Source organism: Vicugna pacos, chromosome 2, assembly GCF_048564905.1.
Source record: "Vicugna pacos chromosome 2, VicPac4, whole genome shotgun sequence".
Classification (NCBI taxonomy): Eukaryota; Metazoa; Chordata; class Mammalia; order Artiodactyla; family Camelidae; genus Vicugna; species Vicugna pacos.
This window is the reverse complement of record NC_132988.1, coordinates 54235294-54379472: the sequence shown is the minus strand read 5'-3', so window position 1 is coordinate 54379472 and position 144179 is coordinate 54235294. Positions and strand designations below refer to the sequence as shown.

At 34.8% G+C, this 144179-nt stretch overlaps 1 long non-coding RNA gene across 3 annotated transcripts; it reads left to right on the top strand.

Moving 5' to 3' along the window:
- Nucleotides 1–24432: 24432 nt before the first annotated feature.
- On the top strand, nt 24433–125980 carry LOC140700142 (uncharacterized). 3 transcript variants are annotated; one of them, XR_012078392.1, is made up of 7 exons: nt 24433–24571; nt 91181–91340; nt 117695–117869; nt 120025–120108; nt 120637–120811; nt 121329–121548; nt 125465–125980. It is a non-coding gene; the product is annotated as an uncharacterized lncRNA (long non-coding RNA). The 3 variants fall into 3 exon arrangements; XR_012078393.1 differs by lacking the exon at nt 125465–125980 and having other exon boundaries at nt 117820–117869; nt 121329–121654; XR_012078391.1 differs by lacking the exon at nt 125465–125980 and having other exon boundaries at nt 121329–121654.
- The last annotated feature ends 18199 nt before the right edge of the window (nt 125981–144179 follow it).

The following is a 144179-nucleotide window of genomic DNA, read 5'->3' as shown; positions in this document are numbered from 1 at the left end:
TTTATGTGATTTCTTTCTTTTCTTTCCCAACCATTAATCTCTCTTTCCCAAACTCTTCTTTTTTTTTTGATTCTTACTTTCTCCCAGGGGACTTTGTTTCTTCATATCCCCTTGACAGAACCAATGCTAGATGTCTTTTAAGGTCCCTTTATTCTGGTCTTCCAGTCCTTTTTCATTGACTCATTTTTTCAAAGCGGCATATGACTTATTTGCAGTTTTCACAATTCTAAGACTCACTTTGCAATACACTCAGTACGTATCTAATAGGATTTGTAACTTCCTCAAAGGCCTCCATCGCAATAGATCACTTTGCTCCAGGAAGTCACAGCCTCTGAACACCTTTAGCACAATTATAGTCCTTTTGGTACTGGGCTTAAGTAGAGCAGATATGTTTAAGGATTCATTAGGGAGCCCCATGTCCTTTTTCATTATGCAAAAGAGTTAAAAGTCTACTCCTAAAAGTATGAAAACTTTGGACTTACTGATGTTATCACATACATCATAGTTGTTCACCTCCACCACTCAGTGGATCTGCCCTCTTCAGCTTAAGCTTGGTGTGTCATGTGGCCTCTGAAGATAAAGCTAATTAATACAAAATTCATGTGTTCTCTTTATTCCTAGATCATGGAGGCCCTTTACAATAAGCAAACAGGGTTCCCTGATTCTCAAATATCCAATTCAAGAAAGTGGTCAAAATATAATCCTTGAGTTTTTCTGCATAATTGAGTCTTTTCTTCATTCCTCAGACAAAATGTCCTGGCAGAGAGTGTGGCTTGATTACCAAAATCTCATCATATCACAATGTCCTTTCATTCTTTCTTAGGCATTCCCATGTGTTTATCTTGTTTTTTTTTTTTTCCTTTCCCCTCAAAAAAGAGCTTTATTGTAGTCTGACTGCAGAAGACATCATTTTGTGTAAAATGTACCCATTACCAGATTTAATTTGCACCTGTTAAAATGTCAAAGAATGACCCACCTTGAATTTGACCTGGAATATTCCAAGATGATGAAGTTTTTAATTCTCTTAAAAGTGGCAAGGATTTTCTTCATGGCTGTACTGACTATCAAGTGTTTTTCTTAAAGTCATGTCTCTTGCCCATATACTCTTCTAGTCCTATAATTGCTTTACACAAATATATTTTATATAAAATATTTAAAAGAATATAATTTGTTTTCAAAATTTTATATTTTGTTCTTTTTCTAACTCTACACTGAGTTGCAAAATTATCACCTATTCATCATTAATCCTTTAATATATCTACATTTAATATTCTAGTCTATTCAAATAGAATTAAAATGTATTAATAAAAATTTCTAATAGGTTAAATATATCAAGAAACAATAACATAAAAGTAAGCATACACATTAGTCTAGAGCAAACATGTACACATACTTTCTAGGCATTTTACCAAGGTAATTATTTTTTCTGTATAAAGTAGTACTTAGTGAAACACAATCCAATGGAAATTTTAATATCTTTATTACTATCAAAGGCCGCCAAAGTAGAATATATCAACATTTCCTTTAAAGTTTGTTATTTATAAACAGTATTTGAACTCATGTATAGTCATATATTTTCTTTACCATCTGATTATGTCAGAACGATTAAATAAGCCTGATGATTTTGAAGACATCTTTTTTTTAAGTGAATACTACCTCTTTTTTTTTTTTTTCTGAGAGGGAGGTAATTAGGTTTACTTATTTATTTTTAGAGGAGGTAATGGGGATTGAACTGAGGACCTTGTGCATGCTAGGCATGTGCTCTCCCACTTGAGCTATATCCTCCCCTCTGAAAACATCTTGAAATCATCACAAAATAATTCCAAAGGATAAAATTCACAATCTTTTTGTTGACAAATACTATTTGCAAGTGTGACATATCATACTCTATCTCTTTATTCTCAAGGTGGACAGAACAGTCTCATAGAGGTAGGAGAACTTAAGGGAATATGGATCATGGGTCATTTGAAAACACTATTTTCCCCTTTTTCAATATCCCCAAATACAGTTGAAAATCACTGATATGTTGTAATTCCTTTGGTGCACTTCACAACTTTTTTTAAAGCAATGATTGGAAATGCTCTTAAATCCCAAATAATCAAGTAAAATTTGTCTAAGTTTGAACTTGATATTCAGACATGCAATGATGGTAATAGTACTCTCTCTTAGATGTGACAGGTAACACATTCTCTCATTGATAGTAGTAAACCCTAGGGAGAAGCCAAATATTCTATCCAAATCACCTATACCGTAGAACGATGTAGCCTGTATGGCTCAAAATAAAACACATTATAAAAAAATAAGTGTTTTACAAATTCCTTAGCTTAAGCAGAGTTTTGCTGAACCCAGTGGCTCCATCTCATCTTGAAAGCCCATCACCTGTCTGGCTGATTCTCCCAACCTCAGGCTCTAATTCATGACATTTCTTTGAGGATAGTAATTAAACTACAACTTAAAATAAATTAATTTAAGCCCCAAATTGAGCCGTTCGTTTATTCCAGTCATTGGAGATTATACTGATATAAATGATGCTCAGAAAGTTCATCTGTTAAGAAAAAACATGTTAAATTAAATGTTAGAAACTATACTCTGTGCCAGGGAGCGGATGTGGTCAGCGTTCTCTTTTGGGCCTAAATTATTTACTTAAGGGCAAGTAAACAGAAGACAAACCAAAACTTCCAAATTCTAGAATACTAGTTCCTGTATTATTACTATGTACTGTCAATTATTTGCATGTAATGTATTTTTAAAGAGCTCGTTTAACTTTATTTGCACCTTCCCGAACTTGCAGTGTGGGTTTTGGAATTGAATTTTAGGCAGATAATCTATTACAGTGATTAAAAATATTGATTTTAATGCAATTCAAGCCTGGGTTCCAGAATCACCTCTTAACCAATTATCAGTTTTATAACCTTTAGTAACTAAAAATTTGTTTTTCCTTTTCCTCACTTGTAAATTCAGGATGTCATACCAGCATCACAGGGCTGTTTAGTATTAAGTAACACAAGGAGAGTAGAGCTCTTTGCTCATAGTAAGGAGTCAGTGAGTGGTAGTTATTTTGTTGTAATTATTTTATTATCTCTAAAGAATTTTTCTAGAGATGAAAATTAAAGAAAAACAAAACAGCAGAATGTCAGTTGTACTGGAAAATGCACTGCACAAAAATCAGAAGATGGGGCGTTAGTTTTGATTCCTATAAGAACTTAATAGCTTCATTCAATGACTGTAGAAACCAATTAAACTGGGTTTTGTTTGTTCATTTCCTCATTTATAGAATGGGATAATGATATTTGAGTCCCCAACTCAGTTAGTTGTGAGGGTAGTCAGATAACTTTTGGGAAGTTATGTTGAAAAGTATCAACATCTATCATATTTAGTGTCAAGTAGAAAAATGATTAGAATTGATATGAAACCAATTATATTATCAGTATTTTAAAATTATGAAATAATGTACACACATGAAAGAACATAATGTAACATATAAAGTTTAAACTGCAATAATAAAATTATGAGAGCACTCAACCAGAAAAAGAGCATTACTGTTGCAGGTCCCAGTGTGCCCTGTTTCCAAAACTCTGTCCTGGCTTGCCCCCAAAGATGAGAAGCAACAGGCCTTTGATTTTGTGCTTATTGTTATCATGTGCATATATTTATTATCATCAATAATACATTTAAAATTTATTAAAATGATAATACACTTTGGATATTCTTCTGTAACATTAAAAAACCCTGGTTTATTGTGATCCAATTCATGAATTCCAAAATTCACCTATTTAAAGTGTCTAATAGTTTTTAGCATATTCAGACTTATGCAACCATGGACACAGTCTAATTTTAGAACATTTTAGAACATCACTCCCCAAAGAAACACTGTACTCATTAGCAGTCACTCCCTATACCTCCTCACAGCCTATAGCCCTGTGCAATCACGAATCTATGTTCTGTGTGACTTGCTTTTTACTCATTATTATGCTTCTGAAATTCATCTGTGTTGATGCAAGTAACATTAATTCATTTTCATTGTTGATTTTCTTTTAGTCTGCTTAACCTAGCAGCTTCTGTGAGAGATGTATTAAAATCTCCACTGATAATGATTGATTTTTCAATTTTGAAGTCACATTATTAAGGACATACACATTTAGAATGATTAGATTCCTGATGGTTTGAAAGTTTTATTTTCATATAGTGATCAATATCTCTTGAAGTACTTTTTGCTTTAAACTCTCTTTTATTTGATATTAATAGAGTTACATCAACTTTTTTCTGACTATTGTTTGCATGTATGTCTTTTTCTACACTTTTACTTATGATTCAGGTGTGCCTCTTATAAAGAGTATACTGGCTGGTATTTATCAAATTTTGAAAAACATTTTTCTTTTGAGAGAATTTAAGGGTAGAAATTTAATCAACTTATAGATGTATACATATGGATGTGTGTAGATTTATATATATTTATCTTAGATTTTCTGGTCTGGCCTATGTTGGCTTACCTCGTCAATAGGCAACATAAAAAAGTTTCATTCTTTTGGGTGGTTGATGTACTAGCCTTTGCTGAGAATATTTTTATATCTCAGCAAAGCAGGTGTCTAATCAAAGGGGAGCTAATGGTATTAGTTTAGTTAATTCATTTCCCAATTTAATCTCAAAATGGAAGCCTTCAATATAAATGTTTCACAAATTGGAAGCAACACAATTTCGAGCACTTCCTGTAAACCCTTGAACAGTACTAGGAAACAAATTTAAGCTGTCTAGGCAACTTTTTAGAGGCAATACATGTGGGTGCTAGAGGCCAAGTGTGTGTATTAATAATACAAACTATGTTTATCTATAAATGCTATTTTGAGCTGAGGTTTCCAGACTTCTGAGCAAAACTCAGTTTGTGTAAACAAAAACAGAAGTTTCAGGAAGCAAGTTGGGATATACAATCTGAGTAGATTTAAAATTAAGAAACATTTTCCAAGACATCTGAGTGCAAACTGCTTCACTGAAGAACAATTTCTAGCAGGTAAGAAGATTTTAGAATCATACAGATCCAGATTAGAGCCTGGAGCTATATTTTATCAATCTTTGTGCATTGTTGACTTCTTTTCCACATCTGTAAAATGGAGACACTAACAATACTTATCACATCAGTTTCACATTTTTATTTTTTGATAAAAATACTCAGAAATTTCATTATTGTTTTATTTCTAAAATGTATTGAATATTAACTCTGTACTAAGCATGTTACTAAATGTTTGTCTTGAGTTACTGGATTTAATCTCGCCCAAATTCATGGGTGTGTACCATTATTGTCCCTATTATTCAAATAAGGCAATAGAGCTAGAATTGGAACTCTTGTCTAATTTCTTAAATGCTGTGCAATGTTATCTCATAGTACTATATTATATCCTGGTTTTCTTCTTACTCTAATGAACTCTTTCATTACACCTCTTCTAATAGTTTTTCTTTTACCTGTTAACTATGGACACTCCTCTACTCCCATTTATCCTCACCTGTCTCCTTATCTCATTATCTCATCTAACCTATGTCTTTAGCATTCTCCTTTATTGTTCTTAAATTTACATCTCCAGACTTAAAGGCCCTCTTGTATTTCAGATTCTTATCTTCAACTACTTGCCGAATAGAACCACCTTGATGTCTTCACACTTCAAATTCATTATGTCGGAACCTAAACTCATCTTTGCTCACAAAACTACTTCTGGCTAGGATATTGGTATTCTCTTAATCACTTGAGTATGAAACCTAAGAAACTTCTTTGACTTGTTTTTCTTTGAGACTAACACTCAGCCACTTGTGAGCCCTCCTTTACAGCTACACTGCTGTGTTTTTCCTGTTTCTCCTCCACTTTCTAGTTCTTATGCATCTAATCTGTCTCATAACATCATTATCTGGGCTATCCTCAGTAGCTCTTGACTGATCTCCCTCATCTATTAGCTACTCTTCTTTTGATCCAATCAATATATAACTTCCAGATGAATTTATCCTAAAGCCCATCTCTAATCTTTTAGATGAAAACAAAAGAACGAAAGCTACCTATTAACACTACAGGGTCCTTTTACCAACCAACTTTAGATCAATATTTTAAGAGGACTCTTTTACACTGTCAAGACCATTTATAATTTGATTCAAAGCCATCTTCTCTTCCACAAGCTCTTTTTAGAAGTAGATCACTCTGCTGGCAAACTAGACTATTTCCACTTTTTAAGCATATATTATTCTTTTAAAAATGTGTCACATGGTTTTCTAATTCTATTCTCTCACTCTCTCCACCTTTCTTCATTATCTACCTTACCCAAATAAATATCTGATAATATTACCTCCTTTCTAATAGGAATTTATATATCTTTTATGAAATACAGTATAATTTACCTATTTTGTTTTGTGTGGATATGTCTTATCTCATCTATTAAATTGTGATGGAGAAGAGAACCAACATTTAATGAGGACTCCAATGGAGCAAGCACAGTATCTTCTCAAGACCTACATGTAACACCATTAATTTAATTTTACAGATAGGGAGATCCAGAAAGGCCTAGTAACCACTGGTGTTTTGAATTCTATGAACATTTTCAATTGACAAAATTCTAGTAAAATTTAATCTAACATCCGAATTTCCATGTATTGAAACAAGAATGGTTCCTTAGGTCTTGCCACAACACACCTGTTTCTTACTGGATTTTTTGTAACAAAGACATTTGCAGTGGCAAGTCTGAGCTGTGACTGAAAATTTGCTTATTTGACTTTGTTCTAATTTTTGTCAACATTACTAAGGAGTGACTTCTGGCCCTTTCACATGACAGTTCTAAATTCAATGAGGAATATAGTTACAGTTCTGTAAGTATCACTTTGGCATTTTATGTTTTGTAGGAAAGCACTTTTACATTGCAGTTCATAGGAGTTTGAGTTTTTTAAATGCCAACTAGCGACACAGAAAAGAGACTTCCTAGAGAAAACACCAAGTTTCAAATTCAGCATTGGATTCTTAGGGGTTGCTATGAAGAATGAGGACATTATTTGATGAAAGACCATAGAGCTCTAGCTTGTTTATTTATTGCCTCACAGGAGAAAGGATGGGATAACATTTGAAAAAGAAAAAAAAAAAAGGAGTGGTTCTGTACTTTACTTCCCCTATAATCTACTTACATATATGATGACCTGGAACATTAGACAGCATGTAGGAATCAAAATAAGCACAGCTCTTATTAAACTTATAAGCTTTTGCACAGTAAAGGAAACCATAAACAAAATGAAAAGGCAACCTACGGACTGGTAAAATATACTCGTGAATGATGCAACTGACAAGGGTTTAACTTCCAGAATATATAAACAGCTCATACAACCCTGCAACAAAAAAACAAACTACCCAATCAAAAAATGGGCAGAAGACCTAAATGGAAATTTCTCAATGAAGACATACAGATGGCCAACAGTCACATGAAGAGGCACTCAATATGGCTAACTATCAGAAAATGCAAATCAAAACTACAGGGATTTATCACCTCATACCAGCTAGAATGGCTATCATTAAAAAGCCCACATAAATAAAATGCTGGAGAGGGTATGAAGAAAAGTGAACCCCTCTACACTACTGATGGGAATACAGTTTGGTGCAAACACTATGGAAAACAGTATGGAGATTCCTTAAAAACTAAAAATAGTCTTCACCATGTGATTCAGCAATCCCACTCCTAGGCAAATATTCAGCTTAAACTCCAATATGAAAAGACACGCACACCTCAGTGTTCACAGTAGCATTATTTACAGTAGCCAAGACATGAAGCAACCTAAATGTCCATCAGTAGGTGACTGGATATACACACACACACACACACACACATATACACAATGGAATACTACTCAGCTATAAAAAAGAATGAAATAATGCCATTTGCAGCAAAATAGATGGACGTAGAGATTATCATACTAAGTGAAATAAATCAGAGAAAACGAAATATCATATGATATCACTTATATGTGGAATCTTAAAAAAATGACACAAATGAACTAATTTACAAAACAGAAAGAGACTCACAGACTTAGAAAAGAAACTTATGGTTATGAAAGAGGAAAAGGAGAGGCATAAATTGGGAGATTTGGATTAGATATATATATACAGAATAGATAAAAAACAAAGTCCTATTGTATGGCACAGGGAACTATATTCAATAACTCATAATAAGTTATAATGAAAAAGAATATGGAAAAGAATATATATGTATAACTGAATTACTATGCTGTATACCAGAAACTAACACAACATTGTAAATCAACTATATTTCAATTCAAAAAAGTTCAAAACAGACACACCTGGGAAATAGCAATTTCTATATATATTGGTAAATTATGATGAATGGAGGTATACATTGAAGATGTGAATGTTTTAGAGATGGATTATATCAGTCTATTTCATAATCTAGAAAGAACAACAAGTTCAGGAAAATCAAGTTTTTGCAACAAACATTTAGACACAGCATGGCTAAAGATTTTTCTCGAGTTATTGTTGCAATATAATCAGTCTTGATGACATATTAGTAATAAATAAATTATAAAGATGGCTTTTACTTATCACATAGAGATTGTTTCTATGGTATTTTTGGAATTTAAATGTCAACAGTTATGGTAGCTTTAAGCAGGCACGGGCTGCTGATGTTGGCACAGAAATACTGATAATTAAAGTCTCATCATAGTGTAAGGTTTACTGTTCCTATCTTCATTCAGGAAAAAAGTTAAATGATTTCATTTTCACTGCAATTGTTTCTCTATTTTTTATTGTTTTCCTAAAACAGCATAGTATATGATCCAAAAACACAAAATAAAGACAACAAAAAACCCTGTCTAACTGGCTGTTGCTGACATTTTGCTTTTTATCAGAAAGCAGACTCAATTAAGAACAACTCGAAGACACTTTTGGTAAGCACTCTATCCTTAAATAAAGACACCCCAATAAGTTAGCAATTTTATATTTCATAGTTGGTCCTGAGAGGAAAAACCCAGGCATATATTTCTCATTACATAGTTATGAAAGAGTATGATCTTAAGCTAACAGATAGTGACAAACCATGTGGAGTTTGTTGTGTCTTTGAATGAGATTATTTATCACTGTGCATTCATATATGTGGTGAATCACTTTTAAAACAAGAAAACCCCATACAAAGACAAAGACATTGTTTTTTGAAGCTGTTAGCAGGTAAATTGACAAGTTCAGCATGGAAACTTCTATCATTGGTCCCTTCCCACTCATTTTTTCCCTGATTTATTTCCTCCTTGACTACGACTTTAACTATCACTATACACTGACATTAATAAAATTCCAACTAAGATTTCAAATCATGCTCTATTCTGAACTCCAGACTGCTAAATCCTATTACAGGCAAACCTTTTATTGCACTTCACATTATTGTACTTCACAGATATTGCATCTTTTCGCAAAGTGGAGCATCTGGGGCCATCTCAGAGGAAGCCTACTGTATGTACCAACTAAACAATTCCTTCCAGTGTTTAATAGGCACTTGAAAGTCAACATGTCCAGAAATGACTTCATTGCTGTTGCTCTGAAAACTGCTTCTCCTTCGGTGAGCTCTATTTTGAATATAGGTCATAGATCGTTATCTACATAGTTTCTCCGTATGTGTGTATGCTTTTTCTGTATGCATATTCACTAAAGTTTCTTAAAAATTATAATTTTTTTCTTGTATGAAGGGCTGTTTAATTTAAGCTTATATTATTAGTTCAGAGATCCTGCAGCCAGATTGTGGGAAGGGAACATGGTCTGGTTGTGTGATTCCAGGAGACCTCATGTTTATTGAATTTTTGCCTGAAAGATCAAATATCTCTACTCTTTCTGTCTGGACTGGCCTTTCTTTCCAGATGTGTGGCAGATGACATCTGGCCTCCTTATTGATGTTGCTTTCACTCTCATGTCAGGTGGAAGCCCACTGTCCTTCCATTAATGCCCTGCTGCCCTTCCACTTGATGAAGCTTATAGAACATGTCTGTCCAGCACACTGCTGTGGAATTCCAGTGGGAAGAATGAACCAGGAAGGGTAGATCCAATCTGTATTAGGACATTCTCTCAACTCCAGCTCCTATATTTTCAAATTATAGGGATAAAAATTGCCTTTTCTTGCTTCCTTCAGTCCTCAAGCAAAGGAGTTATGACATCTTTTGAACCCAATTGTTCTATAATATCATAGTTATTTTTCATTAATTTTTTTGAAATATGGGTGATATTTTCAGGTGCTGATTTCTATTTTTATATTATGTTGAAAATTTCCTTTCACATCTAGAATTGGTTAGAAGTGAGGTAAATTAGAAATCTGGGTTCACCTGGCTATTTTATAGTTTTTTTTTAATTACTTTTTCTCTTGCTAACAAAAGTGATTATATAATCTGTTCTATTACAGGTTTAGTAACATCTTGAAAATTTTTCCTGTCAAAAACAATTATCTCTAAGTTCCTCCTCCTCCAACTGTGTATTTGTTCTTTCTAAAGAACTGCAGTAGATTAGTGAGAACTAATGTTGCTTTGGTATCAGTAGACTGCATTTCTAAAAATAGCACTATGCCTGTAACTTCTTTGCCATGAGGGTAAAGTTAATTTAATTGTGTGTGATCTGTTGCTTTTTCTAAAAACTTTCTGAGAGTTGGGGCACATCTTGGCCAGTGTCTGGTTCTCTGAAAGTTGCTACTTGTATGATCAAGATCATGTACATTAATCATGATATATGTATTTATGTTTATATAAATATAAATATATATTTGGGGGGAGGATTTTTTCAAAACTTTACAGATGTGGTTTTGGTCCTTCACTTACAGCTAATTCATCAACTAATGTGAAGTAACCAGTGCATCTACCTATTCTCCTTTGCTTCTTACTTGTCTGCAAAAAGATTATTTGAGATGGGAATGCTCTGTAAATTTTTTCAATAAGTACCAAAACAAAGTTCATAAAGTCTTTGCTATTTTCTTGTCCTTAAGCATAAATTTGGTACCATAAAGAGAAAATGGTCCCAAGGATTCTAGCTTTTAGTTTATTTAGAGAATATTTTTCTCACATACTTTATCCCACATGTTAAATAGCAGACAGGGGTACATAAATGTTCACATACATCTTGCTATTCTTTACTATTCGCAGAGGTTTCTTTAGATAGTCAGAGCCACTGGGTATTTCATTCTTCCCTTATTAAATGCTTAACTTATTTTGGTAATCTCTTTTCTGAAATTGGGTAAACATGTCATGGATATCAATTACATCAAGATCTTCACTTGCTGCAAACTATTTCAAACATTGATTTTGCTTTTATGCCTCTAGTATATGTCTAGAAGTATTTGTCTACATTTTCTGGCTTGGCATTTCTGCCACTTCCTATTCTTGTCAGTTGTCTGAGCCACTTAGTAGATTACTTTGCTGTCCCCATTTTTCTTAAGTACATCATCAACTTACAATAGACAACCTTTGCAAGGCTAGTGTTCTGTATCCATCCTTTACCACATTATTATATAAAATTCACAAATTATTTTTGCTAACATTTTATATTTTAGTGACTACAGGTTGGTTACATTTCTATACATTTTCTCTCTTTTCCTTCAGTGAGTACCTGTGTTTATTAAAGGGACATTTCTGTGGCTTAGGTCAAACTTCAAGTGGGTTCTCAAAACTTTCAGGTAATATCTACCATATTTCTCAGTCAATTCACTCTCACAGTCCTAAAGTGGACTCAGCTGATGATTTTGCTTTTTATTTCACTGAGAATATGCAATCAGTGAGAAGAAACCTTTATCCTCCTGAAACCAAATTTACCACATACATACTTATGTGTCTGTATAATCTATCTTTCTTCCTTCTACAAAGCATCCAATAGTCCTGCTCTTGTTGAGGACTCTATATTTACATATTTGATCTCATTCAGTTTCTTCTTCTCAAGGACTTTTGCTCCTGCAAATATATTACCTCTTTTCAGCATTATCAACATTTTCCTATTACAGGTTTATTCTCATTAGCCTGCACACACAGTATAATATTTTCCATCTAAAACAAGCAACATACACACAATTGATAGAGGGATGATCACTGTCATTTTTTCAATTGTTCAAATTTTACTTCAATTAGCCATATTAAAATTAAGCATATTACCAACACATATGCATTAAAAATGTAATGGCATCTCATGGCCCCAACTTCTTTCTATGTACTGTATATTTTAAACATAGATCCTACTCTGTTATAAGGTAAATACCAGGTTGACCAAGAACACATTTATATTAATTATTAGATTATTATCAAAAGGAAAATATATTTAAAATTCAGACAATTTCTTAAATCCTAAATCTAGGACTAGAATTTGAGAAACATTTCAAAAGAGAGTGGAAATTAACTACAAAGTTTGAGTCAGCAATAATCTGGATTTATTTGCCCTGAGTGCCCTTGAGTATATCTTTCTCATAGATTTAGAGAAAGAGGACTGCTTATTGATTTGCATATTCAGGATCTAGCCAAATATTCTTCTATATTTTCATTATCAATGTTCAGTGTTAAAATGACCCTCTTATACATCTTTAGGTCATGATTGTCACTAACAAGTATAATCACTCAAACAGAATCAGATTTTATGATCACTCAACTAAGTATAGCAATTAGTATGGTATAATATATAAAGCAGAAAAAGCAAAGCACAACACTCAGGAGACTGAGTGCATCCATGCTTTGTGTCCTTTGCAAAATTGTTTTTGTCCTTTGCAAAACTGTGTTCCTCCTGTACAGGTTGACGGTATTGGATTAGATGATCCATATGCTCTCTTTTGCTCTGAAACTCAAGGAAAAACTTTTTTTGGCCAATAATAATTAAAACTAATCTTTTTTTTAACTCCTCCTAGTTACATTTCAAAGCACCATTGTGAGTGTTTAATATGGGCTATGTAGTTTAATCTTGACAACAACTGAATTTGAATTTTGGTACAATTAATATCACAGATAAAGACACTGACAATTAAGAAGCTAAGTAAAATGCCCAAAGGCTCTTGGCTGTTAAGTGGTGGAACTGAGACTCAAACCGTGGCCATCTGACACAGAAGCTGAGATCTCTTAACCATCTCACAAGACTATCTTTCCCAAAGAATGGGCAGAATTGTAGAGTGAACTATAATACAAGTAGAATAAAATGCTGTTTAATGAATATTTGTAGTAGGGTTAAAATTTGACATTTTATAAACCTGATAATTTCCTTACTCTAACTCCTAAAAGGCAAGCATTGCTTCAGAGCAATTATTACATAGAATATAAAGAACAATGTGCCAGACTTTTGGCTTTTGAATATCTAAATTGACTTTTTAAAATCTAATGAGGTAATCAGGTTTTTGAGCCAGACATGTGTAATACATAAGAGCCAGAGTTTAAAAATTTTAAATGGTTAGGCTCCTAAGTGTATTGAAATGAAGTTTGTGTTTTTATCACTAGATTTAAAAGGGCAGTCATGGAGAACAAGTCTACACCTTACTCAGAAATTAGGAGGTAGAATAGCCTAGAGATGGAAGAAGAGTCAGAAAGGAAGCAAGGCAATTAGACTTGAGGGAAAGGGATCTATGACCTATTCTCCTGAGTCCGAAAATCTTGGTGAAGGGATCAAGTAATAGAAGTCCCAGATTACTCTGTTAGGGAATTGGAGAGTGGAGATGTGGTTCGAGTTTTTTGGCCAGAACTCTGGGCATGTCAGCCTCTTAGAAGATTCTCATGGAATGGGGATATCTATGAAATGGATATCTAGAGTGAGTATGCCTTCATAGAAGATCCAGAGGGTTGGAGGCAAACTCAACAAATTTCTGAACGTGTAACAACAAGGAAGAACACTGCATTTTTCCTTTGCTGTCACAGAGTGTATGGAAGTTAAGTAAGAGGGACTTTAATTCTGGAGTAGACTTGAGTTAAGGATAAGGAGAATGCTGAGTAAAATGGCGTCAAATAGAGGAACCAGGAAAGACGGGTGGTGATAATCAGATGTCAGAAGTAATCTAAGCCCCATGCCAGTTTATGCAACTTCCTACTTGACATTCCCATTTGGATGTCTCACAGATAGATAAAGGATAAATTCTTGACTTCTTCCTATATCTTCTCTTCCAGACTTCTCTATTCCAGGAAATGGTTCTTCCTTTCCTCTATGTGTTCATGCCACAATGTCCTTGTTCCAACTACCCCTCCATATTTAATCTTTTATTCTACTTTATCAGGATTGCTAGCAGAACAGATTTCAAATATGCACACTTCTCTTCATTTCCCCTGCCTTCACTTCTAACCCAAATCACCAACTTCCCTCACCTGGATCCTTGCAATTGATTCGGATCCACTCTTCTCCATCTTCTACTCTTGCCTGTTTAAATCCATTCTTCTTATTACAACAAGAGTATTTCTGAAAACAAAGTAAGCTCATGCATGCTCTGTACAAATTCCTTCAATCTCTCATTACCCTTAGGAAAAAAATCTCAAATCAACATTACCAACAGATTCTGTGTTATATGCCCCTTGTGTATCTTTCCAGTGGCATCTCTTGACTCTCCTTACTTTACTCTTCAATCATATTGACTTCCTTCCAGTATCTGAAATGAATTAAGCTCTTCCTGGTTGATGGTATTTTCACATGTTCCTCTCCTTCAACTCTCTTTCTGGTAACTTTGAACAACTTTTGGTTTCAATTAATATTATTTCTGGAGAATTCTGAATCTCAATCCAAATCAAGACTTTGTTCTAACTTTCATCATATCACTTCCTTTTTTATACCATAGCTTGTACTTACATATTAATGTATTTGCTTCTTTGTTTAATGTTTGGCTCTCCTGGTAGACTACAAGCTCCATTACCATATCTATTTTGTTTGTTGATCAATCACTAGCTGCTAGCCCAATGACTGGCACACAGTAGATTTTTCTTAAAAACTTGATAACTAAGTGAGTAAGAGAATGAGAGTCAATGATGTGAAAGCCAGGTATCAAGTTTGAAGGAAAAAAATGTTTAAAAGAAACTGGTAATAAAAAAAATGAAAGTTGGAATTTTGTGCAGTTGTACGTTATAGAAAAACAAAAGATAAAAATTTATCACTGGCTTATCATTAGGTAGGTAATCCTACATAAGTACAGCAGCTCCACACTCATCAGATTCCTTGTTGCCTTAAATTTTACTGCCCTGCTTTCCCATGAATGGCATTATCTGAACCAAGATGGTGACACAAATTCTACCAACAGTTCTATATTCCAGGCAGTAGAGAAATGGAGTGGGAGGCAAAGGTTATGCACCCTCTCTTTAAGAAGGTTTTCCAGAACTTCCACAAAACACTTCTCTTTACATCTTGGACAAATATTAAATTGCAAGGGGTCTAGGAGTTTGGTTTCCCAGCAACAATTGGGGTTCTCCTACCAAGAAAGAAACAGAGAATGAGAGTGAATGTGGATTTTGATAATTAATGGTCTCTGCCATACAGTAGTTACAATGAAAACAGAGGGAGTAAAACAAATATCAGCCACCTTTTAGGAGTTGTGAGCACTCAGTGACTAGACGAGCTCTGCTATAGCTCATTTTATAAATGAAAAAAAAAAATGAAATCTGTATCTACACACTTCCTACTTCCCATCACCCTGATAATATAAGGCTCATTCTGGTCAACAAATGGTTTCATTTACACTGACACTTTCAATAAATTTCATTTGAACCAAAACTTAATGAGGAATTCACAAAACATCCTCAAAATGCTTAAGCAGTTTGCACAGTGTAAATATTTAAGACAAATATATCCAAATATATAAACACCGACTGTCTCAACCTTCTCATAGATAAATCCAAACATACTAATGCGGGCAGTGAAAAGTCAGCTATCTTTGTTCAGATGTTGTTTAGCATATCCCAGATGCACTGGAAAACATTTTGGAGGTGTTCTCTCCTTTTTGTTAATTCTTTTTACCATAGTATAATGTTTCAAAATTTGGAGATATAATCCTGCTAATAGAATGTGTGTCTAATTAAAATCTCATCCATATAAATGTGTTTTGCTTACAGAACAAATTTTTAAAGTAAGATGAAAGACTGAAATATCATCTATTATTTTTGTGTTTTATTATATCTTATTTCAATGAAATGGCATTTTGTGCTTACAAAATATCTGTACAATGTGTAGAGGTTCATCTTCTGAGCATGTCTTTTGTTTTTCCTCTTGGCCAACTTTGGAACTTTCTGTTTAGTAATATTTTTCCATCTCAAATGGAGGCTTATGTCAAAATTCTATCACATTAAAGTACAGCAATGTATTGACATAATACTCATTCACAGGCATAACACTATGAAAACATTAACAATAAACCAAATAATGATCAATTATGGAGTGCAGGTAGTGACCTCAGTACCTGATACTCATTATCTAATTTAAAAGGCTCAGTAATAATTTTCACATTTCATTGATGAGGAAACTAAGCTAAAAGATATTAAGCATTATATTCAAGAGTATAAAGATCACAGAATCAAGCCAAGTCTGGGTGACTCAGGTCCTATGGTACTCCGCTCTAGATTGTGTGCATTTCTGTCTGCCCTTCACTTAATTTTGATCAACATTTGTCTGAACGGACATTAAATTCATTAAAAAACCCAGAAGATATATAAGGACATTTGGCTAATTTTTTTTCTTGCTTTTATGGGAGGTATGGGTTCACACTTTATCAAAAATTTTATATTTGGAGGTCCATTGACCCCAGTGGGTTCCAGAATATGTTTCAAAGTGCCTATGAACTTTCAGAAGCATACATTTATTTAGGGAGAGTGTTTAAGGCCTTCATCAGATTCTTATAAGGATCTGTCATTTCTAAACACCTAAATCTCTAGAAAAATTAATAAATATTCATGAATGATGAACATGACAAACCAATAAGAAATGTGTTCATATATTCCTTTGAAAAATAGCACTGCTCTTTTTAAGAAACTTGAGTGGATGAGTGAGTGAAACTTGTCAAAATATATCCACTACTTTAGATTACTATGGGAGAAAGGTCAAGTCAATATACACTAGAAGCTTGTTGCTTCATTGGGAGATACTGGATTGTGTGGTAAGAACACAGGAATAGATGTATGAGGACTGAATTCTACTTGGACTCAGATCCTTTCCTCTCTGACTCTGGGGTAAGTTTCTTAATAATTCTTTCCTCAGTCAGAAAGAAATTTGGATGATGGGTATAAGCCCTGTCTAGCCAATATGGGAAAATTAGACAACATATATAACAAACAAACATGTTTATTAACAGTAAATTGAACTTCTGAACTCCTCTATTTCATTCCAGGTTTTACAATGACGAAGTAGGCAGGTCATTTTACTGATCTGGTACTCCAAGTCCTCTTAGGAAAATAATAACACTCTCCCCTGTTCTCCCTCCCAGAAGTGGTATCTGAATAATAATGACAACAAAGTGATATTTAAAGGTTATTCCTTCAGTGAAGCTGCCTACCTGAACCAGCATCAAGTTCATTAATTCAACAATGAATTAGCTGTTTAAACTAGATACTTTTGAACTAGATGTTTAAGCTAGAACTGGAATTAGAATAATCAACTAGATGCACTAATTGAGTAGTTTTAATTTAATAGTTAAATAAATTAAATCATCTATTCAATAATTTTGCGTAATTCAATAATTCCTTCTTCCCTGACCATGATCCATTCTTTGCCACCTGAAGTTATTTAAGCTATCCACTCATTCCTTTGCTTGTAGTTTCTCTGCCCCATTACGATGGAAAATCTATGAAGTCTAGGGCTTTGTTTTGGTGTCAGCAGTGTCTACAATAGTACCTGAAATGTGGTAGGCACTAATAAATATTGTTGTATGACCGCTGGATAATTTACATGAACAAAATGCTCTGATATGTTGGAGGCAAAAGATATTATCATTTACATGCAAAATTTTATTACACTACATGACACTTTCCTTATTTCTCTATTATTTCATTATTTTTCTCCTGTGATCCTTTCCTTTCCTCCCAACTGTTGGTGAGTGCTCCCTTAATTTCTTATTACTTCCACCACAAATCACCTCTTTCATCTCTGTTGGGCACCATCATGCCCCTGTGGCAAATACGATGCAGGAGCCAGAACTGCATGGTGACAATGGCTCAAGCTCTGTTGTCAGTCATGTGTGAGCTCCTGACTCAGATACTAACTAGCTGTATGTCCTGGGAAAACCAGATTAACCTTTTAAAACCTAAGTCATTTCTAATCTGTAAAATTTATTTTTCAATTTTGAAAAGAGCAAGAGAAAGAAAATAGGAAAAAGGGGATCCCAAAACTTACCTTGGTCAGAGAGTGGAGTTTAGAAAAATCTTAAAAAGGAGTGTTCATAGAATAACCTTGAAGACAATTAGCAAAAAGAGTGAGTTTTAAAGTCGTGACATGGATTTCAGTCAGGTTTAAGATTCAGCAGCAGCCTTTGTAAGTGAAAAAAGCTGTTACACCCATTAGGAACTACATTAATAAGCCCTTCAGTGGTTGTTCTTACTATTTGGACTTTGATAAATGTCCTAAATATGTGTGTTTTTCAGGGAACATTTGACTACACTCTGAAGCACATCGGGAGCTCCTATGTGGGCAGAGACACAGATTGTTGGGGCCATATGGGCCTGTGGACTTTAAGTATAGCAGCATAGTAAGAAACCTTCTCAGAGTAGTTCTTCCATCCAAAAACTCCTACTTGGTGCATATTCCTCCTGTAAACCACAGCACATAAGTCATTTCATGCTGAGAGCTCCAAACTTTCTGAATAGGAAGGTGAAGTATGAAGATATGTGGGCTAATTCTGGGAGAAAATCAAGTTATTACAGATGCTATTCTAGTAAACAATTTTGATGGGGACAGAAAGTCCTAAAGTCAGTTGTGTGCCAAGGTGGAGTCAATTTCTCACTTTTGAATACTAATTAAACATATTTTATTGAAGTCTCTTGGGATGATGGGTCCTAAAAAGGTGGAGGCGTGTAGAGTGGTAATATTATAAAGGGTTAGGAAAATTTTACCAGTATTGGTTCAGTCTGTGAAAGTGATTTTCCCACACGAGTTGTGATGTAACGTCCATTTTCCCATGACTCCACAGATTTTAGCAGGACTGACAACATAAGAGAATGGCCTTTCTTTTTTAATTTTTGACCTGTTTTCCTATCATGATGTTTACACTTGGGCCTTGATTCGGTTGGTCTTAATGGAAAAACAATTTAAGAAGCTATGAATTTAAGCTGTTTGCTTATTAAGGCAAAAGGGATGCTAAATTTATATGCATACATATTTATACCTGTATAGGTAATTTGTCTCAAATGTCTCAAAATGATAGTGAAATTGTAATTTGTTTGGATTGCCAAAATTTAAAGCGTATGCCGTTTTTGCCATAGAGTGGTGGAAAAAGACTGCAAGGTCTGTTGAAACATGGGGGTGTATCAGTTAATATGGATGCATTGTCCATTTCTTCTAAGCTCTCACCATTTATATACATTAATAGTGTACACAAATACCTGTGATTCTTGTCTCTCTGTCTGTTTTTTGTGGGACAAGCTCAAATTGCCTAGTTGTCAACAATTCTAGGAGTAGACATTCACCAATGATGGACAAGGGTTAGTGGATAAATACCCCAGCACTCTTTCCCCTTGGGTGGGATAACTATGAAGTTTACTTTATCAGGTCTCCCAGAAATCCCCAACAGGACAGAGCCCTAGCTCTGCAGCACACCGTGATAATCTACTCATTGACACACTCTGTGCAAACTTCTTTTCTTTCCTGTCTCACTCCCTTATCCCAGTACTTATGCTTCCTGGGATCACTTCCCAAATAAATGATTTCATTCAAATCATTATCTTCAGCTCTCCCCCTAGAGGGATCCTAACCCAAGACAGGGAGTCATAAAAACATGCAGAAGTATTGTGGTTAGGATTTCAGAAAGAATAACTTATGGATAAGGGTAGATCATTTCATTTGTCCATTTATTCATTCATCATTTACTTGGTGAGAGCCTGCAATGTTTCCATAACTAAGGGAGACCTGTAATGACTAATAACAGTTGGCTTCCATTAATGGGGCGCTCCCATTTAATGAAATATCAGGCCTTTAGAGGCTGAGACTATTACCTTTTTTTCCCCCTGTGCTAGGAACCAAATCCTAAATTGACAGATGTAATAAGGAGTATTTGCTAATTCTCCATTTACAAATAATGGAGGTTTTAAATATAAGCACAGGGCAGAGCTAAAACAGGACTCTGTCCTCACGGACTACCATTTTTGTTTCATAAGCAAAGGGAAATCATTGCCATATGGACTCTCTACACCCAGCTCATAAGGGTGTCATTAGTGAATTCTTTTTTTTGTGGATTTCCTGGATTTAAGATGCTCCATGAGTACAAGGCATTATGTTCTCAACTCTTACTATATTTTTTCCTTAAATAATCACACAGTTTTTGTTTAAACTGGCATGTAGGAGGGTTTTAGAAAACACATTTTATTCCTACTCTCTTGTTCTGTTCCCTCAGTACCATCTGGTATAAGGGAGAGCCTCCTTAATTGACACTAATGCCTGGGAGATCCATTGCAAATTACTGAATTTTGCAGATTAGCAAACATGATTAGAAAAATCAAGGAGTCTGCATTGAACTAATGTACTTTGTTGAGAACTAAGAAAAAAATTTAAACACATTATTAGAGCTTAATCGTCTAATATAAATAGATACTTTATAGGGGTTGACTGTGCCATTAGGGAACAATGGAACATAATGTTCTCTGGAAAAAATTAGATGCAATTTAAAAAGAAAATGTCCTCATGCTTCATGCTTTTTCTGAAGACTACCACTATTCACACTACACATGAACTAAGTCTAAGGTAGAGTCACACCATAAGAATCTTAGAGGTCATCTTGTACCATTTGTTCTGATGCAGGGAATGCACAGAGATTATTTGTGTATGTGTGTCTCTTTATGTTGTATCTTACTGCTTTATAATAACACTGCTTACGTTAATGGAAATTTTGCGGTTTGTAAACATTTTAAATGTCAGCTGTTGAGGCTCTTAACATTTATTATTCTCAATTCCCATTTCTGTGTTATCCTTGCTCTTTATTGGGCAACAAACTCTCTCGCTTCCTCCCACACACCAGTGTAAATAGTTTAACACACACAACCCATATTGCACACAACTTTCTTGGGCCCAGCTGTGTGTGCCTTCTGCATCCTTCAGGAATTCAATCAAGAGGGTGAGGGGAGAAGGGAGGGAGGAGGAGAGAGAATAAACATAGAGGAGACAGTTACAGCATAGATAATTTAGAGATTATTTTCTACCTTTAAGTATTGTACTATACAACACTATGTATTGTTGTAATAGTATTGCCAGTGTCTTTTCAAACAAAAAACTCTGGGATCAAGATGAAGTTAGGTGTAGAATTTTGAGCTCCAAAGGTTGTTGCTCTGACCAAGCTGCTTTTCTCATCACAAGGAAATAGGGATGATAAAGGTCACAGTGCCATTTACTTCACTTGATATAGTCAAAAGCCAGTAGAAGGACTATGCTCAGGAGAGGTGGTCAAGAAGTCACCCCATGTAACCTCTCCAACTGGGAACTGCACTACAAAACACGCTGCCTTGCAAGTGATATGAATTTAATACTTCTGAAACTAGAAGCAGGAGGATCAAAGGATGTATACCTGACCGACTGTGTGACTGAATTAGAAATAATGTCATTTAACCAAATAGGAACTTACTTAAGCCATTATCTATTTTTCTTTGTCTAAGTTTCCTCTAATATGAGCTCTTAATCCACATTTGATTCTTTAAAATAAGTTATCTTTAAAAATTAAAATTAAAAAAGCATAAAAGCAATTTAAAAACTTTATTCTGGTATGTTTACGATCTAATTAACAGTGTATTAAACACTGCAAGAAGGAAATTAAGATAGAATGCAAATACATGGCACGATTTTACCTTTTTTTTTTCCTTACTGAATCTTTTGTAATCAATTTCTGCTGAACTTTCTCATTTCTCACTGAGCAAGTTGGAAAAGATTAGAAGAGATTATCTTAGTCTTAGATATTATGTAGATTTAGCTTTTTCCCCCTTCATTGTAATTCTTTAGAGTACTTTGTCTAATGTATTCTCTTTTCTGTTTTAAACACTGTTTTTCACAATTTTAAACACTTTCAACATTTTTGTTTGGAAGCTGCCTGTAGTGAGAATGTCATGAAACTTGACTTCTAAAGGGTTTTAGATTATGAAATATAAGTGACTTAGTCACTGAATGGATTATGCTTAGAATAACTAAAACCTCACAGATCTTTCTGACAAATGTGTATGCTTAGATTTATTAAAATAATCCACATAAAATTTTGATAAAAATGTATCATTAATTCATGCCCCTTAAAACGAACAAAGCAAAAGGTAATATTTTTTGAGCACTTTGTACAAAATTCCACAAAAGTAGGAAAAAAATCAATCTGCATATGAATGGGTAGAATAACGAAATTTTGCCTGTGGTTTTCTAGCACAAAATGTATCCGCTTCATGGAGTTTGGCTTTTTGTTTTTTTGAGTTTACATTGGTTCACTCCACTGAAAGAATTGGGAGAAACACAATACAAAAGAGGGGTTAATTGCCTAAGCCTGCTTGAGAAATGCTTGACATCTTGTGGTAGCACTGAATTGAATAGGGAACCAACTAAGAATTGGTTTAAAAACTATAGTGGGTAAGGATATATAGTGTATTTTCAGGAAAGAAAAAGGAATTACTGATGCAACAATCAATAAAAGGAAAAACAAAAGATAGTGAATGGAAAGAAGCTCTAATCTCTTTTCCTAAGGAAAACAGTTGCTTGATATGAATAGGTAATTTGGTAAAGGAAGGAACTGATGCTGAGTTTTGTTTTGGTATTCCTGTCTGTTATTGCCACAGTTGAAAAGCAGTCATTTCTAAGAACTTGAGAGGTATTTCTCAGCAGTCACCATAATGTTTACCCTCAGGGATTTGGGCCCAACAACTACAGCACCAAACTGGCTTAAAGACATTTCATCTCAAAAGGTCTCTGTCATGTTCAAAAAGAGCAAATCATCTTTAATCTACTGTTTAAATTGAAATTGAAAGACAGTAGACATTAACCTGAGATCTCCACTCCAGTCACATTGCACAACTGCATTAAAATGCCCTGGTAGAATGACAGTCTATAATAACACTCTGTGCTGTGTCTTTAAAGTATTATTCATTCTCTTTGTAGCCCTGGAAGATGGTATGCAAGTGAAGAAATACTGTAACAAATGGAGGTGGTAATAGGGACATTCTCTTTGAGCCTTGGGAAATCTTTCAAGCAATGGGGAAAAAGATTCAGACCAGAAAAAGATTCTAATTATTGTGTAATCAGCCTCCTCTGTACATACGCAACACACATTGCTTCCATCTCAGATTCTGTAATGCAAGTATAGATTATTCCCATTTCAAAGATAAAAACACTAAGACATATATTTCTTTTTGCTATAACTTGACACATTTATTTTCTTAGTAAAATAGAACTAAAATTGAAGAGAGGATGGACTAAATCACCAAGGAAGACTCAGAAATTAATTGCTGAGCCAGGCCAGTATCTTTGAGCTCTTTAGTCTTTGGGCTTTTGCTTATTCTGTCATGTTTTACTGCTTCTTTCTTTTAATCAGCCATTAATTCTTCTAAAAGCACTGTGTTCCAAAAAAAAAAAAAAAGAAAAAAGAAAAAAGTAAAAGCACCATGTTTCAGTTAAAGATGTTCCCTTGAACAGTGTTTCTGAAATTATGTGCGTATAAAATTGTGTCACGGTGCAACGTGAGGCATATGATCTCAGGGTGTACGGGGGGAAAAGGGCCGGGGCTGTTTGTAGGGTGTTGTGAGGTTCATTGGACTCAAAACCTGCTTACTAACCTGAGCAGCTTCTAACCTTTGCAGTAAACCACTTAGACTAGACCTATGCGTTCAGCATCATCCAAGATTCTCAAATCACTCCTTAGACAAAGGCAGATAAGGAGTTCTAAGGGAAGAGGTAGCAGCTTAACAGCAAGTCATCTCAGTTCCTGGGCCTTTTCTGGCTTTAAGCCCCAATTTATAATGACCAGTTGTTACCTACCCTTTCCAGTAGCGGTCCAACAAGGGTCCTCCTGCTCGGAGCCACTTGCGCCAATTGACAGAGTCCAGTTCAGAAACACCAGACAGCCTTATTCTTCCAGCAGAGAATGGAGAGGTGTGAGCTCACACTGTAGGGCCCATGCTCTCCCCACAGGCGGCTGACGGACGAGGCGGCTGACGGACGAAGCGGCTGACAACGCGGCTGACGAGGCTGCTGAACTCTGACAGCAGCGAGGGCGGAGTTCTCGCGGGACTGCGCAGTCGCGCTGCGCACTGTGCTTGCGCAGTTGCAGTCGGGGTGCAGCGCCTCTGCCCACGGCCCGCCGCCGCCATATTGGGTTGGGGTGCCGCGCGCGGGCCTCTCCGCGCAGCTCGCCCAGTCTTGGAGCGGTTTTGCCGGAAAGTGCTTATCCGACTTGTCTGTTGCAAGGCCTCGGTCCGCAACCTCCTACAGGCAAGTGAAACTAGACTAAGTACTAAAGAAGAGTTTAGACCTTATTTTACCACCTAGATTCTATCTTATTTTTCCCAGGGTACCCAGTGGTCTTTGCTGGGACCCAGACGCCAAACTTCCAGTCACTTGTGGTGTAGAAGGGAGAACATGGGCTGTGGTTTCAGTTAAGTCGTTGTACTTGACAGTTTTCTCTACCTCTCTGACACTTATTTGCTTTATAATTAAAAACGCATAGTATAAAACCCAGTTTGCAAGATTGCTCTGAGGACTTTAATGTTATAATGCTCCTGGTACAGTCCTGAGAGAGCAGAGTTCACTTAAGTTTGTTTTTTATTTGCAATAACTGAACCCGAGTCTGAACATGTGTGTGGTGGTGCAGAGAGTGTTTTCTTTTAGACAAAATCTCCAGCTCCCAGAAGATTGCCTAGGACAGGGCAGGAGCTCATATGAGGTGTCTCATCTTGTAACAGGCTCTCCTGGTTCACAGTGCGCCAGACACTCTGGTCTTAACTGTTGGCCTTGACTTCTTCAAGCTCCCTGCTGCATCATTTTACAGCTGCTCTTTTCTTTTCTGGAACACCAGTTACATAGCTCTTTATACAGTGGCCTTCTCTTTGTCATCTGGGTGCCAGCTTAACTGCCTGCCTCCTTGGTGAAACCTTCCCAGTTATATTTGTATATAAACAGCTTTCTTCTAAGTGAGGAGTCCACTCCAGGCCCACATCCTCTGTGTGGTCTTTCAGCCCCAAACACAGACAGTGACAGGTGGGGTGGGAGTGGGATTGCCCTCTGTACACCGTGGCCAGGTCACTGCAGTTTCCTGGAGGGAGTTTCCGTCAAGACTCAGCTCCTTCTGTCCCCCTCCCAGGCAGCCATCCTCAATACTCTCATATGTTTGCATACACGTGCAGGCTCCTCCATTCAGAAGCTTCTTTCTTGGGGACCTTGGCTGAGGCACATGTAGTTTGACCCAGCATCTTTCTCCTCGGAGCCCTTCCCTCTCTCCTTTCTCCCAGTACATGGATCTATAAAGAGAAAGAAGGCTTTTGTATGGAGCTCCTATTCAATGAGATGATTCCCCCATCTGTGCTTCATCCATCTGACCCTCACCCTGTGTTTTCTGTGGGGAAAAGTGGAACACTGATAAGTTGGTACTTCTTTTTGCCTCTTTCTTGCACTGTTGCTCTAGGTGAATAAAAGCTTGATTGATTCAGTTTAGCTCATTGTCCATATGTGATTGATTGACACTAAGGACATACCAGTATTTGAAATTATCTTGTTTTCTTATTGGTCTTGTTTATTACCTCCATTTCCTAAGCTGAATGTACACTCCACGATTCTAGTGACTTTGCTCTGTCTACTGCTACATCTTCTGTACCTAGAAGAGTACTTGGTATATATTAGGTCTTTGATAGACATATAAGCACTAAATAAATGGCAGCTACATACCTGGTAAACTACTTCATCTGGACTTCTCCCAGCAGGCAAATCTGTGTGCACCTTACTTCTTACAAGGATAGGAATAAGATTCAGGGCTTTAATACCGGTTCTCAGGTCGTCTTCATTTTCCTGAAGATCAATATTATATAGTAACCATACTTCATCTGTCTAGAGCTTCATCCACTGCCTCTTGGAAGACCACTTGAAATGACATTCTGTATGACATACTGTGGTCTACACTTTGAGTTTCCATTGCCTTATCTGCTACTGACGGCTAGTTGACTAGGACATTTCTCAATTGCTTATTAACTGTTGCTTCTTTTATTAAATACTGATCTCTATAGGATTTTCTTCTCCCATGTCCTAGGAATCTTATACTTGACCATTTCACTTGTTACAAAAAATGCTAAACTCTAAGAGGTCAGCAAATTGTTGACAATGGGTCAAATCCAGCATGTCTCCTGGTTTTGCACAGTTTGGAGCTAAGAATGGATTTTACACTTTTTAAAGTGTTGTTTAAACAAAAAGAATATGGGATAGAGACAGTACATGGCTAATAAAACCTAAAATATTTACATTCTGTCTGAAGGAAAGATTGCTGAATCCTGCTGTAAAAGATAGCCAGCCAGCCCCAGTGGTTCCAACACCTACAGATCTACTTGCTGTCAGCCAAAAGGCTGCACTAATATGGCTAGCTAACCTCTAAAGAAGGATTATTTACCTAATTATAAGAGAAATTAGCTCTACTGTCTTTGGCTTCTGTACCAGGAATTTAATATTTTCAAAGTGACTTCCTTATATAAATCTGGGAACAAAGTTTTCACTTGCCACTTCAAATAGTGAGCAAACCCTACTATGTATTCTATCTGCTCTTCTAATTAGAACAGAGTTTGAGGCCTCCTTTGAACTTGATGGTACAGTGCTTGTGAGCTTAGCTCTCTGCCCCCGCAGGTCCTGGTGGCAATTATTTGCAGCAATTTACTAGGGAGTTTAGGAGATTATTAATAAAATAGATGGTTCTGAGATAAATTTCTAAATTTATGCTCACAAATTTAAGAAGGGTAGGCCAAGGTGAGAAGCCAAGAGGATTATAAAAACAAGGGAGCTACTTTGCCAAGGCGCACCCATCAGAAATAAAAAACTGTATAACTCCATTGAGTTTTCTGTTGTTTTAATTGAAATGCCTGAAAAAAACAAGAGTTGACTGCATGGGGAAGGTATAGAAGTGCCCTTTTGGCTGCTAAGAGCAGTGACCTTCATACTGTTTACCAAGCACTATTCTAGGTACTGGAGATGAAACAGTGAACAAAATAATGTTCCTACCTTGACCTATCCTTTTAGTGTGAGAGGCTGGCATATGTTAGGTGGTGGTAAGTGCTATGAAGGTAAATAAAGCAGAATAAGGGAAACAGGAAGAGTCAAAGAGGGAATGTTGCTGTTTTACATGGAGAGTTTAAGGAAAGCCTGATTGGTGAGATGACAGTAGAGCTTAGAGAAGACGAAAGTGTGAGAGTTGATATTGGGAAAAGAACATTTTATACAGAAGGAATTGCAGAAGCCAAGATATCAAGGTGGAAGGATGGTCTGTCCAAAAATAGTAAGGAGGTGAGTGCAACTAAGTGGAGGAAGAAGGGGAGAGTGGAAAAGGTGAGTTCAAAGAGGTGGTAGGGAACCAGATGTAGAGGATGTTATTGCCTTTTATTCTGAATGAGACATGAAGTGATTGCCAGCTTTTAGCATGGGATTGAAATAATCTGATGTAAATTCTAAAGGGATGGTTGGGACTTATCTCTGTAGAGAATTGATTTGAAGGGAAAGAGGTAGGAGGTGGGAAGGTAAACACTGAGATCTTAGCTAGAGGGCCGTTTCAATAATCCCAGAAATGATGAAGGTCTGGACTAGGGAGGTAGCAGTAGAGGCAGTTAAAAGATGCTTATTTTAAGAATATACTGTATTTTGAAGCTATAGCCTATATGTTTTTGTTGTTGTTATTTTTTGGTGAATTGGATGCAAGGTATGAGAGAGAGAGGGTCAGTGATTCTAAACAATGGAAACAACAATTCCAAGTATTTGGAGGATCAGACTTCAAACATTTTATCCACTATGAATAGAATGATGAAGTTGACATTTGCTGAGATGGAGAAAATTATGTAAGAAGCAAGTTTGATGGGGTAAATCAGAAATTTGGTTTAGAACTTACGAGTTCTGAGATACTAATTGGACATCTAAGTAGAGGTCTGTAAGACACAGAAAAATGTACAAGTCAGAAAGAGGTCTAGGCTGCAGGTGTATATTTGGAACTTGTCATTTTATTTGGTTTGTATTTAAAGGCATGAAATGGAATGAGGTCCCCCAGGGAGTCAGTGTCCTTAGAGAAGAATAATTGCCTGAGAACTGAGCTTTGGGCTGTAGATGTAAAGAACATAGAGGAAGAAGCAAGGGACACTAAGAAGGAGCAGCTGGTAAAGTGGCAGGAGAACTAACAGAGATGTGGGTATGAGAGACAGAATAAAGGGAATATATCGAGAAAGCTCTGATCAGTTCTGTCAAGTTCTGATAATGTGGAGTAAAATGAACGTTGGATTTAGCAATGTGCTGGCCAAAGTAACCTTTGGTAAAGAGAACGGGAAGATGGAGTAGGTTTAACAGAGAATGAGAGAAGAAAATTTAAAGCCAATTACTTTCTTGTTACTCTGAATTTTAAGGTAAAAGGACATGAGATAAATTGACTAACAATTAAAAGGCGTATATCTTCATGGGAAACATTTGTAAAGGGAGATATTTTAGTAATTTGGATGCTGATGGAAAGTGAAGGAAGTGTTTAAAAAAGTAGGCAAGAAAGGGGAATGATGTCTCTGAATGCGTAGTATCCAGAGATTAGAGGAATTGGACTTCCGTAGGCACATGGAGAGTGCATCCATGATAAAAGAAGCAGTATATAGCTAGACTATGAAATGTGGTAAGAGTAAGTGGAAACTCTTTGGATTGCTTCTATTTTCTCAGTGAAATAGGGACAAAGGTCATTAGTCAAGAAAGAGATGGGAGAAAAAATATTGCAGGCTCAAAGAGTGATTGTGGAATGAATGTGAACTGGGTGAAAACCAAATTGGGAATTGGGGACAGATCAGGTGAGAGGTTAGTGTAGCTGGTTATGGGGCTATAGTCCGGCAAGCAGTGTAGTTAAAACAAAAGCACAAAGATGTTTTATCTATTATGTGGGGTCAGACCACCATTAAGCCTCAGGTTCATATGCTGTTACAGGATGGACTAGCATGGACTAGGCAAACATGAACACTTGTACTGCAACTTAAGCTCTTCAGTTAATAGCAGAAAATAGCACCTATGCCAATTTGGAAAGGCTTTAGAATAGAGTGACATTCCCAAACTCTGGGATGATTGTTGATTCTCTAACTCTCCCAAGGCACAGATACAGTCAAATTTAGTGTCTTTTTCTTTATGGAGAATGAGCGTGGAAATATGGAGTCATGTGAGGAGTGTAGGAAAAAATATGTAAGTAGTGAGTGATTAATTAAATTTCAAGCCTTACTTTTCCTGTGCTATTTTAATGGAGCATCAGATCCTATAAACCAAAAGAATTTGGCATAAAAAAGTAAGATCTTAGCTCTTCTATGAGCTTTCTTCTTTTAATTGACTTTACGGTTAATCTCTCTAGACCCAATTTAGTCATCTCTCTGGTACCCAATGTTAATAATTTCCCCAGGGTTTTGCAAAATTAAGAAAAACACATCAAATGCTACCTGGTTAACATTACCACCTCATTGTTGATTGTTGTTTGTTGTAGAAGATAGAATATAGAAATTAAATGTATGCTTAATTTTAACTACAAATATTTTGTGGAGATTTATTTATCATCATGGCTTTTTATTTAAAGTGTAACAACCCTGGTAATTGGAAAAGTGTGGTGTTACAACAACTCCTTCAAGTTGAATTTTATGAACAAAAAAATTTTTTAAATGCTTTGAGTTTCCACTAGTATATTTTAAATTTGAAGTCTTAAATGACCTTTTAATTTCATTTACAATCATGCTAAATGAGACTTTTTCTCTTGTAACATTTTAACATTTTTGAAAAGCCTTTATACTCAGTTGACTCTAAAGATCAATCTTTAACGTTTAATAGATGTAAGTACAAAAGACATAATCTCATCAAACTCTTGATATGAAATTTTCCTGCATTTTATAGCTTACAATTTTATTTTTTTTATTACCCAGTAAGAATGTTATTCAGGGTTAGACTTTGCTATTGCAAAGTTCCAAATTCCACATAATGTATTGATACTTGGATTAGAAAGGCATTGTTGAATGGCTAGTATCATATAAGACTTAATTAGGAGGAGCCACTTATTCACAGTTGATTTTGGTGAGCACCAAAATTAACCAAACTCCACATTAAATTATACCTTTAAAATTACAATAATATATTATAAATTTATTTGTTGCTGTCTGTCATAGAACTATGTCATATGGGGAAAATTCTGGGACTGGTGCACCTTGTGTTATGTTACTTAACAAATCAGACCGTCAGTCTCCTATACATTGAGGGGATAAATGAGATGACTCTGAAATCTGAGCTTTTCCAAATCTAAGATCCCATGAATCCATTTGAGGTTACTTAAGTCTTTGCACATGTAAAGAATTGTCTAGTATTTATCTAATTGGTAAATAAGACCAACTTTCCTATTCAGTTAAATGTTTCTTAAATTCATTATTTACTCTCCTTTTCACTGCCACTGTTTGATTTGTGAAACTAAGCATTTGGACATTTACATTGGCTTCCAAGCTAGTTTTCCAGTGTCGATTCTGAACTCCAATAACAGATTGCTCATTCATTCACACATTCATTCAACAAATATTTATTAAATGTCTAGTATGTTTCAGGCACTGTTTTGCTTCAGCAGAGGCAAAGTGAACCAAAGAGACGAAACCACTTTACTTCATAGAGCTTACATTCTAGTGAAGGAAGAAAGACAATATAATATACATATGTTTGATAGCCGTAAGTAGAATGAGGAAACTAGGCAGGGTTTACATTTAGGGAAAACTGGGGTGGAGTAGGATGGAGGAATAATTTTAAGTAGGATGATCAGGAAAGGCCCACTAATAAAGTGACTTTTTTAACTGAAACTTTTAAAGCATTTATTGTCAGTAACACATTTAGTGAGTGTCAGATAACGTGTTACTGTGAAGCATTTGCAAGAGGAGAGAAATGTAGAAGAATAATTTCAAAACTCAAGGAGATTAGAGTCAAGTGGAAGAAATGAACAAATAAAGCATACATTAAAAAAAAGGTGGCTATGATGTAATCTCAAAAATATGAGTCAAGATTCATTCTCTGCCACTTTCCAGTTGTGCTGAGAAATTAACATTGCTAAACTTCAGTGTGTTCATCTCTAAAACTGAGATTATAACTACCCACACTTGTGTCTTGAAGTAAGTACAAAGGTTAAATACGCCTATACATTTTATTTTGTACCTCATAGACTGAATGCCATAGCCAGTATTTAATAAGTTGGCACTTAATATGTGTTCAGTGATTAAATAAAAGAACAATAATTTATTTTTAGGAAGTGATTTTTGTTTTACAGTTTACCCATTGTATATAAAGTTATAGAATTTTTAATGGTAAATCTTTGTTATGCTTTTAAAATTTATGGTTGTCATTTGAATTACCTGAGCTATAAAATAATCTGAGCACAATAGGAACTGTGAATTGAAACAAAAACAATCTTAAGAACAACACTGATTAAAATGTTCAATCTTTGCTCTGTAAATATAATTTTCTATGAACAAAAATAAATGCTAACATTAAATCCACAGTAATTTTTATTAACCTCAAGGCTCCCTAGGCAGCATGAAAGAATGTTATTTTAAAAAAGAAATGAGTCTGTTTCCTTGTGCTACATGAAGATTAAATTTTGATGACAATGAAAGGCATCCCTAGTACCTAGGTAACAGCTATTTACATATTGGATTGAAGTTGGCATTTAAAACAATTTTTAGATAGAGTGAACCAAGCTGTGACTCCCTTTATAACAAAATTAGATTAATCAAAGACACGAATCAGTTTCATACTATTAAAGAGGTAATACGAAAAGAATGCAATATAAGTACTATATATGTGTGTTTTGCTGCTCTGCTGTGTAGCACATCTTTGGAGACCCGCTATGTAGTATCATGTAGGCAAAATGACATTACTTTTTATCTCATGGTCTTCCATCTTTCAGGATTTTTTTTTTTGCAATCTCTGAAATTGGTCCCATTGGTCCAATATTGCTAACACAGAATAATGACTTAGACTTAATATCTTTTTTTGTCTGTGTATATATATTTTTTTAATTGAAGTATAGTCAGTTTACAATGTTGTGTCAATTTCTGGTGTATAGCATAAAGCTTCAGTCATACATGAACATACATATATTCATTTTCATATTCTTTTTCACCATAAGTTACTACAAGATTCACTATGTTTAAATTAAGTTAAAAGCCATGTTTAGGGTTGTGTGAAAAGCCACAACTCTTCCATTAAACTCCTATACCTAGTACTTTTCTGAAATGGTAAACCTGATACAAATAAGACCAGGAAAATTGTTTTTGATGCATTTTAGCTTTGCATCAAAAAATATTGAAATAAGCACTTAAGGCAAATTGTTTCCTCTGAAAATTATAGTAGCTTTTTTCCCCCTCACAAAATTCATCAGCTTTTGAAGAGGAATAAGTCCTTCACTTGAAAGCAGAGGTCATATCAGAAAAAAAGACAATACATGCATGACTGACAAAATCTTCTCATTCATAAGGAAATTTTTATTTAAATTTCAAATCAGTAGTAAACCCTATCTGAACACTTCTTGACCAGGAAAGAAAATGAACTCTGTATTTCTATGGATATAGTTTGTGAAGCATAACATATGATAGATGTTATCTTTCTTATGCCCTTGCTTACCACTAGAAAGTGCAGTAGGTCATGAGAAAGCACAGCACAATTCATAATGTTTAATTCACTTTGATAGTACTCATAATTCTGTATGGAGCCAAGTAAGTAATCCTGGAACCCAATTAAAATAACTTCATTATCCTTAAACCCTCATAGTACATACCAGGAAATATTTTTTGATGGTTAAAAACAAGCTTTAATATAAGTTGTTAGCAAACAAGTGTAAATCATACTGAATCACAGAAATTAACTTTATTTTCAAGGATAGGGCAGGATTGATGTCACTTTAACTTTTTATAACTAGCATGTTTATTTGCAAGATTAGCCATCTTTGATTATTTTTATATTATACAACTGGTTTGGGAAAATACTTGTAAAATACATTATACAAAACTGTAGTTAGTAGATCATTTGGGAAATAAAAAGCATATTGGAAATGAAGGTTATTGATATTTTCAGTCTGAAAGTAACTTCAAATTAAGCTCTCTGGACAAAAGTTGACGTTGCAGAAACACAAGAAAGGTTATTTTAATATTTTCAAGTTCTGGGTATTGAACTTTTATACATCAGATAATTATATTTTTCACTTTCAGTCCAGTGTTTGGCATTGTGCATTCGTTGCCATCCTGGAAAAACCTTTGATGTGACAACAGATTATATACTTTGGACAACATATTTTCCTTTGGATTACATCAAATCCACATGACTACTAACTCTCTAATAACAAATACAGCATGTCACTGCAGAATAATAAAATGACTTGTTGGATGTGTTTTGAAGGTACAGAACCATAAATAGCATGTGTTTCCCACACTCAAGTTCTTAATCATAATCAGGCAGATAGAACCCAAAATACCTCATTTATTGATTCAGTGAATATTGGCTGACTTGGCTTATATCTGAAGGTAAGAGTGCTTCTTAATAAATTCAACCCCAAGTTAGATGGGAGTCTTCCCATAGTCTTCCCATCCTAGAGGAACAGAGTAGAGCAAAATTGTCCTTGGTATGAGTCTGTTCTCCTAAGAGAAAGAGAAACAGAAGAATGGGATTGTAAGTACCCAGTTTCTCCTCCCATGCTTACTATTTAGAAAAATCATTCCACGTGAGATGGAGTCAGAATATGATTAGAGAGGACAAGAATATTAGCCAGTGGGCAATCCTTCCACATGCAAGGAAACATCAGGAGTAGGTAAGCAAGCTAACACTTGCTTCACCTAAAACATCTCTTGGATATGGGATAAGGGAGGCAAAAAGGAATGGTGCTCAGTAGACAAGGAATCTGTGACCAAGGTTGCTACTTTAATCAATACTTACCAAGTAGTTGCCATGTGCAATGAACAGAGCTTTATACAGATGTTTGTAAAGAGGTTGAGCTCAATAAAAATGTTTGATGAAAGAATGATACAAGCTCCAACTATACACTAAAATCAAAGTCAAGAGTTAATTAAATTAATCGGTGCCACAGTTCTAATCATATTTGTTTAGGGTTTAGAAAGAGAAAAAACAAGTAATATTCAGAGCTCCAAGTTGCCCTGTCATATATTTAATATCTTTATTTCTTTTGTGGTAGATCAGAAAAAAATGGCCTCAATTCTTCCCTGCATCAATTATTCATGATCTTTTTAATCTAGCTTTGCATTATTCTGGGATTCGCCATGTGACTTGTTTGGGTCAGTAGGATATAGCAAACATGACTAAGAAGGAGCTGGAAAAGTGCTTGAATAAATAAGCTTGCCCTCTCTCTTGCCTTGCTGCCAGCATCAGGCCTGGTCTACAGCCTGCTGGAGTATAAGAGACATGTAGTAGAGTTGATTTATTCCAGTCATCCATCTGAGGCCTGCCTAGGTAAGCCCAAAGCCGATAAAGTGAATGCAGCAAAGTGCAGCAAATACAATTAGAAAGTAACACAGGCACTTGGACATTGAAAGCTTACTGTAATTTGCCAATGAGGTTTTATGCTTCTTATATACAGCATTATGGTGGCAATAGATAAATGGTACAGCTTCTTTCCATTCTACCCCCCATCCATTTCTCTGTGTCTCTTTCCTGCAATCTGTCTCTTCTTTCCTTCCTTCAATGATAAATCAAAACGTATTCATCATTTTCTGTGTGCCAGGCACTATGTAAAGAATTGGAGATGCAAGGATAATGAGGCACTAACCCAATCACTTTATCCTCACCTCTCTACAATTCATACTCTTTTATGACTACCAAAGTCAATAGGCTATGAAATTAAGTGACTATCTGCAGCCAAGTATAATTTGGCTAATTTTTGAATTCAAAGTCCTTTGAGCATCTAAGTGAAGGTAAATAATAGACAGTACTTAGTCATTACTTTTATTGTTAGCTCTAGCCTCATGTCTTAAAGTCTGGGCATAAAGCCACTTGCTAATCTGTAAGGTTGTTGGTATCCAAAATGCCAGGAAAAAAACAGATCAACTGGAGTATACTTTAATCACAAGAGTTTCCTAAGAGAAAATATATACTAATGTGGGACTATATATGATGTGATGATATAACTATCAATATTAAAAGTCATACTTTAAATTACCTTAAAAAAATCTAAAACATACAGATTTATGCTTTAATTAAAAATTTTATTAAGAAAAACTCCATACACACACACACACATATATATACGTGTGTGTGTATATATATATACATATATATATATATACATATTATATGCCATACATATTATATGCCTGTTTAACCAGACTCAACAAATATCAGCTCAAGGCCAGTTTTTTTTTGTCTATATCCACACTCATCTTCCTAGATTTCATTTTGAAGCAAATCCCAATCAACATATTATTTTATTTATAAATAGTCAGTACAGATATCTAAAAGATAAAGTCTTTAAAAAACGGTGATACCATTATCACCCTAATAGAATAATACCTCTCAATATTAGTGAATTCTATAGTCCATGTTCAAATATTGGCAGTTGTCTCATAAAAGTATTCAAATCAAGAGCCAAAAAAATTTCACACATGGTAATTGGTAGATAGATCTCTTAAATCTCTTATTTTTAAAAGATTAATCATCCCCCCTTTTTCCCCTTGCAATTTACATTTTGAAAAAAAAGAATCATTTGTTTGAGATCACAACAATTTGAATTTTGCTGTGGAATCACATAACATACTTCTCTGACTTATACTTCCTGAAATGCAGAAGTTAGATCTATGGGCCTAATCATATTTGGGAAAGATTTTCTTGCAACAATACTTCAGAATTAGTCTTCTGTATTTCCATCAGGAAGCACTGATACTTCTCTTTCCAAATCTATTATCTAAATCCATTAATTCATTAAAGACTGCTAATTGATGATACTCTAATTATTATCTCTTTCACTACATCGTCCAAAGGTAAACATTGAATTCTCTTTTCTACTTTTTGTTCTTTTTCCTTGTCTTTGTTGTTTCTTATTTTTTAAAAGAACATTAATGACTATAGATTTAAATATATTGATTTATTTTTAATTCATTATTCAGTGAGAGATGCTTCAATTTGCCTACTGAGTTCTTTTAATTAAACCTCAGTTGTCTTTGATGGCTTCTTTTGCTTTCTGGTTGACAAAATGTTCCAGACTCATCTTGTACATCCCCACCTCGAAAATTAGAAGCAAGTACTTCTTCAAGGATCACTTGGTTTCTTTGTATGAGAAATGATACTTAGAGACTACAATTTGAACACGAGTGGCATCATGAAACTAAGCTCATCATACTTTCTGATCTTTTCGGTGGAAGAACTAGCAAATGCATATATAATGCTTAATAAGTTTATTCACTTTGAATTCAAATTTAGGGTCAGTTAGATCAGAAATATAAAAATTACTGTTGACCTTGTATCTGCATCACCTATCAACCAATGCTGAAAATTCATGTCCCCAATGACTCCAGTATAATTATTCATTGACTTTATTCTACAACACACATAAAACACTATCACCACTACCAGAAAAACTCTTATCAGAAAAACACTGTTAGTACTAGCACCAAAAACATGATCATACCAAAAAAGTTGAAGTTACTTTTTCAGTTATTTTTGTGTTTAGAATATATCTAACTAAGAATATATAGTCAAATTTTGTGTTTAGTTATTTGAAATAGTTCCTCCTTTTGGTTATGCCAGCACCCCAATAAATAACTGGAATGTGTGACTATTTAAAATTTAGCTTTAGATTTTGAAATATTTCTGTGCTGTTTAAATCTTTCATCATTATCTAGAGTATTTTCATTATTGTAAATTCAAAATCACAAACAAATTGTAGTAACCAGTCTCCAAAGTGGCCCTCAATTATCTTTGCCTCCTGATATTCATGCCCTTGTACAATTCCTTTTCACACCAAATCAGGCTAATCAGTATGACTAATAATGTACTTTTGAAGTGATGATGTGTGACTTCTAAGGATAGGTCATAAAAGACACTGTGGCTTCAGCCATCATCTTTGAATCACTCATGGGGGGAAACCAGCCACTATGTCTAATGTATTTCGCTATACTTTATTAAATGGTGCATCCTTTAGGCCCTCTCAGAGAATTGAGTGTTGAGTGTACAATTACATGTAATAAGTCTACTTCCACATCTGTGTCTTCTTAAGCCTTCAGATTCCTCCTTCTACATTATGCTAAAGAAAATTAATTTTATTGAATATAGGCTTCTCTCAAATCTATGTTTTAGTTTAAAGGAAACTGCTGGAGCTGCTTATATTGCTGGAGCCATCACCTTAAATCCAGAATCTGTGATAAGTGCATCCATAATAATTTGGCTTGATCAAAAATTATATTCTGTCCTTCGTGGTTTAACACTCATAGAATTCATTACTACATATATTCCCAAAGTTTCTGGCAATATAAATTAACAAAACATTGAAATTCTTTTGGAGTGTAAACGGTCCTCTTCTTGGTTAGACTTCATTCTTGTTTCCGTCAAGCCTGCTGATATCTGGCACTAAATATAGATCTAGAGGCAGTAGTGGGTGGTTTGGGTGGTTGTTAAGGTGCCCAGCATCTCCTTACCATCCACTACCTCTGTAAGTTTATTATGTGGTCTTTAAGCAAGGGAGAGCTGGTTTCCTTAGGCATGCGAAGAGGGGACACTGGTAAAGGAGACTTAGGAAAACTAGAAGGCTCAAGATCATTCAGGTTCACCCATGTGGTCTCATTCCAGATCACAGGGTCCCATTATTTCCCAGTCAATGTGCTAACTTTCACTTGGTGAATCTCTAAAAGCATTCTACTTCTTTAACTTGCACAGTTAAACACGCTTGGCCCTTGCTGGCTTTAAGAGATCAGTGATTCCATTGGGTCTGTCATAGAATCTTTCTTGTTCTTTGTGACTTGAATAGAAACTTTAATGTCCCAATCTTGTCATCTACAAAAAGCTCTCCAGTGCAATAAGAAATATCCATCCTTCCTCACAGCTTTTAAAGTGACCATTACCACCACTTTACAATTGTAAAGTGCAGCAACCATTTGACTTGTCAAGGTGCTTACTCCCAGTAGGCACTATGTCACGAAAACAACTGCTTACAATTTAATTTACCATGATGACTCTGGGTGCTGTGGGTTGCTAGGATCTTATTTCATATTGTCAGGGAATCTAACCTGCATTAAAAACACTGCCAACTAACCCAAGAATCTTCTCAGTTCAGATTTATACAGGAATAGAGCAACTGAACTAGGTATTTCAACAGAAGGAATTTAATAACTAAGTTTATTACACAGATGTTGAAAGTCTGAAAGAGAAACAGGGAACGGCTGGGTAATATGATGATAATAACTGCAGAAAAAAAGGACATTTTCAAGTAAGAAGTTGAGATTATCAATACATAGATAATTAATGGAAAGAGTCATGTAGCTGTAATTCAGAATTTCTTATAGGAGGCCTGCCCAGCTGCCAAGGATAATGGTGACTGGGGAAAATGGAGCAGTTCTGAGAATGCTCAAGGTGGTCAGAGGCTGGAACTAACTCCCGCTGTTGTGGTGAAATGTCTTGACTCAGCATTTCTATCAGGAACAATAAGAGAGGAAAAGAATAAACCCATTCTCCTTTTCTCTGCCTTTAATTCCTACTATAGTACTTCCTACTGTTGCCAGAACTTGATGGGTTGCCAATGGGCAGATAGTTTATAGAAAGATAGATTTGAAACTAAAAGTTAATAGATAAGTGACTGACATAATTATTGTTTTTCCAACATTTGTTAGTTGTGTTTTTTTTGGTTTTTTTTTTGTTATGTTTTGTTTTTTGAGGATAGCCATTCTGACAGATAGAGGAGGGGAGGGTTATGTTCTCTAGCTTCACATCCCTAGGGCTCCTTTCTCTTTTTGTTAACACTAGACGTTCAACAATATAGATTTGTGTTCTTTGAGATCTACATCATCTGCTTCTCTCCGTACTGTTACATGGTACTTCTTTTTCTTTTGCACTAGTGTCTCTTCCCGACTCAATGAAGTTGCTCTTTCCAGTGGTTTCTTTTCAAGTTGGACTGAATCCTTTAAGCCAGCTACAGATGGTTGATGTCTAGAGATTTTAGGGTCCAAACTACCATGTACTGACCATATTTTCCAATGTTTCCTTTTATTCACCTGTGAATTTTTGCATAGTGATTGAACCCTCTCTATTTGGAAAGAGTATGGTTGACAGTTCCCTTCATGAAGTCTCTGACTCTCTGGGCCATTGGAAGTCTCTTTGCTTCACTTCTGAGTCCTCTTTCATGGTTGCTACTACCACACAGACCTTTTGGAAGTTGTGCTTTAGCCCTATCTTCCTATGTTGTTATCTTAAGGATACGCTGTCATTGATGTTGCTGTAGAATTTGTCTGTGGGATTTTTTAAATTGAAGTATAGTTGGTTTACAATATTAGTTTTAGGTGTTCATCATAGTGATTCAACATTTTTATAGAGTATACTCATTTAAAGCTATTATAAAATATTGACTATATTTCCTTGTGCTAAACAATATATCATTGCAGCTTATTTATTTTATATATAGCAGTTTATACTTTTTAAGTCTCTACCCCTGTTTTACCTCTCACCCTTTCCTTCTCCCCACTAGTAACTACTAGTTTGTTGTCTTTATCTGTGAGTCTGTTCCTGTTTGGTTATATTCATTTGTTTGTTTTATTTTTCAGACTCCACTATAGCTGATAATATACAGTATTTGTCTTTCTCTGTCTGACTTATTTCACTAAGTATAATACCCTCCAGGCTCATTCATATTGTTACAAATGGCAAAATTTTATTCTTTTTATGGCTGAGCAGTATTCCATTATCTGTCTGTCTGACTATATGTATGTGTGTGTGTGTGTGTGTGTGTGTGTGTGTGTGTATCTCCACATCTTTTTTATCCACTCGTCTGTTAATGAACACTTAGGTTGCTTCCACATCTTGGCAATTGTAAATAATGCTACTATGAACATTGGATGCATGTATCTTTTCAAATAAATACCCAGAAGTGGAATTGCTGGGTTATATGGTAGTTATATTTTCAGTTTTTTGAGAAACGTCCATACTGTTTTTCACAGTGACTGCACCAATTTATATTCCCAACAACAGTATACAAAGGTTCCATTTTCTCCACATCCCCATCAACATTTGTTAGTTGTGGGGTTTTTTTGAGGATAGCCATTCTGACAGGTGTGAGGTGATTTGTATTGTGGTTTTGATTTGCATTTCTCTGATGATTAGCGATGTTGAACATCTTTTCATTTGTCTGTTGGCTATCTGTATGTCTTCTTTGGGTTTTTCTTTTTAATTATTTTATTTCACATACCATGCAATTCATCCATTTAAAGTGTACAATTTAATGAGTCACAACATGTTCACAGTTATGCAACCAACACCACAATCAATTTTAGAACATTTTTATCAACCACGAAAGAAACCTATTAGCAGTCAGTCCCATTAAGTATGATGTTAGCTCTGGAGTTTTCATGGATTCCTCTATCAGACTAACAGTATATTTCTAGTTCGCTCAGTGCTTTTTATCATGAATGGGTGCGAGATTTTGTCAAATCTGTATTCTGTATCGAAATTATCATGTGTTATTTTTATAATTTTTTTTTATTAATACAGTGTATTATGTTGACTGATTTTTGTATGTTAAACCAACTTTGCATTTCTGGGGTAAATCCCACTTGATAATGGTGTATAATCCTCTTTTACATGTTTCTGGATTTGGTTTTCCAGTATTTTGTTGAAGATTTTTCTGTCTATATTCATAAAGGATGTTGGTCTGTAGTTTTTAAAATTTGTTTTGTTTTGTTTTTCTTGTGATGTCTTGTTTTGGTATCTTGGAAATACTGGCCTAATAGAATGAGTTGGAAAGCATTCCATCCTTATCTATTTTTGAGAGTTTGGGCTTTGGATTTTCTTTGAAGTGGAAAGGTTTTTAATTATTAATTCTCTTTTCTTGCTATAGGTCTAGTCATATTTTCTATTTCTTATTGAATCAATTTGGTGGTTTGTGTCCCTCTAGGAATATATCCTTTTTATCTGTGTTACCTAACTTGGTGTACAACTGTTTGTAGTATCCTGTATAATCTGTTTTATTTTTGTAAAGTTAGTTGTGATGTCGTCTCTTTTATTCTGGATTTTCTTAATTTGAATCTTCTTTCATTTGTCAGTATAGTTAGGGTGAATCATTTTTGTTGATCTTTTTGATAACCCAATTTTTGTTTTGTTGATTTTTCTATTCTCTGTTTCATTCATTTCCAGCATAATTTGTATTTCCTTGGCTTGTGGTGGTTCTTGTTTGTTTGTTAATTTTTATCTTGTTATCTTAGTTGTTCTGTTTTTACAGGAGGATTTGGGGGCATTTAAAAATAAAAAGGAGCCACTGCCTTTTTGTCTGGGACCAATAGAAGACATTTTAAAACTACAAGGATAAAAAAGCTTGTTTATATATTTTTATAGAAACACTTTCAGTAATGCATACTTTGTTAATAACTTCCTTGAGTAAAGAAATGTGATGTTATTCATCCATTATTAAAAATGTACAATTTCTTAGCTATTACTTATAATCAGTGACTATATTCAGGAAGTCAATTTAATCAGTTAGAAATTATTTAATCTCTGTTTTGTAGACCTGAATTTATTAATAATTAAACCAGGTTCTGTGTATATTTATATATGTGCACATATGTATACAGACATATGTGCATATATATCCATATTTATATATACATATGATATGAATACATGTATATAATTTCTATTTATATGCAATTATATATATATAAATAATTTGTATAATTATATGACTGCTCTACTTTTAATGAGACTCTGAGCTCTGGGAACCTTGACCTTTTAAAATGTCACAGAAGGAAACAGTGGGCTCTAAAACATGTATCATTAATAATAATAATAAAATAAAAAATAATAAAAATATATAAAAAATAAAAATATATACATTGTCTCAGAGTTCTAACTACTTTGGAAATTGGAAATTAACATGTCCATATTAAGGAAACTGAGGATCCAGAGAAGTGAAGATGTTGTTTGTAGCCTCACAGGAAATAATTGACAGAGCCAAGAATCAGTGTTTATAGGATTTCAAAACTCTGGTCTGCTCTTTTTTTCTATATAGCTCTTTTTTTTCTATATAGCTCTTCAGTCTCAGTTCAAGATTAGAGATGAAGTACTTTCAAGTATATTTATCGTCCTATTTGAAGAGTAAACACATTTCCCATATTTAATAGGAGTAGATTGAATTACATATGAGGTAAGCTAATTAGACTCATTCTGTCTGTGTGGAGAAATACAGGCATCTGTGTGGGAAAAACAGGGCAAAGAAATATGGTAAAAATAAAAAGCTGACCTTGCATCAAGATGTATGTCTATAGGTTTAAATGTCTGGTATGCGTGTACTCTTTCTAACTACTAAAATGTGATTCTTTGTGCAAAGATTGCCAGATTATGCCATGTCAAGATGGCTACAGGGCCTTTGAAAGAACAAGTCACTGATATTGACTTGTCAAGCCTTAGAGTAGTCATAAAGCTTCCACAAACAATCATGAGCAGAAACATAAAGAACCTAGTGATGAGTGACTTCTCCATTCTTGATATGATTGATTACAAAAAGTCATAAGCAATACAGGAGTGATCACTAAATGGAATAGCCTCAAGGAGAGAGATCCTTTGTCCAAGAAGAGTGGTCTAAGAAGAGGATACAGCACTGAAAACATGAACTATGGTTTGGATTAGGAAGTGATAAATGAGATCCCTCTGTTCATATTTAGTGGAACCCAGAGGCTATTTGAGGTGGTTAGGAAATGTAACTGCTTCAGGAGATAGACAGCTGCATGGTAAGAAGGGTACTTTTAAGGTACTTTAGTTGACATAACCTTTATTTAACTCCTTAGGAGTAACACATTAACTAAATTTTTTAAGTCCTGGGGTCACCTGTATATCCACAATTTTGTTGTTTCAGTCTCTCTCCAATTCATCCCCCAAGGATTACATATTGACTAATTCTGAAGAAGAAAAAAAATTAAAGTTCAAAAAATTTTCTGTGTGAAATTGTGAAAGACTAATTCACACCTATATTTGCTTGTTGTAATGTTAAAGTTTTAGAATTTTATCATTGTTGGAGAGTGAGAGAAAGGGGCAGAGGAGGGAGAGACAGAGGGAGAGAGGAGAGAGGAGAGAACAAAAAACCTGTTATCTCTACTTACTGCAAAGATATTTCATTATTGGAATGATGACTGAATTTGATTTTTGCTTATGAAGTTTGTTGAGTGTGTGAACTACTGTCATGTCTCTCCCTTTTCCAGCCTTCCTGCCACCACGCTGCCGCCCATGATCCTCAAAACCTGGGGCACCTGGGTTTTGCTCCTGGTTTTCTGTTTCTGCTTTCCTCTGCTGCAGGAGGTTTGCCTGTCTGTCACATTTACTAGATACTGAGGGACTCTAGTCCAAACTAGGAATAAGGCAGCTCTATCTTGCCTTTTTGAGATTCAAGCTAAAATTGTTGAATAAACTTGTTCTTACTCGGTACACCCTTTTGACTTCTGAGTTGATGAAAACTGTCAGAGATCATAGCCTTAAACTGCTCCTTCCACCACCCCCTTTCCTTCTCTCCTTTTCTTCACTTTGCTTCATGCCATCCAACCCCTTCAACCACACATGTAACTCTCCTGAAATGTCCTGCTGAATTTTCTGGATTTGCTTCAGCTATTTATTGAAGCATTAGGACCTTTATAACAAACAAATAAACAAACATGTACTTTCCCTTCTTATTTTTGTTCTTATATAGTACAAGGTAGGATACCTTCATCTTTTTATCTGGGGTATATCAAATTAAAATAAAATAATGAGCCATACCACTTAGATGTGGTTGTAAATTTAAGGAAAAGAAAGATCTAAATGTATGTCAGTCATGGTGTCATGCACATTTCCACATGCTTAAAGAAGACTTTTAGCTTTGTGAGCTAACTGTTACATTACAGTAAGCAAGAAGTCAGGGAACTGGATCAGAAGCTGTAGATGTTATTGAACTATTTACTGATTTCTATTCTTCATGGATGAATGGAGGAGAAATTATGGTACAAGATGATGAGTAAACCTAATAACAGTTTACCTCAAGAAGCCTAAAATTAACTACAGAATAGACTTATTCTGAGTGGTCTCATAATTCAGTCAGCAAGATGAAATTTTAACAATAAAATTCAAGTTTTCAGAGCAGATAATTTTCATTCCTACCACTGTGTACACTCATACTAACTGAAGATGATGTTGAAGAAAGGATTCATTTTTCATTTGTTCTTTTCTTCCTCATGAGCTTGAATTTAAGATAAGTAGACATGATTTCTGGCTCTGTGTGTGTGTGTGTGTGTGTGTGTGTGTGTGTGTGGCTTTGGACTAATGTTTAATTTTTCCTTCAGTTACACCAGTGTTAAAATAAGGATGGTATTACCACACTAAGATTAGTGAGAACATGAATTAGATAATGCCTGTCAAGTTCCTGTAGTTCCTTAGAGAAAGGTATTAGTGTTCATGTGTAAATGACTGAAGATGTAAAAAATCAAGAATTTACTTGACTTCTTTTAATTTATATTATAAAACTTCAAGTATATTGGTATTTATTATACAAATAGGCAGGATTAGAATGAATAAGAATATGACTATAAAATAAAATTACTCACGTTTTAATATATTACACAATTAAAAGAAGAAAAGTGGTGAAAATAGAGAATGTATTCCAGAATTAATCTTTTTACTGTAACCTGCCATTATGTCTCTATAGGCTCATAAAAGTTTCATATTCAAAATTTTAAAACCTGATTTAATTGGAGAAATTTTAACCACAACTTTCTCAAGCAAACTTTTTTTTTTTTTAAATTGTAGTTCTTAGCCTGTATTGTGTGACTGATCCTCTTTGGTATCTCTTGAAAGTGGTGCCTCCTTTGCTTAGGTAAACACTGTGTCCATCAAAAGTCTTCACTGACAACAACCAGAACCAATTCTGGTCAGCTAAAGCAGCAACATGACTTACTAAAAGATTGTAATTAGCTTACAGAATATTTCAGTGGGTCAGAGAATTAGGCTTGGGGGCTATGTAGTTCAGAACAACGCTCTGAATACTCCACTGTATGTTGTTGCTCATCCAGGGCTTGTATCACCAACACTGGATGCTACTACAAGAAATTTGACTTCTGCAGCTTTTGGAAGCTAGATTCGGTTAATACTACCCTTAATAGCAAGAGAAGGATGAAAAAGCATATTCTTTTGTTTGTTCATTGATTTAGCCAATATCATGTAATATCTACCATGCTATTAGGCACTAGGGAAATCATAGGGAATAACAAAGGAGATAGTCTATGGATTTGATAAAATTTCTGAGGAGCTTAAAGGTAGTTGTGACTGAGTCAATGGGATTTGGTAAGAATTTTCTCTGGAAGTAATTAATATTGTCAGCAAAAACTGTAGGACTGCTTTGGGAAAATGAGCTAGGGGAGAGTCAATAAAAAAAGCTGTGGTATTATCCGTAAAGCTGTAACATAAAATGGAAAAGTCCAGAGAGAACGTAAAAGAAAGCCCATAGAGTGGTGATATAAAAATGTCCACAATGGAATTAAACTATGGCTTAACCAATAAAGAAAATTTATAGTAAGACAAATTTGAAATATGCATATGTAGATAATATTTAGTCTGAAGAGGCAAGTAATGAGTTGCAACCTTGTATTATGTTATAGCAAAATACCACAAACTAGGTGGCTTAAACAACAGAAATTTATTTCTTATACTTTTGGAGGCTGGATATTCTAGATAAAGGTCCAGAAGAGTTTGGTATCTGGCAAGTGCTCTCTTCCTGGTCTGCAGACAGGTACCTTCTTACTGGGTCCTAACATGGCCTTTCCTCTGAGTGTGCACACAGAGAGACAGAAGTAGAGAGCTCTTTGATATCTTTTCTTGTAAGGATACTAATTCCTTTGGATCAGGGCCCTACCATTATGACCTTATTTAACCTTAATTTTGTCCTTCTAGGCCCTATCTCAGTGCTGTCACTTTGGGGTTAGGGGCTTAGTCATATGAATTTTGAGAGGGTATAATTCAGTCCACAGGAAACATTGGGCGTATTTTATGTAATAATGTTGCTATTTTATGATGGTTAGGGATTTTGTGGCTAAGCATGTTTTATCCAGTTACATGTTATTTTGAGATATGCTGGAGCAATACATACATATTTTGATATATATGATCAGATATGTAGTACACTGGTTTAAGTACACAGCATTTACTCAACATCCATTCTGTACAGAAGCTATAAGCTAGGCATTTTTTTGGGTACATACTTTTAATTTAATGCACATAATAGACTTTTAGCTATCTGTAATTCATATTAACTTGAATGAGATTGAAAATTGTCTTTAGGGAACCACTCCTACTCATGAGAACATAATGAGTAAGATGTAATAAAATATAACTTTATTTTATTTATTTTCCCTGGAGTTTCTTGAGAACTCTAAACCACAAGAATTTGTCTGTAGTTGGAATGCTGTTGTATAAAGTTTGGAACTTAAAACCTAATACATGTTGAACATGAGAGGGGCTACAGCACAGCAGTAATTGCTCTGAAAACTATAGCTCTACACCATCGTTTAATCTAGCTAGAGTGTAGACTTAAAAGGTTTTTAATGTCTCTTAAGGTATTTTCAAATTCCAGATTTTCATTAATATAGCAAAAAGACATAATGCAGTATTGAAAATGAAAGCAACAAATAATGCAAACACAAAACCATTCCACATTCATCAGAGATTCCAAACTAGAGCGGTGATTATAATGATCATGTCAGGCTTAAGTGTACAAATTTGTCTTCCTCTAAGACAGTTACTTGTATATTTTAAATTATAATGAATTATATAGTACTTCTTTCCTCTCTGCACCTAGTTTGTAGTGTAGAATCTGAAGTAAGTTTTCCTTTGCCTGATATGCCTGATAATATTTTAGGTATTATATATTATTTAGATTTCCCCAAAGGTTGATACATGTTTCTTGTTTGCCTGTGGGTAGGACCACAGAGATTTGTTGAGCTGATTGTGTGTGTTTCTTTCCCTGAGGGAGCATTTACTTTTCCCTGTTTAGAGCAGAAAGGCCCCAAGGTACAATTTGTTTTCATCAAAGGATTTACTTTTTTATTTTGTGAACGTATTTATTAGGAAAATTGTTTGAACTAGAGCAGGTTTTTTCATGATACATTATGAGCGTAGTTAAATTGGTGATCAGAGAGCCAGACAAATCAAGTCTTCTAAGAGACTGTGTATTTGTATTCAATAATGTTGACTAAAACACAATTTTCCACAAGGTTCTGTAAACAATAGATTTATAGTTTTATAAAGTAACAAATATCATTAGTGGTCATTTTAAGCGGTATTGACTTGTATTTTTTTATTTTTAATGAAGGAAAATTTGGAGTAATGTAAAATAATATATTTTATTCCTGTTCATTTTTTCATAAATATTTTATCTTATAGAATTCATATTAATGATTTATTTGGATTTTTGTTTAAAAAGCCAAGTGCTAATATTGTTATATCATAATAACATTTATTAATTTTCAGTGAAAAAAGGAATCTTTTACTAAAACATAAATACATCAATATTCCTAATTATTCTAAATAATGAGAGTGTTTTGGTTATATTACTAAGATACACTAATCAGTTGGAAAATAACAAAATTAAATAATAGTTGAATTTTAAATATATTCCATCTTTGTGTATGAACATTATTTTTATTTATAACACTGGTTTAACTTACGTTAAACTATGTAATGTAGGCTAATGTACATGGAAAGATATGAAGAAAGTTCAGGTCTATTGTGTTTCAGAAACTTAGAAAATTTTCTAAATATTCATCCTAGCAGTGTGATTAAGATTTTAGAATAAACCCTTAAAATTAATGTTTGTATTGTCTTTCTTTCATCATTATAATATCTATTTTTTGTTGATGTATTTAATAGCCAGAATAATGGTCCCTGAGGTTGTTCACACCCTAATATCATGAATTTGTGAGTATGTTACATTTTGTGGCAAAGGGAAATAAAAGAACAGATGAAATTAAAATTGCTAATCAGCTGACCTTAAGATAGGGGGCTTTTCCTGGATTCTTTGATTGGGTCTAATTTATTCACAAAAATTTTTAAATGTGGAGGAGGGAGCTAGAAGAGATCAGTGATTCAATGTGGGGAAGACTTGACCGACCGTTGCTGGCTTTGAAGGTGGAGAAAGGGGTCACTAGCTATCAAGTGTGAATGGCTTCTGGAAGGTGAAAAAACTGATTCTTCCTAGAGCCTGAAGAAAGGAACACACCTGTGCTGATGATGTCAACTAGGAGTTACTCTCAGTTCCTAGAGGCTGCTCTCAGGTCCTAACTATTTGGCCCTCTCATAACATGACAACTTAATTCTTCAGTCAGCAGGAAAATCTTTCCAGCCTGATACAACAGTGTCTTGTATAATGTAACGTAATCATTGAAGCCCTTCATATTCATAAGTCCTGCCTACACTCAAGAGGAACACATACACAGGGTGACTACACCAGGGGACAGGAATCTTCGGGGCCATCTTGTAGGTCTCTCTCTTTTTTCACATTCACACACACATGCACAAACACACATTTATTTCATCAGTGTAGACATATCAGCTTCTTATATTTATTTTTCCAATTTTTTTTACTAGTTCAGTCATAATATTTCTGTTTTAGTTACCAAATCCCATCTGATTAATGAAAACACCATTGAGAATATAAAGAGAATTTCTCTGTGCACTCTTTTCCCTCATAGCATTCAAATGCATATCCATAATCACCAAAACTGCAGTTATTGACACTAACGTTTCAAATAATCTGTTTTAATATATATTTATTAAAGAATTTTTTTCATCTGTGAGAGTTAAGTAAAAATTAATTCACAGCTCTGCATCTCTGGTGATAAAAGAAACTAACTAAAAAATCTTCACACTGATCTGTGCTTTATATTCTCAGTGAGTCAGGTGATTAATTAAATCCTAACACTCTTATGAAGGAGATTGGGTATTTTTATAAATGAGAAAAATTACAACTAAGGTCTTAAATCAAGTTATTCTGATTATCCAGGAATGCCTGCCCCCAAATTAAACATTTCTTATAGGGAATATAATTGAAAACTTTCCACTAAAAGATAACAAATGATAAAATATATTTATTTCTATAGTAAATTTCTAAAAGTATGTGATAATTTTGTGAGTTAAAAGAGGTTACAGGGTATGTAAAATACTGTGTGTATATAAAATTTTTAAGGACAGTTAAAAAATATGAATGAGGAGCTATGAAGCATTAGTTCTGTGCATATATGATAGACTCCTGTTCCCTTTGCTTAACCCTGTTTATTGGCTCAACTATGCTAACTACAGACTGAAAATGAACCTCTTTATCACTGTGAATGATGATCTGTTTTTTGTTAGTGCAACTTACAATTTTTCATATAACAAAAATATGCTTAATATATTATGTTGAGATTTTTACAGAATAAACTGTAGTTTAAATACATCTTAGCATTTTTCTAGAAGGATTGCAGTAGTTCGTTGGTGAGAAACCATCCCATCTTATGAAAGAAACTTATGTAGTTAACTAAAAAGAAACCATTAAGATCTGGGGGCCCAGGAAACCATGCACTATAAAGTCCCATTTGGTTACAGGATAAAAAACATCATATTGATTTTATAAAAATCAAAAAGAAAGAAAAGAAAAAGTCACAAGTAATCCCATTACTATCTCCCCAAATACAACTGCTAATAAGGATAGATTTCCTTCTAGTCTTCCCTCTTTCTTTCAGATGTAGCTGCCATGTGAATCAAGCATGTCTTGTGGGATATAATCACAAAGCACATTTATTCTTGTCTCCTCCTGTCTTTTTTCATTTATTGTGTTGACTAATTCTCCTCGCCCTAGTTCTTTTCCTGGTTAGAATGTAGGGGAAGTCCCCAGGCTTATCTAGTCATTTTCAGATAATGAAATCTTCTACAAACTAATATTTTCAGCCCACTGTGATATTCAGCGTTTAAAAATCATTCAAAATACTAGATACTTCCCTTTTTTCAGCTTGTCCCCACTGTAGGCTAAGCAACTGCAGTGGGAGAGAGGTATGTTTTCTCCTCTTTCCCTGGCTGATGTCTTTGTCCCTCCTTCACCTTATCAGTAAGTGTCTGACCCTTGCAAGGAAGTAAGTGAGGGGAAGAAGAAAGGAAGGGAGTCAGACACTTGTTTGATTGACACTGTTCAGAGCTGGGATGTGCTCTTTATCAGGGAGATATTTAAAACTATCCCTCATAGGATACTTTCTTGCGTTCCTTGGATACTGCTCTGCATGACTTCTCTGACTAATGGGAATCTATACCTGCTATTCCCTTGCCCAGGTAACGGCTTCTCCCTCTTTTTTCTCCCTGGGTCTCAGTGTTCCACTGCCACATAAACTTTCTCTCACTGATGGGATTCCATTTTCCCTCTGGATGGCAATCCTGGGCAGGATCACTGCCAGCCCACCAGGCTGTCTCTCACATAGGGCCACATCTGGTTCCCCCAAAATACTATGTCAGAAAAAACTAGAGAAGATAGGTAGATACCAAGGTAAAAGCACCTCTACTTCCCTCAGCAGATTAACTTGGCAGGGAATTACTCATCCTCAGGTTCCTCAAACTCCTTCTGATAAATAGCCCACCATGTACACCAACTGCAGGTGACAGACATTAGGCCCCTTGAGTAGTTTCCTCATTGTCCTCTCTCTTTAGTTGAGGAGGATGGAGAATTCCATTCATTCTCCTTTCTTAAAGCAGGAGAGTAGATGGACTCCACCCATGCACACCAGCACACCAAAGACTCTTAAGCCCACTCTTCTAATCTTCTTCACCTCTTGATGTGAATGAGAGGGTTGGAAGCAAATGGTTTTCCATAACTTCCTGTTGCAAGTTATACATGATGGTTTTACACTTCATTTTGGAATCTATTTTCTTGGTTCTCAGCAGAAACTAAACTATTTCTGTTTTAACATTGTGTCACACTAGCTTTTAAAAATGAACATGTGCTTACATACATTAAATATATAGTTTCCTTAACAATCTTGAAATTCAATTCTGTATCATGTTTCATTCAATTATTAAATTCTAAACATTCTCCATCTTACTATATATGTTGTTTGAAAACATGATTTTAATGACTATAATATTTAATAATATAGACATACTATCAATTACTTAATCATTTTCCATTGTTGGGCATCCATATGAAATCTGATTTCTAGGTCTTATATATTATATTGTAATGGGCATCTTTTAACCAATTTTTCTTACTAAGAGGGTATTGCAATTTACATTCTCACCAGTATTGTTTAAACAAGCTCACTTTTGATAACCTTGACCACACTTCTTTCAATTTAATATATAAAATGGTATTTCGTTGATTTGTTCATTTGCACATATTGGTAATGTGAAATGAACAGTTTGATTATTGGGTTTTTTTTTTGCCTTATCTGATACTCACTGTCTTTTAATAAATGCTATTTATGCCTTTGTCTTTCACTTATTTTTGAGAAAGCTTTCTGTATTTCCTCTTCTCTTTTCCTTGAATGGCTTAAAACTATAGTTTGCAGTTGTTCCTTTAGAGGTTATCTTAAAAATTTTAATGCAAAATCTTTACCAAAATTTTTTTTTAAACAAGGCCTGCACTTAGCAGTAACTTTCTCACCTAATTTAGGGTAATTTACAGGCCTAGTGAACAGTCCCGCATTACATTCTCCTAAAACCATACTCTCCAAAAATTTGGTACTAGTTTTTGTACCAAAAATATCAATGTTTTAACAAAATAGTTGCATTTTACTGAATTCCACTAGTTTCAAATTTCTTCTTAATTATGGGCAGTTTTTCATGAAAGTGTGAATGTTAAGCACGTTAGGTTAGCACTGTCCAGTATCAGTACAGTGCAGATCACAAATAAAAGTCATACATGTAATTGAAAATTTTCTAGTAGCCACACTGAAGAAAGGAAAAATGATAACATTGATTTCAATCTTAATAATGTATTTTTGTTTAATGTATTCAGAGCAATACAGTTTCAACTAAAATGTTAATTGAATTTTTACTTTTTTTATACTATGTCTTTGAAGTTCAAGGTGGATTTTCCACATACAGCACATCTCCATTCAGAGTAGTTTTCAAGTTCTTATTAGACATCTATTACTGGTGGCTTGTGTATTAGACAGTGCAGTCCTAAGTATTTAAGTCTTTCATTTTAAAAGCTCAAGATGAAAATAGTTCCATTTTTATACCCCTATTATTACCTCTTCTATTGCTCTTCCTCCCTCCCTGGTGTTTCAAGTTTCCCTTTGTTACCATTTTCTTTCTGATTGAAGAACTTCCATTAGCCTTTCATGTAGTCTCGTCTGCTGGCAATAAATTATCTCAGTTATCCTCATCTGAAAATGTCTTTTTTATCTTCCCTTAATTCCTAAGGTACACAGAAATTTGTTCTGGATTGAAGTTCTTTCTGCACTTGAAAAATGTTTTGCCAGTTCCTTCTGACCTTCATGGTTTCAGATGAGAAGTCTACTGTTACTTGAATTGTTGTTCCCTGAGGTAATGTGTCATCTTGTGCTAGCTGTTTTATCTTTTTCTCTGTCTTTAGTTTTCTTAAATTTGATTATGATGTATTTTGGTGTGGGTTTATATGAATTTATACTTTTCAGAATTCATTAATCTTCTTGATTATGAAGGTTTGTACCTCTTGCCAAATTTGGGAAAATTTTAGCCATTACTTTAAATAATTTTTGAGATTGACACTTCTTTATCTTCTCTTTCTAGAACTTAATAATACACATTTTAGATCTTCTTTATTGTCTACATGTTCCTGAAGCTCTTTTCATTTTTAAATTTTCAGCCTATTTTCTTTCTGTTGTTCAGATTGGGCAATCTTTACTGATTGGTCATCAAATTTATTGATTCTTTATTCTGTCACTCTATTCTGTTATTGAGCAACTTTTTGTTTCTTGTATTTTTCCATTCTATAATTTCCATTTGGCTCTAATTTTTTAACCTTAATATTATTATTTTTTGCTATAGTTTCCTGTTTTTTCTCCTTGTTTCAAGAGTGTTTGTAATTGCTCACTGAAGTATTTTTAAATGGCTGCATTGACATCCTTATCAGATGATTCTCATAGCTGATTCACCTTGAGGTTGGTGTCTGTTGTCAATTCTTATTCCAGTTGTGATTTTCCTGTTTGTTGATATGATAAGGAATTTTCACATATATCCTGGACATTTTGGATATTATGTTTTTAGACTCTGGGTCCTGTTTAAATCTTATGTTTTATCAGATAGTCACCACATTTAGGTTTAGCATATAGTTTCTGTTTAGTTTTCAGTCTTGCAGTGGTAGTCTGCTCTGCCTTGTTTGTGTGGTATCAGGGGCTAGTCTGAAAACCCTAGTGGTTTTCCAAACAGTTGTCCAGCTGTCAAATATTCTGCTGGGCTGAATCTTGTCAGTTTCTCACGTGGGCTACTCAGGAGCCTACCTTGAACTTCATATATAGATTTAGCAAATCCCTTTCACTAGCTCCGTCCACTGAAACTCTTGATTGGGAGAGAAAGGGACTTCCTCTTGTCTGTACAGAAAGGTGGTCTAAGTTTTCCTTTTGACCTCGGTGGACACTAGCATAATTGTGATAGTGTAATGCCACCCACTTCAGATGGGTAGGGTTCCCACTCAGCCACCACTAACACCATCTGAACATTAAAAACAAAACACTGTCTACTACAACCTAATGGTTCTCCATCTAGCCTCTAATGACATGACGGGGAGAGGAAGAATGTAAGAGAAAGGGGGAGGTTAGTGAGGTATTGGATGAAGAAGTTTTTGCTTTTTCCAGTTAACTTTTTTTTTTTGATTCTTTGGCTAGAGAGAGCAGTCTTTTCTTGAACCATTTTTTGTTGTGCCTTTTGGCATTTCTGGGTTGCCATCTTCTCCAGACCTCAGTCTGGAATACATGAAAAGAAAAAAGGTAACCCAGAAAACACTGCTGTGTCATTCTTCAAATCCCAAGACCTGTCTTCTTCCTACCTTTTACACATTTCTGTTATTTGTTGTATTATGCTCAGAGTTTTACTTGTACTTCGCAGAATTAGTAGGGTGAAAGAATTCTATTCCATCTTGTGTAGAACTGGAATTCCTATTGAACAAAATTTACCTTCATTGTTGTTGTCAGTGCCTATTTATAAATAATTTTGAAACAATTCAAATATAATAACATTCATAAATACTGTTTTTCCATTCAGTATACATATTTATTTTAAAAATACTATACTATAACAGCTGATCAAGTTAAAGAATCCTAGTTGACATAAAATTAGTTATCCCATAAGATAAAACTTTGGTTTATTAATTTGGTAACATATCTTCCTAAACAAGGAGTGGTTTTCCCTAATTAGCTTTCCTTCTCAGTATTTGAAGTCTTAATCCTAAAGATAAGATTCAAAACTTGAAAATAATTCATTACAGTATTTAATCTTCTGGGTGCTTTAACAATTTGAAAGAAATGACAAGGATTATTCAAGGCTTATGCTGTTAAGAGGCTCTAATTATGTTTAATCATATTCTACTAGAGTTAATACTGCTTATTAAATGAATAGACTTGTTTATCAGAAGGCCAATTCTGCAAATATTTTTCCACTGATTTTTGCAAAGATGTTTAAGATGTTTCAAGACTATGTCCATGAAACACTTACATGTTGTTATGATTTTTGTCTATCTTTAAAAATGCACATGAAGTTATATAAGGAGTAATATATTTTCATATATTTAAGACTCAGACTCATACATTGTAATGCAAACTTTTAAAATTATTTCATACATGAGCAGTTGCCTCCTGATAATGTACATAATTGTAGTTTTAAAAATTTATAGTATTATTTAACAAATATGCTATTATGTTGCTGACAGAGCTTTTCCAGGCTCTCATGAAAATATAAGATGAATGTCAAAATATACTTAACTAATTTATTCTTTTATAATCGTATTAGGTATCAGAAGAAGTATTTTGTTTACATTTTGTTCCCTACACAGTTTAGTTGAGAAAAGTGTATACATTATGTATATTGTAGTTCATCTCAGAATTAGGATTTATAAATTCAGTAAAGCATATTTTTGTTACATGGGATTATTTATTGGCTATTTATTTTTATATTTTACTACTAGTGTCTGATGTAATACTTCAAATGCAAACATTTTGAATTAATACATTAATTAAAATGAGTATAGTTAGTAAAATGTGTGAAAAAAATTACAAGTGTGATGTTTTTCAGTACTTTAAACATCTGGGATTTGTGACAGTTGTGCTAAAAGAGGTAATGTGGAATTGTGGCCAACAAGCTATGTTCTCAGCTCAGTTCCATGAATGATTTACTGACAGTTCATCAAGCTGCTGCTTAAAGCTATATGAGAAGGACCCTATATATGAGCTCTTTCTTTTGTAGTTGTTGTGAGATATTGCCTCAAAAGCATTATTAGTGCCTTAGAAGAAGGTATTTTAAAATATAAAGAACTATGTTCTTAAGTAATATGGCCTCCTTGAAGAAAAGAAACTATATATTCTCACATTTAAGTATTCTTCAGGGATCAAATCTCTTGTGTGTAGAGGCTAGAGTGGTACAATTCTCTGTACTTAGCAATAATGAAGTGGGAGGTATATAAAGGCAGGCCACAGATAATGCACAGGCTGCAGTATGGAAAGCCTTCTGCCTCAACTTCCACAACATAATACATAAAAAATAAGTCACAAAATTATGTCTAGGATGATAATTACAGCTCTTCACTGTCCAGTGATACCCAAATTGACACTTAGAGTCTATCACTGTGAACATTGTCATTGGAAATATATAGGGGATGTCATCCTTTATAACTGTTTAGAAATGCCAGTTAATTTTGCCTTGATTTTATTTAGCCACATCTCTAGTGATATTTCACAGAATATTTCAGTGGGATATCTAGACAATAGGAAACTCCCTATATTTTCAACAACAGATTTCATTTGTATTTTTCCCTTATAAATCCTGTGTTGGAAGATATTTTCTCTACCATATCACCAGATTAATTTGCAGTCATTTATTTATTAAACAGATAATATTGATTACCTACTATTAATCAAACGCTATTTTAGGTCTTGGAGACACAGCTCTTCTCCTGGAGCTAAAAACATTTCTCTAGTTCATAGTAATCAAAGACATGAGCACATTTCTAACAGCTTCTGATTATTGAATAAAAACCAGAGCTATTATACTGAGTTGATATAACACCAAGCAAAAACAAATTACCGTGGTGATTTGCTTAACTTCTTAAGCTTATGTATCTTATGTTTCTAAATTTAGAAAATAGTCCAACAGCCTTTCATTACTAACTCCTGACACCTCAGGGTACAGAGAATCCTTCTGGGCAATTGCCCTATAGCTTGAAACTGCTGATTTTAGACTAAGATCATTTGAGAAAAGTTTATCTTGATCTATTCTCTATTCTGTTTGGTTAACCATATAGTTGCTGTATTTGGCTGAGCACTCCTAGGAATAAAATTGGACAAAGAAAGTAAAACTCTAAAATTGCTCATGTTAATATCTCATATTTTCTCTTCCTATTTTTCATTGTATTCTGAATTTTTAAATACTATTCCTAATGTCAAATCCAAGTTTGTGTGCCTTACACACAGTGAAGCCAAACAAACCAAAATTTCAGAATTTGGAGCAAAGAAAGATTTATTGCAAGCGCCAAGCAAGGAGAACAGGCAACTCATGCTCAAAAAGCCCAAAAATCTGTGGTGGGTTTCAGGGAAGAGTTTTTAAAGGCAAATCTGGGGGTGCAGGGTATGTGATTAACTTCCTTGTGATTGGTTGGTGGTGAGGTAATGGGGTGATGTTCCAGAAATCTCAGTCATCAGCCCTCTGATTCCAACCAGTCTGGGGTACACATGCTTGTGCTCAGCCTAAAGTTACCATCATCTACCTGAGTGGGGATCCCAGCTCCTGTAGAGCTCAGAAATACGTATCAGATTGCTATGCACATCCCACAAGAAGGAACCAGGACCCTGCCCCATCGCTGCACTATTGTTTCTTGACTGCCTTTCCTTTGTTTCTGCATTCCCTCCCTTCCCTAGTTAGTAACTTTTTGAATCTGCCCTTTGGAACTCAGGGATGGTCTAGGAGGCTGAAACCTTTTTCCTACAAACAAGAAATGGGGGACATGGAAAGGCTTTTGTACCTAGGAGGGCCCCACGGGACCCTACTGGGCTTCACTTACTTCAATTACTTACTTAATAAAATCCAGTCTATATAGAAATTATATGCCTGATATTGTTGTATGAAATTCTCCAGGAAGAAACGGGGTGTGTGTGTGTGTGTGTGTGTGTGCGTGCGTGCACATTTGTTAACGGTATTTGACAAAGCTTTATCTTTATTCTGGACATTTCCCAAATAGACATGTTCTTTGTTTAAGCCCTCTTGACTGATGTTTATGTCACTGTAATGCAAAATTGGTTATATAATTTTAAAATGTTATATACAGAAAAAAGTAGTGGCTTCAAGATTATATAGCTTATCCTTTTTTTTCAAAAAAATTTCAAAATCTTGCATCTTTATTCCTATTTCATCTGTGCTTTTATTGTATCCCTGAAATTACTTCAGGAATATAATTTTGGTGGGCCACTTTTCCGTGTATTATCTTAGCAGTGTGTGGGAGACTGAACTTGAGGGCCCCAGTGACACATGTCCCTTGATAGTCGTGTTCTTGTAAGTCTTCTTCCATATCAACTGCAGGCAGGGTCATGTTGAATTTTTGGCCAATTCAACACTAACACTGGACATTAAACTGTCCTCTTGGAATATTCTTCATGGATTTCAGGTACTACATATATGAGGAATGCCAAGTATCCACGTGAACTGTTCCATATAGAATAAAACTGTGGTCTCTAGCTGACAATCTTAGCTGTAGACTGTGCGAATGAAATCATTTTGACCTCTAATTTTGCCCAATAATACCACATGGTAGGGGAAGAAAAATTTTCTACCAAGTAAGTGACCAGAACAGAAAGCTTTTGTACATTTTAGATAAAGAAACAATAAATTCATGAGGAAATGACAAGACAAAAGGGTTTCGGCTGGGGAAGTAAATTGCTGGAAAGTGACTAGTTAATAAGTGGGTGGGGTAAACAGCTAGAGGAAGACAATATTATTTTAGTAAATTTGTATAAATCGATTTCAATGTTGAATCCCAGTCCCTGGTACAGGAAGGGTACCCTTTTTATGGAAAATTTTATGACCTATTTTAGGTAGAAAGGGTAGGTTAGACAGCCCTTCCTGTATCCACCGTTTCTCAGGTGCCTTTAGCTCAAAAAAATCAGTATGTGAAAATAGCATATTTTGGGGTGACATGTCTTGAACTTCTTTAACATGAAACTAGAAGTTAGAACTTATGGGAGAAGTTAAGGTTGGAGATGGATCTTTTGGGCCCATGTCTAAAGAGAAGTTGAGGAGAGCCATGTGAGTTGGAAATATTAATTAAGAGAGATTAGAGAAAGAACAGCAGTCAAAAACGACTGATGAACACTTTTGTTCAGTACTTAAGCAACCGGAAGAGGATTTATAACAGGAGAAAAAACATGGAGAATGAGAAAAATGCTCATTCAACAAATATTTATTGAACATATATCATTTACTACCCTGGGATAAAGAATAAGAAATAGGAAAAAATGGCCTTCATCAAAAATCTTATACTCTAGAAATGTTAAAGAAACAGGCTTTAAGATTTTTAACACTCATTAATAAAGGGAGGCTGTTTTGAATGTCAAGTGCTTATGATCACACATTTTTATTGGGTCACGGGAAGGGACCTATGCCTTCACATCACTGTAAGATGAAGCTACTTCTCTTCTTTGTGCTATTATGTGAAATTCAGTTTATCAGACATAAAAACCACTCTTGTGTTTTTGATTGGAACACGTGAAAGCAATGTACCTTTGGTGAGTTAATGTACAGCTGCTGGAATCTGTACTCTTATAAATGTTGATAGCTTTTGGGGGTTTAAAAAGATCATATCTATCTCTTAGAATATGTGAACATTTCCTAGGTATATCTTTGATGACTTGAAGACCTAGTCATTCTAAAGCCGATTATTTTTTATTAGAGTATAATGGATATGGCCGCTGTTATTTCATAGAATGCTGTTTCTTGAACCTGTGTTTCTATGTTCTTACTGCTTTCCATCTTACCCAGACATGTTGTCGGACATAACCAGTGATCAGCAAAAGTCTTTAAATCATCTTTACAATTAACTATCTTTATTTATGAGAAATTATCCAGTCTGTCTCCCCTTTTAAATTTTTTGGGGAGACAAGTACAGTTTTGGTATACTCTCTAAGTTCCCATGAATCAGACTTAAGAAAAATAAAATTCTTTAGAATTACTGAATTTCTAAATTATTCATATTTATGGTTTCAAATATAAAAAGGCATATATTTGTGTAACACACACATATACACACACACACATATACATGTGCTGTGCATAATAGATTTATTCTTATGCCACAGGACAGTTGAGTTTCCAGACAGCATTTTCTGTAAATTAAAATAACCTCTCTTTTACACACACATACACACCCTTATGTACCAATCTGAAATTAGGGCTTCAAATAGTAAAATGCTATAGAAACCTTAATTGCAAAGGCATTAATGGCAACTTCTATAATGCTGGGAAACTATCCACTCAATAATGCCTCTCCATAGAGGCTTGCTGACTACACACATGCTTCAGTAAACGCAGAACCTGTGCTTCACTTCATCTCTTCAACCTTAAAACTGCTTAGAGTCTTCACTCTTTTCATTTTGATATATCTCTCATATGAGTGACAAGTATATACTTGAGATAATAAAATGTGTTAGAATTGTCTGTTCGGCAGTGTTTTTGCTGATGTATTAATTCATTTCGTTTCACGTGCTCTATCACCATCATGTCTAACCAGATTTTATGAGAGGGCTCACTGAAGTGAAAATCAGGCCAACGACTCGTTTAATATGAACTAATGAAAACTAGATATAAAAGGCCTTAGTAACTGTTTTGGAGCTTTAATTGTCAAGTGGGTGTAAATTCTGAGCACTGCTAAGGAAAGGACTGTAATGAAGAAATTGGAATCACTTTGTGGTAACTGGTTTAATTAGTCATGTAAACAATGATGTCCTGGACAAAGACACTGAAATAGGAAGGGGGTTAATGCTTTCCACAAGGTAGGAGATGCACTTTGAAAGAGAAAAGAGAGCAGTTTTGTTATCTTTCTTTTTCAAGGTTTGAGAGAAAATCATCATTAGCATGTCATAGCCATTTAAACAAAGCTCACTTTGTTCAGAGTAATCCGTAAGAATATTTACATTTAAAAAAAAAACTAACAAAGTATTTCAAAACTCCTGTTTTGTATTTATGGTATTGATGTGATAAATTTGTGGTTTGCCATGCGATTATCTATTACAATGTACAAAGAGGTGCTACAAAGAGGATAGCTATAAATACAGCCCATCGATTGTTCCTGGATGTTGAAAAGGTATTTTTATAGTATTAAATCAGGCATTGTCTATAATAATTGATTTAGGAAAAGGTAACAAGTGATGCCATGAGGTGACATGGAAGATTTTTAGGGAATAAATATTGGTAGGATGCCAAGGTATCATCCAACAGATAATTTACTAAATACAAAGAAAAAAATTACAAATTTATGATGAAGATATCTATAACTCAGATCCTTGAATAGGTTCTCAAATTAGGCATCATCACTGATAATGCTGCTTTATATGATACAGTAAGGAATAGAGAATATTTGTGCCAAATGATTTAAACTGAATTTAATCACAGGAAGTAAGCAGAGAAATCCAGAAGGTAGAACATTTTACAAACAACTGGCCTGGATGCTTAAACAACAACTAAAGCCCCCAAAACCTCACAGTGTCGTAAAACAGAAAACAGAACAAAAATTCCAAAATATGAAAGGAGAAGGCACAGTTCTTATTTAAGAGACAGAGTATAAAAGGAAATTACTAATTTTGGATAGAAAAAGAAAGAAGTAAGATTATGAAATACTTCTTCTGGGGAATATTGAAATCTATAATGTTTTCTGGGTAGTATCACATTAATATTGACTTTCTTAATATGATAATAGTATTGTGGTAATGTAGGTGATTGTCTTATTCTTAGGATATGTATGTTGAAGTAGGGCTTAAGTGTCATGATGTCTGCAACTTTCTGTCAAGAGATTAATCAAAATGCTACCCCCACCCCAGAAAAAACACACACACACACACACACACAAAGAAAAACAAAAAGAGGAAGAGATAGGACAAATGTGGCAAAATGTTTACAATTTGGTTTATGTAACTGAAGAGTGTATGAGTGTTCATTTTACTAATATTTCAGCTTTTCTGTAGATTTAATATCTTCAAAATAAAAAAACTGAAGAAGATTGGCATTCCATATGGTATTGCATAAAAATAATTGTATTTGGGGCCTGCTGAATAGGGAGGTGCCTACTTCAGTTGAAGAATTTAGATCTCCTTACCACCCAGTGTTACTAAACTCAGCGTTTTGAATATGCAGATAAATTAAATAATTCAGAATGTTAATTATTTCCTGAAAAGTCACAGCCCAAATTTCTCGTGGCATAAAAGACTCAATGATTTCAGTTGTTTTTGCTCAGTATCACAGCTAGCATTATATTTAGCTTCTTAAATTATAAGGATGAAAAAAATTTCAAAGGGATTAGTCAATGCAACTCTATAATTTCAATCAGGAAAGTTTATTTTTGCAAATTTTAGAAAATGCTAAATTAAAAAGAAACTCATTCTTAAAAAGACATATTATATGCATTTTTATATAAGCATTTAAACAGCCTTAGAAAATGCACAATTGAGTTATTTTGTTCACACCATTAATTAACTTATTTTGTTCAATAATTTAATTTCCCTTACTCTTGCAAATAGATATATTTAGATGTTTGTCAAAAATCAACAGATAATACTCATGAACATAGAATTGAAAATATCCATCAAGCTGTTTCTCAAAATAGTGAAGTGCCTAAGTATGGAAGATGCTGTTAATGAGAGTTTGATTACATGAGCTTTATGCTTTGTTAACCTAGCTCATTATCATACAGGTATACCTCAGAGACATTGTATGTTTGGTTCCAGAACGCATCAATAAAGCAAATATCACAATACAGTGAGTCAACTGAACGTTTTGGTTTCCTAGTGCATATAAAAGTTATGTTTATGCTACACTGTAGTCTATTAAGTGTTCAATAGCATTATGTGTAAAAAATAATAATTAAAAATACTTTATTTCTAAAAAAATGCTAACCATATCTGAGACTTAGGCAGTTGTAATCTGTTTGCTGGTGGAGGGTCTTACCTCTATGTTGATGGTTGCTGACTGATCAGGATGGTGATTGCTAAAGGTTGATGTGGCTGTGACAATTTCTCAGAATAAGACAAGAATAAAATTTGCTGACTCCATTGATTCTTCCTTTTGCATGTGGTTTCTCTGTAGCTTACAATGCGGTTTGATAGTATTTTACCCACAGTAGAACTTCTTTCAAAATTGAAGTCAGTCCTTTCAAACCCTGCCACTGCCTTATTAAGTAAGCTTATGTAATATTCTAAATACTGTATAGTCATTTCAACAATCTTCACAGATCTTTACCAGGAGTAGATTCTATCTCAAGAAACTGCTTTATTTGCTCATTGGTAAGAAGCAACTCCTTATCCATTAGGGGTTTATCATGCAGCAATTCAGTCACATTTCAAGCTCCACTTCAAATTCTAGTTCTCTTGCAGTTCTTTCCTCCACTTACGTATTGAATCCCTTAACCCCATGAGCGATAGAATCAACTTTTTACAAACTCCTGTGAATGTTGATATTTTGACCTCTTCCCATAAATCATGAATGTTCTTACTGGCATGTAGAATGGTGAATCTTTTCGAGAAGTTTTTCAACTGTTTGCCCATGGTCATCAGAGGAATCACTATTTGATGGTTGCTAGAGCCTTACAAAATGTACTTTGTAATAATAAGACTTAAAAGTCAGAATTGCTCCTTGAGTCTTGGGCTGCACAATGGATGTTGTATTAGTAAGCTTGAAAACAACATTCATCTTATTGTACGTCATTGTCAGAGGCTTGGGTGATGAGGTGCATTGTCAATGAGAGTAATATTTTGAAAGGAATCTTTTTTTTTTTTTTTCCTGAGCAGTAGTTCTCAACAGTGGGCTTAAAATAATCAGTAAACCATGTTGTAAACAGATGTGCTATCATTCAGGCTTTGTTGTGTCGTTTATAGAGTACAGGCAGAGTAGAGTTAGCATAATTTTTAAGGGCCCTACGATTTTTTCAGAATGGTAAATTTACCAAGTACATTACCCCTAATAAGAGAGTCAGCTTGTCCTTTGAAACTTTGAAGCCAGGCATTAACTTCTCCTCTCTAGCTATGAAAATCCTAGATGTAATCTTCTTCCAATAGTCTGCATTCAAAATCTGTTGTGTTGTATAGCCAGTTTCATTAGTTATCTTAGTTAGATCTCCTGGCTAACTTGCTGCAGCTTTTGAATCAGCACTTGCTACCTCACCTTGCACTTTTATGTTATGGAGTTGACTTCTTTTCTTAAACCTCATCAGCTAACCTCTGCTGGCTTCAAGTTTTTTTTTCTGAAGCTTCCTCATCTCTTTCAGCCTTCACAGAATTGAAGAGAGTTAGGTCCTTGCTCTGGATTAGGCTTTGACTTAAGGGAATGTTGTGGCTGATTTGATCTATCTAGACTTTTACACTAAGTTATAACTTTCTCCATATCAGCAGTAAGGCTGTTTCACTTTCTTACATTTGCGTGTTCATTGGAGTAGCATAAATTTCCTTCAAGAACGTTTCCCTTACATTCACAACTTGGCTAGTTAGTTTTGTGCAAGATTGAAAGTGAGAGACATGTGACTTTTTCACTTGAACACTTAGAGTCCGTTGTAGGGTTATTAATTGGCCTAATTTCAGTATTGTTTTGTCTTAGAATAGGAAGGTCTGAGGTGAGGGATAGAGATGGCAGAATGGCCAGTTGGTGGAGTCAGCAGTCAGAACACACACAACATTCATTGATTGTTAGCAGTCTTACATGGGCATGGCTCGTAGTGCCTCAAAACTATTATCAAAGATCACTGATTACGGATCACCATTACAAATGCAATAATAATGAAAAAGTTTGAAATACCATAAGAATTACCTAAATGTGAAACAGAAACACAAAGTGAGCAAATGCTGTTGGAAAAACCATGTGAATAGACTTGCTCGATGCAGAGTTCCTACAAACATTCAGTTTGTAAAAACCTTCAATTTGCAGTATCTGGGAAGCATAATGAATTGAAACAATAAAAGAGGGCATGCACATGTGTGAAATGGAAGAATCCCAAGAATACAAGGATGATATAGTGTCAAAAAATGTATTAATGTTATACAATCAGTAGATCAAATACATCAAAATCAGTCTTTTCAAGAGGCCCCTCAAAATTTGATAACATTCAAACAATTCCTATTAAAAACTCAATCCATTCTACTAAAGAATAAACCCACCCAGGAATTAGATTCTAGGTAACCTTATAAAAAGTATTTGCTTCAAATAAACACCTAACATCAATTGAACAGTACAACTTTAAAGGCATTCTCCATAAAATCAGCAATATTTAATGATTGACAATAACACTATTATTTTTTACCCTTTTTGGGAGGTAGGTTTTATACGATACAATTTGACTTGAAATAGAGATGAGAACTATAATTTTGGAAATAAGGAAAATAAATTACTACTTACAGAGTATATTAATATATACTTATAAAACAAAAATGATTTGGTGGAAGGAAATAGACACAATAGGAAAATTCAGTAAAGCATTTGGATCAAGTATAATTAGTAACTTTCTCATTCAAGATATCAGTTAGAAAACATTAAAAATGTTTATTCATAATAACACCATAAATTACAAAACTCTAAGAATTAAATTTAAGAGGAAATTATTAAGGTATATGTGAGGCAAGTTATAAACTTCTTTTGATAAATGATTAATTTGAAAAAAACAATTTTTCACTTACAGGAAAATAGTTAACTATCTTGCTGGTACCTTGTTCTTAGACTTGCCAGCTTCCAGAACTTGTGAGAAATACATTTATATTGTTTAAACCAGTCGATGATATTTTGTTAAGACAGCACAAGTGGACTAATATAGGAGAGAAGGAGAAAAGGACTGAAATCTGCTCTGGATCGTTGATAGATTACTCTTATCCACTTGAGAATTTTGGGCCAAGGACAGTCAATAATAACCATGCTCATTGCAGAGGTTCATTCTTCCAATTGTGCTAAATAACATCCTCTCATCGACTCATTCACTCCTTTCTACTGTGTCTTTACCATCACCAGATAATCAGAATCCCTCACCTTCTCCACTGCTAGTATCCCGGTCTCTGCACAATTTTCTCTCATCTGGCCTATTGCTATTGCTTCCTAACTGAGTTCCCTTCTTATCTCTTTCACTTTTCAGTCTGTTCCCACCATAGTGATTCTGCTAGAACTAAGTCAGATCATGTTGTTCATCTATACAAAATCACCCAATGCCCTTTTTATCTGTTTTATAGCAAAAGCTAAAGTTCTTACCATGGCCTGAAAGACAGACAGTCTGAGCCACTGTTAGCTTCCTGATCCAATCTCCTACCTTTTCTCAATCTTTTCAGGTGTTCTGACCCATCTTGTTGATTTTTGAACATAACCAGGAATGCTTCTGCTTCAGTACTTTTATATTTCCTATTTTCTCTACGTGGAACATTCTTCTCCAAGATATCCCCATAGCTCATCCTCTCACATTTTTTCTGGCCCTTATTCAAATGTCAGTTTTCTTCATGAGGTCTTCACTGCTGTTGAATGGGTTAAATGGTGTCCTCCTGAAAACAAAAAATATGTTGAAGTCCTAATTCCTGGTGTCTCAGAATGTGACCTAATTTGGGCATAGGGTATTTGCAGATGTAATTACTTAAGATGAGTAGGGTGGGCCATTAACTGGTGTCCTCAGAAGACAACCATGTGAACACAGAGACACAGAAGGAACAGTGAGGGCATGAGGGCAGTGATTGGAGTTCTGTTGCTGTAAGCCAAGGAATACCAAAGATTGCTGGCAAACAACCAGAAATTAGGAAGAGGAAAGGAAAGATTCAAAAGGAGCATGACCTTGCTGAAACCTTAGTTTCAGACTTCTAGAACTAAGGCAATCAGTTTATGTTGTTTTAAGCCATCTGGTTTGTAATGCTTTGTTATAGCAGCCCTAGGAACTAATATAGCTGCCCTGTCTGAAATTGCAGGTCCTGGGATCCCCTGTCCCCTGAACCTGCTTTAGTTTTTGCCTTAGCACTTGACATCTAACCTGCAATATTTTCTACTTATTTACTTTGTATATTTTTGGCCTAACTACCCCCAAACCCTACCACAAATGCCAGCAACATGAGACTAGCACTTGAAACAATTCTTGCTATTGTATAGATCCTCAAAATATATCTCTTGACTGAAGCAATGAAGATATGAATGAATGAGGGAATGAGTCAAGTAATTTGTTCTATCTCCATGGAGAAGAGTATGGGATGTTTCAAAATGACATGAATGTTTTGGAAAATTGCTCTGCTTACTGTATAAAATACTGTAAGTGGAAAGGAACATCCCTTTTTATAAAATCTTACACAGATATATATGATTTTGAAGGCTTTAAATGACATGAGAAATTCTTACTGTTTTATGAAAAAGGTAGTTTATAAAATAGTTTCTACAATATAATCATAGCTGTAAAACAAACTTTTGAATAAAGAATAGATTAGAGGAAATATTCTAAATTTCTATTCATGGTGTTTTGATTACACTATGTAAGATTATTTTCTTTATTTTATTCTGAAATTTCTATACATTATGAAATATGTGTAATTATAATTAATTATTTTAAAATGCTTTATTTCTCTCAGTTAGCCTCATGGCTGCCCATGCTCTTGCAAAATATCAGGCAAAAACCCAGAAGTGAAGTTATGATAATTCCATGACAAACTTTTAAAACCATATCACAGGACTAAGCCACAAAAGTTGCCACTTTTTCTGCCAAGTTTAGAAACACAATCTTCCACCAGACTTTTCTGCTCCAGAGTCTTGCAATTTTCATTTCTCCAATCCTTCAGTGAAGCTTCAGATATTAGAAGGTCTTTGTTGAATCAGAGAACCCCAGCTGATTCAAGAACCTTGACTTTGAACCACAATCCATGCCAACAAAACAGACATGCTATATCCTGACTTTATCCTCTTATTAATTTGAATTGTCTCACCTATGTGATCTAAATGGCAGTATACCTACATAATACTCAGATTCCTAACTGCACGGGAGACTGGGAAATACTGTTTTAAACTCTGCTGCCTTTGTGTATTAGAACCTAAGTGGAATGCATGGTGATTGCCTATTAGATGAAAAATAATTTCTCCTAATGGAGTGTTTATTATAGTCCTATTTGTAACATACATTCAGGGGAAATGGATATCCAACATGTGGGAAATGGTGAAATAGAAAATAAGTCTTGGTTAGGAAATACCCTCAGGAATGAAAGAATCCTTTTTCAGCTGTTCGGTACAGGGTAAGTGAAGAATTTCTTCCCTTGCGTCAGTATGAAGGAGATCCAGATTGCTTTCAGAGAACATACAGGAGTAGAATTTAATGAACTGAAGGACAAGTTCTTGTTGGTTACTATCATTGATTATGGTCAATTTTTCAGACTTTCAGTTCTGCTGTGTGCAAAATTTTCCTTTTCCCCTCATGAAGCTGGAACTAAGCCACTCACTTAAAAAAAAACTTTTTGGTTAGATAGGGACTTAATCATTAGATTTCTTGAGAAAGAGGTTTTATGTTGTAATTCAAATGAAGTGAAGCCATTAGATTAACAGGAATCAGACTTATGATAAATTGATTTAAGCTTTCATTATAGATGGAGGGGAAAACCGGGAATGATTGTCAAAGATAAGGTAGACTAGCCTTACAATACTCTACCCATAGAAATGCTAAAAATAACTTGTAATTTGTGAATAAGGTCAGATAACAGAGGAAGACTAAGGTAACTATGTTCTACTTCCTCCCCTACTACTTTGTCCTCAGTTCTTTTATCTTGACACTGTAACTAGTTGTCAGACTGGCCAAGGATGTATGTTCAAATAAACTGGAGCACTGGAATTTCTTTTAATTTATTTCTGTTTTTGTAATCTTTATTTGTTAGCTGACTGTTGATTAGGCCTCCCAGGTAGGCTATCAGTGTGAAAGATCAGAAAATACTGCAAATTGTGAAAAATAAAATTGACACTAAATATATGAACTTCATGCATCAGTGACTGGTGAGCCTAAGAGACAAAGGACTGTATTTATTTTACAAAGATGTCCTAGAAAAAAGGAAGGACCTCAAGGGTTAATAAGAAATTTGAACTTTATGATGAAGGGAGTGATGGATTGGAGCTATATTGTAGAACTGATAGAAGTATGGCTGCAGCCTGAGCAACCAGTTAGACCACTGCACAATACTTTTTTTGGAGCCACATGCTGAGCTTCACAAAAAATAGAGCAGATGTTATGAAGAATAACAACCAACTTAATATACTGAACTACTCTGTGTTGTCTACTCAATACACTCTCTTTTTTCTTCTCTTTGACTTTCACAATTCCTTACTACATCTTGCCTCTAACTCAGCTTTTCATCTGCCTTATGAATCAACTTAATGAAAATATAAAGATTCTTGGGCTTTTGCTCTGTGTCTCTCTACAGACTCAGTTTTTAACTTTGTCTCTTGACTTGGAGAATTCTTGAATTGCTCTCTATTTGGCAACAATTTTCCATGAGTCTCTCATGTTTCTGCATGTTTTGTGAATGAGGCACTGATTGTCCTTTGTTTTGGACTGTATTTCATGTATGTTTTTAAAGCAAAAAGTCTTGGAAGCTATACATAGTGTCTCCCTCCAGAACAAAGGGCAGGTTTGCTTACAGCCTTGGAAGACAAGATAATGTCTCTCTAGGGCAGAGAGCAAAGCAGGCAGCTTTAATGCCCACTGTAAAAAATTCAGGTTTCCTGAGCTCAGGATTCCACTCATGTAATACAATTCACATTTGCAAGTATCCATCTAGAATCTTTTCTGTTATCTCATGGAACTTAGGAGCAAGAAGAACTGAGGCAAAAATGATGATGCTCATGCTGTTTTTTTGCACTGTGAGTTATAAAGTCCTTTGTCTCTGACCCAGGAAGCCTGGGTCTTTTGCCAGCATCCTTGAGACTGTGGCAGGCTAATTTTTTAGTTTGCAAATAATGTGAAATCTTAGACTTTTTTTTTCCTGTCTTGGATTTTATCTTAACACCTTATCGAGACATAATTCACCATTATAGAATATGCAGCTCAGAGGTTTTTAGTGTATTTGGAGATGTGCAGCCATCACCACAATCTAGTTTTAGAATATTTTCATCACCTCAAAAGGAAACTCTGTACCCTTTAGCTATCACCACCCAATCTTCCAATATCCCAATTCCAATCTAATTTTTTTTCTCTACATACTTGCCTATTTTGGACATTTCATATAAATTGAAGCACACATACATATTTTCAAGGCTTTTGCCTGCTGTGGCATTTATCTATACTTCATTTCCTTATATTGCTAAATAATATTCTGTTGTATGGTTATACCAAATTTATTTATCTATTCTTGATAGATGTTTGGGTTGTTTCATTTTTTGGCTGCAATAAATAATGCTTGACATTCATGTATAAGTTTTTGCATGGACATATGCTTTCATTTTCTTTGGGAACATACCTGGGAGTGGAATTTCTGGGCTGTATAATAACTCTATGCTTAACATTTTAAGGAACTTCTGGGAGATTTTCCAAAACAGTTGCACAACTTTGCATTTCCACTAGCAAGATATATGAGATCAAATTTCTCCATATTCTTGCCAACACTACTATTTCATGTTTTTAAAGAATTACTGTTGCCCTCCTTGTGGGTATAAAATGATTCCTTATTATCGTTTTGATTTGCATTTCCCTAATGACTAATGATATTTAACGTCTTTATATTCTAACTGGCTATTTTTATATTTTTGGAGAAATGTCCATTCAAAACTTTTATCTGTTTGTTATTGGAATATGTGACTTTTTCTTATTCAATTATAATATTTCTTTGTATTTCTAAATCTGAGTCCCTATACAAAGTGTTATCATTATAAATTATGTAATGTATGGATCAGCACATAATTAGCAAGTGTTTTCTCTGATACTATACATTGTCTCTTCACTTTCTTGATGGTAATTTTAGAAGCCCCAAATTTTAATTTTAATGAAAGCTAGTTTATTTTTTGTTTTATTGCTTATTATTTTGGTATCATATGTTCAAAAATTTTGTCTTGCATATAATAATAAATATTTATTCCTGTTTATCCAGGCTCAATATTTTTACCTCTACATTTGGCCTCTAATCCATTGTGAATTAATTGTGCATGATAAGAGGAAGAATTCCATCATCCTTTTGCATATAGATATTCAGTAGTTCTTGTACCATTTGTTGAAAACTATTGATTTGACATTGAATTGTCATCCCATGTCAAAAATCACTTGCCCATAAATGTGAGAGTTCATTTCTGTATTTGCTGTTCTTTTCCATTGATTTACATGTTTATCCTACGCCAGTCACACGTTGTCTTGGTTTCTGTGGCTTTTGTAGTAAGTTATGAAATCAGAAAGTACGAGTTCATCAGTTTTTTTCTCAAGTTTGTTTTGGCTAGTGTGGATCCCTTAAATTTCCGTATGACTTCTAGGATTATTTTTTTTAATTGCTGAAAAAAATTCTAGGCAGGGTTTTGATGCATAGTGTGCTGATTCTGTACATCAATTTAATATAAGCATTTTCATTTTGATAATGTAAAACCATCCAATTTGTAAACAGGGGATGATTTCCCATATATTTAGGTCTTTGGTTCTTTCAACAGTGATTTGTAGCTTTTAGTGACCAAGTTGTATGCTGCTTTTATTAAGTTTATTCCTAAACATTTCACTCTTTTTGATGCTACAGTAAATGGAATTATTTTCTTGATAATCATTTTGGATTGCTTGTTGATGATATATGGAATACAAATGATTATTGTATGTTGACCATGTTCCCTGCAGCTTTGTTGAACTTAACTAGTTTTAATAGTTTTTTTTAATGGATTCCTTAAGATGTTCTATATATAGAAGATTATATCAATTACAAATACAATTTTACTTATTTCTTCCAATCTAGGTGGGTTTTATTTCTTTTTCTTGCCTAATTGCCCTGCCCAGAAACTCCAGTAAAATTTGAATAGAAGTGGTGAGAGTGGACATCTCTCATGTTCCAGACCTTTTTGGGAAAAACATTTAGTCTTTCACCAAATGCTGCATGATGCCAGTTGTGGATTTTAATGGCAGAAACTGAAGAAGTTCCCTTCTATTCCTCATTTTCTGAGTGTTTTTATAATGAAAGAGTATTAGGTTTTCTAAAATGACTTTTCTGCATCTATTGAGATAATCAAATGGATTTTATCCTTTATTTTTTATTTTTTATGTATTTTATTTTATTTTTTATTGAAGTGTAGTTGATTTACAATGTTAGTTTCAGGTGTACAGTAAAGTGATCCAGTTATACATATACATGAATATTTTATTCTTAAAGAAAATGTTTTCTCTGAGATCATGGGGCTATGCAAACCATGGTAAAAACAGGTTTCCTTTCTCTGAATATGACTTTATGCTCCTGTTCTCTTTGATTGCTCTACTGGTCCTTCATTAAGTACCCGCTGAATATCACCATGTGGTAGGTATTCTGCGATGTTTAGCAGGACATCAAGAGAAGAGTGAGTATGTTTATATATTGAGTGGGGCCATGTATTAGGCTAATTATCAAATAATTACCCAGAAAAAAGTCTACATAATAGATGCATTTGTTACAATGACTATGAGGGTGGAGGATTATGGATACACGTTTATGAAGTGCCATTAAAAACCTCTGGCAGTGATCTGGTTCTAAAGTGCAGTGTTTTTCTTCCCAACCAAAAGAAATGAATTTGAATTTGAAGCAAACATTAAACGTCTCGTGAAGATAAACTTTCATGGCCAACATTGTGAGAAGCCATTCAAATGATGTAAAAATTAAGATTTTTGTAAGAGCTGGGAAACAGACAATTGTTAAATAATCCAGTGTCTAAGAGAAGCGATATTTTATGTTTTTGTTTGGTTTGAAAACTGAATTACTCAAATGGCTCTAACAACATTAAAAAAGAATCTTGCAAATCAGCATTTCCTTTTAAAGACTTGCAGTTTTGGTCATTTGTCAAGGGTCCTGTGCCTGGAATCACAGATGTACCTTCACATCATAATAAATTTTAGTTCTGCTTCATGTTAAAATATGTTTCATTTGCTTACAATACCATTCCTCTTTTTATAAAATAGCTTAATTTTCTTTGTTAGAATAAGGCTAATATTACTGTATCCCCACTTAACAGAACTGACATTCCACTAGCTTTGTACTAAATTATACCTCCCAGTCTAATTTTCTAATTACAAATTATGTGTGGAACAAATTTTCTAATTACAGATGATATGGGGAACAAAAGGTTCTTGGATGAGAGTAATGGAAAGATACCAACTGATGTAGAGTTATTAGGTATCTATCTGGCTAGTGATGAAAATCTTCTTATGACTAGAAAACTCAAACCACAGGTCTGGTCTCCTCCATAGATTTATGTGTTCATCAAAAAATTAATTATCGTTGGCCTCCAAGTGCTACAGATAAACCAGAAATCCAGAAGAAGTCCCTGCCCGCATGGAACTTACACTGTGTAGAGGAGACAGGTAATGAGCAAATAATTATCACATACCTTCAGGTAGAGATAAGCTCCCATGACAAGACAGTGAAACAGAACTGTAATGTAGATGGAGAGTGGTGGAGAGTTCCTTTAGCTTGTGTGGTTAAGAAGGCCCTTCTAAGAAGATGAAGATCAAGGGGAGATTGAATTTAGGCAGAGGGAACATTTAGTGCGGAGACCTTGACCTGAAACAAGCATGGGGTGTTGAGGGTCAGGAAAGTCAGAAAGGCTGGAGTATAACGTACAACGAGAGCGTTAGGAGATGGAGCTAGAGATTTGACAGGGAGCTGACTGAACAGGCAGAGCGCTAGTTCTCCAAGTGTGGTCCCCAGACCAGCAGTATCAGCATCACCAGGAACTCTGTGAGTAATGTAGATTCTCAGGCCCCATCCCAGACCTACTGAATCAGAATCTTGTGGGTGGAGCCAGGCAGTCAGAATTTTAACGAGACCCTCCTGGTGATGCATCCTCAAACTCAGGACCCACTGATCTAGAGCCTGTTTGCCAGGATAAGGAATTTGTGTTTTATTCTCCACTGGAGAGTTTTAAGCAGAAGAGGAAAATAATAGGATTTAGGTTTTGAGAAGCCAATGCTGGCCTTTGTGAGAATTGTCCTTTATTATTTTTATATAGTGTATTACATTAGTTAGGTTTTGTATGCTAAAATAGTCTTGCAATTCTGGCATAAATCCTACTTGGTTATTGTGTATAATCATTATTCGTTGTTTTGGTTTGCTAGGACTTTTTTCGAGAATTTTTATTTTTATATTAATCAAATATTGGTTTATATGTTTCTTTTTGTGTATGATGTCTTTAGTATGTTTTGTATCATGGTTATAATGACCTCATGGAATTAAATGAGAAGTGTTCCCTCCTTTTCTGTTTTTTTGAAGGGCATGTGAATAATTGGTATTAATTCTTTAAATGTTTGGTGCAATTCACCAATGAAACCATCCTCTGGTACTGGGATTTTCTTTATGGGAAATTTCAAAATTCCTAATTCAGTCTTTTTACTTCTTATAGTTAAATTCATGAATTTGTTTATTTCATCTAAGTAATTTGTTGGCATCTAGTTGTTCATAGTATACCCTTATGATGTCATTTATTTCTGTAATATCAGTACTGATGTCCCCTCTTTCATCCTGATTTTAGTAATTTAAGCCTTCTCTATTTTACTCTTAGTCAGTCTATTGAAAGTTTTATCATTAAAACTTTTCTTCTGCTTGCTTTAGGTTTGGCCTGCTCTTCTTTTACCAGTGTCTCAAGGTGAAAGGGTAGCTTATTGATAGGGGAGCTTTTTTTAAAAAAAAAAGCATTTACAGCTATAAATTTCCTCTAAGCACTGATTTACCTACATCCCCCAAGTATTGCTACTTGTGTCTTTACATTTTTTATCTCTAAGTATTTTCTAATTGACTATATGATTTCTTTTACCCATTCATTATTAAGGAATGTTTTGTTCAACATATATTTGAATTTTCCAAATTTGATTTATTGATTTCTAATTTCATTCTACTGTGGTTGGAGATCATATATTTTATGATTTTAATATCTGTAAACTTAGTGAGGCTTCTTTTATAGCCTAGCATATGGTCTGTGCTGGCGAATGTTCCTCATGCACTTGAGAAGAAGGCATGATCTCCTCTTAATGGGTGTTCTATAGATTTCTTTTAGGACATTGGTTTTTGTGTTGTGCAGGGCTTTTATTCCTTTGTTACTCTTCTACATTGCTGATATATCCGTTATTAACTATGAGGGACTGAAATCTCCAACTGCTATTGTTAAATTTTCTATTTCTACCTTCAGTTTTTTCGTTTTTTCTTCATGTGTTTTGGGGCTTTGTTGTTAGCTGTGCATATATTTATAATTCTTATATATTCCTGATCGATTGACCCTTTTATCATTATCATTATAAATTGTTCCTCTTTGTTTCTGTTAACTTTTTTGTCTCACAGTTTCTCCTGTTTCATATTAATATAGCCATTCTAGCCTTCTTATAATTGTCATTTTCATAATGTAGTTTTTCCTACTTTTATTTCCAGCCTTTTGTAACTTTGAATCTAAGGTGGTGTTCCTATGCAACATATAGTTGGATCTTGATTTTTTATTATCTGAGTCTCTCCTTTTTGTTGGATTAATTCATTTACATTTAATGTTATCATACATAAAATTGGATTTATATTTGCTTTTTAATTTTTTTTTACTATGTCTTGTGTGTTTTTTCTTCCTCTGATCCTACTTTACTGCTTTGTCTTACATTAAGTATTTTGTAGTGTAGTATTTTAATTCTTTTAAAAATTTATTTAACTTAGAGTTATTTTCTTAGTATTTGCTCCAAGGCTTACCATATGCACATTAACTTATCTGAATCTACTTTATATTTGTGCTAACTTAATTGCAGTGAACTATAGAAATGTTGTTCCCATGTAGATCTGTTTCCTCTTCTCCCTTTTTGTGTTGGTATTGTTACATATATTAAATCTATGTATGTTACAAACCCCAAAATGCATTGACGTATTTATTTATGTAATGTCATGTTTTTTAAAGAAGCTGATAGAGGAAAGGAGAGCAAATATATATTTAAAGATTTGTTATACTTATTTTATTATTTATCATTTTTAGTTCATTTAATTAATTTTCCTGTGGATTTAAGTGACCGTTTTGTGTCATTTCCTTACTTTGTTAAGGTTTGTCCCTACTCACATTTTTGAGCTATTATTCTCAAATTTATTATACTTCTATATATTATATATCCCACAGTATAATTTTATGCATATTGCTTTATATGATTACTTTTTAAATAAGTTAGTAGAAACAAGGAGAATATGTATTTATACTATATTTTTAATTACATAATTATTTTTACTAGCACTTTTAATTTTTTCATGCAGATTTGAATTACTATCTGGAATTACTTACTTACAACGTGCAGACGAGTTTTAGCATTTCTTTTAAGGAAGTCTACTAGCAAAAACTTCTCTCCACTTCTGTTTATCTAAGAAAGTCTTGTATTATGAAAGACAGTTTTCTAGATATAAGATTTCTGATTTGCAGGGTTATTCCCCCCTGCCCCCAGTACTTTGAATATGTCATCCTACTGCCTGTGGCCTCCATTGTTTCGGATGATGTCAGCTGTTGATAGTATTGGGTTTCTTTTGGAGGTAATGAATCATTTTTCTTTTGTTGTTTTCAAGATTTTCTCTTCATCTTCGACCTTCAACATTTTTACTGTGACATGTCTGTATGTAGATAAGTTTATGTTTATCCTACTCAGAATTCTTTGAACTTCTTGGTTATGTGGATTATTTTTAATCAAATTGGAGAATATTTTGGCAATTATTTCTTTAAATATTTTTCTTCTCCTTTCTTCTCCTGTCCCCCTTGTACTCTCTCTATGTATATGTGAGTGTACTTAATGATGTCCCACATTTTTCTGAAATTGTTTATTTTTTCCTTAGTTTCTTATCCTTGCTGTTTAGATTACATAATCTATTCTTCCACTGATCTGTCTTCAAGTTCATGGATTCTTTCTTCTACCAACTCAATCTACTTTTGAATTCCTATAATGAATCTTTCACTTCTATTGTGATTTTAAATGCCAGAATTTCCACTTACTTATTTTTATAAAATTTCTATCCTTTACTGATATTTTCTTTTTGATGAGACATTGTCATCAGACTTTCCCATTACTTCTTTAAACATGATTTCCTTTAGTTTTGAACATACTTATAATAGCTTCTTTGTAGTTTTGCCTGTTAAGTCCACCAACTGGACCCCTTCAGAAGTAGTTTCTGTTGCTTTCTCTTTCCCCTCAGTTTATGCATCATACTTTACTGTTCTTTGCATGTCTTGTAATTTATTTTTGTTGTTGAATATGGGATTTTTAGATATTGTACTGTAGCAACTCTGGATAACTGTCATCCTCTCCTTAGAGAGACTTGTTTTTGTTATTTGTTTTCTTTTTTTTTGTTTAGTGACTTGGTTGGACTATTTTGGTGAAGTCTGTTTCCCTTGCAATGGCAGCCTCTGATGTCACTACTCAGAAGGCACAGTATTGGGCATGTGCCCAATCTCTTTGGAATGACAGTGGTTTGCCGGACTCTCTTTGTCTCTTTCCTTGATCTCTCTGTTAAATTTCCTGCCTCTGTTGGTATCATACCTAGTTGTTAGCCTCCACTAATTGGCTGATGATGATGACAGTGATAATTGCTGACTAAATGTCCATCCTTTTCACTGTGCATAGACGATAATTGCTGACTAACTGTCCATCCTTTTCACTGTGCATAGACCAGGACTCATAATGACTTTCCATTGTTCTCTGGTGCTGGGAGCAACAGGGCAGCTTTTATTATGAGCCTTTGCTTCACAGCATATTTATTTTTAAAGCTTATTGGCTGCTCTTTTGAAAATTTAGGCTTCAGTGATAGGAGAATTTCCACATAAACTGAGGCAATTTTTCTTTCCAGTTTAGAAGGCTTTCAGGTATACACATTAGAAACACTACTAGTTGTACCTGGTGTTTTGAGGAACAAATGTAAGTCATAGAAGTGCAATTGACGACCACTGAGGAAATGTCACTTTAGTTTTAAATTACTGTAAGCATCACTTGGTCTGCTAGGGAAGTAATCTCTGGAGAAAATTTCCTATTATGCCTGTACTATGTACTTAGTGTTTTTAAAAGGTGTACTTGTGCATTCATTTAATATTAATTTAACGTATGATTGTAGTACATCCAATCTTTCTCTCTGTATGACAGAGAGTGAAATTTCTCTTCCCCTGCCCCCAGAGTGGTTTATTGCCCTATATAATGATCAGCTTTTTTGTTTTCGCTGAACTTTTTGTATTATAGGTAGAAAATAATACATTAGCTGTTTTAAGTCCTTCTGCTTAAAGGCTATGGAAGAATAAACCCTAAGCATATGGCATATTGCATGCATTTTAATGTGTTCCTTAGAGTACTCATAGTTACTTCACTCTGCCATATACCCTCTATTTATTTATTATTGTAGTTGTTGTTGTTGTTATTATTATTATATTAACTGCCTTGAAAGTACTCTTGCTCTTTATTGAGCCTTAAATGAGCTAGTTTGAATGTGCCAGTAGAAGTTCTGGCTAAAAAAATACCCGCCTACTTCAAAACATATTATTTATCAGAAAAAAATGTTTTCTTTACAAGGAAGAAAGTATATTTCATAAAAGTTATCAAATTAGTAAAATCTTACTTCTAGTTATGTATGCATAGTAAGTAGTCTGGAGTACCCTGGAAGACATTCTGGAGAAAGCTTGCTTATGGAACCATCTATGTCAAATTAGCACTGAGAATTTATTAAATGTAACAGACCTTGAAGTCCTTTCCTGAGATTTTACTATTCCTTACACAAAATAGTTTTTCCTGTTTAGGTACAAACACACACAATAGTGAACAGTAAATAGTTTAGTAAAAACATATTAAATACTTCCTTATCCTACTGGCAATGAAAATGAAAAAAAGAATCATTACAATAAATTCAATAAAAAACAGAAGAGACATTTTTATTTTCAGAAAAAAACTAATGTTGTTGATGAATGAGAACCAACATAATAAATTATATTTCCTCATATAGGTCTGTTTTTCTTTCCTAAATGCTTCCGTAATCTGTCCATTTGCCCATTAGTATTATGAAAATCATTCTCATTTTTTCACTTAAGTCCGTATGTATTTAATCAGTCATTAAACACAGTAAATTCTATATTTTTAATACTCTAAAGTCGAGGTCTTCCTTCTTTACTGTCTGTCACTGACTATGTTCAGGCCATCACTGTCTCTCACCTAGCTTATTATGACAGTTGTCCCTTTCTGATCTCCCAGCTTCTAGACTTCTCTACTTGAATCATTTACCAGAAAGAGATTTATAAAACATCAATGTCACTTTCTGGCCTTAAAGCAGTCCATGGTTCCCTGTTATCTTCATGATTAACTCACAGTTCCTTAGCATGGTGTGCAAGGCCCTTTATGACCCCGCCTCTCTCTCTCCAGTTTCATCATAGGCCCCTTCTCCACTTTCCACACATTGTTCTCCATTCTCCAGATAATTTTCAACTCCATGATTGTACCATGTGTTCTTTTCTTCTCATGCCCTTCCTGCCTCCCTGCCTTCCCTCTTCCCCTTCCACCTTCTACTGTCTCTCTCTATTTCTCTTTCTCTGTCTCTCTTCTCTCCTCCTTCCTTGTGAAAATTGTATCTTCTCTGCCAATAATGGCCCTTGTTCTCAATCCTCATCTGCCTAGTTCCTAAATTGATACTTCTCATGCAGGTATCTCACCTACTTTTCACTATTTTACTTCCCACAGCCAGAGTGATAGTTCCAAAACGCTAATATCACTCCCCAAAGTTATAGGACTCTCTTCTAAATTACCATATTTCTCTATGAGTTTATCAGTTTTGAAACCTTTATGACTTTATATTGCTGTTGCTGATTTCTTTGCTTGTCTCAAATACATGACTCTAAACTTTCTCATGGCTAGGATTATGTTTTGCAAATGTTCTAATTCAAACCTGAATTTAGACCTGAAACATAGTTGGGGCACAGTAAATGTTTAATAAACATGTTACTTTTAAATATATTTTCCCTTTGGAAAAAAACTATTTACTCTTTTAGAAGTAATCAAGTTTAAATGGCTGTTGAAACACAAAACGTCAATAAATATGACCACACAAAAATTAATAATCCTTGACATTAAGCATCCATAAAGAAAACACACACACACACACACACACACACACAAATGTGGAAAATACCATTGAAATAAAAGCAACAAACAATTATGAGACTTCTGTTCATAGCTGTAGAGCTCTGATGGGCCAATTTGAACTGCTTTGAAGTTTATCAAAGTTTTCTGTTTCTTGAGGCTTATTAACTAGTGGTCTTAGTATTAAGTATTCATGTGAGCTTTTTTTGCGTGTTTCATTTGTGGTTTTTTTTTGCGTGTTTCATTTGCGTGTTTTTTTGAGTGTTTCATTTGTGTTTTTGCGTGTTTCAATTGTTGTTTTAGTGGAAAGTTTGGAGAAATTGTAGAGTGACAGCAACCAAGTGCAATTTTAAACTAGCAGGAGCTGATATGATGATTTTCTTCCTTTTGTTTAATTTTTCCTATGGGATCTCAGTGCAATCCCATAATATCACATGTACCAGGTTATAACATAGTTAATGTTTTATTATCTACTGGAATTGTGAGCTCATTGAGGGAATGTGTTTCATTAGTCTTTTTATCTTTAGTGCCTGGCCCAGAGACTGGAGTTTAAAAGATATATCCTAGGTGCTTCTTCAGCAAGTTGGTCTATTTGTGAGGTTTTGGCTCTTATATTTGGATTGTGTTGTAGTAAAAATTATATCATGTAGTAAAAATTGTATCATGGAAATTGTATCACGGAAAAATTTTTATTGGATTGATAAAGTATTTAGTCATATTCCTACAGGATTTGAAGTATTTTGAAAGATAAAAGACAATGTTTTATACTCACTCTTATGATAATCTATGGATTTTACCATGTTGTGATATGTACTTCAAAAAGGCAGTTCCATAAATGTGTCATCTGCAAATTTCTAACATATGAGATACATAATACTGTGATTGTTTGATAAGTATATTATAGGTTGAATTGTGCACTCCCTTCCCACTACAAACAAAAGATATGTTGGAGGCCTGACAACCAGGACCTCAGAGTGTGACCTGATTTGGAATAGGGTTTTTCCAGAGGTGATCAAGTCAATATGAGATCATTAGGCTGGGCCTTAGTCCAATTTGACTAGCATCCTTATAAAAAGGAGAAATTAGGATGCAGATATGCACACAGGGAGAATGTCAAGCCAAAGACTGGAATGATGTGTATAAAAGCCGAAGAACACCAAAGATTGCCAGCAAACTGGCAGAAACTAGGAGAGAGGCAAGAAACAGCCCTCAGAAGGAATCAACTCTGCCAACACTGTGATCTTGAACTTCTAGCCTCCATAACTGTAAGACAACACATTTCTATTGTTTTAGCCATCAAGTTTGTGATGCTTTCTTACAGCGGCACTTTGAATGTAATATATGGTGTATCCCAAGTATTCCAAGTTATCATTTGTTCATAGAAGGGGTCTGCATTAGTTCAGGTCTTCTGAGAAACAGATGCTAGGAAGAGATTAAAGGTGCAAGAGTTTTTAGTAGGAGAAATGCCTGTGTGAAAGAAGGGGAAGGAGTCAGGTAAGGCTGGGCTGCTGGGTAAGGCTAGGAGAGTCATCACATTACCATGAAATCTGACAAGGGTGATAGAAAGATGAAGACAACAATGGACAGACACATCCTAGGATTGACTTGCAGTCCAATGAAGGTTCTATTTTGGCAAAACTATTGTGCTGTCTTCAAGTCAGTGTCAGTTGTCAGGGACATCTTAATTTTCCTTGAACAAGTTGACCGTATTATCCCTTCCATAGACATTCACTGACTGTGAGCAGCTGCAGCAGATATGCGCTCAGCTCAAACGTGGTGATGGATTTCCAAATACAGTCTAGGGCCCTTGGTTAATTCTATTCCCTCTGAAAAGAGGTCTGTGAGACACATTCTCATGGTCCTTGGAGATGCGACTCAAATGACTGAAAAACTGATACCAGAATTCAATCCTTGAACGAAAATAAATCAAATGTAAATATCTGTAAAATAATAGAATAAAACCAGTCATCTAAAATACAAATTAGGGTAGACCAGGCTGTAAAAATAGAAGCTCCATACAATAGAAACTTTCGTTGCTCACAAGGCAGTTTAGTGATAGGAAACTTGGCAGTGGGGGTGAGAAAAAAATATGGAAGAATATATAAGGGAGATTTTTATGGTCAAGGCCTTGAAATGGCACATGTTTATTGCACTCACATTCCATTGGCTGAAGCTCAGTCACTTGATCCAACCCAGTTGCAGAGCAGACTGGCAATAAGTATACATGAACTACGTGCCCAGGAAAAGAGGACTGTCAATGCTGCTGTACATCTGGCCATCTCCCACACTTGGAAAAGATCAAAAATCAATATTTGTGGCATCAACTAAAAGAGAATTCCGAAAGATTGACTGAAATTTTAAGTTTTTATCCAGATGTTTGGCATTATACAAGTACAGAAAATAGTCATTAACTAATGCTTAAGATTAAAAGTACCTACAATATTTAGAGATGCATACTATAACATAAATAAATTAAGCATACACTAAAATAATTATTACAATTCCATGCTTCATACTTGAATATTTTCTCCCTAGTTTTTACAAATAAAAAATGCAATTAAGTATTCTAGAAATAGAATTGCAGATGGTTCAAATGAAAATGTATGGAGGTGGCTAAATCCGACACGTTCAATCAGCCCTATAAATAAATTTCTCTTCGGTTTTGTTTTGTAGGTTTTTGAGAGTGTATTTTCAGGCTCATCTTTTTTTGGATTATCTGTATTCTTGGTGTGTATGCATTCATTGGCTTGTAATAAAGCTGTAGGAATCTAAAGGAGTTCAACTTACAGTTTTAGTAGCAAAACAGTAAAAAGATAATTAGGAATAAATGATGACTAATTATCAGTAATATCATCTTTGTAGAAAAACAGTATTAATCAAATCTGAACAAATCTCAAAGTTCACAGTGTGTCTGGCTATCCACTTCTCCTTGTTTCCTACCCCATCCTTGCCCTGTTGTGTACAAGGAATATTCTGCTGCCTATAGACAGCCCCACCTTTCTCCAAATAGCTCTGAAGCCCAGCCTGAAATAAAGCCTAACAAGTATTAGTGTGGCCCATATTGTCAGGTGGGCCCAGATTGGAAGGCCAGCTGTACTGTGAATTAGATGAATGACTTAGGGAAATTCGCAAGTTCCTTAGACTCTCTATACTTCAATTTCCTTATGTATAAAATCGAAATGACACTAACTCCTCACAAAGTTGCTGTAAGGAATAAATGAGATAATGCATAGTGGTCATCATGAACCTGATACATGGTTACTGTTCAATCATGTGGTAAATTATTATTAATATGTAGATGTATTATATATGTATATAATACATATATAACATGAATATAATGTATAAATTATATATATACATAAATATACTTTAATATAATTTTTAAAATCTTCTTTTCCACTAATTAGTAGTATCTAGAAAGCAGTTCTTAGTTCAGGCTGAAATGTTTGAAAATAAAATTGACCTCTTAGTGATTCATCTACATTAACAAGTGTAAGTCCCTAAGTAACTTTGTAGGAGACCAGTCTCTCTGTTTAGTTTTTGGGGAATCATAGATTACACCAAGGCCTTCTAAGTTTTTGTCCTATGACCCCTGAAATCCACATGGTGCCTGCTCTCCAGCTGCATTTTTGTGAAACTGTTTCTGGAGGCCAGACTGAGTCCAAGCACACTTCTCCTTTTTATACCACTGGTCCCAGCAGTCAGTCTTACTGCCTCCTGTTAGACCAAATTTGCATCTCAGCAAAGGCTGCCAATGGAATAGAGTTGCCAAGGCCCAATTTTTGAGACTACTCTTTGCTTTAAAATCCTTTCCTGGGTGACTTGTTCTCCCCTTAGAGTGTTCTGAGTTACCCAGAGTCTTCCATGTAGCTTGGTCTCCCTTCACCTTTTCGTGAGAAATACCAGTTTAAAAGTAAATTATTTATATTTACAAGTGTTATTATTGTATTATTATAGTAATTTTTTTTCTGGAACAATAGCTTTCTATATTTTGTTTTTAAAAATCTATATATTGGATTTAATAATAACTCATCTATAAGATTAAATCCATAAGATAAATTGTGATAAATTAATGCCTTTGTTTACCTCATGTTCTGATGGTCACAGTAGACAGTGAGATTGTATTTTAACTTTGATATAATTTTTGATAAAAATTTGAGTTGGAAAAACAAGAAACATACAGTTTTCTTTTTAGGTTCCCCCCTCCCCAAATGTGATATACATATCTTAAAATAACACACTTGCCCTTTTATATGTTGTTTATTTTAATACCACTCCACCTTGAAACTGCTCACATTTAACTTGAGGGAAAAATTGCTGCTGTGTGGAAATACTTTTCTTTTTGCATCATATTAGTATTAATTCTTTCATCTGATCATTTTTCTTTCATTTCACTACCATGTGCGAGGATCATAATGTTAGGTGTTGTTTTTCAATAAAGAAGACAGGAACTACCCATATTTTCAGAGAAAATACACTCTAGGAGTCCACAAAGCTTTAAGTGGAATATATTTTATTTGTGAGATAATGTATTCTTTCATTAAGGAATTGTTGAGCATCTGTCTATGCTACATGGAATACAGTGGCCAGTAAGAAAATCAGTTATTACCATTTTTCGAACCCATCCTAGACAAAATTTTTTTTCTATATGTGCAGTGGAATTCAGAATACACAGAACTTAGTTTTACAGAAATAGGGCATCAAAGAGATGAGAGCAGAACTGAGCCTTCCACTGAGTCTTTTGCTGCACTGCACCTCTCTCCTGCCTCCCTATCATCACCATTCTCCTACTTTTTGGGATTTAGGAAGAAAATGGCAATATCAGGTTCTGTTTCCAACTCAGTTCCTCTCTAGCCATTTTGGTACATTGGAGCAGTAAACTCTACAAAGCAAATCCCTGGTTACTCTTCTGGAGGTGACGTTGTAACACCACACCGAAAACTAGAGTGGAAGGAAAGTCCTGTCGGTGTTTAGAAAAATCACCTCATTTCCTCGATTGTCACTTATGGACATATGAGGTGACAGCAACCCTTTTATGAACTTCTTTCTAAGCATTAAGAAAAGAAAAATGAAAGAAAACGTTCCTGACTATGATGTAATTCTAGGTGATTCATTATACATAGGCAAAGGGAAACACTAATCTCAAAGAATAATAAGAATTGTTCAGAGTATCAACAAATTAGGACAGAGATGATCTTAAATTAGACCCAGTCTTAATTATTTTCAAAAAATTAGTGGAGAATGCTATATTGTTTGAATTTAATAATGCTGTCAAGAACTAAAAGACACAGTTCCAGCTACTTAAAAACTTTGTTTTACAACTGGAAGCACTTGTCCACATAACTCCAAAGCTATTAAAGTTTATATTTTAGCTATCTAAGAATAAATCACGTTCTCAACTTACTGCATTTCATTTGTTATTTTTTTGTAAAATTCACATTGGAGAAAACCAACAAGAGCAAAATTCTGATATTCACTGATTTTTTGATTTGGGTTAATTTTACTTTTAGAAAAAAAGGAAATATTTTAAATAAATTTAAACATTAGTGATATAACATGTTAAATTTTGACACAAGAATAATATATTATTTTCCAACTCTGGTCTCACATACAATTTAAATGCACTTATATATCAATGATAAGATTATTGTGTATATATATACACATACATACACACACATATATGTGGTATATGTATATAGATTCAACTTGATTACAATTTAGTACAGCAGATACTATGATATAAATAATATAGAATTTCTCTTACACTCTTTTTCTCTTTGGAACTGACAGACAACTGTTCTCATGTATTACAATTGTTCTCTAATAGTTGTTAAAGAGAGATAAGATTAAATAAGGGTGACCTTTGGTTGATCCCTTTTAATTTATACATTTAGAATTCACTGTTAGGTCCAAGGTGAAAGAATACTCAGCTGACACTAATCGCTGACAGATTTGGGGAGCCAAGTGACATTGTATCTCTGTTAATGTTTCACCTCTTGCAGTGTGCTCCCACCAAAGGAAACTTAACTTTCAGCTTGAAGTATGTGAAGGAGAAAAGGAACAATTCAGCCTAAGCCCTAAAGATAAGCTAAGGTTCTGCTTAGCACTGAACAGAGAAATGGCCCCATTAGCTTCTCCATGGGCTGCTCTGTAGACTTAGACCTGCAGTGGGGTTTTATCTGATTCCTTGCCTATAGACATCCCTTTCTTCACTTCAGAATGAACTCTTTATACTGTTTTTAAGACTTTTTAAAGAGAAACTACAGAAAGTACCATTAGCTTCTTTTTATAATTGTTTAAAGAGAAACAAATGGAAGACAAAACTCTTTAAGTTGATGACAAATTACCTATGCTGGAACTTACTGATGTTCAGGGAAATAAAGGGGATTAGATTTTCCTTTAAATTCAGCAGGAACGAACAACACCCTACATTCATGAAATGTTTCTCTGAAAATGCTAATCTCTCAAAAAAAATTTCTTCTCTGGGTTGTTCATTTTCAATTTAGAGAGTGAGTTAAGAAAGATCTAATTATAATATATGTGTGTATATATGCATATTAATACCTATTTGCCACATAGATGTATATATACTTATACATTCACACTGGTACACACCCTCATACATCCCTGGATTCACCAGTGTTTTTTTGTGTTTCCTTATTGGGCCATACTAAAATCATAGCATCTGCAACGTCAGAGATGATCATTAAGTCATCCAATGCATTTCTTTTCTGGAGAGAAGTTGTTCTTTGTAGTGTGTTTTCCAGTCCTTAACCTATTTCATGTTTAATCACTCAGCCACAAGGACTTTGACAATTTCCTTTGAAAAAGTGTCCCATAGACTGACACTTTGGTGTATAGAGATGTTTCAAGATTCTCAATGTAAATATTCTTTTACTCAATTTTCCATTGCTGTTTCTAGACCTGCTTTATTTCTATTGCCTTAAAATAATTTTTAAAAACATCATTACCATTATCCCAGTCAATAGAAACTGTAATTATAAGAGCATTCTAGTTGATCATTTTGCTTGTTATACCTACGACGTTTGCATTATTTCATTTTAAAACACCCTCATTGCCCCTTAGTCATGCTTTTGGTTTGGGTAAACTATTCTCATTACTACTAGCAATTATTAATCAAATACTTTGTCTTGTTTTACTTTAATAATGAGCCTTATTTTGGAAATGTTTTAGTTTTTGACATTCGGAAATCCCTATATGGTTCTGTGACTGTGGCTTAGGTGGTGAATCTGTCTTACTCAGATCTGTATCCCTTACTGTAGCAATGTGTAAACGAGGTTCTTAGTGAGATAGTTATTGAATAAAATCAAAAACTTGTCTTCTTAGATTGAGGTTCTATTGAAAGTACAGTGTTTGTTATTAGAATTTTGAAAATCAAAACATGTTCTTTCCTGAAGAACTGGCTCCTCTGTTATGTTCTGTTTAGATTGTGTCCTATCTCAGGTATTATTGCTTGTTGTGTTGGATATTACATTAGTAATTGTTTATATTCAAAATCTCAGCATTCTTTTCTCCTACATCAGTTCTCCTTGGAGGGTTCTGAGATAGTCTTGAGCAGTGCAATTAGAAAGGATAACCAAGGGTAAAATTGTGGGTCATACTAAAATTTCTTTAAAAACAATCTCCTGGGAAACAAGTACACTGAACCAGTAGTCATAAGGGTTAGCCTTCTGGTTTTTTTTTTTCCTTCTCAGTATTTAGATGATGAATTATGTTGAGATTAGATATTTAGTTGAACTAAATATTATACTTACATTCCATATGAAATGAAATGAAGCTATACAACTTTCAGAAAATATCTCTCTTTACAACTGAATGCATTCCCTGCTATATTAGTTGAAGTTGTTACAGATTTTTAATATTATAATTTTCTTACCCATTCTGGAGGATCTTTTCAGCTTCTGGATATTCAAAACTTGTGGCATCTATCTGGGCATAGATAAAAATTCTTTGGAAATACTGACTCAGGCACTATATTACCATTAGGGTCATGATAACACTTAATAATAGTTTATATTACAACTTTATTATCTCATTGGGGGAATCTTCAACTTATACACCCAGCAAACTCATAACATCTCAGACAAAGACTTTCACAAGGTCTTTGTGTTTACTGATATGGCACTGCATTACCGGTGACCATTTGGCACTAAATAATAAATATACGTGGGACTCGGCCCCTCATCTTTCACTTTGGATGAGGACTTCAGATTCTCCACAGTCTAACACAGGACCATGCGCTTTCATTACCTTTCAAAATGTATTGTTTTACCAAGTATTTATTATTTTTTGTAGTCTTAACAAAAAATGTGAGGTTGCTAGAGACACAACATAAGGCAGTACATGGAATTCCACTAAAATATTTCCAATTAACATTATTTGTTCTTGGCAATGCCAAGGGATTTCTCTTCCCCAAAAAGCACAAATTCTTTAAGTCTCAACTATTGTGGGGTGGAAAGGGATAAACTGGGAGTACGAGAGATGCAGATACTGACTGGTATGTATAAAATAGATAAACAAGTTTATACTGTATGGCATAGGGAAATATATTCAATGTCTTACAGTAATTCATGGTGAAGAAGAATATGAAAATGAATATATGTATATTCATGTATGACTGAAGAATTGTGCTGTACACGAGAAATTGATACAACATTGTAAACTGACTATACCTCAATAAAAAATAAAAACAATAAATTTAAAAAGTCTCAACTATTTTTTCTTGCAGAGTTTCCCCAGAATTTCAAGTTTCTCTTTTTCTCTATCATGCAGGGCAATGTTTTGACAGTATTTTACCGTTAGTGTGATATCTTGGGAAGATACCCTTCCACCATAAATACTCAGTTTGGAGTTTTCCCTAAGAAATTATTCCCGGAAAGGAATTCCATAAATCCTGTCCTTCCATTATAACTTCACATAAAATAAGTAAAATTTGAGACAAGAGTGAAATTCAGTTTAACAAGCCTTTGATATGATACCATGCCAGGCACTGAAAGAAAAGTTTATAAGAGGATAATTTTTGCCTAGTTATTTATTCTGTGTAAAAAATTACCCCAAAACTCACTGGGTTAAAATGATATATATTTTCTCACAGTTCCTTTTTCAGAAATTCAGGCATGGTGTAACTAGGTCCTCACACTCAGGGCCTCTCGTAAGGCTGCAATCAAGTTGTTGATCAAATTTACAGTTATCTCAAATTTTAACTAGTGTATAATATGCTTCCAAGTTCACTAGTGCTTCTTGGTGGAATTTGGCTTCTTGTGGGCTATTGTACTGAAGACCTTAGTCTCCCTACTGATAGAGGCCACCCTCTCAGTTCATCACTCAGTGAGCTTCTCCATGGAGCAGCGTATAGCAGGGCATCTGGCTTCATCAAAGTGAGCAAGACAGAGACAGAGGGCTATTGAGAAGTCACAGCCATAGTAATCGAGTCTTGAAAACAGCACCCCATCATTTTTTACCACATTCCATTTGTTAGAAGCAAGTCCCTGGAGCCAGCCCACACATGGACGAATGGGGTTACACAACAGCATAAATACCAGGAGGCAGGGGTTATTGAGTGCCGTCTTAGAAGGCTGTCTGCCACATTCCGTTGTACCAAGGATTGAGAAAATGGTAGCCAAAAATCTAATATAAAACATAAATCACTCTTTGTAACAGTGTATTTAGTGTCTCATCTTCCATTGGTATGAAGTACCTGTTGAATATTGAATACTATTATTACAATGGATGCCCAAATCACCCTCTCGCCATTTTGAGGACTAAAGTGCTCATTCCTTCAGCCACTGGGAGTGTTTCTATTGTGTCCTTCTTGGAAACTGGCTTCATTTAAAGGTAGCTGTATTGCCAAAGGTCACTCCCCTTCTTGGGGATAATCTTCATCTAATGACTAATCAATGCCGAGTTTTAAAGGCTCAGCTCCCTTGCCTCAGTGTTGGATATCTCAGCTGCAAAGCGGCTTTCAGATTCAGCTGAATTTTTTGTTGTAATCTCATAGCTGTCCAGCTCCTCTCTCTACTCAGTCTGACTTATTTCAGTGCCTTACAAGTAGTGTTCCCTTGAGCACTCCTCAATAAACTTTCTGTATTCAAATCTGTGACTCAAAGTCTATTTCCTAGGAAATCCAGACTTTTCCTGTGTAAGGGGAAAATAGCTAATATATAAATACTAAAATGTTAACATAGAATCTGTAGAGATTTTATTTATTTATAAAACTCTTAAAAGGGTTGTTGAAATGCATCTATAAGAATCTCAAGCCAGGAGGTCAGAAATTTGTACTTTGGCCCTCTGTAGAATTCAAGTAGAATTTGAGATCCTGCCCTTAATGTTCACCATTGATAATGTAATGCACAGCCACTTTTATTTACTACAGTAGCTATTATTATAGATCTAGTTCATTGTATTCTTTCTTTTCCTTATAAATAAAACTTTGGTTGTAAAACCTTCAGTGAGTATTAGAGGTGAATGTGTTTATTTCCTCTTATGTCCTGATTCCCTTCATACATTTTAGACCATGGGGCAAATTTTTACTTTTCTGTGGAAAATCATTGGGAAAAGCAGGATACACAAAACATCAAAACCCTTAATACTAAATATAGAGATTGTTTGGAAGGAAAGTTAAGATTATCACATTATATATCGATCACAATAATCCTTAAAATATAATTACAATATATAATAACCTTCCTACTTTTTAAAGGTGGAATTCATGTAACTCTTTACAGTGCAGTGTGGCAGTTAAGAAGATGAGAGATGGAAGAGAGTCTAGAAAATGTCCTCAGGCAAAAATGAAATAAAATACAGAAGAATTAGACTTAAAACATGAGAACTGTCAGGGTTTACAATTTTATTATGATTGTATCCTGGACTTATTGCACTCTGACCTTTCTTCACTCTTTGGCTGCTTTGCTCTGATCTCAGTTGGAGGAGAGCTGACCTCTGAGGTTTGCATTTTCCAGGCTCCTGTGTCACCTGACTTGCCAAGAGAGGAGGAGGCCGAGAAGAAGGGGAAACATTACAACTTTCCCTCTCTTTCTGCATTGAATAACGTCTTCAGCAGCAGCAGCTGCTTCTCTGTGGTTCTAGCTCCGATCTGCCTTTCCTGCAGCCTGAGCTCAGGTAGGACAGGCCAGCCTCCTAAGTCCTGCCAGCCCAGCAGTGGAAGCTGCTCTCTCCTGTTGTTAATCGTTGGTTTGCTCCACCATCTCCTTTGGCTTTTCAGCTCTTTTTCTATTACCTGGGCAGTAAAAGTTCTACTTTATTTCTATCTGATTGAAATGCGTAGACTGGTGTATGGTTGTATTTGAATGGCCACAACTTCCTGATGTGTGCTCCCGTTCATTGCAAGAAGAATTCCCAAATACAAATGTCTGTAATATTATTAAGAAAACAAAAGTCCTCAAAATAACCTAATGTGATGTTATTATCCACATTTTTACAGGAAAGAAAGGCAGGATCAACAATGTTAAGTAATTTGCTTATGATCACATATCTAATGCATAGCTTTCATGAGGAATGTGGCCTTTAGAGTCAGAAGACTCTACTTTTTATTAGTCAAGCAAATTACTTAACCAACCTGTGCTCAATTTTTTCATCTGTAGGACAAGGATATTAGTCATATCTACCTCAAAAAGTGTTCTGAAAATTAAACCAATTAATTAATGTTAGGGTTGCTAGAATAGTTACTGGTACATAGTACATACTCAATAAAAACTAGCTATTATTATTAGCCTTGTGGCTTCAGTATACTTTTTAATTACTTTGAAAACACGAAACAGTTTGCTGTGATTGCTTCTGGGGTTTATGGCCTAATGTGTGTTTTGAAAAGAACTAATTTTAAAGTAACATACAGATATAAGGCATGACATTATACTGAACAATAATTTCTAATTTGCTTAAAAATCTAGTCTTCTACTCCTGATTATCAGAACAGTTCAGAAAAACAAAATTGATCTCTTTTATGGAATAGGCAAGAAGTTCACAATGGCCTAAGGCACCAAATGATCACAAACCATCATCCTCCAGTTAAAATGGCCGTAACTGACCTGCTCTGTCAAACATTGATCTTTGGCTTTTTCTGAATGCACCAGTGAGTTCAAGGTCTGGATATGTATGACTCATGCTAGGTCTGTGGCATTAAGCTGTTTTATAGGAGAAAACTATTCTTCATTGCATTGAGCCTGACCCTTGAGATTCTTTTTACAATTTCAAAATTGGTAGTTCACAGAGTATATTTAAATGGAAAAGGCTACCATTTGTAACCATCATCAGCTGATAGGAACAAATTTTTCACCATTGAAATAACTGTACAAAAAAACACTACAGCCTGAAACTACCATGAACGTATATTAATATTTTATATATAATACTGTTAGCACATACTGTTTTTATGGCATTTATACTTGGTAACATTCTCAACAGTATGAAAATTATATGAATATGTTAAGTTATGCTATTTATTTTAAGTCATGTGAAGAAAAAAGAAAATGCGTATATATTGTAAACAAGAATTTTCTAATTACCATCACAATTGTGTATTTTATAATGTTGTTCAGGCATGATTGTATCTCTCAGCAATACAAAATTAAGTGGAGGAGAGTGAAATAATTAATCTGAGTAGCTGATTATTGTACCATATATTTTAGTTTTTGTTATTTACTTTAATACTTATTTATATGTTTTTACCATTTACAAAAACCGTATTACTTTCTATTGAAATTTCTCATAATTTTTTCCATCCTATGAATATACCTTTTAAATGACTATAAAAGCTAACTTATGGCAGTCTTGGTTATTTTGACTGTTGAATATGTATTTTGAAGAGATTTTAAAATAAGTTTCATTCTTGGGTGGCATGATACTATTGAATATTAATTTTACACTTGTGGGTATATATATGGCTTTTTTTGCATTATGATACTTTATTTTCTTAACTGAATCTTGACATGTAAATGAATCAATATAGTATTTTTCTTCTGTTACTTTTTCAAATGATTTAAAATTACACTAAAACACCTGGAGCAGAATTTTTGTCCTTCATAAGTGATTTTATCTTAGCAGTTGTGGTAGAGATGTATATTAATGTTGTTTTAATCCATAAAGTTTCTTTATCAGTGATAGTCTCTTATAAAAATATATAAAATCTAGTCTTTATTATGTGAATAGCCAAAGGGATATCCAAATTCACTGTCAGTTTTGAATAAAACTTACGTTTTTAAGTCAGGGTCTTTGAAAGGAAATACAGTGCACATCTAGCCTTCAAATATTCCAGGCTTTTAAAGTAAATGTGTAAGCAAACATGATTTACAGTGGAGTAGAAAGATGTAGGCTAAATTTACACAAAGTATTTGTAAGGATGAAATTTACGAGCACAGGGAGGGTTGAAGGAAACATTTAAAGAATATTATTTTATTTAAAATTTGAAATTTAGAAAAGACTATACTACTCCTTAATAATTGAAAATAAAACAAATGTTTCATGCAGATGTTTTTATTCACCATGTATGTGGGCTAACATAATTAATGGCAGATTAACTGAAATAAGTGTAACATGATTACAAAACTAAATACGTTATATGAAATAACACAACAGATATCCCCTTGCTGCTTTTCTTATATCAGTCATCTCATTTGAAGAGGTCACCCATCAATGATGACATCAATTTCAAACTAAAGGGAACTTCAGTTAAGTCTAACCTCTTGGACAAGTAGGGAAAAAACCCAAAGTTGAAACTGATCAAATGGCTTTCCCTAAAACATTTAGTATACAGATCAAAATTCTGCTTTTTGTGAGTTGCGTATAGGCCAACCCAGCAATGCAAATCACCTATCATAAGTAAATTAATTCTTACAATTATATGTAGAGTGTAGAAGCTTTTAACATGGATTTTTAGATCTATGCAAAGATGGGTTCACTGTCAGGCTCTGCCCATTAAGCTATTAGATCTTGGTGAAGAGCCTTGAATTCCTGAGAATTCATATACTAAATACATAATTTATCTCTAATGAGGATCACTGGATATTTGAGAATTAGAGATTGCATAGCAAAGTGCCAGCAGTGCCTGGTTCATAGTTGTGGCTCAATAATTGGTAATCCGTGAAAATCTACCATTTGAAGTAAAGATAGAGATCATAAGATGTAGAAGTTAATGGTTTATTTTATATTTTCCTACATTTCCTCAATTACTTTCTAATTGTGTGTTGTATTAATATCATCTTATACATCTACCTCTGAGGTCATGTTAATACTTACATGTGTAGTCCTTCACAGGTTTTGGTGGTCTCTCATTGTTGTGTCTTTATTTTGCCATTATTGATAAAATATGCAGAGTCTGTATGAATGATGTGGAGCCATGTATATTCTGGACTAAAAATTATTTGTTAATAGTTGCTAAGACCCATACCTAATTTATGATCATTCCCACCATCAGAACCACAGACTCTATAAAGGAGAACAAAACTTTGGGCTTTAAAAATAATTACTATTATGTATTATTAATAGTAATAGTAATAACTGTTTGGCATGAATGTATAAACTTGGGAGCTAACGCATGTCCTGGAGTTCTGTATAAATTTGATTGTGTTAGTTCTGAGAATGAACTATCTCCTCAGATATATCACAAGATGAAGATGCCATAAGGGACATATGAGGATAATCATACCCTGAAAACCTACCTCCTGGGCTTGTTTGTGACTCAAAGAGACATAATCAGAGATTGTCAAGTAGAGTTCACAGCAGTAGCTCAAGGATTCAACGATGTATTTCATATATATACTATAGACACAGGTAATATAGAACATTTGCCCTTTGAATCATAATTTGAAGAACAACAGTACTGGATACTTTGTGATCTACTGCCTCTGTGAAGATGGAATAAAGGTATTACAGCTTTTTCTCAGTCCTTTTTAACTCATATCTTGAGGTCTAGTGCCTACCTGATGGACATTCTTTTTTTTCTTAACTTTTTTTTATTGAGTTATAGTTGTTTTACAATGTTATGTCAAATTCCAGTGTAGAGCACAATTTTTCAGTTATACATGAACATATATATATTCATTGTCTTACTTTTTTTTTCTGCTGTGAGCTACCATAAGATCTTGTATATATTTCCCTGTGCTATATATACAGTATAATCTTGTTTATCTATTCTACATTTTGGAATTTTGAAATCCTAGTCTGTCCCTTCCCACCCCCTGCCCCCTTGGCAACCGCAAGTTTGTATTCTATGTCTGTGAGTCTGTTTCTGTTTTGTATTTATGTTTTGTTTTGTTTTGTTTTGTGTTTAGATTCCACATATGAACGATCTCATATGGTATTTTTCTTTCTCTTTCTGGCTTACTTCACTTACAATGACATTCTCCAGTAACATCCATGTTGCTGCAAATGGCATTATGTTGTCGGTTTTTAGGGCTGAATAGTATTCCATTGTATAAATATACCAACTCTTCTTTATCCAGTCATTTGTTGATGGATATTTAGGCTGTTTCCATGTCTTGACTATTGAAAATAGTGCTGCTATGAACATTGAGGTGCAGGTGTCATTTTGAAGTAGGGTTCCTTCTGGGTATATGCCCAAGAGTGGGATTCCTGAGTCATACGATAAGTCTATTCCTAGTCTTTTGAGGAATCTCCATACTGTTCTCCACAGTAGCTGCACCAAACTGCATTCCCACCAGCAGTGTATGAGGGTTCCCTTTTCTCTGCAGCCTCTCCAGCATTTGTCATTTGTGGATTTTTGAATGATGACCATTCAGACTGGTGTGAGATGATACCTCATTGTAGTTTTGATTTGCCTTTCTCTGATAATTAGTGATATTGAGCATTTTTTCATGTGCCTATTGATCATTTGTATGTCTTCCTTGGAGAACTGCTTGTTTTGGTCTTCTGCCCATTTTTGGATTGGGTTGTTTGTTTTTTTCTTATTAAGTCATATGAGCTGCTTATATATTCTGGAGGTCAAGGCTTTATAGGTTTCATTTGCAAACATTTTCTCCCATTCCTTGATTGTCTTTTAGTTTTACTTATGTTTCCTTTGCTGTGCAGAAGCTTATAAATTTCATTAAGTGCCATTTGTTTATTCTTGTTTTTATTTCTATTGCTTGGGTATACTGTCCTAGGAGAACATTCTTTAGATGCATGTCAGATAATGTTTTGCTTACATTTTCTTCTGGGAGGTTTATTATATCTTGCCTTATGTTTAAGTCTTTGATCCATTTTGAGTTTATTTTTGTGTATGGTGTAAGGGAATGTTCTAGCTTCATTGCTTTACATGCTGCTGTCCAGTTTTCCCAACACCATTTGCTGAAGAAACTGTCTTTCTTTCATTGTATATTCTTGCCTCCTTTGTCAAAGATGAGTTGACCAGAAGTTCCTGGGTTCATTTCTGGGCTCTCTATTCTGTTCCATTGGTCTATATGTCTGTTTTTGTACCAATACCATGCTGTCTTGATGACTGTAGCTCTGTAGTATTGTCTGAAGTCTGGGAGAGTTATTCCTCCAGCCTCTTTCTTTTTCTTCAGTAATGCTTTGGCAATTCTAGGTCTTTGATGGTTCCATATAAATTTTATTATGATTTGTTCTAGTTCTGTGAAATATGTCCTGGATAATTTGATAGGGATTGCATTAAATCTGTAGATTGCCTTGGGCAGTGTGGCCATTTTAACAATATTGATTATTCTAATCCAGGAGCATGGGATATCTTTCCAGTTTTTAAAGTCTTCTTTAATTTCCTTCATCAATGATTTATAGTTTTCTGTGTATAATTCTTTCACTTCCTTGGTTAGATTTATTCCTAGGTATTTTATTACTTTGGGTGCTATTTTAAAGGGGATTGTTTCTATACTTTCTTTTCCTGTTGATTCATCATTAGTGTAAAGAAATGCAACTGATTTGTGAACGTTAATCTTGTAACCTGCTACCTTGCTGAATTCTTCGATCAGCTCTAGTAGTTTTGTGTGGACCTTTTAGGGTTCTATATATATTGTAACATGTCATCAGCATATAGTGACACTTTTACCTCTTCTTTTCCAATTTAGATCCCTTTTATTTCTCTCTCTTGCCTGATTGCTGTGGCTAGGACTTCCAAGACTATGTTGAATAGGAGTGGTGACAGTGGGCATCCTTGTCTTGTCCCAGATTTTAGTGGGAAGCTTTTGAGTTTTTCACCATTGAGTACTATGCTGGCTGTAGGTTTGTCATATATAGCTTTTACTATGTTGAGATATGTTCCTTCTGTACCCACTTTGGTGTGAGTTTTTATCATAAATGGGTGTTGAATTTTATCAAAAGCTTTTTCTGCATCTATTGAGATGATCATGTGGTTTTTGTCCTGTACCTGATGGACATTCTTGAGGGCTGTGTCAGCAGCTACTGGCTTTACAGTGGTCCTGATGGCAGCAGCAGTCCTACAAGGTCACACATAATTTCAGCAAATACCTTCTAATAATAATAACAATAATTATTAATGTTTGTTAAATTGTTATGAGTTAAGGACTGTGCTGAATAATGCAAATGATCTTATATAATCTCAGCATAAATATACAAAATAGACCATATTGTTATATTCCCATTTTGTTGAAGAAAAAAGATCCTATTATTAACTTGATAAAAAGTCTATAGCTAGAAGTGGCAAAAATAAGATCAGGTCTATCTATTACCAAATTCCAAGATCTTGGTCACTATACTGTACTGCCTCCTAGCCAACCTGTCTTAACTTTGTTATTTTTTAATGAGTATTTGTCTAAGTCGGGGGGTAGATACATGGAACTGTGCATTACGTTGATATTCAGTCTGAGATATCCCTGGTGAAATTGACTCCTGTTTGTTCTGAAGCCTAGCTTCTGAAAAGTTTTTAGAACACAATTTTTTACAACACAATAATGACATAATTATCGAGTTATGTGCTGGAGGCTTCTATCTGAAGGCATTTTCAGACTTGAAAAAGCATTTTAAATTTTCTAAGATTTTGGGATATGATGGGATATAATTTTTTAAGCAAAGACTACACTATACTTTTGTTCACCTGCATGAACTAAAAGTGTAACAGATGCAAATAGAATAGAAATCAAAGGAATATCAGAGAAGAAAAGCTGGTAGCAACAAAAATTCAGCTCTAGTAAATGAATGGCTGATCCAGCAGTCCTTTTCTTTGAAGTTTTGATCTGAAAGAATAACAACAAAAAGAGACTGAGGAAGAAAAACAAAAACTTGTTTACACAAGAGTAAAAATAAGCATGTCAGGTAATTTCCTCTTCTTTAAACACCCTAAGGAAGCCAACTTCAAGGTGGAGGACTTCCTCTAGGTTCTTAAATGAGAATAGAGGGAAACTCCATTTTTAAAATAAGCCTGTTATCAAAGATGTGTCCCTAGATCCCATGAAACCAATCTGATCAGATGCTGTGATTGTTAATGTACTCCAGGGCAAATTCACGTGACATTTCCTTCAGAAATACAGAGAGATGTTTAGAATTATTTATAAACAGTCTTTTGAAAAATGGTGGGTCTGTCTTGGCTATGTGACAAATGTTAATCACACTAATTTGGGGATATTTACTAACATGATACATGTAAATGGGATTCAGTTTATTGAATTATGTGAACTCTTGAGACAGGCAAAAATTTATAAATCATCTGGGGCTTTAACAAAAAAGCAAAGGAAAGTTATTTGCAGATATTCCATTTATTTATCCAATATTTACTGAGCTCTCTGATTGACAATATGAGGGTGGCTTAAAAGAGGGAGTGACCCCAAAGTTTTAAAGAATCAGTAAGAGTTTTCCAGAAATATGAGGGTGAATCAGAATTCTAATCAGAGGAAAGAACAGAGAAAAAGGGCAGGAAAAGAGCCCAACCATTATGTGAGGATCTTTAATTACCTACAGTATAATCACTTGGAGTGTTTATTAAAAGTGAGGTTACTGAGCCTTGTCCCATGCCAAGTCAATCACACTCAGTAATAGCAGAGGGAAAGAATTTACATTTTAATAGGCACACCCAGGATGTTTTTAAGATTGGAGAATTGTAAGTATAGATGATAGAAGTATCTGGACTCAAGCAACGGGATTTCACAGCCTGTTTTACACTTACAGAGAATATGCTGATGGCCTATGAATAATGAGAGAAGTTTGAAAATGAAGGAAAGCAACCTGTTAAAAGACTGGTACTCTGATCCTTAACTCCCTTTCCCTTTCCCAACTGTTTTAATCAGGTTTTTGTTTCTAAACTCTTGTCAAAGTTACCAAGAATCTTTAACTTTCTAAAATACTAACTCTCCACCTACATCTCAACAGCATTTGAAAAAAAAAATCACCCACTCTAAAATACTTGTTTCCTGAGAAACCACCTGATACTCATATTCCTTTTCCATCATAGGCCTCTCTTTCTACTTCTGCTTTACTGCATCCTCTAGAACCTTGACTTCTTTTTTCTCTTTCAATACTTACTCTTTGAAACAGTAACTTTAAATTATCCATATAATTAGACCCCCACATCTATTTCCAGACCCACTCTTTTCCTTTTCCTTTACACCTTATATGTTCAACTATCTACTCAAAATTTCTGCTTTGATGTCTAGATGGAATTTCAAATATTTATGATTAAAAAGCAATCCCCCTAGACCCAAACTTGCTCCTTTTCCAGTCTTACTCATCTTAGGTAATGGCATCCCCACTTCATTAGGCCAAATACCTAATAATCATCCTTACTTCTTTCTTTCCTTCCTTCCTCCCTCCCTCCCTCCCTCTCCTTCTCTCTCCTCCCCCCTCTTTTTATATTTCATGATTGATCCATCAGCAAGCCCACTGGAACCTCCCTTAAACTATATCCTGAATCTGACATCTTCTCATGAACTCCATGGCTGTTATTCTAGTTTCAGGCACCTGCATTGGTGATTCTCTGGATAAAAGCAGTTGACTCCTACCAGATATCTTTGCCTTTATTTTTACCTGATACAGTAAATTTTTTGTAGTGATCCTGAGTGACCTTGAAGAACATAAAAATACCACTATCCTGCTGAAAGTCCTCCAATGGCTATCATACTTAACATAAAACCCAAAGGCCTTACTATCTCTGTTGGCAGTATCTTCTGTGTTTATACTTTATTTCTTCTGCTTCAGCAGTGATTCATATACAACTTTCTATGACCACCTTACTTAAACAGTTCTCTCTCCTCTATGTTATTCTGTAGCCCCCTACCAGGCTTTTATTCACAGCATTATCACTAAAATTGTACTATATAAGTATTAGCTAGCTTAGATATTGCCTCTCTTCCTCGTGGGAACATAAACTCCATAGGAATACTTTATCTTGTTTACATTTTTTTTTAAATCCCCTGTACTGAAAACAGCCTAGTAGTTGATGGAAGGCATATAAAGAATATTTGTTAAATGAGTGAATCTTTTATATATAATATGTTGAAGGCTGAATTATAGCATTATGAACAAGAGTGGTGAGAAAAGAGAAAAGGATGATTCTGCTTTGCAAAATTAAGAGTAATTTTAACTAACATGTCATATCATACTGTAATGTGATAAGGCAAAGAACTAGAAAACATGAAAAATATTAATGTTTCTATTATCAAAATGACAATACAAAGGATAAAATGGTTAATCTATTCACAAGAATGGGATATTAACAGATGTGGGTTTGAAGGGTTCTTGAAAATGGAGTTGCTGTGGAGGAATAGGAGGTAAAAAAGGGAAGAAAATGTGCAGAGATGAGTTGAACAGACACTCTAGGCATAGAGATTGATGTTAAAAGTCATGAAGATTTGGGGAAACTGCAAATAATTAATCAGACTAAACTATGGGGTTGGAGATTAGGGCAAAGTGGAAGGTATGACATAGGGGTGAAAAATGATCCCATCCCAGGTATTTGCAGCTTTGAAGACCATACCTATATTACTGGGAATTAATCTTAAAGAGACATTGAAGAGTTTTAAGCAGAGAGGAGAACCTGTAGTGGACTTCTTTTGTCACTGCAAAACTGAAATGTTTTGAGAGTCCCAAATATTATAGCAAGATCTTAACTCCAACCATGGTGCCTGAAATGGGACAGACAGTACCTCCCATTGCTCCCTGGCAGCCAAGGCAAGGACACATGGTTTAGCCATTTGGATGCTGTGACTGGGAGAAACCATGTTCACCATGATAATGGAAGAATCAAGAATTCAGGACTATGGTTGCTACTGTGTGTGCATTGCAACAACACTATAGAGCACTGAGCACAGCATTCTTAGTCCTTAGAGCTTTAAAAGACCTTTTCAGCTTTCTAAATTTTTTGGATAAGAAGGTTAATGTTGCAGCTCTCAGAAACCAGCAGTCTCACAGATAGATACACATGGAGGAGAGTTAGGAAAGAAAATCTATGATGCCTAAAGATTAAAAGATAATTTTTATGAAGCTTTAAAGTTTTGTGAAATTTGCTGTAGGGAAAGACAATATTAAATGGTATCCTAATGGTTTTGAAAATTGAACTTCCTAAATTTGAGCACCAAGTTTCATTATATTCATGCTGGACAACTCATATTTGACAAATGTATGTCAAATTAGGTGAGTGTAGACAGTTCAATAAGATAGTTCTGTCTGATATAAAATTTTGATTGTCTAAATTGATCAAAGTGTTTGGAATATTGTGATATTGACACTCTGTGTTATATGAAACTTGAAGCGAAGGACTCATCCTTTCAGGGTGAATGAACTTTTCCAGTAACCTATAGTCAAATGGTTCATAAAGAAATCTCAGAAGAAGTTAAATGAATTTGAATACAATCCATTATAGGTCTGGATCCACTAACAATAATGTAAGTATAAAGTAATCTTTAAGGTATCTCTGCATACAGTTAACTTTGATTAATACAATGATAGAATTGAATAATTTAATATTGAGCTTTTCTGGGAAATAATATAATATTTTTAATGAATACACTGCTAGAGCATAGATCTCTTATCAGACTTTTGTCTATTAATTTTAATGATTCTTTTTCAGTGTTTATGTTAGCCCTAGATAACAACTGATCTAAATAGCCTGAGTTTATTTGAAATTTATGCTCAGAATTTTAAATATCATAGATGATTTCATTTGCTTACAAACATTATGATCTACTGTATATTACCCCACCCACTGAATATTTTGGACATCTTTAATGTCTACTGCATTGAAAGCAATTTAGTGAGTAAGCATCAGTGGAAATTATTATTTGGCAAGAATAGAGTTATATCATGCTATTAATATCATGCAGACTCTGTAAAAGCATAACATTTTATATTATTTGCATATTTTTAATATATTAGTTGTAGATAAACCACTTTGAGTAGTTCATTGCAAGCTTTCATCAAAAGAGACTAATAACATTTAGATGTAAAATTCTAGAGGTAGAAAAACTGAAATTTTAATTCAGTTGAAAGCGATAGCATACCATTTTCATACAAAAAACAACGTGCAGGAAGCAGTTGTCTTCTAAATAAACTGACTGTGTTCATGATTTAGCAGAATCAGTTACTTTGCAATTGATTCTGACTACAGCTAGTATTTGAGCTTTAAGCACTGTGATCTCAGGATTTTACCTAATGGCACATAAGAATCACTCAGGGCTGTGGCAGAAACATGCACGATGTGCTCAATAACGATTCCCTTTGCATTAAAAAAATGTTTATTCTTCAAGGCAGGCTTTGTGAAAGGGTCCAGTCATGACCTTAAGATATGAGAGCATTTTTCATAAAATACAAGAACTGGGGAAAATTCAACATCTTGTAAGGAAGCTCATTAACCAAATGGCTGACATAGCATATGGCAGTAGAACTCGCTGGGCATTGGAGAAGCAAGCTGAAAGTTTGATAGTGGAACATGTTACACATAATTAAATATGGATCCTTCCTAATCAATAGTGAGGGCATAATTACTTTTCTCAAGGTTAGTTAGTCAGGGTTGTTTAAGGGAACAGAAGCCAGAGTGAAGGAAATCAAGACGACATACTAGAGAATCACACATTTTGGAGCTAAGGAAGCTATTAGGAGCTTTGGCACACTTGAGAAAACAGACTGCAATTTTATCAGTAGTCTCATTAGGGAACTATTAGACAAGGTCAAGAAGGCCTATGAGAACTGATGGGTACATTTAAGCAGTGCCTTCCTGCTTCATCAAGTTACTCAATAATAGCTGTCACATTTTCATGTTTTTGAACACAAACATCTTACATGAGCATCTTCTTAAAGTATTGCCCAATTTTGCCTTTTAAAGATGTCATCATTCCTCTGTGTAAGCTATCAGTGATGAATTAATGAGTGTTTTCTGTGATGGTGAACCCAAACTGTTCCAACTACTGACTGTAAATCATGAGGGAAAGAAATATGTACTTAAGTATGTGTAGGTGTTTGTAAATATGTCTTCCCCCATACTAGGCCCTTGGGAAGGAAGAATAATGAAGAGAAAGATCGTAACATCTTAGTCCCATCAAGCATGTGGGCTAGTTAGCATTCCTAGAAATGTTGCTAAATATTATATCTTTTCTCCTTCCCTTCCTTTCCTCTCTATCCCTAAATATTTATTGAGTACCGAGCACCTTCTTTGATCCAAGCATTGAATATAGGAGATATAAATTATATCTCCTATAAATAATAATGATGGAGATAAGATTGATTGTGAGGGTGTGCCAAGTATCATCAGCTGTCCGTGAAGGCTCTCTATTACACACCAGAGAAAGGATGACTTGAGCTGTCATGTGAGACTGTAAGACTGCCTGCACATTTGACTTCATACATGGAACGATATATGAAGGAATTTCAAGTTTATTCCAGGAACAAATAATGTGAATTTGTGTTTATATAAGGGTAATACTTACCTGAAACTTTTTTCCCCAAGCATATTTGATGAAAGTTCTGATTTCAGAGAGATTTTTTTCCAGGAAACTTACATAAGTTCTTAAAATCATCTAAAATCCTAACAAATATATCCCTTAAAAACTTGCCTTTCTTACTTCTATTTCTGAAACTTAAATTTGTTCCTTTAAGAGATAAGAAAAAACATTGCTTTTATAAAAATGAATAGTATATCATATTTAGTAACTGTTACAAAATGGTCAAATTTTGATCTGAGATAATATGTATATAAAACCTTTGAAATTAATTAAAGCTTGAGAAAGGGAAGTCTCTTGGATATTATTTACCATCCTTTATTTATTTATATTTTTAATATAAAGCACTAACATCATAATGTTTTCTCCCCACTGAATATTTTCAATGTTTGTTAAACTTAAAACAATTTTTAATTAAAAAATTAGTTGGTCATAGGACTAGCGAGACTAGCAGTTTTTAGCAGTGTATGTATTTTATATGTTTATTAATCGTGTCTTTACATGGGCTACTTGGAAGTCTATTCCCACCTTCATCTTTGCTGACAGAACTCTGTTCTGTTTTTCCTTCCAGGCATCTAGCAGAGCTCTTAGGGATGGTGGGCCCCATACTTAGCCTAGGTTTGGGAATTTGGTCAATGAGATGTATATACAAAGAGACAAAGAGACAGAGACAGAGGCAGAAAGAGAGATTTTAAGGAATTGGCTCACACAATTGCAGGAAGGCAAATTTGAACTCTGTCGGGCAGGTTAGCAGCCTAGTCCCTCAGGCAGGAGATGATGCTGCAGTCTTAATGTAGGTTTTCTTCTGGGAAACCTGTTTTTGCTCCTAAAGCCCTCAGCTAATTGAATGAGGCACACCCACATTATCAAAGGTAATCACCTTCACTTAAATAATTGTAAATCATTAACCACATTGCAGATATTAGCCACATCTACAAACTACCTTCACAGCAATACTTAGATTAATGTTTGATTCAACAACTGAATATTATTACCTAGACAAGTTAACTCATAAAACTGACTGTCACAGAATTGCTTGATATTTCAGGAAGGGGGAAAAAATCTAGGCCTGGGATCTGATAGATAGCATCCTGACCAGAGTCACTAGCATGGAAATTCAAGGTCTTTCCTCATGTTTCCAGAACTAAGCTTATTTACAGATGCAGAGGCTCTCAACTGAGGAAGGACTGAATCCCTTTGCAGAAGGATCCTGCAACTTGGCCAGGTTTATGTTGTAGCTCTTCCTCCATCCAGTCTACCACCAGAAAGGCCATTTATTAAAGTGACAGTTTATTTGAGAAAAGCAAACACCTAGATCTTCTGGGAGTTAGTAGAAACATGGTTCTGAGGTGATGCTAATGTCTGGGGATCCAAAACTCCACCATGGTCCATGGTAGATTATGGTATTATGGCGATAAATGGAGTCTTGACCCAGTATGTTATAAAATAAGTCTAGCACACCCACAGATATCCTATCATTGTTTTTTTGGTTCCTTATGCATATTTAAGATAGATAATTTAGCAACAGGATCTCCACTGACCTATGAAGTAATGATTATAATGGGAGGAGGAGCCAAGTATAAGTACCTGGAGTTGCCTCTTCCTACAAACTCATCAGTTTAGCAAACCAGCATTAATCCTGTTTCTGAGCGGGAGGGATTTTAGACATTAGTTTCACAGTAAAAACTTTGAAGACACAGAGGTGGTGATTCCTATTATATCACCTCTTAATGTATCTGATTGATCTATGAAAAAGCTAAATGAGATTTTAAGAAAGACTGTGTATAATCACAGACTTAAACTTAATCAGATGGTGATAACAATTTCAACTATAAGTTTTTTTTTTTTTTTGGGAGAAAATCAACGCAGTTCCTGACAGCTAGTATTTAACACTGACTTGGCAGACACTACACAATCCCATTTTAAAACGACATAGGCAGTCATTTGCTCTTACCCAGAAGTGGCAGCAGTGTCCTGAAATCTGCCATAATAGAGTCTGCAGGGCCCTTGGTGACCTTGATGGTCCAGAGAGCATCGCACTAGTCCTTACAGTAATGGAGGTATGCTAATGAGACCTGGGCATCAGGAGCCAGGCTTCTAGATGCCTTAGAAAGACAGGTGCTTGCCAGGGATTAAAAAATAAACTCTAAGAAAACTCAGAGGTGGTATTAGTCAGGAGTCTCCAGAGCAACAGAGCTAACAGGCTATATATATCAGAAGAGAGAGAGATTTATTTTAAGAAATTGATTGGTTACCCTGGATGCCTGGTCATTTTTTTGTTGATTCCATTAAATGTATCCCTTTAAATATTGTTTCACTGAAGTCTTTACATTTAAACCATCTGAGCTGAAGTCTGTTTCCTGCAAGACCCAGATCTAGAGAGTATGTCTGTCTATCTATCTATCTATGTCTCATCCAGGCCCAGTATTGAAATGGGAATTTGTAAGGCAGTCAGTGAATATTTGTTGACTGATAATTATCATAACAACCACCATTTATTAACCTTGAACTACTCAGGCTAGGCATTCCACATTTATTTCACTTTAATCCTCATATTAACCCTAAAAGGGTTTTACAGACAAGAACAGAGACTCAAAAAGGTTAGCTGGGTAAGGTGAAACAACTAGTAAATAGTGGCATAGGAATTTGTACCTAGATCTGTCTGTAATAATATTTCACCATAGATAATAAAAACTCATTTATTTTCTTTTCATTAATTTTGAGGTAGGTATTGTAAATAAACAAAAAATTTCACTCTTTTCTGCATGATGTACTTAACACATACGCAAGAAGGTCTAATTCCATTCTTTTGTGAACACACAATCCTTTTGCCCCCAACTTGCAACACAATGTAAATGATGCCTAGGATTTGACATACTGTCCCCAGATTATTACCATTAATTCACTGCGATTGAACAGGTAGCATTTAGAGCCACTTCACTGGTATACTTGCTTCACAAAAGGAATTTGTTTTGTATTGGAAGAAATGTATTGTACCTGCCTCTTGAGAAATCTCTTAGAACTTTTTAATACCACCACTAAAAATAGAGAAAGAGCCAATATGATTTTTAAAACAGGAGGATATTGTTGGTACACCACCATCTGGCTCTAAAACTTCTGGGGAAGAATAAGACCTATTTTCTGACTTGATGTGGGAAATCTAGTATCATGATTCCAAAATATATCCAGTCCCTTCCTATTGACTGTTAGTTTATTTGAAACACAGTAATAATTGTTAGGTGTATTAAGTGTTAAAAGTAATTCCATAGCTGCTGTCTTGCCACATGATGCAGTAGATGGTCATGAGTTAGAAATGGAATAAAATCACCATACCACTATGTCAGTTCCTAAGTAGTAAAATCACAGTGTAGAGATCAGGACCATGTCTTTAGCTTCTCAGATCTGAGAAGATCAAATGGGGAACTGACAATAAAATGTTCATTTTTTTTCCTGAAGACCTCAATCCATGTTTCCACCAGGGTGGTAGATTAAATTATGTCCTGAAAGACATAAATGGCTTCTATGTAAGAAGCTGCAAAACAGTCAATTTTGAATTGAATACCCCACGATCAGCAAGCCTGTTTGATCAGAGGACCCACTTAATGAGCCATTAGCCATGCTTTACTCTGTTTAAACTTAATCTAAGTTCTGCTTTTCTCTTCTTCCATTTTATACACTCTTGATAACTTTATATTTAAGAAAGGAGTTGCACTTCTGTATGCAGTTTCTTCCTTGTCTGAGCAAAAGTTTGAAGTAAATTCAGCTTTTTTTTCGTAATATTTACTATATTGTGATTTCCATTAATATAACAAACACAGAGTTACAGATGAATGTCAATGCATGTGGGTGAAATGACTTGTTTCAGGTTAGGGAGCAACTCAGAAACAAAATCAAGGAAATTGCTGAAAGTAAGGAAATACTCAAAAGCAAAAGGATGGTAACAAGTCAAAGGGATGTGGGAGACAATGTGAAAGTACTCCTTATGGCCAAAATAAAAAAACATACTATTATACACCACAGTAAAAAATGAATACCCCCAAATTAAATATATATCAAATGACCGAATAACTAAGTGAGGAAGAAGAGACAAATTTCCTATACAGAAGAATTACAAATAATTTATGTACACTTATTACCCACACTCTCCAGGAGATGGAAACTGACACCCTATACCTCCCCTTCCTGCTACAGTGTGGACTGTGTTTAGTAACTTGCTGCCAAAAAAGAAAGTACGAAAACAGTTAAGAAGCAAAGTATCACTTTACAGTGGAGTATGCTGGCAATACTACCTTGACCAGGTGATCAGGGTGAATGTCATAAGTGATAAGTAATGTATCTTTGATATGATGGCACTTCAGTTCTGTGGTCTTCCTCTAAAGAATCCTGTAACCCTAGTCTAAAAATGAGGGGAAAAATCAGACAAACCCAAACTGAGGGACATTCTTCAAAATATCTCACCAGTACTGCTTAAAACTGTTAAGGTCATCAAAATCGAGGAAAATATGACAAATTGTCACACATCAGAAGAGACATGATGACTAAATGTAACGTGCTATCCTGAATGGGGTCCTGGAATAGAAAAGGACCTGAGGAAAAACTGGTGAATTCCAAATAAAGTGTAGAGTTTAGGTGTTAATCAGATACCAATATTAACTCCTTAGTTAAGACAAATATTCCATCATAGTTTAAGATATTAACAATAGGGGTATCTGAGCAAGCGGCATGCATCTCTCTGTACTATCTTTGAAACTTTTTGTGAAGATGAAACTAATATAAAATTAAAGGTTTATTTTAAAAAATCAGAAAAAAATCAAAGAGATTACTAGAAGTCTCTACAGTCCTAACCAAATTTTTATTATTAGAAGGTTTTTAAAAATGTATTAATGAGTAAACTCTTTACACGTTCCCAGCAGATTCTAGTATTAGAAAAAGTATTCATAGCATGAAGTATGTGAAACAGCACTCAGCATATTGCCTTGTATAAAGTAAACTCTTAATAAATATTTATCAATTGATTGAATAGGATCGTGAATTATTTTTCTCCTTGGCTTAACATACTTATTACTTTGTTTAGTTTCTTATGTAATAAGTAGTTGGATATAAGTGAGAGGCTTTTTTAAAATATGGAAATTTTAATACCTAAAAACCATACTAGTAAGAATCAATAAATAATATAGTAGGTTAGTCATCCAGTGAAGTAACTCATCCTATGAAAAGGTTGCTCAGTTTATCCTAGAGATTTGAGAAAGGTCTGCCTAATCAAGGTGATTGCAGAGTAGGCTCAGGAGTGCATAACTGGAATTGTTATGAAAGAAAAATAGGTGGATCAATGACATTAACGTTACTGAAGATAGCACAGTTAGTCAAAGTGTGAAGAAAGGGGACTCTGAGAAGAAGAATTTGTCAGCATTTCCCCAGCACTCTCCACAGATGTCTCAGGCTGTCACAGCTTGAAGTCATTACTATTAGGTTCATTCAGCTAACCCTCCTTGCTCTGATTAATTTTATTTCCCTTGTAGATTTTTTTTAGTAGAAAGGGAGTACTCTAGGGTTACTTTGCTAGTTATAGTTCCTATGGTAAGTTCATAGATTTGCATTTGCATTCTGGTTTATTCACTAGTTTCTTAGGCATTTGGTTAACCTAATTTTCTTTTCTTTTTTTTTTTTTTTTTTTTGCCAAATAGGTATAATGTTGTTACCTACCTTGAATACTAGTCTTGAAATTAAAATAAATAACAAAATGCATAGCTTGTGTTTAGTAAAATGCCTTCTATAAACAACCATTAATTCTTGAGCTGTATTGTTGATATTATAATTCTTTTGTTTTAGTGGTTACTGAATCATTTTCAATCTCCATCCTGAATTTGAGCCATTCTGACAAAATTTAATTCTTTAACCTGAAAATCTGAGAATTAGATAATGGTTCAGTTACTCTCTGATAGAATGCAAGCTTGCTTGGCCTGCCTGAGCAGCAGATTGGCTTCCCTCATACCTCTGTTTCTAGTCTCACTTTCAACATCAGCACCCGAGGATCATATACACATACAACAGCTAGTAGCCGGTAGAGAGACTACTGTATAGGGATCTCTTAATTCATCACTGAAATGAGGCATCTCTAAAGTAGGATATAAAAATTATTTAGCCAGCTGATTTAGCAGCTGTGATAAGTGGTGTGTGTGATTTAAACTTGAGTAAAATTGTGTTTAATTGAAAATTTGGCCACTATATGAAATTTTCACTGCAAAGATTAGTGCATTGAAGTCTGCCAAGGGTGCCAAAACTGTGGGAGAAAGACACACTTAAGTTAATATTTCATGAAGCAGTCAGTGTTTCATAAAATAGAGTTCTGGAAAATGTTCCAGGACCATGTTCATCAGAATCACCTGGGGCATATGTTAAATTGTAGATCCCTTGCCCTCAAAAAAGTTCTTTTGGACCAGAATCTCCCTATGGGGAATCCAGGAATTTTCAAGGTTCATGGGTAATTCTTACACACCCTACAGTCTGAGAACCTGGTTTTGCTTTATAAATTAAGAGAAAGCATTTTGTAACCAATGTGCTGACAGATTTTATTCACAGTGTTCACCCCTTTCCAGAAGTCTTGAGTTTAAAATTTAGGCAAAAAGAGGGACACTGTCATGCTTAAGTATTGTTCCTCCCTAATCAACATTTATAATGAGGTATTTTTAGAATATGTTTTGTAAACTAAAAATTGTACTTTGCATTTTTAAATAATGGGGGTTTTAATTACAAAAGACTTTGGTTCAGAAAGTTTAGCCAATTTGCATATAAAAGGGTTTCTAGATGCATAGCAATTCTGCTAAACCTAATTTTTTTGTTTCATTTTTTCATTTGTCAGAATCCTTCTATATATGAGGTGGTTTTTCTTTTGATAAACATTTTATGGAACACTTACAGAATCAAGCTATTAAGCTTAACCTCACTAGCTCTCTGGATTGGATTAATTTTCTCAAATTTGCTTTGCTCAGGGTCAAATATTTGCAGTTTGGTGATATTTCTATGAACCCTGATATGCAGTTGTTTTTGCAACATTCACAAAACATATCCTGCAGAAAATACACCAGCCTGATTTACCTGCAATTGAATGTTTGTTCTAACACCAATCCAGTGGAACCCATTGCAACAGTAAGACAGTGGAAACAGGCATGAAAATGATTTCCCTCTGATCACACCGAAGGAATAGAACTTTGAATCAGAGAAGCCTATGTATTACCTGTATGACTATGAATACATTCTATGGACTTTCTGAGCCTCCAATTACCTACCTATAAAATGGGTTGATCAAATAAGATAATAATATTTGTAAAATACCTGTCACATACCAGCTAAACAGAGAACAGTAGCTAAAAGGAAAAAGAAAGAAGCCTGAAAATAATAGAACCTAGATAAGAGGAGGCTGCAGCTTCTGGGACTTTACTTCGTAGACATGAGCAGAACTCTTCATTTTGAAAACTGGACATCCAGACTCTTAGAACTGGAACTATATAAAAGAGAAGAAGAAAAGAATAAAAGTCTCATTTTGTGGCACAGCTAGAACTCAGTAATTTTGTGATTTTTGAATTGTAAAGTGAATAAGAATGTTATTTACTTCAAGAATCGTCTCCATTGTACCATGGTTGAATGAATCTAGAATTCTTAATAAAGGCACTGTGCTGTGAGAAGTATCTCTTGATGCCGCTGACCTTATATTTCCTGTTAGTTTTTATTCTTTGACTTCACATTTCCTGTCTTCCCCCTTTACACATAATGAATAAAAATTGTTTCTACATTTTATATTATTGTGCACATTATCATTTCTTATTAACATTTTTATTTTCACAAGAGAACAAAATGCCATTTTCCATGAAGAACAGGAAGAACTAAGAAATTTTAAGCCTTAAAAGTCCTTAGAAATCCTTATAGCTATTAGAATCATTACTGTGCCTTCTCCAAGAAAGCCATTTTAAGGGAAAGGGCCTTTTAACCTTCTCCTCATAACACAGTGATAACAGTTACCTAATGAAACATGTTAATATAATGGATTGATGACTTTAGCTTTTGCAAAGTAAGGACGAGTGAAAGGTAATATTTTTATGAACTAGTGCTCTTTTTATAGCATTTTTTTTTAAATCTGTGTATCCCCCTTAACTCAGATGCAAAGAGAGTAGAGAACCCACTCAAAATAGGTGTGCAGTGCTTGGAAAGAGGTTTAACATATCAAAAATAGAAAAAAGTCCTTTAATTTGATAACTGGTAAAAATATAAATTAGAATAAAAGTTATTTTTAATATAGAAAAACCTGTTAACTCATACTGGAAAATGGGCATGTAATCTTAGATAGAGTGAGAATAGAAGAAGGAACTGAACCAGTGGGACTCTGAGAAGAAAAAAAAAAAATACTCTGGAAAAACTGCATGAAAAGATACTCTCTTGGAGATTTGGATTAGAAAACTTTGTTTTCCAGTTTTTCCATTTTGTTTTTATTACACGTTTGTACACATACTTTATTCTAGTACTTATTTCCTTAGGTTTCCATAACTAAATTTATTACACTAAAGAAAAATTTAAAGCTGTTTCTGTACGTCACTGTGAAGAGTGTTTATTTGTTGGTGGAAAACTGTTGCCAAAGTTCTTACCAACATAAAGTCTGAGAATGCCTGTCTGACTATGTAACCATTAATATTTAGCATTACTATTTAAAAGTTACTGTAAATTAGATGAGTAAAAATTTCCTCTCCTTTTTTCTAAGTTTATTTGATTACTAATGAAACATCATATATTTATTTGTTATGTGCAGTTCTGTGAATTTTTTATTTATGAGCAATGCCTACTTTTCAATTTGAGAATTAACATTTGTTTTTATGAATCTCTATCATTCAAAATTGTTGCACATGTCTTCTCAAGTTTGTCATTTGCCACTTAAAGTAGTTCTGATACTTTTTAACACATGTGTAATGTTTTATGTATTTAAATATTCTCGTTGGTAAATAGGTTAACTGTTAAAATACAAGTTCTGTTAAGACACAGATTTGACTGTCTTGTGCTCTGCTATATCTCTAGCACCTATCATGTGCCTACCACCCAGGAGATTCTCAGTAAATATATATTGTTAAAAAAATTTGGGAGGGGTAATTAGGTTTATTTATTTTCATTTATTTATATTTTTATCTTTTTAATGGAGGTACTGAGGTTGAACCCAAGACCTCATAAATGCTAAGTGCACACTCTACCACTGAGCTAAACCCTCCCCCTACTCAGTAAATATTTTTAAGTAAATGAACATTTGTAGGTACAACATGTTTTGTTATTCATAATTCTGGCAAAAGTAGGATTCTGGGGAAAAGTAACTAATAGTTTCCTTATCTTTCATCTCTTTATTTTACTCTTAGAAATCCTTAATTATAATATAAGCATTTTGAAATAAATTACTGTGTTTTACAAATGTCTGTATAGATGAGATAGCTTAATATATGGCCTTTCTATACATATTTATTGACCTGTATTGAGTGCAAAGAAGAAAAAAAAATCCAGCCAAATAGAAAAATAATATTTCTTCCTCAAATATTTATTTTTTATGAAAATTCCTATTTTTAATAGTTATTTACTGATTGCCTGTTCTGTAGTAATCATGAAAATTGTGAGAACAGAAAAAATAAATTTACCTCTGCCCTCATTTCCTGGCACCAAACTCCTAAAACCCTTATAATTTCCTTAGTAATAAGAACACTAGGAACATTTCTTGGTTGCATATTTGTGTTTGATTCTGTCCCTAACATTGGGTTCCTAAAAACCCTTGTAACTTCTAATGTGATAAGAGAATTAAGAGCATTTTTTATTCTAATGAGGTGACTCTGGGTGGGCTCCTGGATGGCTCCTGGATGAGAGCTGATCAGCAGAAAGACCAAGCCATGATTAGAAGTTTGGGATTCTCAGCCCTACCTACCAAAATTCTTGAAGGAAGAAGGGATGAAATAGAGTTAATTGTTCTATCATGCCTATGTGATGAAGCCTCCATAAAATCCCTAAACTATGGGGTTCAGGGAGCTTCCAGGTTGGTGAACACATGACGATGCCAGGAGAGTGAGATGCCTGGAGAGAGCATGGACGCTCCATTCCCCTTCCCACTTACCTTGCCCTGTGAGTCTTTTCAACTGCATGTTCAGCTGTGTCCTTGATCACATTCTTTGTAATAAACTGGTAAACATAAGCAGATATTTCCCTAAGTCCTATGAGCTACTCTAGCAAATTAATAGAAGCCAAAGCAAGAGGAGGTCACGGGAACCTCCACTTTGTAGCCAAGTCAGACAAGTTGTGGCTAACTTGAGAACCTACTACTTGCAACTGACATCTGAAGGGAAGTAGAGAATTGGATTGTCCTGTGGGGCTGAGCCCTTAACCTGTGGGATCTGACACTGCCTCCAGGAAGATAGTGTCAGAATTGAGTTAAATTGTAGGACACCAAGCTGGCATCAGAGAATTGCTTGGTGGGGGAAAAAGCTCCACACATTTGGTGATCAGAAGTGACGTGCTCTATGTGAGTAGTAAAGGAGACACACAGAGGGAAAACACACAGTGGAGAAGGACTGGGTTTTTCCCTACGTAGAAAAGGAAAAAAAAAATCTGAGTTTTTCCTTTATAGAAGTTTTACTGATTTACCAGTAAGGATATTTGAGAGGCAAGCAATGCTAACAAATTTTGGCTATCAGACAAAAAGAAAATTTGCTATAAGTGCATCAAGAGAACATAGAATAAACAAACTGAAGTTACAGGACTAGGACTGAAAGATAATTAGTAACCAGGGTTGCCCAAAACAGTAACCCAGGCTGCCTAAGAGCTTACATTGACACAAAATTTTGGTCATGATGATGTTACAATTCCTAAGGGATATCATTGCTGATTCTATAAAATAGATTCTGACTCTCCCTTGTCTCTGTATCATTAAACCAAGATTCAAAGATGAGAATACAGACATCTTATTGGCCAAATCTAGGACAAACATTTCACCCTGATTTTCAGAGAACAGGAAGAAGAATTTTCTTCAGCCTCAGCCAGTTTTCATCTTGTACTGCCTCCTGAAAGATTGTGCACAGTGAGGCATTTACTAAACTGGGGGTTAACTGGAAGCTGCAGATGAAAATTACAAATATCCTAGAGAAATAGAAATGTTGAACCAAACAGATATAAATTTTTCCTTATATCTTGCCATCTGGAAGAAGAAAAAATATATATACATATCAGGATTTTTTTCAATTTCAAGTGACAGAAATCCAGCTCATACTACTTCATAATACAAAGGAATTCATCAGTTAACTTACATAAAAAGTCTAGGGTTATGTCTGGCTTCAAATGGCACTGGATCCATTCCAAATAGTGTGCTATGGATTGGTTCCTCCATCTCTATCTCTAGGTTCTAATTTTTCTCACAAGTTAATTTTCAGGCAGCCACTTACCCCACAGGGTAGGAAAACTGCTTCTTCCAGAGCCCCATGGAAAAAAGTATTCCACTTTGAAATCCCAGAGGATCCAATGCTGGAGAACTGACATGAAAGACACAGAAAGAATAAACAACCCGGAGGGATCTTTCCACATTTCTAGAAGTGATAATTATGTAGGTCAATAAGAAAATCCTGATGGAAAGTCCCCCTTATTGAAGATAGATAGAAAAAAGCCCAGTCTTTATTTTAAAGTGTTTATTAAACTGAAAAACATTAATTTATACATCCAAGCTCAATTATATTCACTTAAAATGATACAGAGATACATAGACACATTATTATCAAACTGTTGAAAGACAAAGACAAAATGAAAATCTTTAAATCAGCAAGAGAAAAATGACTTAATGCATACAAGGGATTTGCAGTAAGAATATTGCTTACTTCTCAGCAGAAACAATGGGGGCTAGAAGGTAGTGGAATGATACAGTCAAAGGCCTGAGAAAAAAACAAACAAAACAACAACAACAAAGAAAACAAAATAAAACTATCAACCAAGAATTCTGTATTCAGCAAAAACTATGCTTCAAAAACTGAAGGCAAGATACAGATACTTCCATGTAAACTAAAATAGATAATTTGTTGCTAGTAGACTTCATTTACAAAAGATACCAAAGGAAATCCTTCAGGTGAAAAGGAAATGACTCCAGATGGTAACTCCAACACATGCAAAGATAAAAAGAGCACTGCTAAAATTTTTATGTAGGTAAATACAAAACCAGTATAATAATTTGTTCTCTTTATTTCTCTTAATCAAATTAAAAGAAAGTTGTATAAAACAATGGTTATGAAACTGTGTTGTTGGGTGTATAACATATAAAATTGTATATGATAATGATTGAAGAAATGGGGAGGAAATTTTGAAGCCAAGTTTCTATATTTTACTGGAGTATATTGTGCATATTTTACTATAATATATTTTATATGTTTTTAGAAGGTACCAAAAAGAGGAACAGAGAAACATGACATAAGATACATAGAGATCAAAAAGCAAAATGGGAAACTTATAGTTGACTTTTACATTAAAGGTAAACACATTAGACATTCCAATCAAAAGGCAGTGATTATCAGTCTAGATAGAAAATAGAGTCCCACTATTTGCTGTCTGCAAGAGACATAAGTTAGACTTACTAAAAAATACCAAAAGGCTGAATGTAAAATGAGGAGGAGAGATAAGCCATTAAAATTACAACCATATGAGAGCTGGAGTTGTTATACTAATATCACACAAAATAGACTTTAAAGGAAAAATATTATTAGAGATAAAATGATCATGAGAATATATAGAAATTATGAACATATGAATACTTACAAACAGAGCCCTAATTGATACAGAGGAAGCAAAAAGGTTAAACATGAATTTAGCATATGAGCCAGCAATTCGACTTCTAAGTATCTACCTGAAAGAAAGGGAACAGATAGCCACATAAAGGCTTGTATACAAATGCTCACAGGAGCATTATTAATCATCGCTCCAGATGGAAAGAATTGAATGTCCATCAAATGGTGAGTAGATAAAAAAAAAAATATTATCATGTATCTATGCAGTGGAATACTATTCTGCAATAAAAAAGTCTTGACTACTGATACATGCTCCCACATGGATAAATCTTATATATAGGCTGGTAATTAAAAAGCAAGAGTCAAAAGCTCACATGTTTTACAAATACCTTAATATGCACTGTCCAAAGAAGGCAAATCTATAAAAAAAGGAAAAAGATTAGTGGTTTCCTGTGGCTGGGATTGGGAATGGGGTTAATTCCAGATGGGCATTAGGGATTTTGTTGAGTTGATGGAAGTGTATTAAATCTGGATTTTGGTGGTGATTGACCAACTCAAAAATTAAAAACAAAACAAAACAAAACAAAACAAATTGCATTGTATGTTTAAGACAGGCAAATTTTATAGTATGTAAACTATGCTTTAATGAAGCTGTTTAAAAACAAAAGGCTAGACATTATATAGTAACTTTAAGTGTTAGTATAAAGTCATGTTTCTATGTAATTCCAACATTCTGTGATTTTAAAAACTTTGGTACATGTGGTGGAGATTAGATAGATTCTTTCTAATTTGTTTTCTCTTCCTGCAAACACAAGGGAAAAAAAAACTATATTTCTGTTTCCTGTGTGACTAGTTTTGGCTAATGAAATGTAGAGAGAAGTTATGTACACCATTTCCTGGCTTGGTAATGGACTTTCTGCACTGTCTTCTTTCAACCTCATCCTTGTAACTGAAAACAAATGACTTTGGGTGGTGAAGACGTGTAATGAGAAGAGTCACAAATCTGAGAGTGCTCAACCTCTATCAAGGTATACTCATTAAACAGGAAATCAAGTTTTATAATGTTAGGTCATTGATATTTGGGGATCCTAGTTACCATAGCTTAGTCTAGCTTACTTTAATATGTTATATTTGTTATTCTATAAGATTATCTGTTATCCAAATCTTTATTATAATTATTCATTATTTGTCCTTCCTTTCCAAGATAATTTCCTAGAATCTACTTTTATTTGTTATTTGTTTCTTCAAAGTATGTGAATGGCTGAAAAAAGAGTATCTTTGTGATCATCTCAGCATTCTACTATTGACTCAGTTGTATATTGACATATGCCAGGATAAAATTTGATGAGATATTATTCTCCATTTTCCAATCCTTGGCCATGGTTAAGGAAGTGATTTCTATCAATTCTGTCTTTTTCCTTCTCAACAAATATGGGCTATGATAGCTACATGTAATTACTTTTACAAATTGAAAAAAAAATATGGTAAAGATCAAAGCCTGAAGCAGAAGATTATAGGCAGGAAGACAAATTAATGACTTTGTGTGGGAGTCACCTAGAATGAAGCCAACCAGTCTGAGAAACTAGATAGTGAATTTCAGAAGATAACAGGAGTGATTCCAATAATATTGAAGTCACATAATTTAATGAGAGTTTGGGAGAGGTGGTTAGGAGAAATAGAAAAGAAAATGCAAAGGACTATTTACAATCAGCAAATCTGGTATGAAGAACTGGAGAGCATATCAACAGAGAGACATCTGGAGCAGAGCCATATACTATCTGCATTCTGGGTATATGGGACTTGGGTGAATTTGGACAGAGAAGTGTATGAGTCAATTCTATATTCCAAGTAGTTGAATCTTCTTTGTACCATATTAATCTTCATGAGTAATATGTTGTCATATTTTGAAATTATTTCAGCTTTAAAAGTTTAAAAACCCAGTAATTTACTGTGATACTTTTCTCCTTCTAGCTCTTTTTCTTTTTTTCTTTCTTTCTTTTTTCCTTTCTTCCTTTCCTTTCTTTCCTTTCTTTTTGATGTTCTCAGTGCTCCCATGAGCAGAGACTCTATAGTTAGACTTCCTGAGAACAAATTGGCTCACTTCTACTTTTTTTTTTTGTTGTTATGTGACCTAGGTTGTGGGATGCATGTCTTATCTTTTAATCTCTTGTAACTTGTCTACACATGCCTATTCTAATCAGGGTAGAAATACTATTTTATTTGACTCTGCATCTCTGGATCCTAGCATCCTAGATAGAGTCTCTGTAAAGAGTAATTGTTAGAAGTTATTGGAATAATTTTTGTCAAAATTTAAAGAGGGAAAGATTCCTAGTTAAGATACTATCACTCTTCTCTATGTCTAGAATCTTAGAAACTAGGAGGAGGATGTATGAAAGGGAGGACCTGAAATGTAAATTATGCAGTATTTCACAAATCAAGAGGAATAATTTTCATTACTATCAAAGAAAGGATAACACTGCTGTATTTGAGTGACATTAAAATAGTGAAGATTTAGAAATCAGGAACACAGTTCTACACTTAAAGGCCTAGGGAATAAGAAATGTCATATTTATGATGTAAAGTATATTATAAATTCTTGCAATTTGGTGAAACAAAAGAGTATTCTCTGATTGATGAGTTACAGGAAGTACAGCTTAGATGTCCTAAGCCAGGCAAGATAATGGCAACATAAAACTTGAGCTTGCTAAAATTTATCTCTTTTTGGACAGGTCAGTCCCTGGCTTTGTGTAAACTGATTGGCTTGGAAAAAAGTAAAGAATCAACTAATGTTCCTGAGATATTGTAAATTCGTGGAAGACAAAATACTACTTTATTCTATCCCCCATATGACCAAACAAAAGCAATAATAGGTGCTTGACAAATATGTTTTGGTATCATTTGTTTGGTTTAGTGAGCACAATGCAAGGCAAACTAGGAATTTAGAATTAGCGCAGGACTCAATCTCTCCTTGTAAAGGCTTTTAATCTTACTAGGAAGACACAAATTTAGAAGCCTTTGTTGAGAACCAGAGAAGTCTTAGTTCTATTTACAACTTTCTAAATGACCCTAAGCTGTGAACATAATGATCTTACATATGCATTTTACTGTAGCATGTGGTTTGTTTGTTCTTAAAAGCCATAATAAAATATTTATAAATTTTAATATTTATATATTAATCCACAGGTTGAAAAATGAGGCTAAAGGACGCTTGCGAAGACTGATAATTTTCCACTGTTAGAATTTTTAGTTCTAATCAACATTATGCCTGTATGTTATCTCACTATTGATTTGTCTTTTTTGTTTGTTTTATATTATCAATACTCTTTAAAAAAACTTTCAAGATAGTTCACTCTTAATTTTTCTATCATTTAGCAATTAAAATGAGAAGAAAAATCATACTATATTTTATTCTGTTTCAAAAATATGAAGTTTTTTTTGTCACAAGTTTATGATTAATCGTAAAGTTTATGGTGCTAAAATAGGAGCTTATTTTATGAGTGAAGTGAAGTCAACACTTTAACTTAATTTCTGACATAAGATTCCATGTTTGTGTGTGTTCTCCATGTAAGCTTAATAATATTAAGGAAAACAGAGAATTTATGTGCTACTTTTGTAATCTTGTGAATGTAAATTGTATGTTTCATGTTCTGTGAAGAACTGAATTCCATATCTATCTGTTAAGTGGATGAACAGATATAAAACATTTGAAGAGAACTTTGGTTTAGGCAAAATTTCAGCCACAAACCCAGAAAGAATTTCACTCATTTCTCTTTCCTCTCACTCACCTGTGCCCAGACTCTCGGATCATCAGTGATCTCAAGAAAAACAGGACATTTCCAGTGACTTATAAAGGGGATTTCTATTATTGAATTTCTAAAACAATTGGCCCAGTTGTTAGTCTGGGCACTAACCTGGACTAGGAAAAGCTGCTCTGGAGAAGAAGTTGGAAGAGGAAGATCAAGTGAATTGGGTAAAATAGGCCTATTGCTTTGTGATCACGGAGGAAGGGGAGAATGAGAGACATTAGTTGGCTTCATTCTTCTCACTGGGTGTAATTGTGTGTGAAGTTTGGCTTTAGATATTTACTTAGCTAACAAAAATATAAGATCTATTGTTTCTAAGACCACAAAGCGCTCTTTGTGGAAAACATAGCAATGAGCTGTTTCATTGTGCTGGAAACAAAGTTCAGAACAATTTACAAGCGTTTCTTTCTCTGCACTCAAAACCACCCATTCGTGGGGAGAGGTGGGTGGAGAGGAGTTACCTAATTCCTCGAGAACCATATTTCAAATCAAAAGGACATGTTTAGACAGTGCCAATTTGGTTTACTTTCCTTTCTTTTTTATTATTAGTGTAGTTATTATGTGAAAAACAAAGCTTTGGTAATGTTTCTTTGATCATTGATCAGTCATAAAATTGATTAAAATGCAGAGAATTAGCCATTTGCAACTGATCTGAATTGTTATATGACTGTTCTCTTCTTACAGCTGAAAAATCAATGAACACATGATAGTTAATGGCTATTGTGGAATACAGCTATAAGTGACTGCTGAGTGAAGACAAGTTCAGCAGTTTTCAACATACTCCATAGTCCATTCTTACTTGAAAATCTCTACTTTCCTGCTCCTGCAAGTGATCTTTCAACTAATGTGTTTTATGAAGACCTGACGTTTGTTTGGCCTACATTCAAGAAGTAAATTTAACATGGTATAAACAAAAAGAGGTTTTAATAGTCATTGTAGGCAAAGAGAATTCCTCCACTAACAAACTAAATCTTCTACTCTTTAATAAATAAAGTCTGCAGACTCTATAATTTGTTTCCCAGTGTTGTGACTGTCACTTAGTTTTGCCTTTAAAAGCAGGCTATCTTCTGCTTATACTATCTTTGAACAGTGATTTAATACTAAATATTTGAGGATTTGCTGCCAGATTTGCTGATGACAGTAAATCCTTCAAAGGGAGTCTGTTCCTTTACATGGGAAATCTTTTTTTTTTTTAAACACATTTTATGCCTCCATTTTATTTCATCCCACTCACTCCACAATAGAGAGAACCTGATAGTAAGAAAAACCATTTGGTGTGTATATTTATTGGAAATACACAGATCTTCACTTTGTATTTTATATACAAAGTTATTGATTCATCCATCAAAATCTACTCATATGTTTGGAATAGGGCATGCATTATGTATGTCAGCTAAATTCTGATATTGAGGCTGAGACTCTGCTATTATTAGGACACATACAGAAAAAGTGCCTGGTCCAAACTTGAGACTAATAATAATGAGTAAAATCCTCATCAGCACAGAATATTTTGCCTTCAAAGGTAATATGTATTTCCATGATAGAAAGGAAATGTGGCCTGTGCTGATATAAACTTATAAAAATGTGAAGTTTGTTGTTAAAGAATTTGTTCTGAATCTTGGGAGAAAAAAAATAGTGCTGTATGAGGTGCAAATAATTCCATACAAAACTAGATGACTTTTCCAGCATTTTGGAGATGACATCCTTAGGTTTAATCAAGTGGTTTAAAAAATAACTTAACTGGACAAACCAAGAGGTAGAAATCAAAGTAACAGTAATAAGCTACTCAAATTTGAGAAATGTTAGGGATCATTATAGGGTCTAATAGATAATAGCCTGTAGTGAGATCAAATTACCTGTTAATGGAGAAGATGAGAAGTGTGATGGCTCTCCAATCTTCTGAGTTTACAAAAGTGAAAGCTACTCTAAGACACTTTAGTTATATATATATCCCTCTGCATTTGTGCTTAAAAATATTTATAATTATTATGTTTCTGGCTCATGATTTTCAAGTCATAAAATGATTTATTAATGAGTAAATATTATGTCTGGGTGAAAGAAGAGAAATTTAATGTGGGATTCAATATAAGGACTCTGCCCAAATGAACCTAGACTAAGGTATGAGTAAGTGGAATGGTGATATATGATACCTATTGTATGAAAGTTTCTCTGGGTATACAGTAATGCTATTTTCTAGACAATAGCCTTTATGTTAGAATGGCAAATATCCAATCTGATTGACTTCTGGGCTGGAAATTCTTAACCAGTGGTATAATCATCCTGATAAACTTGTTCAAATTAAACCACATTTGGGGGACTTACTGATTTTTACTATAATGCCATGGTTTTGTTGCCACATAGCTTTTACTTTGATTCTTGTTCTTGCTATTACAGAGCATAATTGTAATTGTTAGTTTATATTGATCCGTTTTTTATGTGCTAAAACTTTTACTGAACCTTTGCTAAGATATCATGGCACAGGGATGACTACCATCATTTTACAAATGAGAAAACTTAAGTTCTGAAATTTAGCCAATGTACTCAAGATCACAGAAGTAGTATTTGATAGAGTCAAGTGACACCCAAAGCCATAGGGATTCCCATTACATGTATGAAGAGAAACAGGCTCCAGCAGGAATATTTTGGGAAAGAATTAAAGTATATCTCTATGTTCAATAAGCAAAACATAATTGAGATCTTAACAGTGGATTTTATTTTTGTTTTGGTTTTTATACCCCTATTGATTTTATTGTTTTTGTTTAAAACCAAATTGGATAAATAAAAATTTACTGTAAAAGAAGACCAACTTTTACCCCCAAAGCATTTTATATACTCCACGCTGATATAAAAAGGATCTCCTTATGAGAAAGAACAATAAGGAAGGCAGAAAGAGACAAACATCTCATGTTTAGAGCCCACTGGGAGCTTCAGAAATGTGAAACAATGACTTCAAGTGTAAGATAATTCCTCCCATTCTTCAGTTGGTTTTATTGGCTCAATACTCATGTGTCTAGTTGTAAGAGCACCAATTTTTCAGAAATAAGAATCTGTGTGGAAATTAAAAAATGCATCTAGGGTGGAAATACTATCACATGCTTGTCCTAGTACCAAGCACACACATGAGCTTTTTATAAAGGAAAGCTTATTTTATTGCATTACATCAGCTTAAAACCCACGCAGCCATAGTAGAAATTGATTCCAGTTTGGATTGAATAACAATATCTTAATTTTGGTTTGCAATTTACAACTTACAGAGTGTTCTTATGTATATTGTCTGAGTTGAATTTCCATTTTACATAAAAAGACAGTGAAGTTCAGCATTGTTTAAAATTTTGTCAAGAATTTGTCTGTAATGGCAGAACTCATGAGTTTTAGAAGTAGGAAATTTAATGACAATTTTTTTTCAAGCCCAGAGTTCTTCCAACTCTACAGTGCTGTCATTTTAGTGATGGCATGATCTTTAATGAGATTCTTGTGATAGTGACTTGTTCAGTCATTGAAAGTTAATGTTAATTCATTTTGGATTTAGTTGTTCAGCAAAATGTAGTAAGATTTTTATATACCAGATACTGTCTTAAGAAAAGTAGATATAAAAGGAGGAGGTGCACAATTTGGGGAGAAACGAGTGAACTAGTGGGAGATGAAAAGTTTCTGTAGAGGAAATTACACTTTGTAGCTAATGCAGATGATCTAAGAAATTATTGACAGAGTCTTTGTAGCACTTAGAACCTGAATCGTGTGACAGAACATGTTTCATGTTATTTCCTAAAAGGAGGAAACAAAGGAGGACTCCAGTAGGTTAAAGCAGCATTGCTATTCTTGAAAGGGTTGACCAGACTTGACTACCTGGCCTTCTCCTTTTACCTAGAATTTTCCCTGGGGCCAGGCTAAGAACTCTCTGGAAAACATTTATTTGCTACCAACTCTGGATGTATGATACATTTCTGTATCATGCTTTAGTATCTGTATTGGTGAGAGTTCAAATCAGTCGGTTTTCACCAGAAGTTAGTAGCTATGGGAGGTGGAGAACGGCCTGAGTTTTGACTCTTCTCTGAACTTGCTGAAAGTGTATGGCAATTGCCACATTCAATCAGTATAAGAAAATCATGATTAACGCAGAGTTTTGTATTCAATATGTGGAAGAGGAAAAAAATGTTGACCTCTGATGACTAGTTACAAATGACTAGAAGAAAATAAAAATCAATGAAGAAATCAGGGATATATTTCAACTGTGAGTTAGCTCCCGATATTTCACTCGTCTGCTTTATGCACAGTCTTTATGTTCTTGGCATATTCGCCTATACCCTTAATAATCAAGATCCTTCTTTCTTGCCTTTATCTCTCCGACCTAGCTTCCTAATCATATTTCCTGCCTGAAGAGTCTTTAACTTTGTTAACATTCTTTTTCTGTCTCTACTAGATCTCATTTATTGAGCACGTATTATATTCCAAACACAGAGATAAACATTTTATATTCATTTTGGATGTAATCTGCTTAATACCTCTTTGAAATAAGTCAAATCAGATAAGGACACTGAAGCTTTTAGACTTTCATGAGCCCTAATAGCTAATAAATTACAGAGCTGGGATTATAGCTCAAATCCATCTGGCTCTAAAGTTTTGGCAGAGATGGCTGATTTCTCCGCATTATCAGATCTCCCCTTTTCTATACATATGACCAACTATATAACAACCTTCTTTGCTACAAGGAGAGGTCATGTGACTGGGTTCCACTTGTGAGACATGATAACACAACTTCTGAATCATGATCATAAAAGAATATGCTCTTCTCTCTTGTTTTCTCTTTTGCCATGGTCCAGAATACCTTTATGAAGAAAGAAGCCATCACAGCTTGCTTGAAGCTCAGATCAAAGCTGCATGTTTAGGGTCAGAGCAATAAGTCAGAAGAAAACTGTATCACAGAGGCCCATGTTCTAAGACTCATTCTGAAAGTAAGAAAAAAGCAGTGTGAAACAGGAAGCATTTAATAATCACCTTTAGGGGATCACAGAAATGGTTTGAGAAGCTTTTGGTAATTTTATGCCAGGAGGAAAGGAATCCAGGGTTGGGCACGTTCATGGTTACCAAAAATAATTGGTGGTTTCACAGTGGATAGGTGAATGAGGATTCAAGAAGCAATCTGAAACATCCAGAACAACTTTGATTCAAGGAATGAGGGCAAAGTATGGAGTGTGAAGATACTGGGACAATCTGCCTAGCACATTTATAAGCAATCGTGAGTAGTCAGAATGCAGTTTCAGAACTGGGGTTAGGTGTGAAAAAAATCTGAGAAATTTCTGTAGAACTCATTTTTCTCTTGAGTGTGTTACGTTGTTTCTGAGTCTGTCAGGCACAATTTATTTGTATTCCATTTAGATATAATCATTTTAATGAATGTGCTGACTAATTATTCATCTTCTTATCTATTAATAATTTGGTTAGCTATTTTCTTTTTACATGAATATTAACAACTACTTTGTCTCAGTAGCTTAAAACCATTCTTACATTTTTAAACAAACTCTTCAGTATTTGGTATTTTATTGTATCCAATATATGACTGCCTTTAATTTAAAATTTAGTATTTTGAAATACTAAATAAGAAAATGTTAATAATAAAAAAAATATTTAGCATCATCTACAACTGATAAGAATCATAAATTGAATTTATGAGTTTTCTAGAGCTGTATCAGATATGATCCAATACATTTAAATTCACTGAAAAGTCAAAAACATGTTTGGAATCTAAGGCATAGAATTCCTCAAGACTTATTTTTGGAGGAAAGGTAGTCATATAAAGGGGAAAAAAAAGCTTGACTTTTTATAATGGACTGTAGGTCATGCTGAAGGAGTGTGGGTGGATTGGGCATTTCCTCAGGAGAAGGAATTTACTTATTATTGGAAATTCAGAAAATAAAAACTTGTTTTTCAAAGATTTATGCTATGATTTGTTATGCTGTTTCCTTTACAGCTTAAATAAAATATATGAAATATAGCAGCTCTCAATTATTTGGGCTCTATAATAATTTTAAAGAGAAGGTAAGATGTTATTGGAAATGCTATGGTAATTTGGAGATGTAAATATGGTAGAATGCATAAATAAAATTACTATCCCACTGTTTTTGTTTCTTTGATTTCTTTGCCCTCAAATGTTTGGAAGAGATCAATTTCAATGAAAATCGTTTGAAGGCTTCCCAACTCATTCAATTTGACAGCCAGTCATTATACAAGATAGATGTTCGGCTCTGTCTGGCTATGGGGGAAAAGATTCTTCTGGTATAGGATCAATAGACCATATTGCAAATTATGCTTCCCCAAAAGTGTCTATGTCAGTATATAGACCATCCAAAATCCTCTTCTTTCAGTATAGCTTGGGTGCTCCTGTACTGAGAGGCAGGGTCTTTGTTTCTTGCCCCTTGAACCTGGGCAGGCTTCTGTAATTTCTTCAGCCAGTGGAATGCAGCAGAAATGATGCCTCATGATTTCCAGGGCTAAATCTTAAAGACAGCACAGCTCCCACCTGTCTTGTTCTTGAAACACTTGCTACCGTGTTGCGAAGAAGCCCAGACCACATGGAGAGGCCACTTGTGTGTGTTCTGGCTGATAGCACCAGTTAGGTCTTCAGCTAAGAGCCAACATCAAACTTTGAGTGGATAAAAAACTTTAGATTATTCCAGTCCCTGGACTTAGAGTCTTTCAACTAACGCCCTAGACATCATGCTTCCCCAACTTCCCATCTGACCTAAAGAAATTATGAGAGATAATAACTGATTACTGTTATTGTAAGCCATCTCAATTCTTTAGTAATTTGATAGAGAGTAATACATGTGGTAACTGGATACCTATGGCTACTAACCCTGGCTAGCAATAGATTTTGAGGATCCTTTTATCTGCTGGCTTTAGAGTAACTCTAATTCTTTTCTGGTAGTGCCCAAACAATGTTTTTTTTGTTTGTTTTTAAGTTGTAGCTTCTAGAGCAAACAAAGAAACCAAACGAATCAATCATTAGATTGCTTGGAATACATGTTTTGAGGTTATTATTATGAAGAAGTACAGTGAATATTTTTGACAAAATGTCAGATATCATATTTTTAAAAACACAAGATTTCCCTTTAAGTTAAATAATTTCACCAAACACATTGTCTGATCTTTTAGTTTGGTATATTTATACATACTAACCTCCAAAAAGTCTCTTTTAGAAAAACATAATCATATTGAAAAAAAATTTGTTTTTCTCTAATTGTTTTCCTAATTGCTTCATAATGTGAATATGTACATCTCATTTTGAAATGAATTAAATCCTGTTTTAGGTACCAGATGGACAGAAGTGGTAGGTGCAGTTCTGTATTTAGGCTGAGCACAGATGCAGCTCTGGGGGTGTGAATCATTCCCCACACTGTCCTGCCTCTGAGCATCCTGTGCAAATGTTCTGCTCTGGGGGATTCCCCCACTGTTGGCTTTCCAATGCGGTGTCCAGGAATAGGCATTCATTTTAGCATTTAAGGGTTTCTGATCCCTCAGGAATTGAAATTAGGCCACCAATTCATTTCTGCAAACATTTATATGCTCAAAGGCTGAGGAGTAAGTGGCTAGTTTTCCTACATTCATTTTCTTTACCCAATTGTGATGGGAGAATTTAAGTTGAGGAGTCGACTGTCACCTTGGTCTGTTGAAGACCTCATTTCCTTTACTATAGGGCATGAAATGTGTGTTGCATGTTTTCTGATGGGCCACATATTTTTACTTCATTAAATACTAAAGCTCTTTAAAAAAATAAAGAATGTGTTTTTGGTGCTTAAGAATAGTGACACATCCCTGGCAGGGGTGTGTGGCTAATTAATCTTTCCTTTTTATAGGTTTAAATTCCAGCGTGTAATACAATTCCAGCATTTAATAGACTCTGCTTGATGCGTTGATTAGGCCCTGTGAGGCCTCTGTGGAAGACTCCTTCAGTGTCCCGCCAGTATTCCGTGTTGTTGCCACTTCATCAGGCAACACTGCTCTGCTGTTGGCTTTCTCTTACAACTCCAGCCCACATTGCTCTTGTCTGGCTGGCTAAAAGTGCAGAGGAATGAATGGCCCTGGGGGTATCCCTCAACCAGTGACTGATAAGAGAGTTAATCTCTCCTTCCTTGCTCCTTGGAGAGATTAACTCTGAGTTTATAAATTTTACATTGGCTCCCAAGTGTCATTATGAGGATTAAGCTTCAGTTACTCACAGTAATGGCTGGCTAAATGATGTAGTTCCTCATTGGTTGTTTTCTTTTCCTTGTTTCACATCTACATTCTCCTGTGGGTGTGCCCTTCAGCCTTCCAGTGGACCAGCTAGTGGACTGACTGGCTCTGAATCCTTGTCTCAGGGCTTGCTTTTGGGAGAAAGCAAAATGAGGTATCAGTTATTCTACTATTACTTGGTTAATTTCAGTGTCTTTTTAAAGTTTCTCTACCGCATTTCTTTTTTAAACAAGTGTTACTTTAATAATTTTTTCATTTTTCTGGTAAAAAGCCCAGTATTCTGTCCTCTTTTAACTTTAGACATTATATCAATTATTTCCTTTTCTTAGCATTTTAAAATGTATGTTTCTTTAATTTTTGTTCCTCTCTTTGTGGATTGGCTTTTTCTTTTTCTTTTCTTTCCTTTTTTTTTTTTTTTTTTGGTTTCTCCTTGGCAACATCTTCTTACCCATCATCATCTGTAATCTCTTTTTTGATACATTATGTTTTCTTCTTGAAGTGTGTTTTGTTTTGTTAGGATGTTTGAATTGAAAGTCTTCCCATTTTTCTATTTTTATTTTTTCAGTCAGGCTAAAGCAGCCTTGAAAAGCACACCGAACCTAAGGGTGATACAGAAGATCATGTTGATAATTGAGTATCTTTCCAGACCTACCACCTTTCCTGCTACCCAACCTGATGCTCTGTGGGAAATAAATGCTTCTTTTTTTTCCTTTTCCCCATACATCTCAGTAGGTACATGGTACTGCTGAGTGTTTGTCTTGAGGGGCATGGTGGTGTCCTCAGATAAATTCAGCTGTGTCATCTCTTCTCACCTCAGGACCTGCCCCTTCTTGAAGACTTTTCTGGATGGGACCCATAGAAACTATTAGCAGCTGGCTAATGGTTGTTCAAGGTAAGAAAAAACAAACAAACAAACATATGGCAGTAGTAGGCAGGACAAGAAAGTTTACGTATAAAATAAATGTGTTAGGGAGACTGGGTGAAGAATTCACTGAAGGGTAAAAAGTTGCAAGTAAAGATTTTGCTCTGTATTCCTTTTGAGGACCAGCTCGCTCTTTATGGGTGGCCAGTCCTGTAGTTTGGAACTCAGACCTGTGTTAAAGAGGTCAGCAAAGGCCAGTTGCCCAGAAAGACCATCTAAATGGTGCCACAGCTTCACTTGGGTGGAAAAATAAGGTAACAATAATCAACTACAGGTGAGCTAGAGGAGTGGCATGTATGTTTGTAAGAAATAAGGTGTTTTAGATTTGAGAAAAGTGAACTTCCCAAGGGGAATTGTCAATTACAGTAGATGGTGTGTTAGAAAAACCTCCAGTCTTCCTTCGTGTTTCTCCCTTACTTTCACACTACTACTGCACTTACAACACTTTTGACACCTCTGGTCACCAAATGTGTATGTGGAATTTTCCCACCAAGCAGTTCTCTGAAAAACCAACTGAGTGTTCTACAGTTTAACTCATTTCTGACACCACGTACCTAGAGGTAGCATCAGATCCCACAGGGTATGATCTCAGTCCCACAAGCCTGCCCTTACCTCCCTTCAAATGCCAGTTGCAAGTCCAGGTTCTCACCTGTGCTCCTGATGCATGGATGTAAATCAGAGGACCCCATGACCCTTCTTTGGGTTATACTAATTCACTATAGTGGCTAACAGAATGCAGGCAAGCAGTTACTTATGTTTGACAGTTTATTAAATGATACGATAAAGGATACAAATGAACAGCCAGATGAAAAGATGCATAGGGTAAGGTCTGAGAGAGTCCAAATGTAGGAGCTTCTGTCCTTGTACAGTTGGGGTGTATCACCCTCCTGATGTGGATGTGTTCGCTAACCTGAAATTGCTCCAACCCGTACTATTGGGATTTTATGGAGGCTTCTTCACATGGGAATGATCAGTTGCTAACTCCATTTCCATCCTCTCTCCCCTCTCTGAAATTAAGAGATTGGGGAATGAGGCTGAAAATCACAATCTCCTAATTATGAGTTGGTCTTTCTGGTGACCAGCTTCCATCCAGGAGCCATCTAGGAGCCCACCCAGAGATGTCTCATGAGAGCGAAAGATTTTCCTAGAATTTACAAGGGTTTTAGGAGCCTTGTGTCAGGAATGTGGGGCAAAGATCTATCTATATCTATCTATATATCAATATCTATATCTTTTTAAAAATTATCTCACAGATGATGAAGTGCCTTCTAAGGTGCATAGGTCCAATTAACTGCTCATTTTTGCTTTGCTTGCCTGGAGAATGTGAATTTGGATCTGAATTAAATTTTAAGGACAGCAATAGACTGGCAAGCACTGCAGCTAATACCTTTTTCTCACAAAGTACCCAGCATTTCATCTCACTTCATTTTCATCACCCAGCCTAAACATTTATATGTTTAATAAACATTAAAAGAAAACCATTTTCAAGGCATGTCAAATTATTAGCCTTTCCCAAGTATCCATATCTCAGTCTGGTTCTATTATCCTCTGACATATATTTTGTTCTTGTATATACTATCACTGACCCTATTTCTTGAAGTCATCTTAAATTATTAACAGAAGTAGGTTAGAAATAAATTATAAATTAATAATTTTATCAACATTACTTCTTATATTTGTTTCCTTTACAGAAAGTAGAATATCATTAAAGTAAATCCATCAACTCCTCTTTCATTCAAGACCCCCAAAACTCACCATGCTGTGTTTGAAGGTAATATTTGAAATTATTAAAAGAGAAGTATAAGCAAGTAAAAGAATTTCCAGAAAATGTGATACTCTCTTACCTTTTCTGATGCTCCTGGATCTTTCCTTAAAATATGTAAATATTGATAACTTTTAAGAGTTTTTAAAGATATTGGTACTTGTTATGGGCTGAGGCAGGAAACTTCCTTGGAGTCTAGAGCACCATATCCTTGAAACAGTATTTGTTTTTCCTTTTGGAGCTGAAGAGCTTATGAGTTTAGAATAGTAGCAATAGTGCATGTACAATAAAAATGCAGTTGCTAACCGCTCCCCTTTTGTTATTCATGCTGAGAATTACTGATCATTCAGTCAGATGTCAATGAGCTTGTGGTTTTCTAGTCTGTGGTGTTCAGATCAGGGTGGTGATCATTAAGACAGAGTAATGATGAGAATCTATTAATGAAAGCTGTCAAAAACAATATGCTTAACATCTAATATTTCATGTACACTGCCAGTATTTCTGGTAAAGTGTCTAACCACTTGATGGTGGTCACAGGTTTCTTTCATCACCTAACAAGTACTAGAGTAATCCTCTGGCTGTTTTTCATGTTTGATGAATCATTTTTGATATTCTGTCTTCTTGTTTTTGCCCCATTTTCTTTTTAGCTTTTGATCCTCATTCTCTTCTATGTGATTTTATTTCCTTTTATTAAAATTGGCTTGCAAAGAGAAGACCATTAAGATACATTCTGTAGCTGTCAATCAGTAGACCCAGAAAGTTTCTAAATGATAATAGTTGATTCAGCCCATTAGCTTGTTGGAATTATCTGCATGGCAGAGATGTCAGTATATTGTTTCCAGGCTTGACTTCTACATGCAAGGAGTAACAGAGCATGTCCCTGCTTCTTTTATATTCCACAGGAGAGCAACCAAGTGGCATAATCAATTCTTCCAGCCTTTGTATTTTACCTGATGTTTACTTTGCACACTGCTTTAAGATGTGCCCTTATCTCACCTCTTTAAAATCTATTTACCTTTTCTTTTTTATCTTCTAAGAAAATAAGATTATCTTAGTGCAAGGTCATGGTGTACTTCATTAAACACTCATAATATTTTTCTTTTCTCAGCATCCAGAGAGCACAGAAAAGTTTCCCCAATTACTGAAAGATTGTCAGGCTCTGGATATACAAAGAATAACCTTCTCTTCTCAGGTGCTGAGGGAATTAGAACTGTGCAGATGGCTTTGACACAGTAACTTTACTGGTCAGTGACATATATTATTGTACCTAGAAGAGATCAAGCATAAGCTTGACATCTTTTGTGCTGTGACTATAAAAATTAAGGAAGTATAAATTTGGTCCTTAATGCATGAAAATAACTCTGTGTTTCCTAAGAGAATTCAGAGGCAATAATTAATTGTCAGATTTTTTACAAATGACCAAGCTGGCTTTTTCCTTTGGGTTCCCTGTGTATGTTTTCAAATTACTTAATGAACAAGATCAGGAAATCACTTCTGGGTGTTAAAGTTCACATTAGAAAACTCCAGGCCTCTCCTTTATATTGCTATTTTTTTTTTTTTTTTTTTGCAGTCAATACCAACCACCTGGAGGAATGGCCACTACTGGGCCATGGCTCCTTTTGCAGTGACATTTGCTCAATAAATTTTTTCATAGTAATAATTGAAAAAAGTCAAAATGCTGTGAAGAAGTAAATGTCATATTCCCACAATGCAATATAAATGGAATTCATAAAGGTTCAGTGACTCACAAGACAGGTTAATTAAAGCCTCCATGTGGCAGATGGAAGTTAGCACAAAATTTGCTTGACCACATTATTTTCTGACCTCAGAGAATGAAGCCTTTATTAGAATTTCTAGACAAGACTATGACCTAGTATTAAATATAATCTGTATTATTGCTACTTACTTTACTTTGTTTTACTTTAATCCATTTTCCATTGCCAGTCAGTAATATTTTAAGGGCTAGTTTTTAATATACTAATTTGTGTTGCAAAAAGGCAACATAATCTGTCTCATAGCAGTTGCTCTAACTATACCAGGAATAGTCTGCAAGTTCCACAGCATAAAGGAAGAAAATGCATGCTAGAAAGGAAAGACATTTTGTGGACTTGGAAAACCATGTTGTCTTTTAAGTATGTTGATTATTAATTTTTCATCTCCCTACATTTTCCTGTGGGGCTCTAACAAAATGGACCCTGCTATATGAAACTAACTCTTCTGCTTTCTTAAGACTAAGGAATAAATTCGATAAACAATAAACAGCTCCAAAAGAGAAAAAGCATTTAGGAGAATTGGAGGTGATTTGCACGACTGGGCAAGGAGAGCAGCAGCTCACACTCCTTCAGCCACTGGGGAGCAACTAGCTGCTTCCAGTGTTATGCCTACATACTCTCCTGACAGCTCACAGGAGGCAGGACAGGAAGAGGAAGGGCAGTCCTTTTGAGCCTTTTCACTGTAGGCTGCTTGTCTGCATACCATAGATGTTCCTTTATTCTACCAAGATAGGCAAATAAACGAAAACAATATAAAAAATATTTTAAAACAAGTTGGGGACTTTGATTTGTTTAAAGAAAAATTAGTTTGAATCTTGGTAAAGGATAATGCAAGAGCTTATCTCATTACAACCCAGATTATGAAATGATGTCCAATTTTAAATCTTGAAAATAAATAGCTTCCAGGTCCTCCATATAGCTATAAATAGGTAGATAGATACATATAACACTCTACACACACACACAAACACACACATATATATGCATATATAATATATCATATATAACACAGTCTCTGACACAGAAGAAAGAACTACATATATACAGACTATATAATCTCTATATATGTATGCATATATGTGTGTGTTTATGTATACATATACGGCTATATTTCTTTGTGTTAGAGACTGCAGATTTCCTACCTTAGTACCTTTGCTTTACATATTTTTAGCTTGGCATGTGGTCATGCAGAATAAAGATGACTTGTCTACATGCACAGGCAGAAAAATAAAGGAAAAATTGTTGCTGCTTCTGGAATTGAAACCAGTGGTCCTTCCTGCTAAAAACTCTCTGGAGCAGCCTTTTATTCTGTCTTAAGCCATTGCTATTTTGCATTTTTCTGTTACCCGCCAACTGGCAGAATCTCACTGTTAGAGTGGAGTGGGATCATCATGAAACAGTTTGGAGGCTGGATAGAGTAAAGGACTTTAGATGCATAGTCAGAAGTTCAGATCTGATTCTTGCCTCTGCCTCTTGCCAAGTATGTATCTTTGGGGAACTTTCTTCATCTGAGTTGCTTTATTTGTAAAATGAGGTGGTAGTTCATACCTGACTGACTAGGAGGTAAATGAAATCATGAAATATTTGGGATAAGCAAGTCCATCCCCACAAAATGATCAAATGTCAACTCATCAATATCATCAATATCAATATCAGCAGCAAACAAATGAACACCTGAGACATCTACTTATACATTTAATAAGGAAAAAAAAACAAATTATCAAACATTTTCGGTAAATAGATTTCATAGTCTTTTTTTATAAAATAAAATTAATATATCTTCTACTTTATTAAATTTTTTCTTTAGGTAGACTCTCTGTCTCTTAGAACCTCAGTATTAATATGAGTTTCTTTGATCATTTAACTTTATCTTGCACTCAGTCAACCACCACTCTGACTTAATCACTATTTGCTACCATAAAAATTTATAGATTTATTTAAGATTTCGATAGGATAAAGGCAAAAAGTTTGTTTTGTCTCTGTATCTCACTGGAAAGATTACTATAAGGGCAGTAATTTCATTATAATGCAAAATTAATGACAAATCTGAAGCCATATTTGACAGGCGCTTTAGAGTATTTTTTAAATGTATACAAGTAGTATATATATATATATATATATATATATATATATATATATATATATATATATATAAATCTACCTTATAATGTCCAAACATATGAAATTGCCTTAAAAGATCTAAAAAAAAATGAAGTTTCATAATATCAAACTAAAGAACATACAATTTATAGGTTACACACAAACTGAGATGCATGTGGCCGTATTGACTTTCCCTCCGTGCTTACCCTCTAGACCTAGATGCTATTATTACTACTGCTTTATAACAAGTTATTACTGTTACTTTATAATGTATATATATTACAGATTGTTTCAAATAACAATTTCAATTAAATTATATGTTTAATCTTTGAGAACAAAGAGCTTATGTTTTTATTGTTTACTAAAATGGCCATTTATTTCTAAGAAAACATCAAAGCTGAAAACTTCAAAAGTACATTGCCCCCCAAATTAAGAAGAATCATAAAAAAATCACTTTTTACCACATGGCAAATATACTTTTGGCATAATATGCAACTTGATTTCTGACAACTTTCTGTGTCACCTTGAGTTTCAAAAATTCATATTACTCAAGGAATGACATAAGAAAAATACCTTGAACTAAATTATCTCATGAGAGATATGGTTAATATTGAGGAAATATTAGAAGAAAATTCAAGTTAATGTTTCTACACTCCTATAGGTCATAAAGTAAAAGATACGTAAACTATGTATCACAAACTTATTTCCCATATTTTAAATTTACATTGTTAGTATCAATAGCTTCTAAAAAGACTAAAAAGTCCTTCTTTAACTAGTAATCATTATCACTATTAGTTTGTGGTTTAAACATAACAAAAGGCTGGAGACAAGTAGGAGATGACAACCATTTTTGATGATTTTAGATCACATTTTCCCTAGAAGGGGATTTTGCTTTAGTTAGACATTCTCAGTCTGTTACCTAGGATGCTGAAAACAGTTAGGAAAAGATATATTCACTTCAAATTACGGACATTGTCATTTTCTACAATCTTTTCATGGAAACAAGCTTAGGAATCATCAATCCTGACTGTAAAATAATGTTAAATGACTCTTCTGCTCAGTTAACCTAATCTTTTATTCTTCCTTTTCTGACAGCCTCCTCTAAATTTTGTCTGATTTAATACCACCTTGTTTTAACTCATTTAATCTTATGTGAGCTGGCTTCTGCCCCAATCATTTTATTAAATTTATTCTTTTGGAAAATATTCATTATTTCCTAGCAACCAAGTAACAACTTTCGCACTTCTTATCCTCTTAGACTATTCTTCTCTGTGTGAGATTGGTATCTCTTCTTTCTTGTCAATATATTTTCTAGGACCAAGTATCCATTCATTTGTTAATTACAACATTCATTCAGTTCCTCAAATGTACGCTTCAGGGTTTGATGTGTTAGGTACAATGCTCAGAAGGAGCAATTGCATTGGATTATCAGGCAAGGCATTGGCTTCCCACTTACTCTGGATTTATGCCTGTTTCTGTAACAATCACATTTCCATTGATTTATTAGACAAATATTTATGGAGCACCCATTATGTGCCAAAAGACTTTGTGCTAGAGATACAGTGATGAACATGCAAAGCCTGCTTGCTGAAGTGAATACTTGAGCATTCAAGCAAACATTGATTCACTCAAAAATATAATATATAGAATAGATATTATATGTCAGGGACTAGTGTAGGCACTGGATACATGGTGGTGAAGAAGAACGTCCATTCTGTCATGGAGTTTATGTTCTACTGGGTAAAACAGACAAAATAAATGGGCAATATAATATGAATTATTATTATGCATACCATGCATACCATGAAGACTGTCAAATCAGGGTAAGTTTAGAGGCTGAGAGAGAGGGATTTTTAGATAGAGTGGTTAGGAAAGGTCTCTTCAAAAGCAGTGTTTCTGAGACAAATTAGATAGAAATGGGGGGGTGGGTAAAGCATGTGAATATGTGGGAAAGACCATTTCCAGCAGAGGGAACATAGAGTGTGAAGTCTTGAGGTGGTATTTATTTTGTGCATTTCACATACAAGAAAACCACTAAACCACAGGGAAGTGAGGGAAGAAATGAGATTTGAGTTAGAACCAGGCAAATTAGCTCATTTAGAGCCTTGTAGATCATGCTAGGACTTTAATTTGAATTATACTGGGTAACCACTGGAGAGTTTTATGTATCCTTTTAATTGCTGTGCAGAAAATAGACTGTAAAGGAATGAGAAAGTATACAAACGGACCAGTTGACACCAATTCATTAAATAGTCCAAGGAAGACATAAACGTAGCTTAGCTAGGGCAGTGGCAATAAAAAATATAAGATGTCTTATTCAAGATATATATTTAATAAGTAGATATTGCATAAATGGCTGCTGGTTTGGGGTGGCGTTATATAAGAAAGACAGAACACAATTATAACTCCAGGGATGTTTACCCAAGTGAGTGAAGAAGACTGAGGAGGACCAGATTTACTACCCTATTTGCTTAAGTAGAAAGACTGAGAACATGCAGGCTTAGGGTGGGAAATCAAGAGTTTGTGTTTGCTCATATTAAATTCGCCAGGTTTACTAGACGTGTGAGTGCAATTGTCAAGTGGGTTGTTGGATATATTTATCTGGAGCTCAGGGGCAAGTTGAGCATTATAAATCTGTATTTGAGAGTAGTTGGTCATGGGCCTGACTGAGAGCACCAAGGGAATGAATGCTGATTGAAAAGTCCAAACTGAGTTCTGGGCACTAAGGCGTTTAGAGGTCAGCAATAGGAGGAAGGGTAAGCAAATTAAAATGAGATAGTAAAGTGTGTAGGGACAAATTCTGGAATGTGTAGTGTCTAGGATCCCTTGTGAAGAAAGTTTCTCAAGAAGGGGGTCAATCATCAGCTGTCTAATGCTATAGAAAAGTTGAGTGAGTTATGTCTTGAGAAGTGTCCATTATGTCTAGCAACATTGAGGTCACTGATAGTCTTATTGTAAACATTTTTGGAGAAGTATGGATAATAAAATGAGTGGGGTGGGTTTAAGAGAGAATTAGAACTGAGGAAAGAGATACAGCTAAAATAGAGCACTCTGTTGAAGAGTTTTCCTATAAAGTGGATATTAGAAATGGATTGCTAGCTGGAGAAGAATGTATTGGGTAAAAGGGAAAAATGGTTTTTTAAAGTAGGAAAAGTGATAGAATAATTTTACACTATGTGAAACATTCTGGAAAGAAGATGAATTAGAACACATGTAATTATGTGAGAATGGTGGTATTGCTCATTAAAAAAAGCATAATAGTCTGATATCAAGTCCCAGAGTGTTGGAGTTGAGAAGATGACCAGAGATCTACTTGTATATCTCCCTCCAAAGACCTGCCTGTCCTAGAATAATTCCCTGTATTAGTTACCTATTGCTGCATAACAAATCATTCCAAAACTTAATGACTTAGAGTAATAGCAGTCATTTACTGTCTCATAAGGTGGGGATATATAGGCTAGGAATCTGCAAGTAGCTAATTTGGGCAGCTCTGGCTCAAGGTCTTTTATGAGGTGCAATCAGATGTCAGCTGGACCTGCACTCATCTGAAGGTTTGGCTGGAGCTAGAGAATTCATTCCTAAGGGGGCTCAGGCCCATGATTTTCAAATTAATGCTGACAAGGTGGATCCTCTCCTTGTGGACCTCTACATGGGGTTTTTTGAGTGTTCTCACAACATGGTAGCTGAATTCACCCAGAGCAAATGATCCAAGAGATCAAGCCAAAGTCTTTATGACACAGCTTTGAATATTGTACACTGGCACATCTGCCATATTATGTTGCCCACAGAGATCAGCCTTGATTCATTGTGAGAGGGTATTATACAAGGGCATAAATGCCAGGTGATAAGGATCATTGGTGGCCATTCTGGGTGCTGACTACCCTAACTACCAGTGGTCTTTGTACTTTTAACCTTTCATTATCTTCACTTGTCAAATATAGTGATTTTACCATATGAGCTAAAGTTCCCCTCTGACTCTAAAATTTCATGATTTTATTTTTCATCTATGAAAATGGCTCGCAAAGAGAGCGTATGAAAGAGAGAGGTTAGAATCAGCTAGAATCTTCTATTTCCCAGCCTCTTACTCATTTCTAGTCTCTCCTCCTCCTCCTCCTCCTCCTCCTCCTCCTCCTCCTCCTCCTCCTTCTTCTTCTTCTTCTTCTTCTTCTTCTTCTTCTTCTTCTTCTTCTTCTTCTTCTTCTTCTTCTTCTTCTTCTTCTTCTTCTTCTTCTTCTTCTTCTTCTTCTTCTTCTTCTTCCTCCTCCTCCTCCTTCTTCTTCTCCTTCTTCTCCTCCTCCTCCTCCTTTCTTCTTTCTTCTTCTTTCTTTCTTCTTCTTTCTTCTTCTTCTTCTTCTTCTTCTCCTCCTCCTCCACCCTCCCCTCCTCCTCCCCCTCCTCCTCCTCCCCCTCCCCTCCTCCTCCCCCTCCTCCTCCTTCTTCCTTCATCCTTCTTCCTTCTTCTTCCTTCTTCTCCTCCTCCTTCTCCTTCTCCTTTTTTTTTTGAAAAATAGGATATATGATGGTTCTGCTATTCCAAGTTGAAATGAATAACTTTCTGAATATTAAGATGCACATTAGCTTGTTCATAAAGTAGACTAGGTCATGTTGAAAAACAAAACAACAACTCCCACCAAAACAAAAATTCCCCTACCATATTTAAGTCCGTTTACTGAATCCTGATTAGGAAGCACAGCCTAAGGAATCCTTAGGCTACTAAAGAACAACATTAGAATACTAGGAAAGAGAGTATATCCAAGCAAAATAGCCATTGGTGGTCTAATGGGAGCACCACAGGCTTTGGATTAAGACCTGGGCTTGAATGCTGGCTCTGTTTTAACCATCTTTGGCAGTCACCTAATCTCTGTGAACCTCAGTTTTATCATATGTAAACAGGGACAATAATTACTACTTCACAAGACTTTTTGAAAGAGTAACTATACTAACTGTGTGAAGTGACTGTGACCATATCCTGCACATAGTAGGTGTGTAATAATTGTTTTTTTTTCCTCTGGCCTATATGTTTTTCCCTAATCTCAGTAAGTTTTCAGGCATTATAACCATTGAAACAATTATTTATGATCTGTAAAAGCAAGAAAAGTTTTGCAAAAGAAAATGAAAATATCTACTCTATCAGATATATAAGCCCTGAGTCAGTATCAGTAAGTGAAGGTTTCTTTCCTCATTCATACCTGATCATTGACCATTCTGTCATCTACCCAGTGTCTAGACTACTGAACTCCTCTCTAGTTTTTCTCCAAGATTAGAGTGGCTAAAGTGGTGTGATGGACTGTATAACTAACTACTCACAGTATCTCGTGTCCTCCCTGTGGCAGAATTATGCTTCTCTACCTGTTGAACTCAAGTGTGTCCATGCCACTTTCTTTTGCCAGATAAATAAGACTAGTGTGTGCTGTGCCATGTTTCTTGTTCCCTCTGCCACAGAGGCTCTCAACGTTCTAGGTAGTGGTTGAACTGAAGCCCACGGAGTGAAGATGGTGACAGTGCAGAGTAGAGCCCCAGCCAATGATCACAAAACAAGAACAAGGTATAAACCTTTATTTATTTAAGCCATTGAGCTTTTCAGGTTATTTTTTATCTTTCTTGACTGACACACATGCCAAATGTGTTTACCAGTATGTAAGAATGGGACTTTTTCTGCTTCATTTTTGACAGTAGTACCAATTTGAGAGGCCAACAGAAAGAGACAAGTAACTTGTATAGAATTTCAAATACAATTTCAGCTTCATGCTTTTGAATCCCATATCCACCTGGAGAATGTAAACAATCATTTTTATAGAATGATTTTGTGACATGATCGATAGAGAGAGAGAGAAGACAGTGGTTGCACTTCTGTGCTTTCCCTCTCCATCTCGCACATTTTTGGGGAAGGAGGTTGGGGTGGAGCTACCTCCTAGTGCAAAGTATAGCTAGAAAGATTCAAGAAGGGACACTTGGAGACCTTTGAAATGTACTCCTTGAAGTTGGCCGACACAGAGGTTTGGAGCCTGAATTCTGTCTGTGAAAGTTGGAATGAAGTGCAGATTGGGATCTGACTTTTGCCTGAAAAAATTGGAGGGGGAAAAATGTATTTGGCGGCTAAGTGAGGAGAGTGCTACTTCACTGGGTGCTACTTCATGGGGTTCTCGAAAGTCCTATAGTTTGAGCAAGATACACTTATATTTCTTGGCCATGAGAGTGAGTCCCCAGGAGGAAAGAGTCATTGGGAGGATATTGTGTGTTCCACCTAACAGGGCTTCATGGAGGGGCAAGAAGACCTCAGCAGAAAGTAGGTGGAGGCCTGGGATGCCCTGGCATTTCAATGGCCACACAGAGTACAGAACGTTTGCCAAGATTAAAGGAACTTCAGGAGAAAGGGGCTCAACCTGGAACCTGTTAAGGCCCCTTGGAAGCACATCACAAGAAGAGCCAGCTCTTAATCACCAGCATGGTCAGAGTGCAGAGTTGCCCAGCTAAGTAAGTATTGTTTTACTGTTTACTCTTCTCCTTCCTCTACATTTTTGAGCTTAAGTGAAATAGCTGCTAGTTTGTTGAGGGACAAGGTGACTAGGAAGAGAGGGTATAGCAAAAGGACCGTGCCTCTACCTTTCCAACGTGGGAAGGGAAGCAGGGCTGCAGTATGTGATTATAGGATTGTGCAGAGTTTACCCCAATATTGATCTTAATTTACTCTAAATCCACTGAGTTGGTGAGATGGAACTAAATTCAGCCAGTATTCCATTGGCAAAGCCCTGGAAGGAACTCTGGCATGGTCAGAAAAAGGGTGCTTTTTCCTGATTTTCACAAAGACACCATTTTAGCTAACAGAGAGACTAGAAAGAAGAATTTTAATGGTAAACTAAGAACAATGCTTTTATTTATATCGTGAAATGGGCATTAGAATTTCCAAACTAAGACTCCGTTTTTCACTAACATGACTATAGTATGGTCTGTAAGTAGGCAAACATGTAATTTCCACATGGAAATTGTCATCAGAAGGACAGGCACGATTACCACCACTAAATACCAAAGGACAGTGAAAGACAACAATAATATGCAACTTTATTATAATCTGTATTTCATGCTTGCTCAATGCATTGTTTACATGTAAACACGTAGAGAAAGAGAATGATGAGAGAGAAACATAATTAAATACGCGAATCCTCTATTTTATTGTCCTATTCACTCTTTTTCACATCCTCTCCCTTCCACCCACTAAAGAGGCCTTTTAGAATAGTAAGTTACCAAGTTAATGTGATGCTATAGGAAGCAAGTGACCAATAGAACAAAGCTTTGTTGTTGTTGCTGTGTTTGGTACTTTCTTTTATTGTGTTGGGATGTTTTGTTTTGTTTTTGATGCATTTGTTTTCCTGTGTTTTCTCCAATCTGAAGAATGTAGGAATCCACTATGTCAGGTTGGAACCACAAACATATCACTCTAGCCTTGATTTCAAGGGATTCCAGCAGGGTGGAATTATGACACGCAGTCCAGAGCAGAGGATTTGCCAAAGAAAGTAGAATGGAGACCAAGGGAGAAATTGCTCCTAGGTACCCATTCAAGTTAGATGCTGTCCAGATTCCAGCCTGATATCAGTAACTAATTACTTTAAACCATCTTCTGGATTCTGCATTTGGCTGTGATCATCTGACTGGTAAGATGTTATTTTGGATATTAAGCCGTAACTACATATTCTTCTCTAATTTTCTGAAAATGATACCCTGTGGATAGATAGACATATATAGATGGATAGATAGCTACAAATAGATATAGAGAGACATATAAACATAGATAGAGATCTACTCATAGATATTTCTAAGTACTTATCCATATTTGTTTTCTTTATATTTTCTCTACTGTGTAAAGCAGTGTTCTCTTCAGTTCTGTTCACCATTGAGTTTGTAAACATGCTTTCATGTGCAAAGTCAGCATACATGAATAGAATTCAGTTACTAGCTCGGGTTGCAATCAGCTAAATTTGACCAGTCAGTTTCTCTGGACCCCTACCTATTTTTAAAAGGTAAATTCTCTGGAGAAGTTTCTAGACTTAATCATGTCTGATGTTTTGAAGTAGAAATTGGTGATCGGAGAAAAAAAATAATATGTGTAGAAGTGTGAAGAAGTGAAAAGGCTTTATATTTGTGATGGAAGGCGATGCTGAGGAATCCTCAAGGGGCTGAAAAGAGGAAAGGTGGAGATGAATTTGGAAGCAGAGCATTACTTTACTGTTATTTAGTAGATATGATTTCTGCCTATGGATGGAGGAACCACATTCACATGATCTGTTAGTTTGCTCTTTTAGCTAGTTGCTCATCTCTTCTTAAAAACTTGGGTGGCTAACAAGGGCATAGCCAGTGAAGCCTTAGGCAAGAGTCTGGTATGCCTGCAGGCAGTTAACTAGGAATACACATGGATCAGTGGTGGAGGGCTGCCATAGATGTGAGGGTGCTACCAATCCAAGTAATGGCTGATAAGGCAGAGTGGACTAGAGACCATCCAGGCTTATGTCATTAACCATGGCATTCAACCTGGGGAGTTGGGGGATGGGACTTTGTGGCAGGAATTTCCTAATAACAGTGAAAAGTTGGGTAGCCAACACCTTTTCTTTTATTTCAGGAACTTTACTCCTGTTCAGAGCAGACCCAGAGGCATTGAATATAGGTACAATAAATGATCCCTATAGAAAAACTGAGACAAGAGTTGTGAAAATCATAGCCAAAAAATGTAAGCTTCACAGGAAGGTTCTTGTCCC